We start from the raw sequence: 138,616 nt of genomic DNA on the forward strand, positions 1-138,616 counted from the left end.
GCGCCCACTCAGCCTGGGAGGGGGAGCTCCTGAGGCAGTGGGAAAAGGCGGGCTGGTTGGGGGAGGCTCCTGTGGGGTTCCGGGAGCAGGGAAAGGCCCGCTTGGCCCTGGGGAGGCTCCTGAGGCCCTAGGCCAAGCCTCCTGCCCCTCTGGACCCCCTGTGCCCCCAGGGCCTCCTCTACCCTCCAGGCCAAGCCCTGCACCATCTGGAGGCCCCTCCACACTCTGGGGTCTCCCTCCACCCTCTGCTTTGCTCCTCCATCCAGAACCCTGTCCCTGGGACCACCTTCACTCCTCCTGGGGGCCCTTCTGCCCGCTGGACCGGGCCCTCCAACCTCCAGGGCACCCTCTGCCCAGCTGTGTCCTGCAGGGGAGGAGGCGGGGGAGACCGAGCAGGGCTGACAGGGGAGGGTCACTCTGGGTGTGGAGGAGCAGGGAAACTTTCTGGTCCCAGGGAGCCAGCGGGGAACCCTGGCATGATCCTCTGCACCCTGAAGCAAGAAGCGCTGCAGAGGCCCCCTTGGGTGGGTGGAGCCCAGCCACCCCCTACTCCCACCTAAGGCCTTTTCTGGAGACATGTGTCTTGAATCAATAGCCCACCCCTGCCTAAATCGCAACCTTCCCCACACACAGACACCACCTAAACCCTGTCCTTCACAGTCAGTGTTTCTGCCATTTTTGTTGTTGGTTGTTTTGGGCTTTGGAGGGGGTGGGAGGGTATACTTTGTTTTGTTTTGTTTACCGTTTGCCAGTGAAGTTTGGTTTTGCCCTCCAGTGGTTGTTTCATACCTATTGTTTTTTCTACCATTTCTGTTAGTTTTCTAAATTTATTTTATTTTTTACTTTTATTATTATTCTGCTCCCTCTTGCTTTTATTTTTTTATCTCTACCTATCTACATAAATATACATTTTTTTCTTCTCTCTCTTTGCAATTGGAGTCCATTTTTACTCTCCAGCAGTTGTTTCAAATATACTCTTATTTTTTCTAATAAATCTGTTACTATATTCTTTGTTATTGTTCTGTATTTTTTTCTTTTCTCTCCTTTTTTCCTTAAAAAATTGTTTTTCTGTCACCTCATAGCTTGATTCCCAGTTCACAGACCAGAGATCAGGTCTGGGTCCTTGTCGCCAGATTACCAGGTCCAAAATGCTGGAATAACAAAAAACACCAGGCCCCAGGGAATATTAATCAGAGTGAAGTATCACAGATGTCCTCATCTCAACGCCAAGACTCAGCTCTACCCAACCGCCTGCAAACTCCACTGCTGGAAACCTCAGGCCAAACAACTAGTAAGACAGGAACACAGTCCCAACCATCCAAAAATAAAAAATGAAACACAAAAAAATATGTTACAGATTAAGGAGCAAGTAAAAGTCTACAAGACTAAATAAATGAAGAGTAAAAGGCAACCTATCTGAAAAAAATTTAGAGTAATGATAGTAAAGTTTCAAAATATTGAAAATAGACCAATTTCAGACCTTAGAACATATACACACTGAGCATCAAGGGGTGGAAAAAGATATTCTATCAAACAGGAATCAAAAGAAAGTGGGAATAGCAAGACTCATATCAGATAAAATAGACTTTGAGATAAAAACTGTTACAAGGGGTAAAGAAAGACACTACTTAATCATCAAGGGATCAATCCAAGAAGAAGACATAACAATTTTAAATATTTATGCACCCAGCATGCTTGTGTGCATGCCAGTTGCTTCATTCTTGTCTGGCTCTTTGACCCTGTGGACTGCAGCCCTCCAGGTTCCTCTGTCTGTGGGGTTCTCCCGCCAAGAATACGGGAGTGGGTGCCACGCCCTCCTTCAGGATATCTTCCCGACCCAGGGGTCAGCTTGCATCTCTCCTGTCTCCTGCACTGGCGGGAGGGCTCCTTACCGCTAGTGCCACCCAAGAAGCCCACCTCAGTGCATAAGGCAAATGCTAACAGCCATAAAAGGGACACGGATGGTGACACAACAGTGGTAGAGACTTTAACATCCCATTCACACCAATGGACAGACCATCCACACAGAGAATTAATAAGGAAACACAAGCCTTAAATCACAGCTTAGGCCAGGCAGACCTAATTGATATCTTCAGGACATTCCAACTCAAAACAGCAGAACAAACTTTCTCAACTCCATATGGAACATTCTCCAGGATAGATCACATCTTGGGTCACAAATCAAGCCTCAGTAAAGTTTAGAAAATTGAAATCATATCTTTCCTGACCACAATGCTATGAGACTAGACGTGAATTACAGGGGGAAAAATGTAAAAAGCACAAACATGGAGACTAAACAATAAGCTTCTAAATAACCAAGATGTCACCGAAGACATCAAAATGAAAATTTAAAAATACCTAGAAACAAATGACAACAAAAACACAATGACTCAAAATCTATGGGATGCTACAAAAGCAGTTCTAAGATGGAAGTTTGTAGTAATACAAGCTTACTGCAAGAAACAGGAAAACATTATATAAAAAACCTTACACCTAAAGCAAATTGAAAAATAAAAATAAAAAATCCTCAAATTTAGTAGAAGGAAAGAAATCATAAAGATCAGAATGAAAAGGAGATGAAGGAAATAATAGCAAATACCAATAAAATGAAAAGCTGAATATTTGAGAAAATAAGCAAAATTAACAAACCACTAGCCAGACTCATCAAGAGAAAAAAAGGGAGAAGACTCAAATTAATAAAATTAGAAATGAAAAAGGAGAAGTTTCAAGAGACAACACAGAGATACAAAGGCTCACAGGAGACTACCACGAGAAACTAGAGCCAATAAAATGGAACCCGGAATAATGGACAAGTTCTTAGAAAAGTACAACCTTCCAAAACTGAACCAGGAAGAAATAGAAATCATGAGCAGACCAATCATAACCACCAAAATTGAAAATGCAGTCAAATATTTTCCAACAAACAAAAGCCAGATAATTTCACCAGTGAATTCTATCAAAGGTTTAGCAATGAACTACACCTCTCCTTCTCAAACTCTTTTAGAAATTGCAGCAGTAGGACTATTCCCAAACTCTCTCTACAAGGCCACCATCACCCTGAGACCCAAACCAGACAAAGAGGCCACAAAATATAAAATTATGGGCCAATATCACTGATGAACATAGATGTAACAATTCTGAACAAAATACTAGCAAACAGAACCCAAAAACACATTAAAAGGATCAGACACCATGATCAAGTGGGGTTTATCCCAGGGATGCAAGGATTCTTCAATATATGCAAATCAATGTGATACACCATATAAACAAATTGAAAGATAAAAACTATATGATAATCTCAATAGCTGCAGAAAAAGCTTGTGACAAAATTCAACACTGAATTACGATAAGAACTCTCCAGAAAATGGACATAGAAAGAACCGATCTCGACATAATAAAGGCTATATATGACAAACCCACAGCAAACATTATTCTCAGTGATGAAAAACTGAAAGCATTTCCTCTCAGACCAGGATCAAGACAAGGGTGACCACTCTCACCACTATTATTCAATGTAGTTTTGGAAGTCCTAGCCACAGCAGTCAGAGAAGAAAAAGAAAGGAATTCAGAATGGAAAAGAAGTGTATCTCTGTTTGATACTATACATAAAAAACCCTAAAGATACCACCAGAAAATTATCAGAGCTAATCAATGAATTTAATAAAGTTTCAGGATATAAAATTAATACACTGAAATCCCTGGCATTCCTATACACTAACAATGAAAAACAAGACAGAGAAATTAGGGAAACAGTCCCATTCACCATTGCAATAAAAAGAATAAAATACCTAGGAATAAACCTATCTAAGGAGAAAAAGGACCTGCGTACAGGAAACTCTAAGACACAAATGAAAGAAACAAAGCTGACACTGATGGAGAGATATGTCACGTTTTTTGATTGGGACAATCAATATTATGAAAATGACTATACTACCCAAAACAACCTACAGTCTCGGTGCAATCCCCATCAAGTTACTAGTAGCATTTTTCCCAGAACTAGAACAAAAAATTTCACAATTTGTATGGAAACAAAAAAATATTCCAAGTAGCCAAGGCAATCTTGAGGAGGAAAAATGGAACCTTCCTGACTTCAGACTATCCTACAAAGCTACAGTAATCAAGACAGTATAATAGTGGCACAAAAATAGAAACATAGATGGATGGAACAAGAAAGAAAGGTAGAAACCCCAGAGATAAACCCACACACTTACAGGCACCTCACCTTTGACAAAGGAGGCAAGAATATACAATGGAGAAAAGACAGACGCTTTAACAATTAGTGCGGGGAAAACTGGACAGCTACGTGTAAAAGAATCAACTTAGAATTCTTCCTAACACCACACACAAAAATAAACTCAAAATAAATTAAAGACCTAAATGTAAGGCCAGAAATTATAAAACTCTTAGAGGAAAACATAGGCAAAACACTCTTTGACATAAATCACAGTGATATCCTCTTTGATCCACCTCCTAGAGTAATGGAAATAAAAACAAAATCAACGAGTGAGACTTAATCAAACTTAGAGGTTTTTGCTCAGCAAAGGAAACTATAAACAAGATGAAAAGGCAACCCTCAGAATGGGAAAAAATAATTGGAAATGAAACAACTGACAAAGGATTAATGTCCAAAATATGCGAGCAGGTCATTCAGCTCAGTACCAGAAAAGCAACAAACTCAATCAAAAGTAGGAGGAAGATCTAAACAGACATTTCTCCAAAAAGACATACAGATGGCCAACCAACACATGAAAGGATGCTCAACAACACTCCTTATTAGAGAAATGCAAATCGAAACTACAATGAGGTGTCGCCTCTCACCAATCAGAATGGCCATCATCAAAAACCTACAAACAATAAACGCTGGAGAGGGTGTGGAGAAAAGAGAACTCCACTGCACTGGTGATGGGAATGGAAACTGATACGGCTACTCTGGAGGCGTATGGAGATTCCATAAAAAACTAGGAATACAGCTACCATATACTGTCAGTCCCACCACCAGGCATATAGCCTGAGAAAGCCACAACCGAAAAAGACAGGTGTAACCCACTCTTCATGACAGCGCCATTCACAATAGACAGAATATGGAAGAGACTCGGATTCCATCAACAGATGAGTGGATAAAGTTATGGTACATATACACAATGGAATACTACTCACCGTAAAAAGAAACGAATTTGAATCAGTTCTAGTGAGGTGGATGAACCTAGAGCCTGTTACACATGGTGAAGTAAGTCAGAAAGAGAAAACAAATTTCGTATATTAATGCCTGTACATGGAATATGGAAAAATGATATTGATGAACCTATTTGCAGGGCAGGAATAGAGACACAGACATAGAGAACAGACTTGGGACACAGTTGGGCAAGGAGAGGGTGGGCCAACTGAGAAAGGAGCATGGAAACATAAACATTCAGTTCAGTTCAGTCGCTCAGTCGTGTCCGACTCTTTGTGACCCCATGAATCACAGCACGCCAGGCCTCCCTGTCCATCACCAACTCCCGGAGTTCACTCAAACTCACGTCCATTGAGTCGGTGATGCCACCCAGCCATCTCATCCTCTGTCATCCCCTTCTCCTCCTGCCCACAATCCCTTTCAGCATCAGAGTCTTTTCCAATGAGTCAACTCTTCGCATGAGGTGGCCAAAGTACTGGAGTTTCAGCTTTAGCATCAGTCCTTCCAAAGAACACATATACATTACCATACGTAAAATGGAGAGCTTACGGGAAGTTGCTGTATAACACAGGAAGTTCGACTCGGTACCCTGTGATACCCTAGAGGGGTGGGATGGGTCATGGGGGGTTGGGAAGGGTTCAAGTGGGAGGGGACATTTGTATACTTACGGCTGATTCACGTTGTTGCATGGCAGACGCCAACACAGTGTTGTAAAGCAATTACACTCTGATTAAAAGTAAATTTTTTAAAAAAATCCCGAAGTTAAGCAAACAAGCAATTCCTCCAATACTCTTTTGGATGGGTCTTCGTCTCTACGTGCAGGCTTTCTCTAGCCGCGGTGCGGGCTTCTCACTGTGGTGGCTTCTCCTGCCGTGGAGCTTGGTCTCCAGGCACACAGGCTCCAGGGGTGCAGACCAGAGCAGCAGGGCGCAGCGAGAGTTCAGCAGCCGTGGCTCACAGCCGCGTCAGAGCTCCAGCCCAGCCACTGTGCCACACGGGCCTAGTTACTCTGCGGCACGTGTAATCTTCCTGCACCCGGGATCAAACTCTCGTCCCCTATGTTACCAGCTGGATTTTTATCCACTGTACCACCAGGGAAGTCTTCCTCAAATAATTAATGAGATCTCTGAGTTATCCTCGTATAAGTCTTCTCGTAGATGCCTGATATGTTCAACTCATGGGGTCTCCCAACCTCATCCCTAATCCTTATGTGTTTGAACAGGCCAAAGAAACACCTGGAGCAGAAGTTGTCCTTAGCACCGAGCTGGAGCTTTGGTTTGGCTCCCAGACCCTCAGAGCTCAGTATGGTACAGAAGAGACAACTCTTCTCCTAGCTCCAGCAGTGAGTCCAATAACCTACACCTCAGTGGCCACTCCTGCCCCACCACTGCCTGGAAGGGGCACATTAACAGCTCAGGATTCCAGTCTCCAGGGGCCTCTGTCCACAAGGCAAATGGGCCATATCTGCTTGGTGAGACCTGGATGGTGAGTACAGTGGGGTCAGAATAGCACTGACTGAGCCTTCCACAGACCCTGTCTTGAGAAACCAGTTCTAAAAAGGAAAGAAAAAAAAAAAAAAACCTGATCTGTAGAGATTTCTGCAGTATGAAAACCACTACAGCAGCTAATTCCAAGCTACCAGTGGATTTACTTTCCTGAGAAATCTGTATGCAAGTCAAGAAGAAACAGTTAGAACTGGACATGGAACAAAGGACTGGTTCCAAACTGGGAAAGGACTACATCAAGGCTGTATATTGTCACCCAGTTCATTTAACTTATGTCCAGAGTACATCATGAGAAATGCTGGGCTGGATGAAGCACAAGCTGAAATCATGATTGCCTGGAGAAATATCAACAAACTCAGATACGCAGATGACACCACCCTTATGGCAGAAAGTGAAGAGGAACTAAAGAACTTTTTGATGAAAGTGAAAGAGGAGAGTGAAAAAGCTGTCTTAAAACTCAACATTCAGAAAACTAAGATCATGGCATCCAGTCCCATCACTTCATGGCAAATAGATGGGGAAACAATGGAAACAGTGACAGACTTTATTTTTGGGGGCTCCAAAATCTCTGCAGATGGTGACTGCAGCCATGAAATTAAAAGGCACGCTTGCTCCTTGGAAGAAAAGCAATGACCAACCTAGCGAGCATATTAAAAAGCAGAGACATTACTCGGCCAACAAAGGTCCATCTAGTCAAAGCAATGGTTTTTCCAGTAGTCATGTATGGATATGAGAGTTGGACTATAAAGAAAGCAGAGAGCAAATAATTGATGCTTTTGAACTGTGGTGTTGGAGAAGACTCTTGAGAGTCCCTTGGACGGCAAGGAAATCAAAGCAGTCCATCCTAAAGGAAATCAGTCCTGAATATTCATCGGAAGGACTGATGCTGAAGCTCCAATACTTTGGTCACCTGATGTGAAGAACTGACTCATCTGAAAAGATCCTGATGCTGGGAAAGACTGAAGGCAGGAGGAGAAAGGGACAACAGAGGATGAGATGTTGGATGGCATCACCAACTCGATGAACATGACTTTGAGTAAACTCTGGGAGTTGGTGATGGACAGGGAAGTCTGGCGTGCTGCAGTCCATGGAGTCTCAAATAGTCAGACACAACTGAGCTACTGAACTGAACTGAATGGCTTTAATGCTCCTGAACTTTGAACACTTCGCTGTGTTGGTGAGCTGCCACTGGCTGTGTCCAGCACACCATTACCCCGTCCTATGCTGCTCACCATGGCGCCCAAAAGTCCTTGATGCAGGGACAGTTTAATTTCGTCTCAATCTCTGGCAGGTGTCTGACAAATAACCTAGGAAAACTGGGTCCCAGACCGCAGGGAAAAGAAGCAAACAATATAAAGCCTTGATGTCTAAAAGGGTTTTTTTCTTCCAAGGAGTTCAAAGCAGTTGCTGTGTTGGATCTGACATTATCCTCCCCAAAACCCTGGGAAAGTAGAGACACAGCAGGAAGAATTCTGGTATCCCTTTCTGAAAGATGGGACACTGAGGTCCAGGGAGCTTTGCTTGGTCAAGGCCACCAGCAGTTTGGAACAGAGGTTCGGGTGGGAAGCCCAATTAGGCCTCCCAGTCTCAACCATGCAGCCCTCCCCCCATCCTGCCTTCTCATGACCCCACAGCAGGAGGCAGATGGGGTGGAAAAGCATGAGCTCTCCCTGTGGTTTTCCCAGACAGAACCCAGGTCTCTGCTTCCCAGCTCTCCCAGTCTCAGACCACACACCCTCCATGCCTCCAGGGGAGCTGGCCCGACAGGCTTCCCTTGGGGCTGCGCCAGCTCTGTCTCCGCTCATTAGCAGGTCTGTTTCCAGGTGGATCCACTGTGGGGTCATTAAAGCAATAAACAAGTTCCCGATTGTTGGTGGGCTGAACCTGGCACCCACTGATCCCTGCATTGTGCAGAGTTCCAGCGGGCCCACACAGCCCCCGAAACAATGGCTCACTTCCTCCCAGGAAGCCGCAGACCCGAGCCAGTCTCCTGGGCTCGCCCACGTGCTCTGGCCAAGTCATTGTCTTCAAGTCGGCCAGGTCCAGCCATTCCCATGACCAGGGTAATTGTATGCTCTTTGCCGTCCAAGAGTAGGGGGAAATACGGGGCTGGAGGCAGAGAGCCATAACTCCCTTAAGAATGCTGTTGCCCAAATCCCCACCGTCTCTGACCAGGAGGTCTGTCGTCCCTGCTGCCTACCTGAATTCCATGCTTTAGCCTTTCCCTAGAACTGGGGTGTAAAGAAGACTCTAGAAACAAATGCAGGGCAGGAGCCCTAGCCAAGCTTCCCAACCCTCCTGGCACCTTTTTACATGTTTAGCTAGGATTGTTTCCTATGTCCCCAAATAGTTTGCATATATATCTCCCCAGGGAAGGGCAGGGTCCATGAATATTGTGAGCAGCAAGGTTATCCAGTCTTCCAGAGAGTCATTCGCCTGGTGGGGAGGAACAGTTCAGGCTGTTCTTTCACAAGGGATTCCAACAGATAACCAGTGGTACCCGAAGACACAGTCACTGCCAACCTGGATTGTTTTAAACACTTCTGTTTGGGATTTCCTAGGTAGAATGATGTCTCAGGGACAGGAGAGGACCTGGGACAGAGGGAGCTAGGATCTGAAAAGAGGATGAGCCTCAGATGGGGAGAGATCAAGAAGTCTAGGCCAGGAACTTCATACACATGCCAGAGAGCCTGGCCCCTACGGTCCACAGGATGAGAAGTGTTGAGGTCTGGAGGCAGAGGTGCCAGAGACTCTGTGTGCAATTTCTTACCCTTGCCAAGACCCAGAAGAGCTGGTGAGGCTGACGTGTTTAATCGAGGGCCAACTCTGCCTCAGCTGAACATAATTTGCTAAGACTGCTCAGCTTTGGCCCCAAGCCCTTACCTGGGAAGAAACACACCACTTATCCTTAAAGCCAGCTGGTCGGGGGATACAGGAGGTTCTGGATTGTGGAGGCGGATGAGCAAACACCTGGCTGGAGGTGACAGGTGGGGAGGACCTGCTGGGAAAGAGATCTTTCGCGGAGAAAGGAGTCACCGTCGTGGGATGGCTTTGGGTAAAGATGTTGGCCATACGCTGAAGGGAATGGGCAGATGGAGGCTGAGATCAGGCTCAAACTCCACTCCTTCAGTGTAGGATTTGGCCAACATTTCTTTTTTTCTTTTTAAATTAATTTTATTGAGGTATAATTTACTGAAAGTAAAATATACCATTTTTAAGTGTTTTGACAAATTTTCAAACCTATGTGACCACCACCACAATTAAGATATAAAACACTTCCTTCGTCCCCAAAAGTTTCCCTCCAACCACCACTGGCCCCAGGCAACAACTGCCTTGCTTTCTGTCACCATAGACTAGCTCTGCAAATTCAAGATTTTCGGATAAACAGAACTATGGAGCATGTCTTGTGCCTGGCTTCTCCCAGTTGTTGCATGAACCTGTACTTTCTCTTCTCATTGCTGAGTAGTATCTCATTGTGTGACTTTACCACAGTTTATCTATGTATGCTTCTTCATGGACATCTGGATTATTTCCACTTTGGGGCTGTTATAAATAAAATTTCCTTCAACGTTAGTATAAAAGTCTTTGTGGGTATATATTTTCATTTCTCTTGGGTATTTATCTAGTAGTGACTTGGGTATACATCCAGCAGGGTCACATGGTGAGTGTATGTTAATTTTATGAGAAATTGTCAAAATCTTTTCCAAAGAGGCGATAGCATTCTATGTACCCATCAACAATATGAGTGTTCCAGTTCTTCTGCATCCTTGCGCATAGTGCATTGTTCATCTTTTTTCTTTTAGTCATTCCCATAGGAGTATAATAAAATCTCATTGCAATTTTCATTTTCATTTCCTTGATGACTAATGATGTTGAATATGCCTTCTTGGCCATTCACAGATTTTCCTCGGTGAAGTGATTGTTCAAATATTTCGTTCATTTTTTAAAAATTGGGTTGTTTGCCTTCTTATTGAAACATAAATTCTTTACATATTCTGAATACAAGACCTTTGTCAGATATATGTATATATATGTACATATATGTCAGATATATGTATATGTATATATGTATAAATACTTTTTTCAATAGCATTTACTTCCTTTTTTGGCCTGTGACTTCCTTGTTTGTGTTCTAAAAGTGTCCTTGGAAAAGCAGAGGTTTCTAATTTCAGTGGAGTCAAATTTACTCTTTTTTTTTTTATGTTCTTAGAAATCTTTAATAACTCTAAGGTCACAAAGATTTTCTTTTATGTTTTATTTTAGAATTTTTATTATTATCCCTTTAATGTTTAGATCTAGGATCTATTCTAGTTTATTTTTGTATGTGTTATCAGGTTGTGGTCAAGGTATATTTTTTTCCATGAGACTATACAGTTGTTCCGGAGAAGGCAATGGCACTCCACTCCAGTACTCTTGCCTGGAAAATCCCATGGACGGAGGAGCTTGGTGGGCTGCAGTCCATGGGGTCGCTAAGAGTCAGACACAACTGAGTGACTTCACTTTCACTCTTCACTTTCATGCATTGGAATGGGAAATGGCAACCCACTCCAGTGTTCTTGCCTTGAGAATCCCAGGGACGGGGGAGCCTGGTGGGCTGCTGTCTATGGGGTTGCACAGAGTTGGACACGACTGAAGCAACTTAGTAGCAGCATACAGTTGTTCTGGGCTTCCCTGGTGACTCAGACAGTAAACCATTTGCCTGTGATGCAGGAGACCAGAGTTTGATTCCTGGGTCGGGAAGTTCCCCCAGAGCAGGAAATGGAACCTGGAGAATTTCATGGACAGAGGAGCCTGGTGGGCTACAGTCCATACGTGGGGTTGTAAAGAGCTGGATATGACTGAGCTACTAACACAATAGAAAGTTGGTCTAGCTTCATTTCTTGAAAAGATACCCTTTCCTCTTTAAATTACTGTGGCCCTTTTGTCAAAATCAATTGAGGAAGTATGTGTCGATCTATTTATGGACTATGTGTCCGTCTTTACACCAATACCACACTGACTCCATCACTACGGCTTTAGAGTATGTCTTGAAGTCAAGTAATACATCCTACTTTGCTCTTCTTTTTCAAGATAGTTTTGAATATTCCAGGTCCTTTGAATTTCTACGTAAATTTTAAAGTCAGGTTCTCATCTTATTGTTGATGTTCAAAATTTTTATTTCCTTATTTTGGGCCATGAGGGGTCTCTGTTGCTGCACTCCGGCTTTCTCTGGTTGGGGCAAGCAGAGGCTACTCTTCACTGCAGTGTGTGGGCATCTCACTGCAGTGGCTACTCTTGCAGATTCTAGGGCACCCCGTCCTCAGTAGTTGTGGTTCATGGTTTTAGTTGCGCCACAACATGTGGAATCTTCCCAGAGAAGGGATTGAACTTGTGTCCCCAACATTGGCAGGTGATTCTTAACCCCTGGACCACCAGGGAAGTCCCTCCATGTAAATTTCAGAATAAGCGTGTCAATTTCTGCAAAAATTACTAGATGGTTATCTTACTCCCTTGGCCTGCTGTAACAGAATACCATAGGCTTAAACAACAGAAATTTATTTCTCAGTCCAAGATCAGCAGACTAGCAGATTCAGTGTCTGGTGAGAGCCTGCTTCCTGGTTCACAGATGCCATCTTCCCATTGTATCCTGACATAGCAGAAGGGGCAAGGGTTCACTCTGGGAATTTCTTATAGGGGCACTAAACCCTTTTGTGATGGCTCTGCCCTCATGACCTAATCACCTCCCAAAGGTGTCACCTCCTAATGCAATCACACTGGGTTTAGGGTTTCAACACATGAATTTGGAGGGGGGGGGGACACGTTCAGTCCATAGCAGTGATTTTGATTGGGATTGCATAGAATCTATAGGTTGATCTGGGGAGCATTAATGTTCTTACAATATTGAGTCTCCCCATCCATGACAATTGTGTATCTCTTCATTTCGATCTTTAACTTCTCTCAGCAATGTTTTGCAGTTTTCCATGTAAATGTCTTAGACAACTTTCATTAAACTGATCTCTAGGTGTTACGTGTTTGTTGATGCTACTGTAAGTGGTATCTTTTCATTTTATATTCCAATAGTTTGTTACAAGTATATAGAAATATGACTTATGTTGTATTCTGATCTTGTATTCTGCAACTCTGATCAATTGACTTATTAGTTCTAACAATTTTTGGTAAATCCATTAGTTTTCTACACACATATCATTTTAATTGTGAATAAAGTCAGTTTTATTTTTTCTTTTACACTTTTTATGCCTTGTACACCTGGACTATCCCACTTGGTCCTGTGTGTTATCCTTTTTTATATTGCTGGGTTCTATTTGCAAAAACTTTGTTAAGGCTTTGTGTCTGTGTTCAAGGGATATTACTCTGCAGTTTTCTTTCCTTGTAATATCTTTTATTGTGGCATCAGGGTAATTCTGGACTCATAAAATGAGTTGGGAAATGTTTCTTTTCCCTCTGTTTTCTGAAACAATTAATGCATTATTAGTATTATTTCACCCTTAAATAACTGATAGAATTTTGTCAGTTTCTTAAAAAATTATGAACTCAAGTCTTTAATAGAGGGCTACTCGGATTTTCTATATCTTCTTGGGCCAGTTTTCCTAATGTGTATTTCAAGTAATTTGTTCATTTTATGTAACTTGCCAAATTTATTCTAAAAAGTTAATAATTGTTATTAATAATAATAACAATTAATGTTAATAATACTCCCTTTTATCCTTTTAATATCTATAGAATTTGAAATGATGAGCCCTCCCTTTCATCCTGATGTTGATATTTTTGTGTGTCTTCCCTTTTTTTCAAGTGTTGTGTCTTTCCTCTTTTTTTTTTTTAATCTAGCTAGGAGTTTATCAATTATATTGATCTTTTCAAAGAATCAGGCTTTGCTTTCATTGATTTTCTTTATTGTTGGTCTGTTTCTTATTTCACTAATTTCAACTCTTATCTTTATTATTTTCTTCCCAGCATTGCTTTTTGAAGGTCATAGAATGGCATAAGTTCCCACTCCCATCTTCAGTCATAAGATGTCTGAATGGAAAGGGATTTTAGTCATAAACTTGTCCAGCCCCTTCAATTTTACTGGTGAACAGAAATCTGAGGGGGCAGTAATTTTCCTCAGGCCACTTAGTTTTCTTCCAAGGCCAACTCATTTATTCATTTGCTTATTCATGCCTTCATTAATACATTCTTTTTACACATTTTAAGCCTTATTGCATTTATTGCAATATGGCTTTAGTTTTTGGCTGCAAGGCATGTGGGACCCTAGTTCTTCAACCAGGGATTGAACCCATGCCTCCTGCACTGGACGGTTAAGTCTCAACCACTGGACCACCAGGGAGATCCCCATGAATATATTCTTATTCAGGACTTCCCTGGTGGCCTAGTGGTTAGGAATCTGCCTCCCAAAGCAAAGGACACAGGTTTGATCCCTGGTCCTGGAAGATTCCACATGCTAAGGGGCAACTAAGCCCACACACCACAACTACTGAGCCGGTGTGCCTAGAACCCATGCTCTGCAACAACAGACGCCACTGTAATGAGAAGCCTCTGTACTGCAACTAGAGAGTAGCCCTTGCTTTGCACAACTAGAGAAAGCCCACAGGCAGCAACAAAGACCCTGTGGAGCCATAAATAAAGAAATAAAATTTAAAAATAAACATATCACTCCTTGTAAGTAAAAATCAAATATCTTATTCATGTGAAATATATTTGTTGATCTTGTACTATGAGTCAGAGATTGTTCTGTTCTAAGAACAAAGTTGAATAAGTTCGTCTCTAGGTTCAAAAATCTCCCAGGCTAATGATGGGGATAACAAGTAATCAGACAATTACAATACAGTGCCAAATGCTGTAACAGAGGTGTTCTCAGGGTGACACGGATGGCTTATATGAAGACAAGGGTGGAGGTTGGGGTTGGTCAGTAAAGACTTCAGACAAGACACGAAGGCAGGAGGAGAAGGGGATAACTGAGGACGAGATGGTTGGATGGCATCACCAACTCAATGGACATGAGTTTGATCAAGCTCTTGGAGATGGTGAAGGACAGGGAAGCCTGGTGTGCTGCAGTCCATGGGGTCACAAATAGGTGGGCATGACTGAGCGACTGAACAAATATATGTAATTGAGTTTATTTTAAGAAAGGTATAAAAGGGAGTTAGAGAAAGAGAAGAGGTGGAGTCAAATGAATAAGGGCTTTCATCCTGGGCCTCCTATCCAGAGGCCTCAGGAGCTCTGCCATGGATCTGTCCGATTCTTTCACGTCAATAAGTTGTTCTCGTGAGCCACTCCCATGTTGTAGATTCACTGTCAAGTTGCATAGCTTTCTCTCTATCTCTTATAGCAAGGCTTCTCCTAATACCGCCACTGATTTATATCCTCAAAGAGCCCATCCATGGTACGGATTCTGTTTAGGGTCCGATATGCACCTTCCACATTCCCTTCCTGTGGCATCATAGTCCTGGTAATGAACTTTAGATGTTTTGCTATGACCCTTGGAGTTAAGTCTCTAGTCCACAGGACCCCTTAGCGCCCAGCCAACTGGAAGCCCAGGCAAGACTAAATGGATTCACCAGGCAAAATAACTCTTCTTTGCTTCAGAAGAAGTTTTGTGAATCTACTAAATATTTGTTTTAAATAAGGCAAGTAGAAAGCAATGCAAATCTCAATAAGCAGTCATCAATTAATTAGCTAATTTTGTGACTAGTCATGACAGGAAGCTTGGGAGAATAAAAATTATGTATTCAATCATGATTGAATCAGATGACTCAATTATGCTTTCCAGGGGATAAATATTCTCTCAGATTCTCGTTTATATTCTGACTTCCTTTTTTGCAGGTGGCTGATCCCCTCCAGAGACGGTAAATATATGTAGAAGCTGTGGCATTATCTTACTAGTATTGACATCTTATATATTATCTCCATACATACTGCTGCATAAAAAAATCACCCCCAAACTTTGCATCTCAAAATAATAAACAGTGTTACCTCACACAGTTTCTGAATTTTAGGGATCCAGGTGTGCTTCAGATCCTGAAAGATGATGCTGTGAAAGTGCTGCACTCATTATGCCAGCAAATTTGGAAAACTCAGCAGTGGCCACAGGACTGGAAAAGGTCAGTTTGCATTCCAATCCCAAAGAAAGGAAATGCCAAAGAATGCTCAAACTACCGCACAATTGCACTCATCTCACATGCTAGTAAAGTAATGCTCAAAATTCTCCAAGCCAGGCTTCAGCAATACGTGAACCATGAACTTCCTGATGTTCAAGCTGATTTTAGAAAAGGCAGAGGAACCAGAGATCAAATTGCCAACATCCGCTGGATCATGGAAAAAGCAAGAGAGTTCCAGAAAAACATCTATTTCTGCTTTATTGACTATGCCAAAGCCTTTGACTGTGTGGATCACAATAAACTGTGGAAAATTCTGAAAGAGATGGGAATACCAGACCACCTAACCTGCCTCTTGAGAAATCTGTATGCAGGTCAGGAAACAACAGTTAGAACTGGACATGGAACAACAGACTGGTTGCAGATAGGAAAAGGAGTACGTCAAGGCTGTATATTGTCACCCTGCTTATTTAACTTATATGAAGAGTACATCATGAGAAACGCTGTGCAGGAAGAAACACAAGCTGGAATCAAGATTGCCGGGAGAAATATCAATCACCTCAGATATGCAGATGACACCACCCTTATGGCAGAAAGTGAAGAGGAGCTAAAAAGCCTCTTGATGAAAGTGAAAGAGGAGAGCGAAAAAGTTGGCTTAAAGCTCAACATTCAGAAAACGAAGGTCATGGCATCTGGTCCCATCACTTCATGGGAAATAGATGGGGAAACAGTAGAAACAGTGTCAGATTTTATTTTTTTGGCTCCAAAATCACTGCAGATGGTGACTGCAGCCATGAAATTAAAAGACGCTTACTCCTTGGAAGAAAAGTTATGAGCAACCTAGATAGCATATTCAAAAGCAGAGACATTACTTTGCCGACTAAGGTCCGTCTAGTCAAGGCTATGGTTTTTCCTGTGGTCATGTATGGATGTGAGAGTTGGACTGTGAAGAAGGCTGAGGGCCAAAGAATTGATGCTTTTGAACTGTGGTGTTGGAGAAGACTCTTGAGAGTCCCTTGGACTGCAAGGAGATCCAACCAGTCCATTCTGAAGGAGATCAACCCTGGGATTTCTTTGGAAGGAATGATGCTAAAGCTGAAGCTCCAGTACTTTGGCCCCCTCATGCGAAGAGTTGACTCATTGGAAAAGACTCTGATGCTGGGAGGGATTGGGGGCAGGAGGAGAAGGGGATGACCAAGGATGAGATGGCTGGGTGGCATCACGGACTCGATGGACGTGAGTCTGAGTGAACTCCGGGAGTTGGTGATGGACAGGGAGGCCTGGTGTGCTGCGATTCATGGGGTCGCAAAGAGTCGGACATGACTGAACTGAACTGAACTGAGGTGTGCTTAGCTGAGTGATTCTGACTCAGATTCTCTTAGGAGATCTCTTCAGAAGTTATCAGCCGGAGCTGTAGTCTCTGAAGACTTGACTGGGCTGAAGGGTTGGCTTCTAAATCCCTTCACATGCCTGCCGCAAGAGGTGTGGTTCCTCACCACATGGGCCTTTCCAAAATGCTGCTTGACATGACAAGTGACTTCTCTCAGAGTAAATGACCCAAATGCCAATCTGTTATGACATGATCTCCAAATTATATGTTGTCACTTCTTCCTTAATCTGTCTGTCAGAAATGAGTCACTAAGTCCTGCTCAGCTCACACTCATTGGAAAGGGATTACAATAGGACAAGGGCATGCAGGCCTAGAGATGGGGATCATTGGGAATCCATCTTGGAGACTTACTCCCACAGATACCCTCACAGACTGACTACAATTTTAAGGGTTTGGAAACTTAGTGACATTGAGGATGAAATGGCCAATTCACTTTTGTCTTATTTTCCACATAAAACCTAATTCTTAGAAATGAAATTATTTTATAAATCTCCTCTTTATAGATATTATACTATTACATCCTAAAATAAAACATAATAGGAGTTTAGGGCCAAGATGGTGGCATAGAAAGAACTTGAGCTCACCTCCTCCCACGGGGCACACCAAAATTACCACTATTTTCAGAGGAACTATTGTTGAGAAGAACTGGAAGACTAGCAGAAAACAGTTTCTGCAACTAAAGAGAAAAAGAAAAACTACAGCATGATGGGTAGGAGGGCAGAGATGAGGTATCATCAAGACCCTCACCCCAGGGTCACATACAGGAGGATGGTCACAATGGCAGAGATTCTCCCTGAGGAGTGAGTGATCTGAGCCCCACATCAGGCTCCCCAGTCTTGGGGTTTCCTGCACCAGGAGGATGAGCCCCCAGACTGTTTGGCATTGGAAGTGAATAGGACTCATTTGGAGGGAGAGCCAGGGAACTGTGGAAAATGAAAACTTCACTCTTAAAAGCCACACACAAAATCTCACCTGCTCTGGGACCCAGGGCAGAAGCAGTGATTGAAGGGAACTGATCAGAAGCACCTGCTGATCTTGCAAAGCCTCCTGGAGAGGCAGGAGGAAACTGGAGCTCAACCTGAGGACAAAGACACTGGCGATAGCCATTCGGGGGAGTTCATTCCACCATGAGGACATTGGCTCTTATAAGCACCACTTTGTAATCCTCCCTCTAGCCTACTAGGGCAGGGACTCAGCCCTGCCCACCACCCTATGGGCCCCAGTACCGGGATGTTTTAGGCCATCCAAATACCTGGGCAGACTCACAGCCCCACCTACCAACAGACCTAATCCCTTAAGACCCCCTGAGCCTGTAGCAGCACTGAGAGGGCCCTAGAGGGGCCAGGGCCCAGCCCCAAATACCAGTTCACTGGCACTAGTCCTGGGATCCCTAAGGTCCTACAGCAGAGACCCCAAGACCCAGCCTCACTCTTCAGTGGAAAGCCACCAGCCCTGGGATCACATGGACCCTGGCTCTACCCACCAGCAGCAGAAACCCAGCCCTAGGACTATGACAGCTCTGCAGCTTCCCAAACCAGGATGCAGCCCACCCACAAGCAGGCCAGCACCAACTCCAGGACCCCCTAGACTCCAGCCCCACTCACCAGCAGGACAGACACCTTGGACCCTCAGCCAGCTGCCCTAGGGTCCAGCCCCACTCACTGTCACCAGCAGGTCAACACCCCAGACCCTACAGTCAGCCAGGTCAGCAACTGGCCCTGCCTACCAGCAGATTGACACTAGATCCAGGACCCTCAGCACTCACAACCTTCCACCACAGAGCCCAGCTCTATGCACCAGTGGTCCAGCACCAGCCCCAGGGTCCTTCAAGGCTCTGCAGCTAACAGCCCCGTGACCTGGCCCTGCCAAACAGTGGCCTGCAGGCTCTGCACAAAAAGGGCCTGGCAACCAACAAGACCGGGGTCCAGCCGTGCTTATCAAACGGCCCGTAGTAGTCAGCCAGACACCACAGGAAGACCTGTGCAGCACAAACACGGGGTACCCGTAGGACATACAGCTCTGGTGACCATAAGGGAAAGTGCCGCTGAGGCATATAGGATCTTCAAAAGGCCATTTCTCCAAGGCTGAGAAATGTAACCAACCTACCAGATACACAGAAATAAAAATAGCAAATTAGAGGTGACAGAGGAATATTTTCCAAATGAAAGAACAAGATAAAACCCCAGAAGAAGAGCTAAGTGTAGTGGAAATAGCAATCTACTCAATAGAGAGTTCGAGGCAATGATCACAAAGATGTTCAAAGAACTTGGGAGAGAATGGATGAAGATGAACAGAATGAGAAGTTAGAAGTTTTTAACAGAAAATATAAAAAGAACCAAACAGAGATGAAGAATACAGCAACTGAAATTAAAAATACAAGATTTCCCTGGTGGTCCCATGCTTAAGAGTCTGCCTTCTAATGCGAGGGACATAGGTTCCATCCCTGGTCTGGGAACTAAAATCCCACATGCCAGAGGGCATCTAAGCCTGCACCTCAACTACTGAGCTCATCCTGCGTGCCACAGCTAAGACCCGATGCAACCAAGCAAATAAACAAACAGATATTTTTTTTTAAATACACTAGAAGGAATCAACAGTAGATTAAATGATACAGAGGAACAGATCAGCAAGCTGGAAGACAGAGTAGTGGAGATCATTGAAGCTGAAGACAAAAAAGAAAATAAAAAGAAATGAGGAGAGTTTAAGACAGCTCTGGAACAACATCATGCAAACTAATATTCGCATTGCAAGGATCCCAGAAAGAGAAGAGAGAGAGGAAGACTCGGAGAGCATATTTGAAGACATAATAGCTGAAAACTTCCCTAATTCGGGAAAAGAAACAGATATCCAGGTCCAGGAAGACACACAGTGTCTCAAACAGGATCAGAGGACCACACCAAGACAGACCATAATTAAAATGGAAAAATAAATAAATAAAAGAGAATATTAAATGTGGCAAGAGCAAAGCAACAAGTTACATACAAGGGTGACTCTCAGGTGACTTTTTAGCAGAAATTCTGCAGGCCAGAAGGGAGTGGTCAAGAAACATGAAAATTACAAATGGGACATCTCGTTGGTAAAGGCTAATATATAGTAAATGGAGTAAAACAGCCATGTGTAAAGCTAATAGGAAGGTTAAAAGACAAAAGCAGTCAAGTCAGCAATAAGTAGTTAAGGGATGCAGAATATAAAAAGATAAAAAAAATGATGTCAAAAACATTAAATGTGATGAGTATGGGAAGAGTAAAAATGCAGATTTGTTGAAATGCATTTGAATTTAGGAGATCAGCAACTTAACGTAATCACACACATGCACGTAGATTGCTAGGCTCAGTGCGGGGAGTCTGTTACATACCTACACCCTATCTCTGCATAGTGGCATATCATGACTAGACTTATTGCGGTGGTCATTTTGAGATGGATGGAAATGCTAAATCACTATGTTATGTCACAGCAACTAACATAGTACTGAAGGTCAATTAAACTTAAAAAAAAAATGCAGGGGCAGAGGATAAACTGAGAGATTGACCTATGTACATTACTGGGCTTCCCAGGCGGCACTAGTGGTAAAGAACCCACCTGCCAGTGCACGAGATTTGGGAGATATAGGTTTGATCCCTGGGTCGGGAAAATCCCCTGGAGGAGGGCATGGCAACCCACTCCAGCATCCTTGCCTGGAGAATCTCATGGACAGAGGAGCCAGATGGGCTATAGTCCACAGGGTCGCAAAGAGTTGGACACGAATGAAGTGTCCATGCACGCACATACGCACACTGCTGCTGCTGCTAAGTTGCTTCAGTCGTGTCTGACTCTGTGCAACCCATACATGGCAGCCCACCCATACATGGCAGCCCACCAGGCTCTGCCGTTCCTGGGATTCACCAGGCAAGAACGCTGGAGTGGGTTGCCATTACCTTCTCCAGTGCATGAAAGTGAAAAGTGAGAGTGAAGTCGCTCAGTCGTGTGCGACTCTCAGTGACCCCATGGACTGCAGCCCGCCAGGCTCCTCCACCCAGGGGATTTTCCAGGCAGGAGTACTGGAGTGGGGTGCTGTTGCCTTCTCTGCATATGCACACTACTATATATAAAATAGAAAACTAATAAGAACCTGCTGTACAGGAACTTCCTTGATGGCTCACTAGTAAAGAATCTGCCTGCAGTGCAGGAGACCCAGAATCTGCATGTTCCATCCCTGGGTCAGAACGATCCCCTGGAGGAGAAAATGGCAACCCACTCCAGTATTCTTGCCTAAAACATCCCATGGACGGAGGTATCATAGCACAGGGAACTTGACCAAATATTCTTTAACAGCCTATATGAAAAAATGATCTAAAAATAGAGTTGATGTATGTAAATGAGTACTTTGCTGTACATCTGAAACTACAACAACATTGTAAACCAACTATACTCCAATAAAAAATTTTTTTAAAGTAAGCAAATTCATACAAAAAGAGGTCAGATTTGTGGTTACCAAGGCTTCCCTTGTAGCTTGTCGGTAAAGAGTCTGCCTGCAATGCAGGAGACCTAGCTAGGTTCAATCCCTGGGTCAGGAAGATCCCCTGGAGAAGGAAATGGCAACCCATTCCAGAGTTCTTGCCTGGAGAATCCCATGGACAGAGGAGCCTGGTGGGCTACAGTCTACAGGGGTCTCAAGAGTTGGATACAACTAAGCTACTAAGCACACACACACACACAAAGGCAGGGGTGGCTGGAGGGAGAATTGAATGAAGGTAGTCAAAAGGTATGAAGTTTCACTTGTAAGATCAATAGATATGACGGATGTAATGTACAGCATGATAAATGCAACCGGCATTGCTGTGTGTTGCATACGAAATTATTAAGAGTAAACCCTAAAAGTTCTCATCACAAGAAAAAATATGTATTTTTTTCTGTTTCTTTAATTTTGTACCTAAACGAGATGTTGGATGTTCACTAAACTTTGTGGCAATCATTTCATGACGTATGTAAGCCAAATTATCATGCTGTACATCTTAAATTTATAAGGGCTGTAAGTCAATTGTATCTCAATAATACTGGAAGGGGAAAAAAATAGTAGGAGTTTTTACTGAGAACCCTGTCCAGCTCTGTGTTCGGAGAGCTACCTTAGATACTAATCTATACAGAACGACCTATCAGGAGGCAACTTCAAGGAATGTTTTGGAAGGATGTAACTATTATCTTTTGTTGGTTTAGAATTATGCAGAATTATGACTCAATTTGTTTATTGTAAGGGCTGAAGATAGACGGGAATGGGCATGAGAGGTATTATGGACTGAATGTGTCTTCCCCCAATCCAAGATGAAGCCCTAACTGCTCAGTGTGATGGCATCTTGATAGGAGACCTTTGGAAGGTAATTAGGTCTAGAATCGATGAGATCATGAGGGTAGGGCCCCCTTGATGGGAATTAGTGTTCTTACAAGAAGAGAAATGAGGATTCTCTCTCTTCACCAAGTCCAGATAGAAGAAGTATTCAACAGCTTTCAAGCCAGGGAGAGAGTTTTCATCAGCAGGACTCCAATCATCTGGCACCTAGATCTTGAACTTCCAGTCTCCAAAACTGTGAGAAGTGAATTTCTGTTGTTTAGGCCACCCCGTCTATGGCATCTTGTTACGGATAAGGGGTTACTGTCATCTGATTGAGTGGAAGCAAGACTAAATTCACAGTGTCAGGAGTCTAGTGAATTTTCAGTGGTGGAAGGATCTGCAGGCTTTCACAGCAGCCTCTGTCTGCAGAGGGGCTGGACTGATGGCAGGGAGTTCCAACAGCTGAGGAAGTAACTGAAAATGTGACTCGGGAGCATGAAAGTAAACATTTTAAGGGCCAACTTGGACTTCTAAGCCAACAGTAGAAAATCTGGAGAGGATTCACACTGCTGGTTGGAGGGGTGGGATCAGTATAGTCATTAGTGTAGATTCCTCTGATCAAAGATTGTTTTTAACAGAATAGGTTCTTCTGTTTGCATAAATCATTTTGTCATGGAAAAGAGTTTAAAAATGGGAATGAGAGCTAAGACCTAGCTTACTTGTCCAGATTCAAGAGAAGAAGATGCAGCCAGGACGCTTGCACAGTCATGAAATGCGGCAGCTCGTCCACCTTCACGCGCCTGGTGACAAGGGAGGGCTCTCTTTCTTCCCTACACGAGCAACCCAGCAGGAATATGTCTAACTCTTCTCGGAAACTGCTCGGAAGAACATCATTCCAGGCTCACCGCAGAAGAAGGGAAAGTCTGGGGGGAGATGTACACGCTAAAGAGAACTGATTCAGCTGCTATAACAAAGGCCAGTGTCACCGTGGCTTACCTGACATATCAGTTTATTAGTGTCTCCTGTAATTGCTCAAAACTAGTATCAGAGTATCCTTTCTTCATGCCCCAAGTCATGGCCTGAAATACCTAATACAGTTCCTGCCACCATGTACACATTCTAGCCAGGAAAAGGGAGAAAGAATGGACAGAATACATCCTTTCTTGTTAAAAACATGACCAGGGAGTTTCATGTATTATTAATACTTTGTGTAGGTCTTACAGGGCAGAACCAGGAAGTTGTGTTATCACTTCTTACGTCCTATAGGGCAGAACCTAGGCACATGGCCATGTTTAGCTGCAAGAGAGGCTAGGAAGTGCAATTGTTTGATTGGTAGTCAGTTTTTCCGCTAAAACTTGTATTACTCTAGAAGAGGAAAACAGATGTTGTGGGACAACTAGCAATCTCTGTCACAAAAACCTTCTGCAATCTTGCATGGAAGGAGGGCAAATCAGATTAGTCATAGATAAAGATCTTTTTATTAGATTATAAACTTTTGACAACAAGGAGCCTAGCTCTTCACTTTGCCATCATTGCCTAGCACAATTCATGCACATAGTAGGTTCTCAATATTTATCAAATACATGAATGAATGAGAGGCAGCTAGGATGTAAGTATTCAGAAGACCCTCCACTGTGCCTCTTCCCAAGGACTGTTGTTGCAAGGATCCAAAATACTTGATTTCTTGTCAAGTTTAAACATGAGGAAGTATGCTGGAATTCCTTCACAAAGCAACATTTCCTACCCAGCATTGCCATCTTTATAAACAATGTGGTTTTTTTATAACTCTGGTCTAACATCTAGTGATGTCAAGTGTTGGATGACACAGCGTGCATGGAGCAGTCCGACAGCCTATGATAGGAGAAAATTAGGCTCTCCCAGCAGCTTTAATGTGCTATTACTATAAGCAAACTTGATGTGTTCCTGGGAGGGTTTTACCCCAAGTTCTTCTATATTACACAGATTAATTCTTATAGATGGGAGGGGCCAGTGTTGGAGCAAATGGGACATCTTCTGGGAGTTGCTGGGAGGGATCAGCTCAAGGAGGCAGAGCCTCCAGCCTCAGCTTGGGGGCTGGGTTAGCCTCCCAGCTCTCCCTGGGGGCTATGTTTTCAGATCCGGCATTAAATAAGCTGAGAGAATCAAAAACAGTAAAATAGGGAAGATAATACAACAGTCAACAGAAAGATAAAGTAAACTAAGAAGAAATAAAAAGTAGTTAAAAAAAAAGGCAGCAGGCAAGTGACAATATGAACTAAAAATAAAAAAATAAGCTAAAAAGAAATTAAAAGATGGAACAAAGGCACGATAAGGCAAAGGGTTAGAAATAACAGATGGAAAATAAAAATATAATACCAAAAGATCTCGAAGATGAGATAAAAGACATAGTATAAAATAGCTAGAAGAAAGAAAAACCGGGATTAAAAAATGACTGAGATAAGTAAAATCATTAAACTCACACAATTAAAAGACTAAAGGGATTAAACCAATAAAACGCGTTAAACCAATACCAAAAGAAATAAAAAATTTAAAAGACTAGGCTCTGAGGGAAGAGAGTAATAGATCAATTTTGTTTCACGTTAAAATAAGGCTGCACTGCAAGGGCAAAACCCTTCCCCTCATGCAGACTCATTCTTCTGAGTCCAGGCAGTCTCAAGGTTGTGCAGACCTCCCAACAGAGAAATTAGCATCCGCAGCATTATACAGCATCTGGAGAAATTTGCTAGAGTTGCTCTAACAAAGTGCCACAAACTGGGTGGCTTAAACAGCAGAGCTTAGAGGTCCACGATCACAGCGTTGGCAGGGTGGGCTCCTTTTGAGGGTGCAAAGGAAGAATCCACCCTGGCCCGCTCTCCCTGGCTGGGGACGCCCATCTTCTCCTCGTGTCTCTCCTCCATGTGTGTCCGCAGGCAAATGTTCCCTTCTGATAAAGACTACAGTTCTGTTGGATTCGAGCTCACCCTAATTACTCCATTTTAATTTAATTGCCTCTGTAAAGACCATATCTCCAAACATAGTCACATTCTGAAGTATTAGGGGTTAGGATATATGAATTTGGGAGAAGGGCCCATAACAGCATCCCTACAAGTTGTTCCTGGGAGGATACCCTCTAGACAGAGAGATACAAGCAGAGAGCAGATTCTTCAACCTTTTGCCTAGTTTGGGGCCTTTGATGGAGCTGATTTTTTTTTTTTTTAATTTCTGATTAATATTCTTCATTTCTCTTGGAGCCACAGGGCAGTAAAGCTGAGTCCCAGAAGGATAAGCCTCTGCAGTCTGACCCATTTTCTCTCATGACTTTAGAGCAGCTGGGGGCAAGAAACGTCTTGGCAGCCCCTGTCCGGTGGCCAAGAGAGAGGCCCACCCACGAGGCCGGGCTGGTGCGCCTGGCTTCTCCTGCCAAGACATTTCTGCTCTGGCTACAAACACCTTGCGAGATCGACGATGCCTTCTAATTCTCTGCAAACCCACAGCATGTTCGCCGGCCAGGTTTTGGCGTTTGTAAGTCTTTCTCCTCTGCCTTTTCCAAGCAGGAAAGCCAGGGAGAGCCGGGCACTGGACACCTCACTCTTAGGAATGAATGTTCTGCTCTTGGTTTCTCTCTGAGGTGGAGCTCAGGACTGCGTGCAGCGAGAAAAGACTAGAACATCCTCCTCCTGGAGAGGAGGAAGCCCTGACCCACAGATCACCTAATTCAATTTCCTTGTTAATAGTTGAGGAAATAGAAGTTCAGGAAGGAAAGACTTGCTCCCAAGTGTTCTCTCCGTCTCCCACACGCAGGCACACACAGGCAAAGAGCAGGCCGGCGCCCAGGCCCCAGGGCAGCCTTCTGACAGGGACAGCCTCCTGGGCCTTCAGCTTGTGCGTCTGTGCAGGGCCTTGCGCTCAGAAGGGCCCTGGGCTTGACTGACCGCTCTGCTGTCACCATCTTGAATTCTTAATCATTTGAAACAAAGGCACCACGTGTCATTTTGCAGTGAGCCCTGCAAGTTGTGGCAGCGGGTCCTGCCCCTCACCCCCACTTCCCACTGCGTTCTGATGAAGAAGGAAGCGCAGGCCATCCAAGCTCTTCTTGGCCACGAGCTGGGGCAGAGACTTCGGGTACTGTTCTTAGCACAAGATAAGCCCTTCAGAGAAGGCAGAGGAAGGGAGGATGCCTTTGCCTCAGGCCCAAGGCTGTGGCTCTGGCCTCGGCTCCTCAGCGAGTCCTCAGCTGGGGCATGAGCCTCAGTCACTCCCATCAGATCTCTGGCCTGCCAAGATGGCCCGTCCCAGCCCTGTTCCTTTCCAAAGCCCCTCAGTCTCCCTGGCAGAAACCCAAGGAGGCGGGAGAGGGGAGGGATGAAAGGAAAGTGAAAGTCTCAGCCTCTCTGGATAGCCCTTCTCCTCCTCCTCCCCCTCCCCCTGCCCCCCGCCGTTGCCATGGAGACCAGAACAAAGCCTCTCTTTCCCCTCTTTTCTGGATTGTTAATTGTCTTTACTCCATGGTGCCTTTGTTAATTGTTGCCAGTCCCTCCCAGGATGAGGATCTAGGTCTCCTCAAGACAGGAAAGAGCAGGGGAAAAAAAGTTAGGTGGTGGGGGTGGGGCAGGGCAAGCCAGGTGGCGGGGGTGGGGATGCAGGGAGAAGGATACCCTGGGCTTTTCTGAATCATCCCGGCTTCTAGAAAGCAAACACCCTCTTCACCTCTGTCCCTCAATCAAGTGCCTTTTGAGGTGGGCCCCAGTGACCCCCCTCTATGGGAAGGGATAGGAAAGAACAGAAAGAGAAAAGAAGAAAAGCAGCCGTTGCGCATACGTGCCGCGTGTGCATGTTTGTGCGCTTGTGTGTCTGGCAAGTGCCCGCTCAGAGGGAGGTGGCTGTCTTGGCAGTGCACCCATTCCAGTCGACCAGTGAGACATGCGGCTTGGTTTTATCCCCAACTTTTAGGATTACTAGTGATTAGACTTACAGAGAGAATGTGTGCTAGCTCGGGAGGTGAGAATGCCTACGCCAGCTCTCTTCCCCCTGCCTGAGTCCCCACAGTAGCTACACATGTGAAGAATGGAGCCAAGAAGTTTTAGAAGCACGCACGAGTGTATGTGTGCGTGTGTTTGTGTATAAAATGGACCCAAGTCATAGCATTAGCACACTCAAGAGCACATGCACTGAGCGGGGTCACTGTCTTTGTGTGCGTAGGCACGTAGGTCAAGTGATAGTGATGGGCTGAGAGTGATATGGGTCTATCCTTTCATGGGTGACAGGAGGTTGACTTTCACATAGAAGCAAAGAGTTGTTTCTACTTCTGGGGTCTAAGCTAGAATCTAGGCTGTTAAATAATACTCTATATAGTTCGGAGTCTGAGGACCCCATGAGAAGTGGAGCAGGGTGGTTATAGAGGAAAAAGCATGGATTTGAGGGCCAGAAACCGGGATTCAAATGTCACCGCTTGCCCCTTCACTATGTGGTCTCGGAAGCTTCCCTTCCCCTCTCTGAGTATCATTTTCCTCATCTGTAAAATGGAACTGTCCCCGTCTTCACAGAGCTGTTGAGAGATTAGAGGAGATTATGCATATAAGGTACCAGAGTTGAGCAAGATACCTCTCCTTTTTTAGAGAGGAGCTGGAGGAGATGGTTCTAGAAGGCTGATTCCTTCCAGACCTTATATTCTCAGATTCTGATAGGCAAATGAAACATTCTGTGAATCCACTTGTTATCTTCTTGATTAGCTTTCATAGCAATTAAGACCGAGGATGACTCTCTGGAAGAACTCAGATAGAACCAAGTAGAGGCCCACCAGTGACAGCCGGAAGGGAGTGCCTGCTATGGCCCTCCCATGCACCACGGGGGCACTCCTGACTTACTCCTGACTCCAGTGTCTCACTATAGGGATTGAGAAAAGCATTTCCTTGGTCAGCGGGAGGAAGAGCTGATGCCCAAACTAGCTCTGCTAGCCTGGGCCTACCCTGACCTGGCCCAAGACACAAGCTCCCTCCTCTAGGCTTCACAGAGAAAGTGGCGCTCGGGAGGTCCTGGTGGTCTGCCAGAAGCAGGAAGGGCTTCAGGCAAAGCAGTGAGACAGGGCTTTCCGTGTGCTCTCAGCTCACTTCCTCTCCTGGAGCTTCTCCCCAGGCCCTGCTCCTATAACAGTGAGGAAAGTAATTCACACCAATCTGTGAATCTAATCCTTTTATGACTTCTCTATAAATAAGGAATATTTATACTCCTTCAGCAAATATTTTTTAAGCATCTCCTATAGGCTCTGGAAATTAAATGGAAAGTACAGTGGACAAGTTTCTTTTCTCACAGAGCCTACAGTCTAAGGGTAGACAGAAAAGCACAAGAAAACAGAAAACTAATAAAATAAGCATCACCTGTGATATGAAGGAGGCAAATGGGGTCTAAAGGAATAAAGGTGGGAGACTGGGGTAGGAGATGATCGTAGGTGGGGGAGGAGGAAAGATGGGGGAAGGGACACTTGTGTAGAGACCAGAGAATGAAAAGGTGCCACTCTGGGAAGGACAGTTTGGGGAGGCACTTTCCAGGTAAAGAGATATTTATAGGGTTTGAGGTCTGGTTTAAGACTGATCCTTTAACAAGGAGATCTGACTGGGATTGGGCAAATTTTGCAAGATAACAGTTCAGGATTGGAGCACACAGCAAGGGGAGAGTCTTTAAAAATAAACAATTGTTTGATAAGCTAGTGGTTTGCCAGGTTAAACAAACCATTGTCCTGAGAAGGAGGCTGTCTGAGCAGTCTATTGTTCAGATAAATTGATTTTTAGCAAGCTCCTGAAGCAAATAATGAAGTTATTTACTGGTTTGCAGTCTTATCTTCCTGGGCAAGAAATTTCTGGAACAAATATTAAAGCCATGTCATTGCAAGTAGCCTTATATAAGTTATGTGGCCTATAAGAATTCTCAGTTTCTCAGTTCTCAGAAGCAGTAAGTTTGTGGTAGTCTAGCTGAGAGACTACCTCAGTGGCCTGGGCCAGGGTGGGGACAGTGGAGATAAAGAAGTAGATAGATTGGGATATGCTTTTGGAGACAGATCAACAGTACCCACTAATCAGATTAGATCAGACTGAGGCAATCAAAGATGACTCCTAAGTGTTAGGTTCAAGCCACTGAGTAAGTGGTGGGTACCATTTACTGAGATAGGAAAGATGGTCCAGGGTATAAACAGTCTTAGGGCAGTGGTTAAAGGCTCAATTTTGAACATGTTAAGTTTAGGATGTCTGTGAGTTCTTGGGTAGAAATGACAAGCATGTGGTTGAATACATGAATCCAAAGTATATTAGGTAGTCCTAGAGATTTAAATAAAAAAATTGGGAGAATCATCAGTACCTCATTGGTATTTAAAGTCATGGAAACAGTTAAAATTTCATCTAGGGAGAGAAAGTAAAGAGAAAGGAAAACGGGATGTCTCTCACCTGGAGACAGCAGTGGAGGAAGAAATGAAAACAGAGGAGGCTGAGAAAGGGCAACCAGTGAGGTCAGAAGAGGGTGGCATCTTGAAGCGGGTGTTTTAAGGAGGGAATGGTCACATGGGGTTAAATGTGTAAGTCTGGTATTGCCAGGAAATGGTGCAGTAGGCACAGAAAGTCCTAGAATCTTCAAAGTCACATTACTTCCTCCCATCACTTTCTAGCTATGACCCTGAGCTTCCTTTTCCTTACCTAAATGGGGATAGTGATACCACCCTCACAGAACTGGCATGAGGTACAAACAGATAGTGTACGTGAAAAGTACCATGCCTAACACGCAGTAGGCAGATACGATAAAGGTCCCAATTCAAGTGTCGGTGATGGGGAAGAGTAGACACCAGTGAAGTGAGATACAGTGGGTGGGGGTACTGGAGAGAGGAAAGCCCACTTCCTAAGCTCTCCTTTCTTCCCATCTCATTTGCCAAAACCGAGGATCCCTACAAGGAGGAATCCATAATGAGCTTACCCACTGAAGCTGATCAGCAGCCAGAGAAGACGCCCCGATACGTGGGAAGCCCTGGCATGTTTGCTGGGAGGAGGAAAAGCTTGGTGGCACCTGAGAGGTTTCCATAGTCTCTGAAATGGCTTCACCCACGGATGGCTTCTTCCAAATGCCAGTCCCTGAAGAATGAATTTTGACTTTTCTCACCTCCTCAACTCCACCCATTTCTTTCTTTCCACTTTCCTCACCCATACCTTAGCTCAGGCCCACATTATTTTTACCCTGGTTACCGCCACTGGCCGCTGGCCTCCCTGTCTTCAGTTGGACTGATCTCAGTAGAGGCCTGCTTAGAATTTCTCACTGACCTCCTATTCCTTTCCATCAACCAACTGATCAATGAATATTTATCACAGGGCTGCTCTTTGCCAAGACCTGGCTAAACACAAGGAGTCTAACAGTGAGCCTGAGAGACACATTCCTGCCCCTGCAGTGCTTACAAGGGAGTCAGACAAATGAACAGCCACCATACTATCTGTGACTGGGGGCCGGGGGTGGGGGTGGGGGGCTTTCTGAGCCAGATTGCCCACCAAGAGAGGCTCTGGGAGAGTAGATATCTGAGCTGAGACCTAAAAGATGAATAAGTTAGCCAAGGAAGGTGGTGAGGAATGATGATATCCAAAACCTCAGAAAGTCTTAGAGCCTGGCTGACCATCAGCTGAGATCCTGGCCACCTGCACTGTGAGTGTTATTTGCAGATCCAGGATCGCCACACCTTTAATCTGCTCTGCTTTCCAAGATCCAGTTCAGATGGCACCTCCCCCAGGAAGCCTGATCTGTCCCAGGCCCTAGCACTCTTGGTGGTCCCCATGCTCCACGTGCCTGGCTGGTCTCAGGACCTTTCCACGTCACTGTAATCATATGCTCACTCCTCTGTCTCCTCCAGAAAGGACAGGGCACTTTCTCATTCATCCTGGTGTCCCGTGCACTCAGTTGGGTCAGGCATAGGCATTTAATAAGTACACTGATTCAAATGAATCCATCCTCCCCTCCCCCACAGTATCAAACAGGTCAGGGAAAAAATAAAAGGGCTTGAGAGAGTGCAAAATGACAGGGCTGGGGAGTGGTCTGCCACCTTAGGAAGCCGTCCAGCTGCAGGTGGGATCATGCTCCTAAGGGAGGTTCTGAAACAGGGTTTTTAAGTCCAGATTCTCTGTCTGGAGGGGTTAGGAGGCTGGGAGTTGGATCGACAACTTCTTGGGTCTTGCTCTAAGGAGCGAAGATCCTCTGGAATGACCTCATACCTGGGCAGTGAGAGTGAGAGGCGTCCACCTCTTTCTTCTGTTCTCTCCACCCCGTCACCCACCTCCACCCGCGTCCGCCGCCCGGGAGCCCTCGCTCTTCCCTTTGCAGCAGAGGTTTCCAGCTGTTGCTGCCTGGAGGGACCTGGCCGCAGGGAGGAGGAGGGAACTCTCTGTCCCTCCCTCCTCCTCCATCTCCCCACCCTTCCTCCCTCCTCCAACCCAGCCCGCTCTCGGTCTCCCTCCCTTTTTCTCCTCTGAGGCTGTGGAGTCGCCTCGCAGCAGCGAGCAACCGGCAGCGAGCGCCCCGCTCCCAGTCCCGGCTTGGAACTGAACTGTGTTAAGTGCGGGTCCTGGAAGCCCGGCCCGGCAGCGGTGAGCCCGGGTCTGAGCCTGGGGCGCCGCGATCAGCCTCAGAGGCCGTGACTGGGGACCGAGCCGAGGCGCGGATCGCGGAGCGGGAGAGCCGCGCGGGCCGGCGCCGGAGCCCGTGAGTCCGAGCGCAGGACCGCGGAAGGCCGGGAGCCGGCCGCGCGCCGGGGCCAGAGGGCAGAGTGCGGGGAGCGGCCTGGCCCGGCCGAGGGCGCCGCCCGGCCGGAGCCGAGCTCTCCGCCCGCAACGGCGGCGCGCGGCCGGGCGCGGACCCAGGGTGGCCGCGAGTCCCGGCCGACTGCCCGGCCGACGGCGGGGGGCGTGCCTCCTCCCAGCGCGGCCGCCCCGGCCCGGCGCTCCCGGCCGCCGCGCCGCGGGGGCATGTGAACGGGAAGCCCGGGCTGCCGGCCTCGAGGGCCTGGACAGAGGAGGAGCGGGAGCGCCGAGCCGCGAGCCCGGCGCCCGGCTGAGCCGTAAGTGCGCCCCTCCGTGCCCGGAGCGCGCCGTCGCGTCTCTCTCGCCCGCCCTCCGAAGTTTTGACACTCGCGACCCGACGTTTCTGAGCACACGCTGGGTCTTTTCTCTGCGAGTTTCCATCTTGGGCAAAGTTTTCCACAAAGGAACGGGTCCCCACCTACCCCGCACTAGGCGGGTACTGGCGGATACCCGCGGGCAGACTTGGGCTGGGGTGGAGAGGGCTGGAAGCCTGGGAAGGCCGTGGGTGGCTGTGTGTCTGTCTGTGCGCACCACACGAGCCGGGCTTGGGGTGCACCGCCCCCCGCTTCTCATTTACTGCTCGGGGGCACTGGGTTTTTCTCACTTGTACGTCCAGTTCGAGGATTTCCTAGCGGGAAGCCGGGGCGACCAGCGAGCGCCCGGCTCGGGGCTCCGGTGCCCGCCCCGCAGCGCGGATCTGCCCCTGTCCCGCTTCTGTTCGGTGCGGGGGGCGGGCCACGCAGCCTCTCTCACCCTTCCAGGTTTCCCAGCGGACCAGCTGGGCGCTGCACCCTGTTTGTTTTCTGCTCCGGCTGCTCCAGTTTCACCCCCCTTTCCCCTCCCACCCTAGCCTTCTTACCACCCCCGACCTCCCGCCTCTGCATGTGGAAGGAGAATCTTTTCATCCCCACTTCTCTGCAAAAGCAAATCGTGCCTGGGGGCGGGGGGTGGGAAGGGGGTCTAGACGCTCTCTTCCCAGCGGCTCGCCATTGTTTTCCCACCCCGCGCGTTCTGTACGTAAACAGACACACACACGTGTGCGCGCCGGCTGCTTCGAGTCGCACACATGCACACACACTCACACACGCACGTGTGCGCGCCGGCTGCTCGAGTCCCCAGACGCGCGGGGATCGCCCGCGGGACTCTCCCATCTGCCCGCCTGGTCTTCGGGCTCGAGGTGCCGCATTACTTAACCCGAGCTGGGGAGGGCAAGACGCGTGGGGGTTGCCGGAGAGTCCAGGTCAGAGCCGTGAGCGGGGCCTGGGCGGGAAGTGAATTTTGAACTTCAGCCCTAGACCTTTCTGGGAGGACCCCGAGCGCACAAGCCGCGGCTTCCCGCCCTGGAGGGCCGACGGCAGCTGCAAGGACTCCAACGGCGCTCTTGGCAGCCTCCTCCGTGACAGGGGCTAGGAGGAAGCCCGAGAGTTTTCCTGGGAAGTTTGCTTTGACTCTGTGGGAATTTCCGGGCAGGGCGCCTTGGCGCTGGTAAAAGGATCTGGCGAAAGACAGCCAGAGAAGATGCTGCTGCTCTGGGCGGAGTTTCCAGAGACCTTGCTTTCTACTGTGCTCCCTTGGGAAGTGGGGCTGGAGATGCTGGGGTATAATTCCCCACCTATGGACAGCGTGTGCTTGGTCAAGTCCCTTAACGTTTCCAGATTTCCCCCCATGCAAAATGGGCAGAGTTATGCACACATCTTTGAAACCGGGGTCTAATGACCAGGTAAAGGATACAGGTTTGGAAGGTATGAACTCCAAGAGGGTAGTTGGAACATTGAAGGCCTAGCTTAGTGATTAAGAGACAGGGCTGTAGAGTTGGATCCCAGGTACCGCTACTGGAGACATGATCTTGAGAAGTTTAACCTGTATCTGTTTGCTCATCTGTAAAATAGGTTTAATATGGACAGTACCTACTTCATGGGGCTGTCTTAGTGAAGCTCATACAATAGTGCCTAGCACATAGTAAGTGCTGGAGAAATGTGACATTATTATTGCCATTATTACTTAACTGACTTTGTACAGAGCTCAGAAGAGCATTCTGGGATTGTGCTCATTTAATCAATTATAATTATTGTCCATTTCTGGGAAGGAAAAAAACCTCACACTTCTTTCCACCCTTTTCTGATTTTAGCACCTCCCTTGTGTGAGCTTCCCTAGCAGCTGAGTGATAAAGAATTTGCCTGCCAGTGCAGGAGATGCAGGATCAGGTCCTGGAAAGATCCCCTGGAGAAGGAAATGGCAACCCACTCCAGTATTCTTGCCTGGGAAATCCCATGGACAGAGGAGCCTGAAGGGCTACAGTCCATGGGGTCACAAAGAGTCCGACACACATAGTGATTGAACACCACTCCTTGTATCTTGTGAAGTCTTTTTGCTTTTTCCTTTCTTTTTCTCCTTCCTCTCCTCTTCCCCTCCTCCCTCCCTTCACAATTTTTGTGAAAGGCATTTTATTCCCTCCTTTTCCTCGTTCTTAAAAATCAATCTTGGCTCGAGGCAGTGGAAATCAGACCCCAGGAAGGGAGCATCCCCGAGAGGGCTCTGGCCTGGGCTCCTGGCTCAGGATTGGATGCCCATTTCTGTCTCTGGGGCCGGATGAATTTCTGGAGAGCGGAGCCCAGGTGTCTGAGGCCCCAGGGAAGAGTCAAGTGGGATGGGCTGAGGCTGTTCCTGGGGGAGCTCTGCTCCCAAGATGCCATCTGTGTTGCCTGATGCTGGGGCTCACTTGGGAACTTGGAATATCCCAGCTGCCTGGGCAGACTCGATGTAGGATTTGGGATAAATAAGGGGCAAAGATTCCACCTTCCATTTTCCACTTGCAGTTGGAGTGGTTACTAGGAGTCTGGGTTTGTCATAAGCTCCTTGTCTGATTCTGGACCCTGCAGATGCACCGCACAAGTAAGGGGGAGCTGGGCAACAGGAAGAGCAAGGCAGCTGCTGCCCACCCACCCTACCTTGGGCAACAGGTTCCTCTCTCTTCTTTCTCTGACCCCCTAACCCCCTCCCCAGTCCTGGGAGAAGATGGCCAGAAAGTTGGTCCTTGGAGATCCTGCAAGTGGGCTCTCAATGATGAGAACCAGCATTTTAGTCTCCTCATTCATCCCTTTAAGAGAAATGTGTTGAGCTCCTATTGTATGCCAGGCCTGTGCTAGGCATCAAGGCTTCAGGGTTGAACAAGACAGGTAGTGTGCCTGCCTTCTGAGAGCCTTCTTTCTGGAGGGAGGCAATAAGTATCTTGAAATAAGTAGCCAAAACAGTATTAGATCCTATGTGATGTTCAGAAATACAACACGGTGATGTGATAGACAGTGTATGTGTGGGGACCGTCAGCGGAGGTCCTAGGTGGGGAGGCCAGTGAAAGCTGACCTGGGAAAACACTGGCTCATCCCAGGCCTAAAGGATGAGAGGGAGCTTGCTGCCCAAAGACCTGAAGGAAGGGGACTCCGGGCAGAGGGAGCAGCAACAGAAAGACCCCTGCAGCCAGAACAGGGTTTGCAGCAGCGGTGCAGCTGGAGAGGGAGCCCAGAGAAGCCAGGAGGGCCGGGGCTGTTCTCTCGGGGCCTGGTGAGGAGCCTGCATCTCAGGACCAGGGCCGTGGTCCCAAACTGGTCTCATCATTGAAGCCGTTGAAGAGTTTTCAGGAGAGGCGTGACATTCTGATTTATGATGTTAAAAGATTATTTGGAACATAGAAAAAGGTTACTTGGTAATCAGAGTTGCGCCAGGAGAGGGAAATGGTGGCTGAGGAGTGGGATGAAGGAAAGACGGTGTCTCCTCTGTAGACTCTTGTGTCCTTTCTGAGTGTATCGATAGTACCCTGTGTATGTGTCCACTATGCCAGAAAAGTACTCAAAACCAGAGAGCATAGTTTAAAAAGTATAGTGTAAGCCTGAAAAAGGTATATAATAAAAAAAATCCAAAACTGTATATTTTAGTACCAATTTTGTAAAGATAATGGTATGTACATCACACACATACATAGCAGAGGTTAATTCTGGACACCAGACGTATGGGTGAATTTTATTTTCTCCTTTATCTTCTGTTAATTTTTCCAACCTTCTGCAATGGTCGCAAATTACTTTTACAAGTGGGGGGGGAAATGTGGAAAAAAGGTATCACTTTGGTTACTAAGTAAAGAGTAGTTTGAAGGGGAGCAGGAACTGAAGAAGAGAGGCTGGCTAGCAGACTGCTTCTGAGTTGAGGTGACTTGGATAAGGCAGCCTGGTGGGGGTCATTCTGGAGGTAAAGCCAGTGAGTCTCATTAGCACACCATTGCCTAACCCAATGCTCTGCTCTTGCTTTGAGAGCGCATTCCACCTCCAGCTCAGATCTGGTAATCAGGAATGCTGGGATCTGCAATGCTGACAATTTCCAATGCTGCCTTGGCTTTGGAAGTATCTTGGGTTTCATCTACATCCTTATTCCCATCTTTCCTCCTAGTAGGGAGGGCCCCATCCTGAGCATTTGAACATTTTTCTACTGTGATAATTAGCAGCCTCAGGGCAACATGATATATACAGTAAGAAGGATTTAGAGCCAGGAGAGCTGTTCATCACATAACATCTCTGAACTTCCATTTCTCCATCTATGAAATGGGATGACAGCAATACTTCCCTGTTAGAATTTGGGAGGCTCATATGTGTTTGAGTCTGTAGGTGGTCCATGAACGGTAAGGATCTGGGTTTGCTATTGTCAGACAAGTGTTCATTTGAGCAAGGCCTGCTCCTCCAGAGGATCTAGGTGTCCCCGTCCTTGTTGAGGGCTAACGCCTGATTCTATGCAGGTTTTCTGCTCTCTGGGGGTGCTTTGAGTCTGGCCCTTATTGGGCAGCTCCCTGAGTAGGTCACTAGGAAGCTGATGCAACTGGAAAAAGGGGAATTCAAATGCAGCTGTGCCCACACGCGTCCTTCCCCAGCCTTATTCAGGGGTGAAGCTGAGTGTTTGAAAAGGGCTCTGTGCTGGGAAGGCCTGGCCAGGCCCACAGTAAATTGTGCTTTGAATGGGAATTATTTTTGTGTCTGTGTTTGCTTAAGAGGGCTCACTCCTGCCTGAACTCGCCGCGATCCTCACCCTCTGCTAGTCCTCTTCCTGGAACTCAGGTATGTTAGCCAGGAGGGCTGTCACGGTGCTTGCCACCACTCAGGGGACCAGGACACACGGAAGGTTGCTTTCACATATCCTGTCTTCTGCCTGTCTCCCGCTTCCAAGCAGGAAAGCATGCCCTGGCTCACCCCTGTTTTGACTGCCCTTTCCTTGGCCTACCTTCCAGCTCCTTGGGATGATTCAGGTAGGAGATTTGTTACAAACCAGCTGAGTAGCGCCACATTCACCTCCGCCAGCTTCTCTAATCAGGAGTGACTCTTCCTTCTAAAAATTCAAATACTTTCTCTAGGCAGCGGTGATATGGTAGTTCCCTCCTAAGAGGGGTAAAATGGGGTGGATGCGACCTTCGGTTCGGCTCTAGGACCTGTTGCATCCACGGGCCTAGCCAGAGAACCCTGAGACTGACCCTGCTCAGGCCTCGTGATGGCGAAGGCCCTTGTGGTTCCCCTAGGAACACATCTCTGTCCAGAGTGAAGTGGTCAGAACTCTGAGAGGCTGAGGGGTGAGGAGGAATTGGTCAGAGTATCCCCTGCCTGCTCCCAGGGTCATCGGGGTGAATCCAGGGCCTGGGCACAGCCCAGGATATGCCGTGTGGGGCCCAGCATCTCAGGTGTGCGCAGGAGGACCAGCTAGAGGAGCAGCAGGGGCTGGGATCTCATCCAAAGGCTGGCGATACCAGCCAGGGGTGTTTTTATGGGGGAGGGATGTTGGGGTGGTAGAGGAGAGGAAGGAAGAAGTGAGGACAGTATCTCTAGCTGCCGCATTTTTTTCTTAAATAGCATCCGTGCCTAGGCCCGCCTGGTCCCTCTGGGAAGCCTGACACGTGCCATCAAATCTTAATTCAGTTCTCTTGATACACGCAGCAGACTCCCGTCCCACCATCAGCGGCCTTGGCATTTAAATGGCCTCGGCATGAAGCCCCATGCATGAGCAGCCCGGGCGATCGTGGCCTGGTTGAGCAGGATGGTTGAGCATTATTCCCCGTCTTGTCCCTCTGTGTCTTTTGGGACGTGTCCAAGGTAGAGTGTCACTGCTTTGGCCTGAAGAGAGGGGAACGCGAAGGAGCCACAGGTAGGGCACGCCCACTCAGGCTCCCTTCTCTGGTGGCTTGGGTCTGTAATCCCTGCCAGACCTGGAGCTCTCTGGGGGCCCCACCCCAGGGGAGGCCAGACTGATCTCCCCGGCCTCACCTCCTCTAGGCCCGCCCCTCGCTTGACTCGGAGTGGAATGTGCCGCCTGTGCGACAGGAAGGGGTGGGAGCCAGCTCCAGAGGGCCTGGTCCCGTCCCTCCCTCCCCCACGGAGGGCAGGGGCCTCAGGGTTGGGTCCTGCTTGCTCCTTGGCAGGGCTGAAGGTGCCCCAGTCCGGCCTCAGGGCCTGCGCTGAGTGGGCACGAGGTGGGTGCCCTGGGGACCCAGGTGCAGCCTTGTGAAGGAGCAGCCACGGTGGGGGGACTTCCTTGTAAGGCCAAGACGAGGGTCAGTGACCAGTCAGAGTCGAAGCGCACAGCGAGCCAAGCGCCAGTAGCTGGGAGTGGCCCACCCCAGACCTCCATCCTTTCTTGACTTGTGTTTTGTTTTTTTGACTTCTGTTTTAATTGTGGCTTGTATTTCTATAGTTTCTAAAGGTAGTACAACAATAGGTGTTATAATCAGAATGGAAAGGATTTTAAATATATGTAGAATTGCCAGACGGTGAAACAGAAAAAGTGATCTGTGTTTCTTCTCTGGAAGACTGGGAATCAAGGCTTGACCAACAGTAGAATATTCTGCTGAAAGAGAATGGTAGGAGGAGCAATAGTTGGAAATATAAGAGGCCTGTAACACTGGGCTGATACCCTTTGGAGATGACCGCTGAGCAGGCCCCGCCTCGTGCCCCGCCCACCCCCGTGCGCTGTGGGCTGGGGTGGGCTGCCCAGTAGCTGGCACATAGGCCTCCTACTTCTGGCACCTGGGAGGGCAGGAAAGGGAGTGAACTGTGGCTAAAGCTGTCCTCCTGCTGACTCAAAAGAATCAAGTCCTACCTGGCCACAGGCCGGCCTGTGCACCCCAGGTGTGCCGCTCTGACCCAGCCTTGCTTCAGCACCCTCACCCCAGCCCAGAGGAAGGAGGCTGAAGTCATTCACCCGTTCCTGCGAGGCTCTGGTTTCAGGCCCATCCCTTGAAATGTAGGGTGGGGTGGGGTGGGGTGGGGAAGGAAGCACGAATAAAAGGTTAGTGGGGAGGGGCTGGAAGGACGCTTGTTTCCAGGCACAACCAGGCAGTCTGGGGCCAGTGGGGCGCGGACAGTGGGGAGTGAGCGGGGAGCCGCTGAAAGCAAAAGGGAGGGGCCCTCCAGCACCTGCCATTTGTCTGACTTGCTTGGCTCCCCTGTCCGTGGCCGGTGGAGAGGGAGGGTGTGTGAAAGAGCGTGTAAATGCGTGTAAGCCCTTGCCTGCTAGCCCTGGGGAACCAGGCACTACCTCTAACAGCCCCTGGAAGGCAGTGGGGACATTAGACCGGTGTCAGGGAGAAAGGGGAGAGAGAGTCAGGAACCAGAGTGACGCCTCCCCTCCCCCCACTCCAACAGTGGGGCTCAGTTCTAGCCTATCAGAGAGGCGATCACCCACTACTGTCCTCTCTGCAAGGACGCAGTCTCCTCCTGTGTCATTGTCGGTGGGGGGCGGGAGGGTGTGGTGGGGACTGTAGCCCCACCCCCCACCAGGAGGCTAGGGTTGGGGAGGTCAGTGGGGTCCCCTCGTTTGGGCTGATGAGACCAGGAGATCAAGGCTTCTCCCCTTAGTGGGGGTGAAGGGCTCAGCTGTCCCAGGTCCCCAAGCCAAGGAACAGGGCAGAGAACAGAGAAAGGGCAACTTGCTTGGGGTAGAGGTAGGTGGCAGGGGAGATTTTTCTCTTTGGTATCTGAGGAAGTCAGGGATGATGACTCTCGCGTCTGGGTGAGCAGGGCTCTTGGAGTTGTGCAGCGCACACCCTGCACAGCTATGCATGCTGGCCCTTTTGGAACTGGTGTAGAGCATCGGGCACCTGTGTTTTTCACAAGGTAAGCTCCTTTCTCTGCTACCAGATCTCCCTATCCTTAGATCCATACTCCTCAACTTGAGACTTGCAATTTGGAGGTGATATTTAGATATTTGTTTCCTCTCTCTAGGTGTTGATTGACTTGGAGTTTGGGGAACCAGAATTGAGGAAAGTGCCTGTACGTGAGCATGGGTGTGTGTGTACCCGGCAGTTTTAGGGGGTCTGGAGAGTCTGACTCCGGCCGCCTTCCTGTGGAGTCAGCGTCCTGTTCGGACAATTCACCAACAGGTGAAGCAGAGTTCCCAAGTCCTGAGTTGAGGCTCTTAGATGGGGCAGGGAAGAGGAAAGAGGGAAAGTCCCTGCTCCCCCAACAGTAACCTCTCCCCCAGGTGCCTTCCCTGGCCTTTGGCCCGCTGGGTCTCTGTGTCCTTGCTTTCCCCACTCCCTCTCCCATCCTCAGACTCATTCATCCCTTGTCCTTCAAGATCCTACTCTTTGATCTCTTAGGAGATGACTGGCTACTCAGATTTACCCATCTAAATTCATGTGCTGGTGGCAAGTTAACAGGTAATTCCTGAAGCTCTTTTAACTGGCCACCAGGCCCTATCAATCCAAGAGGTGACTGTCCAAGTGGGAACCTGGGGTGCAGCTGGGGGGGGTCTTTGGCCCAACAGTGCTGCTCCATCGCGCATCCATCCAGCAGGCGGGAGGGGAGCGGCCTCAAAGCTGTGCCCTGCACACGGGCTGAGATACCAGTTTTGAGGAAGGTAAAGGTTAGATACCGACTGATGAAGTGAAGGTTAGGAGGTGCGGGGGGAGGGCTGCAGAGCATCCAAGCATCCGGGAGGGCACCACAGCCAGATCTGGGCAGTCAGGGAAGGCTCCCTGGTGGCTCAGAGGGTAAAGCGTCTGCCTGCAATAAGGGAGACCCAGGTTCGATCCCTGGGTCAGGAAGATCCCCTGGAGAAGGCAATGGCACCCAACTCCAGTATTCTTGCCTGGATAATCCCATGGACGGAGGAGCCTGGTGGGCTACAGTCCATGGCGTCGCAAAGAGTCGGTCATGACTGAGCGTCTTCACTTTCTTTCTTTCTTTCTTTCTTTCTTTCTTTTAAGGGGAAGCATAGTGACCTGGAAGGTGAGGAGACAGCTTATCGAGAGCAAGTCAGGGAGAAGGTTGTAAGGGCAGGTCTCCCCACATCTCCCAGGGCCCCACTGGGGTCTCCAAGGGTATTTCAGATATCCTGTCCCTCACCAAGGACCTGGAGCATCGTGACTTTTCAGGGGAGGGCGATTGGTGAGCGCTCAAAGACAGGGTAGCTGGGGGCTCCTGGCAGCCTTGTTTGGCTGTGGATTGTGTGTGGCAGCATGGGGAGCGTGGGTTTTGGGGTGCACTGATATGCATGAGATGTGTGGGGGCTGCCAGTGGTGGGAAACCCAGGTGACCCAGAGACGGGAAGCCCAGATCTCTCCCAGGCAGCAGTGGGGCAAGGAGTGGGGGAGGGGGGCTGGATGGGGGTAGGGTACAGGATTGCTAGGGCCAACTGCAAATTAGCCAGGCGGGCGCTAAATGCCTTTGCTGCTTCTGCCCTCCCGTCCCTCCGGCCCTCCTGAAAATCAGCAACTGTGTCAACAGCGGGGTGATTGTGCTTGGCCGGCGGCAGGGCCGGGCAGGTGCTGGCAGGGCTACCCAGCCCCATGCTGGGAGCAGGCCCCTCTGGCTGCCAGGGCCGGGGTAAACAAGGCCGCACACAGGCCGGCCCTGAGGGAGGGCGGCCGCAGGCGGGCAGGAGCGGGAACAGGTGTCTCAGGAGGCTGCAGACACAAAGGCCGTTTGTCTCCTCCGCCCTGGCCCCAGGGAGCAGCCCCTCCCCGGCAGGCCCACCCCAGGCCAGTGGCCAGGTCAGCCAGAGGGTGCTGGGCTGAGGGGAGGGCCGCTGCTGACCTCCAGACTCCCCTATCTTGGGGCTTGCTTTTTTAAATTTTTCGCTTGAGGCAGAGGTAAAACCAGTCCCTATCGGGTGCTACCCTGGGGGCAGGACACCTGACTCTGAACAGATCCACTGTCCGTGAGGCTTCCGTGGGTCTCAGTTTCCCACTGGAAAGATAGAAAGACCCTTGCAGCGGCTGGGGCACTGCAGGAAGAAATGGATGGGAGCGAGGCAAAGGCCCTGGAGCTTTTCAGGAGAAGGGCTTGGCTGGTCAGGAGTGGTGGAAGGTGGAGTGACAAGTAGGGCGTGCTGGGACCAGGGCTGCAGGTGGGCTTTGGAGTGGAGGTGGCTGGGAGTAGCAACACCCTGTCCCTCCACATCTTTAATAAAGCAAACCTTTCCTGGACACGTGCCAGGGGCCAGGCACTGCGCTAAGGATGGGGGAGGCAAGGAAGACTAGCAGCCCCCTCACGGACAGGAGGATTCTGGAGCCAGACGGCCCGTGTGGCCTTGGGCAAGTAACTTCAGCTCTCAGAGTCTCCGTTTCCTCATCTGTAACACAGGGTGACCAGAGCCACTGCAGGCAGGCAAACGAATCATCGCAGTCCAGTCAAGTGCTAGAGGCCAGGGCTGCCCAAGGGCTCTGGGATGCCCTGGAGGAGCAATCAGCTCTTCTGGGATTTTTAGGGGGTGATTCACAGAGGAGGAGCAACCTTGTTTAACTCATTAGTTTCTTCCATTTTGTTTTGACTGCGCTGGGCCTCCGTTGCTCTGCACAGGCTTTCTCTAGCTGCAGCGAGCACGGCTGCTCTTTTTTCTGTGGTGCACGGGCTTCTTGCTGAGGGTGCTTCTCTTGCTGCAGAGCGGAGCACAGGCGCTGTAGCTCCAGCTTGGCGGCTGCAGTGCACCGGCTCAGTGGCCTCGCGGCATGTGGAATCTTCCCAGAGCAGGGATCGAACCTGTGATCCCTGCACTGTGCCACCAGGGAAGTCCAAGGAGGGGCAACATTTGAACTGGGCTTGGAGTGAGGTCTGGGTGTTTTCTGCTCAAGAATGTAAGCCTTTCAGGCATGGGCACCCTGTGAGCTGCAGCCCTGAGGTGTGAAGGCACCTGTTCGCACCTGCATTGGGGTCTGTGAGCCTCAACGTGGAGGGCCTTGGCCGCGGGTGAAGGGGTTTGAGCTCGTCCATAGCCTGCTCCAGAGTCCGGTACCTTTCTTTCTCCTCCCACACCAATACTTTATGACCCACTCAGTCTCACTCTGGAATGCTCTTCAACTTACAGAGAAGCAGGATGGGTTGTTAAAAACACTGTGGAGTCTTAGAGTCAGAAAGTTCCGGATTGGAAGCTTTTGGATTTTGAATCTTGAGGTTGGGCCGTTTACCTAAATTCTCTGAGTTGCATTTTCCTTATCCATAAACTGAGGCAGTGGGTTGTCCTTTCTGGCAGAGTTATTGTAGCCATTGGAGGGAAGTGCCGAGACACAGCAGTTGCCCGGGATTTGCCTCACGGGGGCTGTTGGGGCTACTCTCTACTTGGTCTTGCCAGTGCCGTCACCCTTCCTGTGCCTGTGTTTCTATATCTGTAAGGGGGAAATGGTGCTCTGCTTCCTTCCTTCCTTGATTTTCCAGCTGGTAACGGGCCAGGCTGCCCACTTTCTGGGTCAGGCCTGACACCCAGGGCCAGAAGGATCAGCCTTCCCAGGGTGCTAGCCGGGCCTGCTGGACCGAGTGCAGGGGCTGACCTCCCACAGTCCAGCCCAGGTGCGGCCCCCTAGGCAGCAGCCAGTGGGCTCCTCATCCTGCCTTTTCCGCAGGAGCTCCCACAGGCCCTCCAGGTTCCTCTAGCCGTTGCTTGTGGGGCCAGTGGGCACTGAAGGCCCGTGGACCCCAGAGGAGACCAAGGCCTGCTCTAGACTGTGTCCTCGGGCCTGTCACGCCACCTCTAGGGACCTTGCTTTTCCCATCAGCAACTTGGGAAGGACCACTTGTACCCCTCCTGGGAAAAACTGAATACTGTGTTGCTCCAGCAGTAGAGTCAGATGAGGATGAAGACAGCTACCCTGGTGATTTTTGTTGCAGTTTCAAAATCTGGTTGTGGAGTCAGACACTTAGGCACAATTCTGCATCTGTTCTTGGTGGTGCCTTCCACGCACAGGTCCTGCCACGTGGCTCATCTCAGGGATGCCTCATGAAACCTTGTCCACTAGGGCGGGCAGAGAGTGCCTCATCCCTCGCTTTGTGGTTTGGGAGACTAAGACTTACAGGCAGGGTGGTGGGGCCTCTTAGCTCCACGCTGACTGTGGGTCTGAAGAGATGAGGCTGGTCCATGGGGCCAGTGTGGCCACGCGGCAGCACACATGGGAACCGCTGTGGGGTCTTTGCAGGAGCTCCTGGCCTGCTGCCCCTGGTTTGGGGGAACCAGTGATGGGAAAGGGCTAGGGGCATCAGGGAATGCCTGGGGTCTGAGGGCCTCTTGACAGCTGCAGGGAGCCCATCCTGGGCCCAGATCTGGAAGGACAGTTGCCTTGGCAGAGGCCACCGCCCTCCCTCCTTCATTTGCCACCTTGGCCATGCTCCGCGTGGGCACAGCCCCGTTTTTTCTCCCTCCTCTGTACTCAGCATTTCTCAGGTAGCATTTCTGGAGAGACAGAGACGTTGGTCAAGGAGAGACGTTGATACGAAGGGGAAGGCAGGAAGATGGGACTGGGAAAGTACTCTGAGTACCCTGGCCAGGTGGTCAGATAGTAGCTTCCTAGGTAACCCTGGAAACAGCTTGAGTAAGAGACAGGCAGAGAAAGTAGAGGCGACACTTGGATCCTTCTGAGGGCTGTGTACATATTTACATATAATTTGCATATAACCAGTACACTGAACACGCTTTCTATAATGTATACCTAGCCACATTCACGTTTGCCTTTTACTGTTGCTCTTTTCAAAGATGGCCGCTCCTGGCTCTTTGCTCTTGTCCAGCCTCACTCCTGCTCTGTTCTCCCAGCCCCTTCGCAGAGGGCAGGGAACGCTTGCGGGGAGGGACAGAGAGCCGGCTTCACAGTGGCCTGCTGTCGATCGCCCTCCCCAGGGCGGTCCCCAGTGACCCCCACCTGTGAGTGGGATTCTGTGCCTTCGCATTAGGTGCACAGAGCTCGGCACTCAGCAGGTGCTCAATAAATCTGAGGATAAATCGAGGTTAGCGACAAGGAGCGACCTTGGAAAACAGACGTTTCCTGTTCAGACTCCTCGGGGCCGAGCTTTTGTCCCTGAAGACAGGTGGAAAGGGAGAAGTGAGCCTCTGGGGAGCAGCTTTCTCCCCTGTGACCAGAGGAGGCATCTCTTTCTCTTCTTGGTCTTGTGGAAATAGTGGTGTGGATGCTGCTGCTAAGTTGCTTCAGTCGTGTCCGACTCTGTGCGACCCCATAGACGGCAGCCCACCAGGCTCCCCTGTCCCTGGGATTCTCCAGGCAAGAACACTGGAGTGGGTTGCCATTTCCTTCTCCAATGCATGAAAGGGAAAAGTGAAAGTGAAGTCGCTCAGTCGTGTCTGACCCTCAGCAACCCCATGGACTGCAGCCCACCAGGCTCCTCCATCCATGGGATTTTCCAGGCAAGAGTACTGGAGTGGGGTGCCATCGTCTCCTCTGTGGTGCGGATGAGAGGAGCAGAAAAGAAGGGTCAGGCCTTCTATGATGTTGTTTTTGAGATTGAGAGCCTGTTATTAGCGATTTATGATGGCCAGGTCTGCAGCCAAGCACATTCTGTTCTCCAGTGTTGAGAGGAGGCTTGCAGGGCCTTAGCAAGAGGCTCAACAGGAAAGACACTCGGGTCGCTAATTTCAGGACCGACCATGCAGGGCCTCGGCCTGTGCTGGCGGCAGCTTTAGCGCAGGGCCAGTTGGAGCCCAGCCCCGTGTTGGGAGATGCCCTTCTGGCTGGCACGGCCTCCTCACGGGACCGCAGATGGCTCCTGTAAGTGGAAGGAGCCCCCTCCCACGTCGGCCCACCGGGTCTTGGGTTGCTGATTGCTTTCTGTGAAACGGGGTCAGGACGGTGACGAGAGCAGTCACTGTAGTTTCTTGAGACGGCAGGGCCTGGGAACACTCCTACAGAGAAAGAAGAGCGGCTGTGTGAGAGGAGACCCCGGAAGAGGGGCAGCGGCAAGATGACCACCCTTGTGGAAAGAATGGTGCACAAGCAAAACAACCCCCTTTCTGCAAAAGAGCTGAGCTGGTGGAATTTAGCTCAGCGGCCGCGAGATCGGGGCAGCAGATAGAGCTCTGCGGGCGCCGGGGCCGTGTGTGTGCAGGTTGTTGTGTGGCGTCCCGGAAGACCATGGAGAGGGCAGGGGCAGCACCTGCGGCGCCCCCTCCTCCAGGCTGGCCTCCACGCTTCCCTGGATTCCTCACCAGTCCCCGTTCCTGGAAGCAAGCCCCCTTTCTCCATCCACTCCTCATGTAAGTCGGTTTCTTCCTTTCTGTGATTTCCCTTCATTCTGTTCCCAACTGTTTGGCTTTGACTAGAAGCAGCCACATTAGCCATTCTTCAAGGGGTCTGCATCCCCCAGGTGGCCAGAGTGCCAAAAGGCAGAGAGCTCGGGTTGGCGGGGCCTTCTCAGGGTCAGGTACAGTGCCGCCTGATCTCCGGTCTCTGCTTCATGCCTGGGAGGAGCCTAGTCGGCTTCCGGAAGAGCGAATCTCTTAAGTAGCCATTTCTTGCATCCCAAGCATGTCTCCAAGCTTGCTGCCATCAGCTGGTTGTTGAAAGGCAGACTCACTGGAAGGATAAGACGCTTTTGTGGGACTCCGGAAAGAGCCAAGGGTGAGAATGCAATGCCTTGGGTAGTGGGGGAGAGAGATGCTGGGCAGTGAGAGAACTGGCCTGGTTTCCAGCTGTTAGGATTCACTGTTGTCTTATTATTATCCTCACACAGCTGACGGCCACTCAGTCCTGAGGCAGATTGCCTGTCTTCTCTTCTGTGGGTTGACATCCTTTTCTCCTGCTCACTCAAGGCTCTTGCCAGGGGTCCATGAAAGGGTGAACTCAGCTCTGACCCAGCGTGGGTAGGTTTGCTAGGTGTGGAACACGCGCTCTGGCCCAGCGTGAGACTCAGGGCTCCACTAGCAACCTCCGTCCCCTGCTGAGACAGATGTTAGTAGGGCGCCTCTGTGCCAGGTGCCGTGCAACAACGGTAACAAAGCTACCAGCCAAGAGGCTGAGGAACCCTGCTGGGGTAGAAACAGGGTCGGGGGGTAGCTTAGAGAGCAGTTAGGAAGAGATCTTCAAGGTCAGAGGGAGTCTTGAGCACAGGCCAAGGAGCCCAGACTTGGTTGACAGTGAGGAACCAGAGAAGATCTCAGAGAACTTTCAGAATGGGTGGCTCATTCATTGAAGCCGAAACTTCTCTCTGTTCTTCAACAAAATTCCAGCAGAACCCTGTGCTTTTTCTTTCCATTCAAAGACATTTTTGCTGCTTTCAAATTGTGCTGAACCACCTGGTAATAGAGACAACTCTCCTTCCCCCGCAGGGCTCTGGGCTCCCAGGATCGGGACCAAGCCTGGCAGCCCGCAGAGGGGATGTTCCTTCTCCTGGTCTCATGACCACACTCACCCGGGTTTCAGTCCCACGGGGGCTCGAGGGAGTGAGTGCAGCCAACTTTCTGAGATGTGCCATTTCTCCATAAATGAGCAAACTCTTTTTGTTCAGGCTTGATGAACGTTAATCTCTAGATGTCTTTTTTAAAGGCAATGGTTTGATATATTTTTTAACAATTAAGATATTCAGAGGATGGATAAGCTTTCAGTTCAGTTCAGTTGCTCAGTCTTGTGGCTTCGGTGTCCATCACCAACTCTCAGAGCTTGCTCAAACTCATGTCCATCGAGTCACTGATGCCATCCAACCATCTCATCCTCTGTTGTCCCCTTCTCCTCTCACCTTCAACCTTTCCCAGCATCAGGATCTTCTCAAATGAGTCAGTTCTGTGCATCAGGTAGCCAAAGTATTGGAGCTTCAGCTTCAGCATCAGTCCTTCCAACGAATATTCAGGACTGATTTCCTTTAGGATTGACTGGTTTGACTCCTTGCAGTCCAAGGGACTCTCAAGAGTCTTCTCCAACGCCACAATTCAAAAGCATCAATTCTTCGACTCTTAGCCTTCTTTATGGGCCAACTCTCACATCCATACATGACTACTGGAAAAACCATGGCTTTGACTAGACCTTTGTTGGCAAAGTAATGTCTCTGCTTTCTAATATGTTCTCTAGGTTGCCCGTAGCTTTCCTTCCAAGAAGCAAGCGTCTTTTAATTTCATGGCTGCAGTCACCATCTGCAGTGATTTTAGAGCCCAAGAAAATAAAGTCTGTCACTGTTTCCATTGTTTCCCCATCTATTTGCCATGAAGTGATGGGACTGGATGCCATGATCTTAGTTTTCTGAATGTTGAGTTTTAAGCCAGCTTTTTCACTCTCCTCTTTCACTTTCATCAAGAGGCTCTTTAGTTCCTCTTCACTTTCTGCCATAAGGGTGGTGTCATCTCCATAGCAGAGGTTATTGATATTCCTCCCGGCAATCTTGATTCCGGTTTGTGCTTCATCAGTCTGGCATTTCGCATGATGTACTCTGCATATAAGTTAATAAAGCAGGGTGACAATATACAGCCTTGACATACTCCTTTCCCAATTTGGAACCAGTCTGTTGTTCCTTGTCCGGTTCTAACTGTTGCTTCTTGACCTGCATAAGCTTTACCCCGTACCTCATCATGTGAAGGCACTGGGTGGGGGTGGGGAGGAGACCAAACCCTGCCCACAAGGAAGCAGTAATCTGTCTGAGGAGGTGAGACAGGATCTTTGGAACCAGCTGCATTGTGAGAACAGAGCTTTTAGCTGAGTGGGCCAGGGCCCCAGAACTCTTTTTCTTTCTTTTTTAATATTTGTTTAAAATTTTTATGTATTTATTAATGTGGCTACTCTGGGTCTTAGTTGCGGCATGTGGGATCTAGCTTCCTGACCAGGAGTCAAACTCGGGCCCCCTGCACTGGGAGCTCGGAGTCTTAGCCGCCGGGCGACCGGAGAAGTCCCGTGTCGGGACTCTTGAAGACCTGTTCGTCTCCATGGGCTTGGTTTCCGAGGCTGGGTGCAAGGTGGAGTTAGACAGATCCCTGTTTGCATCCTGTCTCTGCTTTTTCTGAGCTGGAAGATTTCTGGCAAATACTAGAACTTTTTTTGAGTTAGGTTTTTCACCTACAAAGTGGGAAAAGAATAATACCTACCTCCCAAGTTTAAAAGGATTCAATGAAGTGATGTCTATATTACAGTGTCTGGAGTATACTAGATTCCAGTTAGTGGGAGCTGATGTTAGTATCACGGCCGTCATGGTGGTGGCTGTTGGGACGGCGGTGCAGCTCTCCTGGAGCCTGTCTGGATGTGGGGGCAGCTCCTCCCTTGGGTCATGAGCATGGCTTATATGGGATTTGGGAAAGGGAGAGTGTGGTGAGCAGACTCCGTCAGCGGTGACACCTCAGCCCCCCCATCAAATTCTCCTTTCAAATGTGTGCAGATGCGCTGCGTGACCCTGGCCAAGTTACTTAGCCAGTCTGTGCTTCAGCTTCAGGAATTATAAACTGCTGCTGGTACTGAATTAAAAGGGTTACCTGGAAGATTCAGTCACTGTCTGCCATGGGGGGCGGTGGGGGAGGAGTTCTTATCCAGGCATTTGCTGCTGTTACTATTGCTGTGATTATTCTGCTACAGGAGTGACCCATGTACTCAAAGAAACAAGGGCAAGAGCTGCTAACCCAAGGGTTCCCGGACCTTGCAGCAGGGGTAGGGTGTGGGGCGGAGGTGGGCTGGGGTGTGGACCCCAGTGTGTGGACCTCACCGTGCTGGTGCTGGAGGGCAGCCCAGAAAAGACGGTGAACTTTCTCACCCAACAGCTGCAGGCAGGGTGTCGCCAGATAGAGCATAAATGATAGTTTGCCTCTTGTCCTTTACCCAGTGTTGTCCCTTAATCGGGTCGCTAAGGGTGACAGTTCTACACCAAGTAGAATGGATTTTTGCAAAACTGGTGAAATTCGCTTGTAAGTCTGAATCGCTTGAAAGCACGAAACCACTGGATTCACCAAACCCAACTGCTGGTGAAGTTTTATAATTCATAGTAACAGACAGCCTTTAACTAACCTTTGGACTCTGGGCACTCCAGAGCTCCTGCAGGAACCCAGCAGGAAGTGGAGGCTGCACCCTGCAGCAGACAGGGCTCATTGGACTGGGTGCACCTGCAGGGAAGCTGCCTTTTCTCCAGAGTCCGTGTGCTGTGGGTTGGAATTGGAGGCAGGTGGGCCTCCTGTGGGATTTTGCTTCCACCCTTAAGCTTCAGGTGCCTCGATTATAAAACGGGCTTTGTTGTTACCAAAAATACCTGTGAGGTGCCTAGCTGGTCGTGCCCACTCAAAAACACGGCAGGTGCTGTCACTGTCTTTTGCTGCTGTGGGCCGCAGCCTGAAGGTGGGAACCAGGGCCTCAGCAGCACCTGTATTCCTGCATCAGAGACCCTGGAGCCCTCCCGGACTTGAAATGTTATCTCTGAGAGAAGAAATAATAATTTATCCCATGAGCAAATGGAAAAACTGAGCCCTTGCACGTTTGGGTGGTGTGTCCCACGCCCCACAGTGAGTTCCAGGTGTCCAAACCCCTAACAGTTGTAGGGGGTTTTTTAAACCATCAAGCGTGTGAAGCATTTTGACATTTAGAAAATCACTGTGCTGAGGCTCCAAGCAATTTGGTGGTGTGTATGTTGACTTCCAATTTATAGATAGGAAAACTGAGGCTCAGAAAATTAGGACTTACCTAGGATTGTACCCTGATTTTGTGGCAGAGCTGGGGCTCCAACTCAGACCTCCGGCCTCCAAATCCAGGGTTCACTTCCACTGTGCACTCAGAGTTATCACGTGGGTCTGTGTGATCCTCTCGGCAGTAACTTTTCCCCTCCGAGCAGGTAGATCTGTTAGGGTGACTAGTCATGAGCCAGCAGAGAGAGGGTTAAATTCCTTCCTAAGCAAGGGCAGGTTTTGAGCTGGGCACCTCTAGTGACCCCGTCACTGACCCTCACCCCGGGTCAGGGCACGGGCTGTGGGGGAAGGGAAGGGAAGGAAAGCAGCTCTAAGGGCTGGGTGGGGCCGCTCATCTCCCTTCTTCACTGGACAAAGACAGACAGGTGCCAGTGGCTCTTTTCAGTTTCCATAGACAGTCCCTAAGGTTCCCCTGTGGTGGACGGCCATCCGCAGGGCCTGCCCTCTCAGTCAGGCCCTGGGGCCCCAGCAGTGCTTAGAGACATTGGAAGCCCTGTGATGTGTTCTTGGGTAAGTGGGAGCTGGGCTAGTTTTTCACCTGTAAAGACACCAGTAATAGAGAATGGGACTATCAAATGACCCTTCTGGCTCGATGGGACTTTGGTCCCCGCCTGTCACTCACTGAAGAGAAGAAGGAAGATCTGGGTGGCCCACAGAAGCCAGCATCTCTGAAATAAGTGGTGACTCTGGACACTGGGAAGGCTTCTCCATTCCCTCCTTCTCTCCCCAGGGGGCCCCCACCCCAGTCACCCCCTCTGTTAGCTCAGACCGATGTGAAAGCATTTGTTTGAATTATTGTCCCTGTGTCCTCCCTAGATGGACCTCAGGGAGGTCGAGAGCTGTAGAGTAGACTGCCCAGGGCTGCTCAGCAAGTCGGGGATGGGGAGAGCTGTTCTGGAAGCCAGGCGTCACCCAGCACTTTCCTTGAGCCTGCCACCCCAAGAAGGACAATTGAGGAAAGGATTTCCACGAAAGCAAGGAGCTGACTTAAAGGAAGTGAGCAAAATCTCTTCCTCCATCCCCGCCTTCCTGCCCCCAGCCCCTTGCCCTCCCCACTGAGGAATCCTTAATACACCTGTCTCTGAGTGACAGGGAAAAGCCTTTAATTGTACCTAGAGGCGAGGGGGGCACTGAAGGGAAAGCCTGCTAACTGGTGGGGCAGGTCCCACTCTGTCTGGCTCTGGCCCTTTTAGACACTTCAATTAATGATGTTAATGATGGCTTTGTGCGCAAGAGGCTCTCCAAGGCAGCTGGTCTCCCGGCTGCACGCTCCCGATACCTGGCCAGACCTGAGTCCCCAGTCTGTGAGTCTGTTTTAGGCCTGTCTGCAAGATTAAAGGTGCCATGTAAATTATTAGCAGTTTCATGTTCTCCATCTCTTTTTTTGTGGTAACATACCTATTAATGAAATTGACCGTGTTAATAATTTTTTAATTGCATAGTTTGGAAGCGTTAAGTACGTTTGCATTGTGCAGCTGCCCCTGCTCGTCTATCTCCAGAAGTTTGCCTCCCCCAAACTAAAACTGTACTTGTTAAATAATAACTCCCCCTTAGCCTCTCTCCCCAGCCCCTAATAACCTCTATTTTACTTTCTGTCTCTATAAATTTATCTATTGTAAGTACCTCGTACAAGCAGAATCAAGAAATATTAGTCTTTTTGTTATTTCGCTTAGGCTGGTTACATTCGACATTTTCAAGTTTCCTCCGCATTGTAGCCTATGTCAGATCTCGTTTTTAAGGATGATGTTATTCTTTTCTTATCTGTAGCACGTTTTATTTTATCCATTCACTCTTCCACAGACACTTGGGTTGTTTCCACCTTTTGGCTGCTGTGAATAGTGTTGTACAAGCACGGGTGAGCAGCGTCCCTCCACGGCCCTGCCTCACATCCTTTGGTTGTACACCCAGAAGGAGAATTGCTGGATCATATGGTATTCTATGCTTCAGCTCTTAAGAAACCACCATACTGTTTTCCATAGCAGCTTTAAATTTTACATTCCCACCAGCAATTGTCTGCATCCTTGCCAACACTTCTTTTTTCTTTTTTTTAAATAGTAGCCATCATAATGGGTGTGACGTAGCATCTCACTGTGATTCTCCATCTTTTTAAGGGGAAGTCAGGCCCCAGGAAGCACTAAGGCATGTGCTCCGCATTGCAGAAGCAGCTAGGCCCGGGCCCACATTTCTGGGTCTCTGTCACAGCCTCCATCCTGTACTTCTGCTACGTGCTTGTCCTGTCAAGAGGAGGCAGACGAGGGGAGGGTTTATAGATTAGGAGGTTGGGATTAACGGATACACTCAACTATGTATAAAATAAAGCCAGTAAGAACCTATTGTGTACCACAGAGAACTCTACTCGGTATTTTGTAATGACCTATAAGGGAAAAGAATCTGAAAAAGTGTGTAACTGAATCACGTTGCTGAACACCTGGAACTGACACAACATTGCAAATCAACTATACTTCAGTGAAAAAAAAAAAAAAGTAAAGAAAAAGAGGAAGCAGGTGAGGCCCTTCTCCTACCTTGATCTTCCTGCGGATTGTCAGGGCCCTTTCCCTGCCTTCTGTCATAGGAGCAGAACGGCCCTGGCCCATCAGAAGTGTCTGCAGGGTGAATGACCCTCAGCGAGAGAAGGGAGTTTCAGTGATATTGAGATTTAAAGAGTTGGATTGTTTTAACCCTGGGCATTGGGTAAATTACGGTACAGCCACTGCAGAGATGTCCAACAATTACAAATGACTTCATAACGAATTTTCTTTCTTTTTTGCTACACCTCGTGGCTTGTGGGAGTTTAGATCCCCAACCAGGGATCCAGTGCAGGCCTTCACAGTGAAAGCGCAGAGTCCTAACCACTGGGCTACCATGGAATTCTCTGGAGAGTTCTAAGTACTTTCCAGTTTTTAGTAACGTGAAAGCTTCCTCTGATACACTATTACATGTATATGGAGGGGAATAGTGTAAAACTTTTTTATGAGTTTATTGATGAAAAAGAAAACTAGACAGGGAAAATATTTAATGGAAATATGCCAAAGTGTTATCAGCTGTTATCATTAACCTCTGGATTAATGTGAAGTGGGTGACTAATTTTTTGGTCTTTATGTTATTCTAAATTTTTCAGATTATCTATTGTACAATGAGTACATATTCCTTATATAGTCAGAAAAAAGATTGATATTAAGATGACTGCTGCTATTCATTTGGCACATGTGTTGAGTGGTCTGTGAGGTGTACAGCTCTGCTGAGGCTGATGGTGGGACGCTAAGGTGTGGAGGTGTGAGGACAGAGGGCAAGGAAGGAAGGTCAGGACCCCGGCGAGGTGATCGCTGGGGGAGGTCAGGGAGGGGGGCATCTCTGCGCCCTCCGATGCCGCCCTGAACTCACAACACTAGGGCCCTGGTGTTGAATTATTTGGTGTCTGCATGTGGCATTTGCCTTTGACTTTTCTCCCTTCAGCTGAGCTAGGACCTGCCTGGATCCCTTGACCCCCATCCTGAGAGCAGCAGTGCCCTGCAGAGGTTGAGATCGAGGGGCAGGTGACTCAGCCTCCAGTGGGTGATTCCCCGTGGCTCTTAGTCCCTCAAGCACGTGGAAGGGAAACCAGTGTAATCCAGCGCTTTAAAGAAAGCGCTCGACAGCCGGTCTCTGGGCCCGTGTTTTGCTCACCACTCCCTGGCCATGACCGTTGGCAGTTGTTTAGCCTCCTTAAGGCTTTGTGTCCTCAGTAGTAAAACAGAGATGATGATAGTAACTCTTTCACAGGGCTCAGGAAAGTATTAAAAGAGCTAATGTCTACTGATGGCCTTTAGCTTATTGTGTGCCTGATTCCTGTTGTCTGGTTGAGAGGAAGATTCTGATGCTAGACATCCTGGACGCAAACCACCTCTGTGCCTCAGTTTCTCCATCTGTAAAATGGAGATCATAATACCAGCTATCTCAGCTGGTTATTGTGAAAATGAAAAAAATTACTATAAATAAAAGTGATTCAAATAATACTCACATATAGTAAATACTTAGGAAATGTTAACTGTGATCAGAGGGGTACACACCAGAGTGGCAACCAGTTGTGTGTGGGGGGCACCTGCTAACTCATCTGATTGTCCCAGGAGGCTCATCTCACATCATTCAGTTGTTAAATACTTTGAATGTCACTGCTATTGTTATTACCGACTTGGGCTCCAGATGTCAAGATCCCTATCTTATCCCACCCCTTTGCCAGATTTCTCTTTCTTAGTTGAAATGGTCCTGCTCAGTTTCTAAAGGGTGCTGGTGCTGGAAGTTGGGGTTCCAGGCAGACTGGGGTGCGGGCTGGCTGCTTTGGGGATTGCTTGATGAGCATTTTAGATGAAATTGGAGACTTGAAGCTGTTCTCCTCCACTTGCTCTCCTGCCCTTTTGAGAAGGAGCCAAAGCCAAGAGAAAGCAGTGACTCACAAATATAAAGGGGACCATGAACGTGACGGGCAGGAGAAATCTTCCGCGGCAGTCTTGGCTGCCGGTGGGCCGATGGGGTAGATAATGGGAGAGGAAACGTAGCCTTTGCAGAGAAACAGAACGGAACACTTGGTTCACTGGAAGAATGAATGCTGCTTGAGTGAGAGCCGCTCGGTCGGGGTTTCCGATGATGAGCTTTTCTTTGGGGAGATGATGGTGATTAGGTTTTCTCAAGGTGCAGGTGGGGTCCCACCCAGAAACCCTGCTGTGGGGGAAGCCACAGACCTGAGCAGGGCACCCGAAGGTGAGAGTGCGTCCCAGTGCAGCTCATGGGCCCTGGCCGCTGACTGCGGTGCCGCCAGCCGCTCTGCCCCTCCGTTGTCTGCCCAAGCCGAGGAGCGGGATGCGCAAATCCCTCTGGAAGCCCCTGAACCTTTTCTCAAAGTATATCTTTTTATGGAGCCTTAGGGAGGTAGAGGGGAGAAGGCAATGGCACCCCACTCCAGTCCTCTTGCCTGGAAAATCCCATGGATGGAGGAGCCTAGTGGGCTGCAGTCAATGGGTTGCTAAGAGTCGGATACGACTGAGTGACTTCACTTTCACTTTTCACTTTCATGCATTGGAGAAGGAAATGGCAACCCACTCCAGTGTTCTTGCCTAGAGAATCCCAGGTACGGGGGAGCCTGGTGGGCTGCCGTCTACGGGGTTGTACAGAGTCGGACACGACTGAAGCGACTTAGCAGCAGGGAGGTAGAGGGGCTTCCCTGGTGGCTCAAATGGTAAAGAATCAGCCTGCAATGCAGGAGACTCCTGGGTCAGGAAGATCCCCTGGAGAAGGAAATGGCAACCCGCTTCAGTACTCTTGCCTGGAGAATCCCATGGACAGAGGAGTCTTTGGGGCTATATTGTCCACGGGGTCGAAAGGAGACTGAGCAACTTTCAGTTTTTTACAGGGAGGTATATCCCCGGGGGGAGAGGATGAGGCCACGTGTGTTTTCTGATTATTTGCATGCCAACTTTCTGGGTCAAGAAGGTATCCTGTCAACACTTCCCTGGACATATATTCTCTCTAAGCTTATGATTACCTTCTACTCACAAAGGAGGTATTGGAATCTCTGTTTTGCGTGTGAAGAAACTAAAGTTTTGAGAGACTGAATCTTTCCCCCAAGTTTCCAAAGTGACTTTGGGTTTTTTTGATTAATTCTTCCTTGGCCATGACTCAAGAAACTACTGGAATCCTGTAAGCGGCAAAGACAGTGGCAGCTTGATCTTTGCTGGACCGGATCCTGTTACCTGGGTTAGAGGGAGCCAGGGCACAGCCAGCAGATGAGAAGACATGATCCGGGCATTAGTGAGGGCTGAGTTCAGACGCCTCCGCTGGGCCTTGGGTGGGTCAGGAGAAGGAGAGGCGAGCCCTTGCCCAGTGCCCTCAGCCAGGTGGTGTTCTGGCCCTGTGTGCTCTTTTTCCTCCTGTCCCCGTGATTAACACTAAGGGCTACCCCACAAGGCAGGTCTCTGCAGAGGCCAGGTCGGCCCGGGCCGCGCGCGGGCCCTGGACGGGACCCTGCTTGTGCGAAGGAGCAGACGCGCGTGCCCTCATCCAGGCCCAGGGCCTGGGCCTGGCGCTGGGAGGGGAGGTCAGCACTGCAGCTGCCCCAGCCCTGCGGCCGGGCTGCTCACGGGGCTCGGGAGGGGCTGGAGACAGCCTCAGGTCCCGAAGCAGGAGGGCCCCGGACGAGGGCCTGCAGGAAACACTGCCTACTCCCTCGGCTTCACCCAGGCAGGTGCGGCAGCCCCTTCCTCCTGGGAGTCTCAGCGGCCCTTCCCCGCTGCCTCTTCTGCCTCTGCTGGATCCTCCAGGAAGACGAGGCTCTGGGTGGGAACGGCGCCGCCCGTTTCTCCCAGCTTTTTAAGTCCTTAGGGGGTCAGCTGAATCTTGGCAGCTGCCAAAGCTCTGTCTGGAGCTGGATTTCTGTGCCGGCGATGCAGGGGGCTGCCTCCTCTTACAGGCTAGGACAGGGGCTCCCGGGGGCTCAGCACGCCTCAGTCTAGCTAGTCTCGGCTGCTCTGCGAGGTGATATATTACCTTGGCCAGCCTGGAAACAGCCCAGGGACGGGGTGGTGTTGGCCATTGTCTCCACCTGGTCTGGACTAGACAGGGCCACACCATGGACCTGTTCACCCCCAGGGCCCACAGAGGCTGAAGAGAGGGAGAGAGGCTCGCAGGAAAGCTTTGTTTCAAGCCTGTGGCCAGCCCAGCTCCCAGCTCTGAGTAAACAGCAGAGATAGGATCGGGCGTAGCCAGGAAGGGTGGCAGGGTGCGGCCTGGGAGAAGAATGGCAGGATGTGGCACTGGGCACCGTGCTGGGCACCCACGCCTCGGGCCATTGTTCAGGGCTGCCCGGGGCTCTCAACTCTCAGGGGCCCTGAAAGGAAGTGATGTTCCTCTGGGACCCGTTCCCCTGGCCCTGCCCCTCCCGGCCACATGCTTCCTCCCTGGCAGTGCCCTCTGCACCACCCACACAGGGCCAGCCTGGGGGCGGGGGGTCTCAGTAGAGGGTCAGGTGTGTGCCCAGCAGGGAAGTGTCGTCACTGGCCCTCCTAGGAGGGTCTGCCTTCCTGTAGCCCCGGGTCTGAGTCACCCGTCATGCTCCGATGACTGGAATTTATGTCTATCTTTATCTGTATCTAGATGTGGGGAGGGGCGGGCTGTTGTTATGGAGGGAGGAAGGTCTGAGAGTAAAAAGTCCTTTGATTCCAATCTGGCTGGGCTGCTTGTTGTCTGATTGGGAGAGGAAGTGGCTGGTGATTTGTTTGGGGGTAGAAAGGGGCTTAGTTTGTGTGCACCTTGGGTGGGAGGGGGTCAGAGGGGCTGGAAAAGGGTTGACTGTAGGCAGGAGAAAGAGGAGCTTAGCCCCTGGAGTCTGCCTGGTTGCAGACTCCAGAACTGGGCCCTGTGCCCTCGTCCCTCTGTGGGGGGGCAGGCATCCGCTGCCTTGTCCTGGGCGCTGGATTTGGAGTCAGCTCAGAGACTCAAGACTCTGCGGCATCCAGGGTGGGGCTGGCTTGAGCCCTCTCCCCCTAGGGGCCTTCACTTCTCAAGATGCTCAGGTGAGGTTAAACCCAGGAGAAGGCGGCGGAGGGCCTGTGGGGTAGGTTCCCCGGAAGGGAAGGGAAGGCAGAGCAGGAATGCTGCTCCGTGCCCCAGCTGGTTGAAGGTCCTCTGACTCTATTCCTAAATCAGTATGCCCAAACAAGCCAGGTGAACCTGACTTTTCTGGGCCTCAGTTTCTCATATTTATAAAATATGAGTAAGACTGGGCGAGAGGGAGGAGATTGGGAACATGGAAGCGCTTCTACCCGAGTGAGAGCCCCACCAGGGTGGCCTCTGACCAGGACCTGGGTGGGAACTGGGGGAGGCCAGTAATCCACATCTCCTGAACACCAGAATAGTCTGACTTCTGGGCATCTGGGGAGAGGGGAGGCTGTGACTGCTGACCTTAAAACCTCCTGAAAAATCATGTATATATGATTGAAGCATGGAGCATGCTTTGTAGGGAAGGGGGTAATAAGGGAATTTTTTTTTTTTAAGTCTCTGGAAAAGACTTAAGGGAAGACTCCACACGGTCTTTAAATTCATAACGTTTGGAAAATGTTTCTTACTGTCTCAAGGTAGGAACAAAAGGAAATGGGCTTGCCTTGCTCCTGGGGGATTAGGGTCATTCACAGGAAGAGCTTAGATGCAAGAAAGATGCAGCTGAGGATAACTGGGTGTGGGAGGTGGGGGTGTGGGAAATTAGCCCCAGACAGCAACATCCATCTAACGATGATGATTACAGTAGCTGTCACTTAGGCATTCAGATCTGCCTTGTCCTACGCTGCTGAACTATATTACTCTGAGTGTTGTACAAATGTTTATTGAGCACCTGTATGTACCAGGCACTGTGCTAGACTCTGCGGCTATACTGACGAGCAAAACTAAGCTTATTTTCACAGTGTGGGGTTGGATGGGTTCTCAGGCTACTGGGCCAGTCAGAAATAAAACATGTGAAGGTATCATTATCAATTGTGAAAAGTACTTTGAAGTTGCAAGTTCAGGATGCCAAGAGAATGTAAACAGGCACATCTTATAGGGACTGGAGTGTTAATGGAAGGCTCATCTCCTCATCTTTGGTCTTCCCTTGTGGCCCAGCTGGTAAAGAGTCTGCCTGCAATGCAGGAGACCTAGGTTCGATCTCTGGGTTGGGAAGATCCCCTGAAGAAGGGAAAGGCTACCCACTCCAGAGTTCTGGCCTGGAGAATTCCATGGACTACAGTCCATGGGGTTTCAACGCGGAACAGCATTCCTGCTCTGCCTTCCCTTCCGGGGTTGCAAAGTCGGACACAACTGAGCGGCTTCTCCATAAACCAATGAATCCAGAAAGGGGACCAGTGGAGAGCCAGGGCCAGTGCCTGCAGTGGAGACAGACGCCTGTGGGGATGAAGGGCCCTTTTCTGGGCTGCTAGCAGGATTTGGCAGGTAATGGGGGGTTGGGGAGGGGGGAGTACCATGCCCTGGTGAACAGACTGACACCTCCAAGCTAGCTTAACTGGTCGTGAAGAGCCATTTTCTTTGTTACCAGGCTCTGTGTCAGAAGCTGGGACGGACTGTTGGGAGCCCCCCCCAAAATAAAAACAATCCCAGTGCCCAGTTGGGTGTACTCTTGGGAGTTAAGAGTGGGTAGAAAAGGCCATCAAGGTCAAAGGGAAGAGCTGTCTTAGTGCAGCAGGGTCCAACAGAAATATAATGTGAGCCACACTTATACACGTTTTTCCCTAGCTACAGTAAGAAGTGCAAAAAGAAACAGGTGAAACGAATTTTAGCGATGTGTTTTATTTAACCCTAAAGTGTGCAGACTGTTATATTTGAACCAGCGATCAATAACCAATGAGCTGTTCTGCATTATGTTTTCGTCCTAACCCTTCCAAAACGAGGCTGTAGCTTGCACTCCGCCTGTTTCCACTGGGACCAGCCGCGGTTCAGGTGCTCAGCAGGGGGGTGGCCGGGGCACCGGGCCGCGCGGCCCTGGGGTTCCTTAGGACCGAGCGTCACCTCCTCTGCCTCGGCCTTCAGCGGCGGCGGCGGGGGGAGGGTGGTCCCCAGCGGGACCGCGCTCTGGGGGGCGCTGGGCCGCGTGGGGGAGCACCCTGAGGGTGCCCGGAGGAGAAACCCCCAGGACGCCGGCCCGGGCGGGGCGCGGGGGGCGCGGAGCCGGCCGGGGATCAGAAGCCCGCGGCCCCGCATTGTCCGCCTGTCACACTTCCTTTGGCTTTATTGCCTTTGTCCGACACCCTATTGTCTGATTTCCTTTTGTCCCCCTTTCAGCGCCGCTGTCTTTTATTTTCCAGCCAGCCTGGTTGTTTTCATTTCTTTTGTCTGAAGTTCCTGAGAGGAAGGTTTTATTTTCAGCGGTTTGATTAATTCACAGCTTGAGCCCCGGGTTGTTTGTTATGTAATTGCGGCCCTCGGCTTCAGGATCGCGCCCCTCCCCCGCGCCCCTCCCCGCCCGGGTGGGCCGCGCGCCGGCTTCCTGGCTGCCGGCCGGGCCCGCGCTGGGCGGGACCCAGGCGCACCCCAGAGCCCTGCTGGGCCTCGCGGGGGTCTCTTCTCCTCTCCTCTCTCCTCTCCCTGCAGTGCCCCTCCTGGACCCCACACCAAGCCCCCAGGGCACCTTGCCCTTTGAAAGCGGCAAGAGAGTCTGGTCTGCTCTGGTCTGCAGGATGGCATCAAATCGAGCAGATAGATAACATCTTATTCGACTGGAACGCTTTCCGTTATTTCAAGTGAAATACTGTGCGTGTATACAGCTGTGTACATCTGTCGTATGCAGCTCCTCGCATCATTCCTTACAAGAAGCATTTTGTTATACAGAGGTGATGTAATACACAAATATTATACTGCACCTGCAATTTAACGTGAGGGATGTTTTACTCTATGTAATTTTTGCCCTACATTCCCCTCCTAAAAATGTAATGTCCGTGTAAACGAATTTTTTTAAAGTTTTATTTAACACAGCTTTTCAAACTACTCTGCATCAGAATCACCAGGAGGGCTTGTTAAAACAGATTCATGGCCTCACCCACAGAAATCCTGATTTGTGCCTGACCCATGACTTCACCTTTCAAACTAGCCCCCAGGCTATGCCGGCTGCTTCCCTTTGCTGCATTCCAACCGGCTGTGCTTTAACAAAGGCACCAAGCACTCTTCTGAACACCTTGTAAATATCAATTCGTCACTTCACATTGTCCATTTTACAGATGAGAAAACAGGTATGGAAAGGTTAAGGAACTTGTCCAAGATTCCTCAGCAGCTCCTGCAGTAGCTGAGGCAAGGCCCACGCCTTCTGGGAACCTGCTGTGTGTCCCAGCCGGTCTTGTCTCTGTGACTTTGGAAAGGGAGCAGGTGAGCTCTGGGCATCTGCTGCTTTGGCCTTGAGCCTGGCGTGGCCACCGAGAACGACTCCAGGACCCTGCTCAGCCACTCGGTGACCCCACACGGCACGGTGTCAGCGACAGAAGTGGGAGATTCAGTCTGTGCTTTCATTACACCGGGGATGGCAGAGGCCCAGAGGGGGCCGGACTCTAATTGAGAGACTCTAACCAGATACAAGACAATAGTTCTCGGAAAGCTACTCATCTCTTAGGTCACTTCAACTCACCTCACTTTTGGTAAATAGATAGATGGATTCAGGGAGCAGTTGGAAATAGTTCACTTTTATCTTGCCTCTACTATAAGGAAAACAAAGAACAAGTGTATGGGGTAGTCAATACTTGGTTTCGCTTTAGGGGAGTAGGAGGGAGTGTGAAAGTGAAAGGCGCTCAGTCGTGTCCGACTCTTTGCGACTCCATGGACCGTAGCCCTCCAGGCTCCTCTGTCCATGGGACTCTCCAGGCAAGAATACTGGAGTGGGTTGCCATTCCCTTCTCCAGGGGAACTTCCCAACCCAGGGATTGAACCCAGGTCTCCCTAATTGCAGGTGGATTCTTTACCGTCTGAGCCCCCAGGGAAGCCCCTGGTGAGTGGTGGAGAGGGAAACAATCCGGCCTCTTCATAAAGAGTAACTGCTACTCAATCCCAGTTATTGCCCCAGACTAAATTCAAGAGAGTTCAAGCCCAGATTTTTATGTGCTATCTCTTGATTTTTAAATTTTGATAACTAATTACAAATATGTACTTACACATACACAGACACATACTGTATATATGATCTCGGTTTTACTGGGCTCAGAAACAGCCAGTTAAGTTTCTAGCCTTCTCAGTGGAACCCATCAGCCCACTAGTCCCAACGCTGCAACAAGCAGGGTACAACAGAAGGTGGCCCAGTCTCCTCTAGGCCTTTCTATTTTAAAAAAAAGGCCGGGGCAGAATCTTTTCCAGTCACAGTGAGTTCCAAGTGGAGCTTGCCTTTTGCAAGTGCATACCTGTTTGGGGCTGGAACATCAGTCAACAGCAGTCACTGCCCGGGGGCTCAGGTCCTCCTCCCTGACTCTGCCCCTCCTCCCTCAGGATGTCTATGAGGAGCCCCGGCTCTGCCCAGCTGGTCCTGGATGAAGTTGGCACCATGGTGAACTGTTCTGTCAAGGCAGAGGGGAAGAAGGAGCCCTGTTACGAGGACCCCCAAGGCTCGGCCACTGCAGCTGAATCGCAGCCTGGCGACCCAGCCCGCCCCGCCCAGAATGGTGCTGACCTGCAAGCTCCAGCCCAGGTGCCCAGCACTCTCTTGGGTCCCCTGGGTCAGTGTCCCCAGCCTGCCTCTGCAGCCCCTGTGCGTATGCCCATCCCCCGGGTGGATGGGCCAGGCACCCACCAGGGGCCCCAGGGTCAGTGTCCCAAGCCTGCCTCTGCAGCCCCTGTGCATGTGCCCATCCCCCTGGTGGATGGGCCAGGCACCCACCAGGGGCCCCAGGGTCAGTGTCCCAAGCCTGCCTCTGCAGCCCCTGTGTGTGTGTGCCCATCCCCCGGGTGGATGGGCCAGGCACCCACCAGGGGCCCCTGGGTCAGTGTCCCCAGCCTGCCTCTGCAGCCCCTGTGCGTGTGCCCATCCCCCCAGTGGATGGGCCAGGCACCCACCAGGGGCCCCTGGGTCAGTGTCCCCAGCCTGCCTCTGCAGCCCCTGTGTGTGTGTGCTTATCCCCCCTGGTGGATGGGCCAGGCACCCACCAGGGGCCCCTGGGTCAGTGTTCCCAGCCTGCCTCTGCAGCCCCTGTGTGTGTGTGCTTATCCCCCCTGGTGGATGGGCCAGGCACCCACCAGGGGCCCCTGGGTCAGTGTCCCCAGCCTGCCTCTGCAGCCCCTGTGCGTGTGCCCATCCCCCCAGTGGATGGGCCAGGCACCCACCAGGGGCCCCTGGGTCAGTGTCCCCAGCCTGCCTCTGCAGCCCCTGTGTGTGTGTGCTTATCCCCCCTGGTGGATGGGCCAGGCACCCACCAGGGGCCCCTGGGTCAGTGTTCCCAGCCTGCCTCTGCAGCCCCTGTGTGTGTGTGCTTATCCCCCCTGGTGGATGGGCCAGGCACCCACCAGGGGCCCCTGGGTCAGTGTCCCCAGCCTGCCTCTGCAGCCCCTGTGTGTGTGTGCTTATCCCCCCTGGTGGATGGGCCAGGCACCCACCAGGGGCCCCTGGGTCAGTGTTCCCAGCCTGCCTCTGCAGCCCCTGTGTGTGTGTGCTTATCCCCCTGGTGGATGGGCCAGGCACCCACCAGGGGCCCCTGGGTCAGTGTTCCCAGCCTGCCTCTGCAGCCCCTGTGTGTGTGTGCTTATCCCCCCTGGTGGATGGGCCAGGCACCCACCAGGGGCCCCTGGGTCAGTGTCCCCAGCCTGCCTCTGCAGCCCCTGTGCGTGTGCCCATCCCCCCAGTGGATGGGCCAGGCACCCACCAGGGGCCCCTGGGTCAGTGTCCCCAGCCTGCCTCTGCAGCCCCTGTGTGTGTGTGCTTATCCCCCCTGGTGGATGGGCCAGGCACCCACCAGGGGCCCCTGGGTCAGTGTTCCCAGCCTGCCTCTGCAGCCCCTGTGTGTGTGTGCTTATCCCCCCTGGTGGATGGGCCAGGCACCCACCAGGGGCCCCTGGGTCAGTGTCCCCAGCCTGCCTCTGCAGCCCCTGTGTGTGTGTGCTTATCCCCCCTGGTGGATGGGCCAGGCACCCACCAGGGGCCCCTGGGTCAGTGTTCCCAGCCTGCCTCTGCAGCCCCTGTGTGTGTGTGCTTATCCCCCTGGTAGATAGGCCAGGCACCCACCAGGGGCCCCTGGGTCAGTGTCCCCAGCCTGCCTCTGCAGCCCCTGTGTGTGTGTGCTTATCCCCCTGGTGGATGGGCCAGGCACCCACCAGGGGCCCCTGGGTCAGTGTCCCCAGCCTGCCTCTGCAGCCCCTGTGTGTGTGTGCTTATCCCCCTGGTGGATGGGCCAGGCACCCACCAGGGGCCCCTGGGTCAGTGTCCCCAGCCTGCCTCTGCAGCCCCTGTGTGTGTGTGCTTATCCCCCTGGTGGATGGGCCAGGCACCCACCAGGGGCCCCTGGGTCAGTGTCCCCAGCCTGCCTCTGCAGCCCCTGTGTGTGTGTGCTTATCCCCCTGGTGGATGGGCCAGGCACCCACCAGGGGCCCCTGGGTCAGTGTCCCCAGCCTGCCTCTGCAGCCCCTGTGTGCGTGTGCCCATCCCCCCGGTGGATGGGCCAGGCACCCACCAGCCTAGCAGGGGACAGGGGCAGGTAGACGGGTGGGTGGGTGGGGCAGGCTACCTGTCTGAGCAGGACCTGGACTCACTCCTGCCCGCACTCACCTGATATTAACTGCTCGCCTCTGTGTGACCGGTCCTTATCCTCGAGGACTAGTTGAGGAATAAGATGCACGCGTTTACTGTCTGGCTTAAGGATCATCTACTAGCTTTGTCTAGTAGTAGAAATCTACTTTCGAGTCTACTGCTGACTCGAGAAAATCAGTCTTATTACCCAAACCAGAGTTTAAATCACTGTTAAAGACAATATGATTCCTCATCCTTAAAATGAAGGAGCTGAACTATATGAGTGGCAATGATTCTTTCAGCTCTTAGAAATTCCATGATTCCATTTAAGAGACGTAAAAGGAAATATGTAATCAAAGGCAAATGAAAAAATAAATAAAATTTTTAAAAAAAGGCAAATGAGTGAAAATGAGGAGAGTTTTAGGGCTCTGAGGAAGGATCCAGCCAGGAGGAGTAGGCAAAAGGGGGCTGGAAGTAGGGGTAGTGAATCACGGAGGACTTCCTGGAGGAGTAAGGCTTTAAGCTGAGGCTTAAAGAATGGAGAAGACTCAGATGAGAAGAGGAGAAAGGGGACAATGTCTGAAAGAGGGTGGGAGTGGGGACCCTGAAAGTAACCAGCCAGGCTGGAGTGTAGGTGCATGCAAGGGAGGAATAATTAATAGCTGACTTTTGGCCTTCGCCTCTGCAATGGCAAACCTCATTCACATGCGTTAACTCCTTTGATCCCAGCTACAATCCTCTGGCCAAAGGAGGTGTAAGTCTCTCCATTTTCAGGAGAGGGAGGCCAGGTTCATAGAAGTTCAGGGACTCGTATGGGATTAAGCACACTGTGAGTCAGTGAGCCCAGACCTCTTGTCTTAAAACCTTTTGTTCTTTTCACGAAATCTATTAAGCCAAGTCAGAGCAAAGGTCAGGAGGTGGGGAGAGAAGGCCCTGCTGAAGGCTGGGAGCTGGGTAGAGTCTGGGGTCCCCCAGGGCACACATCCTTGGAGTGTTCAGCACCGCCCCCCACCTGCCCCTCTTGTCTTATGGCGGCAGGGACATTCAGTGTGTCTTGCAGGACAGCAACTCCCTGGAGAATAGTGGGTCCCCGGAACCCAGGAGACCAGGAGGTTCCGAGGCTGCTTCTGGAAGCCAGGAGAAGCTGGACTTCAACAGAAATTTAAAAGAAGGTGAGACGTCTGCCCTAGTTAGAGACGGGGGCCTGGTGGGGCGGCGTTAGGATGGTGCTTCTCAGCCTTCTGGTATCTTCCAGTTGTGCCGGCCATCGAGAAGCTGCTATCCAGTGATTGGAAGGAGAAGTTCCTGGGAAGAAGCTCTGTGGAAACCAAAGATGTCAAAGGTGAAGGCCCATGTGGGTGGGCAAGGGGGAGATATCTGAACCCTCTTCCCTTCTCCAGGCCTGGCCATGCAGTCTAGGCCTGCAGGGCAATTTCTGGGATTCTTAGCTCCCTCACACATGACCTGTGCCCCTCTGGCTGCTGCCTGGCCCTAGGGGTCAGTACCATTCTTCATCCAAGCGCTGGGCCTATTTCCGTGCAGCAGAGACCTGGTGGGAATCAAGTCCCCCCCGCCGCCTTGTGACCTTGGGCATGTCATTGCCACTTCCCATTTCTCACTATAAAATGGAATGTTCCCTTTCACTGCTGGAAATTAATTCTAGGCTATCAGGACCTCACTCAGTACATTAAAGTGTGTTTGCTCAGGTTCACTCCCAGTGTGGTTGTTTAATTTTCCGAGAGGAAACTTTAAAATAACGCAGATCCCCAGATTCGAGACCCACAAAGGATAGAGACCTAGGCATCTGTATATTTCAGAGGTTCCCTGAGTAATTCTGATGCAAATGGTCTGTATGCTGGCACTTAGGAGTAACTGCTGCATCTGATCTGAGCTGCACTGGAGACAAGTTAGACATCGCTAGTTGAGGGCCGTGTACCCGATCCAGGACTGAGCTTTACATTCAGTTTCCTTGCCCTCACAGCAGCCCTGTGAGGTGACGACCACAGTGCTTATTTATAGATTCAAAAAACCATAAAGTGCAGAGGTGTTGGTCGCTTGCCCAACAGCTCCCGGGGGGAATGGGTTAATAGGGGAATTTGAACCCAGATCTGTCTTGCTCCAAAGCCTGCGTGTGTCCCTCTGGACTCTGCTGCGGGACAATTATCCACCTGGCCCAGTGGCGCTGGGCTCTTGAGGACACCCCAGGGGTGGGCCAGTCCTGAGACGTCCACCATCAGCATTTGCAGGGCCTGGAAGAGCAGCTGATGGTGGGAACTTCCAGAGCGACCAGTGGTCAGCTGACTAGATGCGGAGCCTGCTCCAGGGCAAGGATCATGCCCCAGTCTTCTCTGTGGCCCAGTCCCTGGCAGGGGCCTGGGGGACAGCAATTGCTCAGTGTCCTACGGATGAACCAGTGGGCAGATGAACAGACAAAAATTGTCAACAGCGGCTCTTTCCCTGTGGAGCAGGGACCAAGGAGAGCCTGGCGGAGAAGGAGCTGCAGCTTCTGGTCATGATCCACCAGCTGTCCGCCCTGCGGGACCAGCTCCTGACAGCACACTCGGAGCAGAAGAACATGGCCGCGATGCTCCTGGAGAAGCAGCAGCAGCAGATGGAGCTGGCCCGGCAGCAGCAGGAACAGGTGGGCCCTGCTCCCCGGGGCGGGCACCCTCAGGGCACAGCGGGCAGCGTGGTGGGCCCTGCTTCCCGGGGCGGGCACCCTCAGGGCACAGCGGGCAGCATGGTGGGCCCTGCTCCCCGGGGCGGGCACCCTCAGGGCACAGCGGGCGGTGTGGTGGGCCCTGCTCCCCGGGGCGGGCACCCTCAGGGCACAGCGGGCGGCGTGGTGGGCCCTGCTCTCCAGGGCGGGCACCTTCAGGGCACAGCGGGGAGCATGGCGGGCCCTGCTTTCCAGGGTGGGCACCCTCAAGGCACAGCAGGGAGTGTAGGGGGCCCTGCTCTCCAGGGAGGGCACCTTCAGGGCACAGCAGGGAGCGTGGGGGGCCCTGCTCTCCAGGGAGGGCACCTTCAGGGCACAGCAGGGAGCGTGCGGCAGGCCTGGCTAGCGCAGGCTGAGGCCACGGGCAGGTGGGGAGGGAGCCACAGGAAGGGGCTGGGATTCCCGCCTCTGGGCTGCATCAGTCCTTGCAAGAGGACCAGGGTAGAGGGTGCTGGGGGTCTCTGAGCGAAAGCAACCAGCTGCTTCCTGCCCACCCTCCCGGTCTGGTCTCTAAGGGCGAGCTCTGCAAAGGAAGAGTAAATCCTGGGGGCTGGCCAGCTGGCTTCTTATGCTGTCCAGCTGTCCTGCCTGTCCGTCCACTGGTGTGGAAGGCAGGCTATGGATGGGGCTGCAAAGGCTTATGGGAAGTGGGATCATGGGGCCTAATGCCACACTCCCGTTGCCTACTCTTTCCTTCTGCCAGATCGCTAAGCAGCAGCAACAGCTGATTCAGCAGCAGCACAAAATCAACCTCCTTCAGCAGCAGATCCAGGTAAAGGGGGGAGGGCTGGGCTCTGGGAGGGCTGGAGGTTGAGGGGCTGACACCAGTGTGCACAGGTGTTGTGAACAGGGAAAGACAGTGGCTGTGCATTGAGCAGAGCCACTCAAGCGTGACCCTAAGCATGGGGGCTCCTGTTTGCTCTAGCCCCTTCCCTTGTTTTTGTCCCCCGTTTCAAGGGCAGGGCCCAGAAAATCTTCCTCCCAGCGGGGATCTGAGGGAGCAGACAGGGGCCCACGGAGTGGGTGTGGGGTCAGATGGATCCTTTTGAAAACTGCCCTCGGCCCTGTCTCTCTTCCCCTGGTCCACCCTGTGTGTCCAGGCCTGACCACAGCTGGGTAACTGGTTGGGACCCCCAGGGACTTACCCAGTGTTTCTTTGCCCTCAGCAGGTCAACATGCCTTACGTCATGATTCCAGCCTTCCCCCCAAGCCACCAACCTCTGCCTGTTACCCCCGACTCCCAGCTGGCTTTGCCCATTCAGCCCATCCCCTGCAAGCCAGGTGAGTGTGGGCGGGGAGGGCCGGCCTGAGGTCAGGGAAGGAGCCCAGGAATCGCTGTCGTCCATCGGTTTGCAGTGTCACCTTTCTGGGTCTCAGTTTGGGATGTGTCTAGTCGAAAAATAATCCCTCCTTTCTGAGTGTCACTGGGAGAATGAAAAGAAACCGCACACAACCATAAAGCGCCTTCCAGACTAAGGATGCTGCCAGTCTAGGTCTAGTCTCCCAGTTCTGGGGCACTTCCTGCACCAGAATATCAGTACTTGAGCATTAACTGATTTATACATCTCCCGAATTCACACTCCGCTGTGCCCCGTCACAGGACTCGGTGACCGCAGAACAGAGCACCAACCGTGTGTCCGGCGCTGACGAGTTGCTGGGCAGCCGTGGGGTGGTGAAATGTGGACTCTGAGCTCAAGGAACTTATGGTCCCGGGAGGGAGACAGCAGAGAACCAACTGCCAGGGAACCTGGGAGGGCTTCTTACGGTGCTCACTTGGGTCCTGGGGGCGCAGACTTGTGAGGATGGGAGCTGAGGGTGGAGGGCCAGGGCCTGGATCCTGCGGCCGGAAGCCCAGTGGGGTGTCGGAATGGGCCGGCAGCGAGTGGGACACACCTGGGGAGGGCGGCAGGGCTGAGCATGGACTCTGGAATTCATCTGTAGGATGTGGGATGCGCCCGGACGTTTCAGTAGAGGCCGCGTTGTCACACTGGCTATGGGTGGTGGGGAACAGGGTGGGTACCAGGTGGAGCTGAGACCAGCTCGGGGGCTGTTGGGGGGATTCTTGAGATGGGGGTGATAGCCCGAATGGAGGCAGCGTGGGATGGAGGCGGCGAGGGAGCTGTGAGCACCGAGTCCTTAGGAGCGGCCCTGGGGGCAGGCGGAGGCGCTGCCCGCCACTGGTCCAGGAGGGGAGCAGGTTTTAAGTCCACTCCCTCTGGGTGATGTTCCTGTTCCGGGTGAGAAGTGGCAGAGGAAATTCAGTGTGGGTCCAGCAGCAAGGCCTTTGGGCTGCGGGCACAGTTCCTGGGTCAGCCCCCCTGATTCAGGGTGGAGGCAGGGAAAACATAAAAGCCTGGAAAGTCAGGCCCTGCTCTGAGGGCAGCTTCCTGGGGTGAAGGCATGGGAACTGGGGGTGGAGCGGGGTGAAGGGGAGGGCGGGTTGCACAAAACCACAGCACCTCCAGGTGTTCACGGGCCGAGCTGCAGGGCTGAGGAGGGCAGGAGCCTGGGCGAGGATGGGACCACGGCCTCGCGGAAAAGGGGGACAGGAAATACATTTTGGGAGACCTGCACTGGCCAGGCTACCACCTGCTTTATCTGCTCGCAGATCCTAGTGGGCAGGGAGCCTTGTGGCCACCAGCTGCGCTGCCAGCTTGCGAGCGTTAGTGGTGCCCACAGCCCATAGAACAGGGTCCAAACTCCCAGGCTCGGCTTCACAGGCCGCGAGCCCCGCTGGTCCACGGCGTGCCGCCCTCACTTCCCACCTTCTGCTTTGGCACCCGCCCGCCTCCACTGCACCTGCCCTCCCCCTGGGAGGCCTGCTCCGGTCCCCCCAGCTGAATAGAGTTGTCTGGCACGCCACGCACACAGCCCGTATCACCACTGATCACGTCGGCAGAGGCTTATTATCTACATGGCTCATCTCTCCATCTCAATTGTCAAGTCAGTGAGGCTGGGCCTCCTTGAGGGAGAATGAGCCCAGCTAGGTAGAAGAGAGCTAGTGCCTGTAGAGGGGTAAGGTCTGGGTTCAGGTCTCAGTGCTCCCACACGGGTGCTGTATGGGCACCCGTGTCATTTCTCCGGGTCTCAGTTTCACTATCTGTAAAATGGGATGACGTAAACCAAGTACCCATTAATCTGCCACACACTGGGGATTATCTTGCTAATGCACGTAGGACAGACTACAAACCAGGCAGCTGCTTTTGTGTCCTGCATGTGCATGCACGCGTGCTCGGTCACTTCAGTTGTGCCCAGCTCTTGTGACCCTGTGGACCGTAGCCCGCCAGGCTCCTCTCTCTGTGGAATTCCAGGCAAGAACACTGGAGTGGGCTTCCATGCCCTCCTCCAGGGGATCTTCCCAATCCAGAGATCGAACCTGCATCTCTAAAGTCTCCTGCACTGGCAGGCAGGCTCTCTACCACTAGCACCACCTGGAAAAGCCACCCAGCCTGTAGTAGGTACAAAGTCCGTCCCTACTACAGGCTAGTAGAGCTCATCTTGCCGTTGGGTGGGAACTCTATAGTCAGTGAGTTGGGAAGGGCAGGAACAGGGTGAAGAAACGGGGTCGGGGTGGGCACAGGAGGCCTCAGCAGCACTCGGGCTGGGAGGCAGTGGTCGGAAGCAAGCTGGGCCTTCTCTGAGCCTCCGCCCGCTTTGAGCTGCTGGGACCTCGTCAAGCAGGGTGTCTGCTGTTCTGTGCTCACACAGGACTTTTCTCCTTGCCGCCTTTTCCATAGTGGAGTATCCGCTGCAGCTACTGCACAGCCCCCCCGCCCCAGTGGTGAAGAGGCCTGGGCCCTTGTCAGCCCACCACCCCCTGCAGGTACCGCCCCCTCCCGGGCCCGGCTCCCTCGGGGATGGGGGTTCCTTTGTGCTCCCCTACTTCTACCCTCATTTCCCGCCTCCTTGTCTCCTCCACCCCACTCCGGCCCACGTGCCCCTGGCCCCTCTGGTGTTGCTGACCCTCGGCGCCTCCCTTAGGAACCCTCCCAACCGCTGAACCTCACGGCCAAGCCCAAGGCTTCGGAGCTGCCCAATTCCTCCAGCTCCCCCAACCTGAAGCTGAGCAACTGTGGACCACGTCCCCCAAGCCACGGGGCCCCCACGCTGGACCTGCAGGCCAACCCCCCTAGCCTGCCTTTGGGTAAGCCCCCCGCCTTTCCCTGCTAAGGGAGAGTGAAGAGGGCGGGATCTGAACAGGTCCATGACAGTTTCTATGAGCAGGGGTTAGACTCGCTCCTTTCAGCCCCCGTGAGTTTCAGCACTCGGCACCCCAGAGACCCTTCCTGTGCTCCCCGCTGGATCTGACTGGGCAGCACCCCCCTGCCCCCACCATCAGGGATCTAGGCCTTTCTCCCGTCCGTCTGTGGGCACCAGGACTCCCTGTCAGTGGTGCCCTTGGGGGCGTGCAGGGCAGCGAGGGGAGAAGGGTGCATCACCCCAGGGGTCGCAAGACATGACCTCGCTCAGTCACCCCTCCGTTCCTCTCCCCGCCTTCTCCCCAGGCTTCCTCGGTGAAGGGGACGCCGTCACCAAAGCCATCCAGGATGCCCGACAGCTGCTGCATGGACACAGCGGAGCCTTAGACACTTCCCCCAGTGCCCCCTTCCGTAAGGTAGGGGCCCCTCCCCTGCACCCAGGGAGCCGGGGGCACACAGAGGCCGAGGCTACCGGAGGGAAAGCAGGGCAGGGAGTGGGGTGTGCAGAGGGGGCTGCTGTACGAGCTCCCTGTCTCCCCAGGACCTCATTAGCGTGGACACATCTCCAGCCAAGGAGCGGCTGGAGGACAGCTGTGTGCACCCACTGGAAGAAGCCATGCTGGGCTGTGACATGGACGGTGAGGATCTGCGGCCGTTCCTGCTCCCCGCCAGGGCCAGGGCAGACCTGGGGTGTCTGTCTGCAACCCCTTCTCCCCTAGGCGGTCTGTGGAGTCCTCTTACCGGTCGCTCCCTCCTCTGTGTCTCGTCCCTGGGCCCCTGACAGTCTTCCCTGGCTGCTGCAGGAGGCTCCAGTGACCCCTGGTGGTGACGGAAGGGAAGTTCTTCCGCCAGCCCTGGAGGATTCTCCTTATCCCACACTAACTGCCCTGGGGGGCTCTCCTTACCCCACGCTGGCTGCCCTGGGGGACTCTCCTTACCCCACGCTGGCTGCCCTGGGGGACTCTCCTTACCCCACGCTGGCTGCCCTGGGGGACACTCCTTACCCCACGCTGGCTGCCCTGGGGGACACTCCTTACCCCACGCTGGCTGCCCTGGGGGACTCTCCTTACCCCACGCTGGCTGCCCTGGGGGGCTCTCCTTACCCCACGCTGGCTGCCCTGAGGGACTCTCCTTACCCCACGCTGGCTGCCCCTCCAGGCTGCTTCCTCCCCTGCTCCCCAGGCTCCCGCCACTTCCCTGAGTCCCGGAACAGCAGTCACATCAAGCGGCCCATGAACGCCTTCATGGTGTGGGCCAAGGACGAGAGAAGGAAGATCCTCCAAGCCTTCCCAGATATGCACAACTCCAGCATCAGCAAGATCCTCGGTAAGGGCCAGTGGGGTCTCAGGGCAGGGGGTGGGGGTGGGGGGCAGGGAATGGGGCCTCTCGGAGCCGTAGTCCAGCAGGATCTGGCTGCAGTAGTCAGCTGGGTCTAGGTGGGGCTCACTGGGTGAGGGCCCAAGCCATGGGGAACCCCGCCAGAGTCTGCTGGTGTTTGGGAATCAGGCAGGAAGCGGGGCCGGTGGGTCCTAGAGTCTTGTGCCACAGTGGGGCTCTTCTGCACCCGTAAACTTGGGGGGAGAGAGTGTATCTCTGCACATTCTCTAGCTCTCCCTCTCCTCTCTCTCGCTAACCTCTCCTCTTTGCCCAGACCCTTGGAGCTGGCTCTGGCAGGAAGCAAGAGAGACGTATTCTTGGGCTGCCAGTAGAAAGGGTTTTGAAAGTATGCATTCTCTTTGGGGGCCGAGGAGGAATGGAGGGCAGAGCAAGCGGGGCTCAAAGAAGCAGCTGTTTTCAAGCTTCAGCTCCTCCAGTTGAGGCCTCTGGTGACTGTTGAGGGCCTGGGGGGCTACTCTTTTACTTACGCAGATCATGCAGACCAGAGGCTTCCCAGAGTGCCGGGTAGTTTGGGATGTGGGTGGGTGCTGTGTCTTAAGCTAGCAGTTGGGTATACTTCTACCGGCCAACCTCATTCATTTGCTCAGTATCCATGGAGCACCCACACTGGGCCAGGCCCTTGCTGTGTATATATGATTGCACATGTATCTGGGACCCGAAACCTTCGTGGGGCCTCCAGCGCCCGCAGGGGGCGGGCCGTGTCAGCAGAGCCCAGCGCTGACCGCCTGCCCTGGGGCTGGGCCAGGCTCCCGCTGGAAGTCCATGAGCAACCAGGAGAAACAGCCTTACTACGAGGAGCAGGCCAGACTGAGCAGGCAGCACCTGGAGAAGTACCCCGACTACAAGTACAAGCCGCGGCCCAAGCGCACCTGCATCGTGGAGGGCAAGCGGCTGCGGGTGGGCGAGTACAAGGCTCTGATGAGGACGCGGCGCCAGGATGCCCGCCAGAGCTACGCGACCCCGTGAGCGGCCCGCCCGCGGCTGCGGCTACGCGCGCGCGTGCGTGTGTGTGTGAGAGTGAGCGACAGGGGTTAGCGTGGGCTTCCAGGGGAGCCGTGTGTGTGTGTGTGTGTGTGTGTGAGATAGAGAGAGAGTGAGCGACATGGGGTTAGCGTGAGCTCCCAGGGGAGCTGTGTGTGTGTGTGTGTGTGTGTGTGTGTGTGTGTGTGTGTGTGTGTGCATGCGCGACAGGGGTTAGTGTGGGCTTCCTCTGTGTGTGTGTGAGTGTGACAGGGGTTAGTGTGGGCTTCCAGGGGAGCTGTGTGTGAGTGTGACAGGGGTTAGCGTGGGCTTCCAGGGGAGCTGTGTGTGTGTGTGACAGGGGTTAGTGTGGGCTTCCAGGGGAGCTGTGTGTGTGTGTGTGAGTGAGTGTGACAGGGGTTAGTGTGGGCTTCCAGGGGAGCTGTGTGTGTGTGTGTGAGTGAATGTGACAGGGGTTAGTGTGGGCTTCCAGGGGAGCTGTGTGTGTGTGAGCGACAGGGGTTAGTGTGGGCTTCCAGGGGAGCTGTGTGTGTGTGAGCGACAGGGGTTAGTGTGGGCTTCCAGGGGAGCTGTGTGTGAGTGTGTGAGTGAATGTGACAGGGGTTAGTGTGGGCTTCCAGGGGAGCTGTGTGTGAGTGTGTGAGTGAATGTGACAGGGGTTAGTGTGGGCTTCCAGGGGAGCTGTGTGTGTGTGAGCGACAGGGGTTAGTGTGGGCTTCCAGGGGAGCTGTGTGTGTGTGAGCGACAGGGGTTAGTGTGGGCTTCCAGGGGAGCTGTGTGTGTGTGAGCGACAGGGGTTAGTGTGGGCTTCCAGGGGAGCTGTGTGTGAGTGACTGTGACAGGGGTTAGCGTGGCCTTCCAGGGGAGCTGTGTGTCTTTTGGCTATGTGTACGCGTAGGTTTGTGTGGTGTTGTGCGTGTGTGGCTGCAGGGATGACTGACTGTGGTGAGTCCCTGGTGGTTCAGGATATAGATTTGTGACTGTCTGGGGACTAGCAGGTGTCTAGAGAAATGTGCCTGTGGATCCCATTTTTGACAAACTCGAAAAATTCAGGGGTACTAAAGCTCATACAGAGGATTCGTGACGACCAAAGCAGGCATCCCAGTGGATTCCTTCAAATAGGAACTCGCTGGCGCATACGAAATATATACAACTTTCCCAAACTGAATTTACACACGATCCTCTAGGAATATCTGAACTTGTGGCCCTGGGGCTGCGTGGGGCGGGGGCAGGTCTGTAGTGGGCGATAAATTTGCCATCAGAAAAGCGCCAGGGAGCAGGTGTGTGTGTCTTGGAGCCAGAAGGGTGGGGGTGGGAGGCCCTGCCCTGAGGAGGCCCAGAGGAGAGTGGGCCTGGGGTCGAAGTCGGGAACGCCTGTAACCGCGCCTGTCCTCCGCCTGCAGCCAGCAGACCGGCCAGGCGCAGATGAGCCCCTCAGAAGTCCTGTACCCGCGGGTGGCAGGCATGCCCCTGGCACAGCCCCTGGTGGAGCACTGTGTGCCCCGCGGCCTGGACCCGAACATGCCGGTCATCGTCAACACCTGCAGCCTCAGGGAGGAGGCCGAGGGCGCAGAGGACAGGCACTCGGCGGCTGACGGCGAGATGTACCGGTACAGCGAGGACGAGGACTCGGAGGGCGAGGAGAAGAGCGACGGGGAGCTGGTGGTGCTCACGGACTGATCCCGGCGGCCCGGGCCTGGCCCTCCTCCCCGTGGAGACCTGGGCACAGCCACCCCACCCACTGGTACTTGGACTCGGGCCTGCCGGAAGATGGGCACAGCTGTGCGTGTGCAGATGCATGCGCGATGGGAGATGACCCCTCCGCACACTCCCTGTGGGCACACCGAGGTGGTGGTGGCCTCGGGGGCTCCTCCTTGGTGGTGATGGGCTGGGCTCGCTGAGCTCCACTGGGGCGCTTGGGGCTCGTGGCCAGGGGGCACTGTGTGACTCTCCCCTCCTGCAGGTCTGCCCGTCCTGGGGGTATGGCAGCTACAGACCTGTTCCTCTAGGGCCACAGTTTTTCATTTCCATTCTTGTTCTGGCTGGACCAGCCACCGTGGGACCAATCTGTACCCCAGCATCACCACCACAGTACCCCAGATGACTCCTGGAACTACCAGGATCACTTTGTGCACAAAGGTCTGGCTGTCCTTGCCGTCTTTACCTTCTGCCAAGCCTTTCGTGTCTCTGGCTGCTGCGTGTGCACGTGTCTGCGCGTGCGCGTGTTTTCGTCTGTTCTTGCATCGCATGAGGTATTTATTGAGTGCCAGGGGCCGCCGCTGAGCTCCCGCGGCTGTGTCTCCTGGTGCCGTTCTTGCTCCTCTAGGGGGCGCTCTGTGCTTCTCTTCGTCCCCGAATTGCTACCTCTCCACGTCAGTCTGGGCGTCTCAGGTTCCGTGTGTCCTTAGTGCATTTCTGTCCTTGCCTCTTTGCAGGGCCTGTTTGTGTCTCTCCCTTCCCCAGTGCCTGCCCTTGCCCCTGTGGCACCCGCTGGGCCTCTGCAGGCCCGTCTGACCCCGGTCCCCGGGCATCCCGCTCCTGCCCACTCTGTCACTGCCTCCCTGACCCCCCTGTAAGCTCCCCTGGAGCCACGTCCAGCTCCCGCGGCTGGGGACGTACTGGCCTCCAGAGGGCCCTGCCCTGTTGCCTCAGCCCCGTCCCAACCAGAGTGCCAGGAGCGGGGCGGAGCTCTGGCGGTGCCCCTTCTGGAAGCGGCAGGAGCCTGGGAGGGCTCTCGAGGCCGCGGGGCTCCACGCCCCTCGGGAGCCGGAGGTGGGCGGGCTCCGTGTTCCGGGGGGCTTCATCCTCTCCCCCTGTCCCCCGCCTGCCGCTCCCCTCCCCTGCCCCACGCCACACCGGGAACTTGCCCGGGTCCTGGTGGTCCCTTTCACAGAGGCTTTCCCCAAGAAAATCAAATCCTGATGGCACCTGACTCCAAAGATCCGGAACAGCCCTGGGCAGGGTGGGGAGGGAACCCACACCCCACAGGGACAGATGCGGAGTTTGTGTCTGTTCTCCCATCTTCCCCCTTCTGCCCCACACCCAGCTTTTCTCCAGCTGTTTCTTTTTTTTATGACTGTAAACATAGATAGTGCTTTATTTTGTTAATAATAAGATAATGATTAGTAACTTAACCAGCACATTTCTCCTGTTTACACTTGGTGGGGGGGTTTGTGTTTTGTTGATATAATAAAGACAGACCGTCTCAGAATCTGGCCCTTGCCTGGATGGGGAGGCAGGCTGGCCACAGCTCCTCAGTGTGCCCCCGCCCGGCACCACTGCCCCCGGTGGCAGCCCCGTGGAGCCGAGGAGGAGACATCCCAGGCCAAGGGGGCCAGGCTAGACGCCCCGCCAGAGCCCACACGCGACGGCCACCCCTGCTTCAAGGAGGGGAGCCCAGCCTCACCACAGCGCCCCCTCACGTCCGGAGAAGAGAACGCAGTGTTAGGAGCGCCGTGGTAAGAGTCAGGAACTCAGGAAGCTCTCCCCAGAACTGGCCGTGTGGTCCTGTGCGTGTGCTGGGGGGAACGTCGTCTCCTCTGTGTGCCTCATTACCCTCATCCGAGAAACAAGGATTTATGCCTTAGCCAGGGCTCTTTTCGTCTCTTGGAGAAGGAGCCCTTTGAAAATCTAATGAAAGTATGGACTCTCATTCCACAAAAGGGCTCACGTAGACACCATAAGCCCCCCAGGATACTGATTAATGAAGCAGGGTCTCTATTTATGTACTTCAGGGCTCTGTGGCCTTACACTTTGAAATGAGGATTTGAAATATCTATGTATCACAGTAAGAGAAATAATAGTCCCTAAAAGAGCTGGATGACTGAAACGCTCAAAGTGCAGGAAGAGCTGATGAAAAAACCAACTCCTGCAGCTGAAATGTTAATCCCATTAATATGAAATGGGGGCAGCAAAGCTGAGCAGTGCTGTGTCAGTTAGACTTGGGTTGGATTAACAGAAGTGTGTGCTGACCAGGGAGGTGAGGAGCCAGTGTGCATCACACATTCCTGACCTCAGGTGTGTCATGCCAGCCCGAGGCCCTTCAACAGAAAAGGCCGTTCTCACACTGGAGGGGCCCAGAGGCAGGCATCCTGTTCACAGGGTTGGAGGGAGCCCGGTGGACGGACGTGACTTTCAAGGAACAGTTGGGAGGGCCAGGGATGTTTGGTCCAGAAAAGAGGAGGTTAGGGTAGGGCGGAAAGAACAAGATTGCTCTCTTAAGGCTCTCAGCTGGGCAACACAGGCGTTGGACGCAGCTCACGAGGTAGCACTAGCCTGGCCTTTTGATGACAGTCTCACGGGCCAGCGTTTTTGGCTTAACATAAAACACTTATTGACCAAGATGGCCAAAAGTGCTAGTGAGCTTACCCAAACAGGAGGTGTTTGAGAGTTCTTGAAGGCTGGAAAACGGATTTCTAAGTTAGAGATGGCTAGTGGGGAGACAAGGTAGGTACGGTTGATTCCAGGGCCACAAACCCAAGAATTAGGGCCCCGGTCTTTTGATCTAGGGAGCATCCTGGCTGCCAGCCTTCCGCTGGTTTTGCCCAGCCCAGCCTCCCAGAGCTTGGAGCCTCCTCTCTCCTGCCCTCCCGCCCCAGGCCACCAGTGGGGCAGTGGCAGGCAGACCTCGGGGAAGGCTGACTGTGGCGCCCGCCCCCTAGTGGCCACACGGGAGAGTCGCTCATTTCCACCTCACTGTCCGTCACTGTTCCCCCACTGTTCCAACCCAAGCTGGGCAGTCTGGTCAGCACACACCCAGCAAGGCTCACCCTCACCCGCAGCCTATCCTGAGCTCCCCTCCCGTCCCTACTCCCAGGGACCCTGTGGTCTCCGGAGCCTGAGGCCAATACTCCCCAGCTCCCACTCCAGCAACCCTTGTTCTGTCCTCCTCCCAGCTGCGGACAGTGTTGCACACCCGCATCCTCTAAGGGCAGGAAAACCATCCCGGGAACCTGTGGCTGGGGCCCTGGAGCCCCACCTGCTGGCCCCAGAGGAGGCAGCACAGGGTCAGACGGCTGGAAAGTGCCTGGACACTACTAGGAAGCTGGGGCACGGCCTTGTTCTCTGCGCCCTGGGTGCCTCTCTGGAGGGTAAGGGGCAGAGCAGAGCAGAGATGAGCGTGTACCCGGGAGTGCTTTGCCTGGAACACCCGCTCAGTGCCAGGAAGGGGCCTGAGGGGGCATCCCAGGCCACCCCGAGTCTGGGCAGGGGTGCTGGGCAGTGCCAGGGTCAGCACAAGGAGACACAGTGGGGCTCCAGGCTTTGTTTGGGAGTGGTGTGCCCAAACCTCTCGTCAGCCAACCCACCCCCTAGGGAACTGGAGGGGTGAGAATCACTTCTCAAGGCTGTCGTGGAATAGAGGCTCAGATGAACTCCTCTGCTGCAGGGGGTGGCCAAGCCAGGGGGGTACAGGATACCGGGGGCTCTGTGCCAGCCCCTGCCCGCTCACCACTGAACCGCACCATTTCAGTGCATCAGCGTGCGCTGTGCTCAGGCACTCAGTCTTGCCCAACTCTTTGTGACCCTGTGGACTGCAGGCTCCTCTGTCCAAGGGACTTCTCAGGCAAGAACACTGGAGTGGGTTGCCATTTCCTGCTGAGGATCTTCCCCACCCAGGGATCAAACCCACATCCCCTGCATCTCCTGCACTGGCAGGTGGATTCTTTACCACTGAGCCACCTGGGAAGCGGACATCAAGGCCCCAGGAGTCTGGGAACAAAGCTGCCTTCATAGTGCTCCCTCAGCTCCAGAGGCGGGTGATCTGAGGGGAACAGGGCACTGCCATACAGTCCCCAGGAAGGCAGTGCCCATCGCTGGCCCCAGAGATGATCCCCAGGGGTCCGAGGTGCCCAGCCCTGGCATCCGTCCTACGCTGGGTAGGGCCTTCACCCACGTCCTCCACTAACATCCCTCCTAGGTGTGATACTGCTGCCCGCCAGGGGTCTGGCCACACTGGGTCACCAGGACCTTGAACAAGGCCCCAGCTTCCAGTGCCAGCTCGACTCCGGAGGTTGCCACAGCTCACGGGTACTTCTGCAAGCACAAGCCAAACAGAGTCCCCCTGGCAGGCAGCCGCTGCTGCTGCAGGTGCTACTCCTAAGGGCATTGGAAACTACTCGGGGCCCCGAGGCTGGCCCTCGGAGTGTGGCCTGGGCTGCTGGGAGGTGCCTGCCCAGCTCTGAGCTTCTGTTCTCTCTCCCTCTGGCCTACTGAGGCGACAGTGTGGGTCCAGAAATCACCCTGGCCTGCTCTCAGCAACTCCCCGCTCAACTCTAACAGCTAGCACCAAGCGGGCACCAAGGAAGTTCTGAGCACTTGCGTATGGGGTCTTCCTGGCCCATCACCTGGGCAGGCATCCACAGCCTAGTTCCCTCTAGGCTCCGCCCTCTCAGGGTCCACTTCAAAAGCAGCGGAGCTGTGAGACCACCAATTCTGCCCCAAGCCGGGACCTCAGCCACATGGTGCCAGCTGTGCAGCACACAGGACCCCAGAGAGGAGGGACCGCACCCCCTCCACGCCACTGCAGAGCGCATCACAGGATCCAGGGCAAGTCCTCACTAGCGGTTCTATATGTAACCATTTTAATGCAGAAAATGATGATCATTTACAAATGAACCATTTTATCGGCCAGAGCCAGGAGGACCCAAAAGGCGGTGAGGAAGGAGGTGGCGGCCACTGGGACCTGGGGAAGCAGTTCCCACAGCACCTTCACAGCCGATCCCACCCGAGCCCCTGCACACTGGGCGAGCCCTGGCTGTCCGTGGCCCCTGCCCTCTGACTCCCACTAGGCATTCCCCAGGGGGAAGACCGTGGGTCAACCTCAGGACAGAAGACTGTTCCTGGGAAGTGAGGGTCTGGAGGGCAAGGAGGGAGGGGACAGGATGGTGGCTGCAGTGCAGCCGCCGCTCTGGGCTGCTGCCCCTCCAGCTGAGGCAGTGTGAAGCCTAGCCAGCCTTCGGGCCCATCCCCTCCCTCTCCTCCCAGACGACCGAGCACAGGCCCGGGGCAAGGGGCACTGGGGGAAAGCACGTGTCCTCAGGATGGGCAGGGCTTATCTGGCTGGATCTGCTTTGGAGAAAGGGAGGGATCTGAGAGGAGGCGGCTGCTCGGGGAGCCATCAAACCTGACTCTAGACGCCTCCCCCAGCACCTATACATCCATTGGTCAGAGTTGGCAGGATACTCGTCTGGACCCAGCACCTCCCACCTGGGGCACGCAGGAGTAGACAGGCTGGAGGCTCAGGGCCCTGGAGGTAGAAAGCAGCCCTCCCACCCTCCCCCTTCCCCAGGCCAGGAAGGTCAAAGACACGAAGGCAGCCCAGACTCAGGATGGCCAGGATGGCAAGGCTGGGCTTCCCAGGGTGGTTGAGTCCCAGACCAGATTCCAGGATGGCCTGGGACGGGAAGGCTGGGCTTCCCAGGGCAGCCCTGACTCCAGGATGGCTGGGATGGGAAGGCTGGGCTTCCCAGGGTGGTTGAGTCCCAGGCCAGATTCCAGGATGGCCTGGGATGGCAAGGCTGGTCTTCCCAGGGTGGATGAGTCCCAATCCACACTCAGGATGGCCGGGATGGGAAGGCTGGGCTTCCCAGGGCAGCCCAGACTCCAGGATGGCTGGGATGGGAAGGTTGGGCTTCCCAGGGTAGTTGAGGTCTGAGCCCAGACTCAGGATGGATGGGGTGGGGAGGCTGGGCCTCCCAGGGTGGCTGCAGTCCCAGCCCTGCCTGGCTTCAGGCACTCCCCATCACCAAGTCTGGCAAGGTGGAGAGGACCCTCAGAACTGGATTCTATCACCCCCTCCAAACAAAAACGGTCACCATCAAACAAAAACGGTCACCATCATCTCTCAGGGCTGGGGACAGGGGCAGAGTGCTCTTCAGGGACACTCCTGGCCCCTTGCCCACCCTGTCCAAGGTGCAGACCCCAGAGCAGAGCCGGGCCCTGAAGAGCAGGTCTGGCCAGGCAGATGGGGAGGAGTGGGAAGGGTGGTCACTTTGGCATCTCCAGGGCCGACACTTGAGGCTTCACCTTGAAATACTGGTTGAATCGGATCACTGCATACCTGGCAGAACAGAAGAAAGGAAACTGGGGGTGAGAAGGGAAGCCAGGTGAGCCCTGTTGGGGGCACTCACACCCTGAGGACAACTCCTCACCAGCTCAGCCCATCTAGGTCTGGACAAATGGACCCCAGCCCACACTGGGGTTTTTTGTTCATTTTGCTTTGACTTCAACTATAATTGTTTTTTTCTTAGATCAGACTGGAGCAACTTCTCCCCAAACATGTTTGTTTCTTGATTCTTTACGGTTCAGTGTGGTCAGTGTGTTCACCTTGTCGAGCAACAGAGCTCCAGGACTTTCCATCCTGTAAACCTGGACTCTCCCCGACACAGCAAGCGCCAGCCCCCAGCACCCACCGCTCTACTTCCGTCCCTATGGACATGACTACTTTAGTTGGCCCGTCTAAGTGGGATCACACAGCACTCGTCTTCTTGTGACTGGCTTGTTTCACTTGGCACAATGTTCCTAAGGTTCGTCTGTGTGGTATTGTGTGATGTAATTTCCTTCCTCTTCAGAGGCTGAATAACATTCCCTGTGTGTATAGACCACATTTTGCTTATCCATTCACCCATCAATGGACCCTTGGGGTTGCTCTCACCTCTTTGCTGTTGTGAATAATGCTACTATGAACACGGTTCTGCAAATATCTGTTTGAGACCCTGCTTTCACTTCTTCTGAGTATACAGACCCAGCAGCAGTAATTCCATGTTCACTCTTGGAGGAAGGACCGTATTCTTCCCCACAGAAGTTACACCATTTCACATTCCCAACAGCAGAGCCCAGGGTTCCCATGCCTCCACATCCTCACCAACACGTGTTATTTTCTGTGGGTGTGAGGTGGGGGTGACTGGGGGTTCGCCTTGCATTTTTCTAATTTTTGTGAACACTTTGAAGCCAGCATTGTGATTCCTTTGCAGCTGAGGGTGGGTAGGGAGGATAAAGACAGAGACTGGACCAGATGGAAGGCAAAATGATTCCTGGTCCTTCGGGGCCACGTCTCACACGGCAGGGCCCCCTGAGTGGTCAGTACTCACTACACTCTCGGTACAGCCCCTGATGGGTCGCTAGGGGCCCTTAAAGGAGCACTTGGGTCTGGCCCCATGCACGGAGCACCAGCCACTGAGCAGCCTCGCCAGCCATCCACCCTCTGGACCTCTGTCCCTTCTGCTATCAAATGAGGGTTGCACTCATGATCTTTAGACTAGTTTCCAGCAATTCCCGCCAGCACCAGGCCGTGTGGGGAAGAGCCAGCCAGTGGAGCAGACAGCAGGCTGTAACAGGAGGAGGAAGCAGCTCGGCAGGAGGCGGGGTGAGCGGCTTCTGACCCCTTAGAGAGGGGTCCTGGGCGCGCGTGCTCCACAGGCATCCGGGCAGCAGCGGCCCTCCTCGTGTGGGCTGCCGGGAACGGGGGCGGTGAATGGAGCAGAAGCATGCATCCTGGGCGGTCTATTCGGGGTGTCCCTCACCCCCACACCCTGGGCTCAAGGCTCTTCCTCCCCCCCACCCCCCTCCCCCAACGACTCCCAGCTTGCTCCCTGCACTCACCTGAGGAAATCAAAGTCGATGGTGGAGAACTGGCTCTGGATGAGGGCCCAGAGTGCCCAGAGGAAGTGAGACGCCTGAAAACAGGTCAGAGAAGATCAGTGTGGTGAGCCCCCCAAACCTGTCATGGACCCTGACAGCTGGAAGGACACGGCCACCGGGGAAGACACAGAGAGCCAGGACGCTGGCAGAAACGCATGGGTGGGGGGAGTCTGGGGTCACTGCGTGGCACTTGGGCCTCCACTCACACTAGCAGAAGGTAAGCAGGGTAGGTTCTCCCTGCCCTCAGGCTTAAGCAGACCTTAAGCTGAACCTGAACTCCAGCTCTGGCCTCCCCCCTACCCAGGAAAACACCTAGGAAGAGAAATCCCAAAGGCAGAGCTCAGGCCTGCTCGCTAGTGGGGGGCTGGCACCCCATCCACAGTGCCCTGGCCACAAGGGCATCAGAGATCGAGTCACGGGAAGGCCTCTACACTGCCCTCTCTCCTATCAGGAGGTGGGTGGGCTCAGGAAATAAACACAGACAGGAGCCAGCCCACCGACCAGGCGCCCATCGGCCACCCAGGCCACCCCAGGCGCCAGAGCACTGGGGTCCCTGCTGCCCAGTGACCCAGGCCAGGGCCCGCTCCCACGGATCTCCCTCTCCGCCCCGAGTCCCGCCCACTCTGCGGTCGGCTCTGCACTGCCTCCCTTGTCCTGACTTAGATCCATTAGCAAGTAGGAATGGTTACTACAAGTTTAGCCAAAGGAAGGCATGGGCGAAGAACCTTAAAAAGAATCACTTGGTTGTACAGCAGAAATTAACATAGCGTTCTGCTTCAATAAAATAAATATTTTTAAAGAGGAGGAAGACCCTGACAAGAATCACTTTTATACCAATAAGGAAAATAGAATAGGCAATTCAAAATTACGTGAGATTAAACTTTTACTTAAGCTCTATAATGCATTGTGACGTTCAGGTCAGCTGATCGGCCTTCTTGCTTATGCGTGACTAACATAAGAAAGACTAGCTAGCAATCCCCTCGGCACATATCAGTGGAGACCTGAGGAAGCATGTACCTTGGGTAAGCAGGGCTCAAAACAGAACCGACAGCACAGTATTTCAGAAGAAAGAGCCTGATGGGAAAGGCTGACAGAGTTCTGAGTACGTCAGCGGGGACAGTCAACAAGGAGGACTCTTTAGAACTGACATTCTCTACTTTTTCCAAAGGCTAAAAAAAAAGCAAAAACAAGGGATGCATTTAACTGTAGCATGAAAGGCTAAGGTCAGACCCTAGAAAGAACTTGTCCAAATGAGAGAACTGCTAAAACAGGAAGTGGGGATCTTCCTTGGAAATAGTTCTCCAGGAAGGAGAGGGAACCTGGACTGGACGGAATGGGAGGAAAGCAGAGAGCGGGGCATCTCAGTATTAAGAAGCCCAAGATGGCTCTTCCCAGACTCCGCCTCAAGGCTGGGACGCCCTGGACCTCAGCCCTGACCCTGGGCCCTGCTTCCTCGACCACAGGGCTGTGAGGGCACAGGAGCTGGGCGTGAGTCCTCCTCGGGGCTCCTCCCTCCCTGCCCACCTCCAGCCCCCAGCACTCACCAGAGCAAACTTGTTGACTTGCACGTAGAGCCTCTCCACCTCTCTGGGGGCCACAGCCGCCCCTTTCTGGGCCTGCAGGTAGTAGCGCAGCCACTGCAGCTGGGTCTCCCGCGCCGGGTACCGAGAGTAATCGACCTCGTTCACACCTGAAGGGGACGCGGCCGCTCAGAAGCTGCTGGGAGACGGGCCCGCCTGGGGGTCTCCTCCGGCTCAGCAGGTGTTCCCCGATGCCCTCAAAACCTCCATCTCCTTTGCCCTGGGGGGCTGTGCCAAAGAAACCAGCTTCTTTGACCACCAAAAAACTCTAATGTATGGAGAGCCGACCCCCAACCCAGCTGGGGGCACTGCTTTCAGCTGAGCCGGAGGAAAGGACAGACGGAGGCAGATTTGTTGAGAGGCAAGGCACTGTCCTGCAAGTGATGGGGGTCCCCCTAAGACAGCACCACTGCACCCCTGAACCCTACAGCACACAGGAGGCGCTGGGTCAAGGCCCCGGATCAGGAGTCCAGCTGTCTTACATCTGACGCTAGTCTAGCCTCTAGTTAACTGTGAACAAGCCCTTTCTTTCCAGCGGCCTGAATCTCACTTATAAAGCAAAGGAACTGGATGCAATGTATCCGTGTCTGAAACACTGCCTCCTTTTTAGGTAACCAATGTTGAACTGGTTACCTAAAAACACCACCTGGAGTGCTTGGCAAAGATAGACTGCCAGGCACCCCACACTGCCCAGCTCTCCAGATGATCTGGACACACAGACATGCTTGAAGCGCTCAGCTAAGCAGCCTCAATGCCTTCCAGCCCTGCCCTTTCTTGAGTCCTCAAGCTGCCAGCCCAATAAACACCAGCCGCATCCCAGGCACAGTGGCAGAGAGGCTGGTTGCAGAGCCAGCATAGGAAGAAGCGGTTTGTCAAAGACGGGACCAGGACTGGGCTACTTTCCCTTGTCTCCTCCTCCCTCTCGTTTCTCCCTATCTTTCCCAGCTTCCCTGTGTTCCTGGAGAAACACACAGTCTTCTGGGCCCACAAAAGTACGGCTGGAAAAGAAGCTGCTGGCACAGAGCTACACTCGAAGGCCCACAGAGAAGACAGTTGTTCAAGGTCACAAAGCCAGTTAGAGTCTGGCTCTTAGCTCCCCTTCCTAGAGGGCCTCCCTGCTCCCGAGAGCCCAGGAGCCGCCTCTCCTCCACTGCCCTCCCCATCCCCCCATCCCAGGGTCCTGGCCTTCATTCTCAACTTGGAAGCAGAATACGATCTTGGCCCCTTGGAGAACGTCCAGCTGGACTCTGCTCTGTGTGGTGGGTGAGAAGGACTCAAGATGCTTGACAGTTACCCACTTTGGAAAGGCTGGTGGGTCTGGCAACCGAGCAATCACAGGCCCAGTCCTCAGCGGTGCCAGCCTCTGCTCCAGGCCACACGCCACAGCTCAGCTGCTCTGCCCAGCTGAGGCCCCACCACCCTGTGGGTTTCTGGGTGCCACTGGTGGCACCCTGGGGAGTCACACCCTCAGGTACAGAGCTTGACAGCCCTCGTCACCTGGGATTCCAGAAGGGGAAGAATTGGCCCGGTTGGCTGGGGCGTGCCCGAGGCTGGGGCGGGTGCCTTTCCTCTCCGAAGCCACGGGGACTGGTCACATTACCCCAGCACCCCACACTGCCAACCTGAGGATGTCTCTCCCACCCCAGTGCCCACCTTCAACCACCAGTTGCCTCTTTAGCCCCATCAAATTGTTTATTAAGCCCTCAAGCTGGAAAAACCTGCCCTGCTTCCTCTACACAAATGATTCCATTGTACACGCCTGCCTTCATGGAAGGACAGCCTACACCAGGACATACCCCTCATCCAACCTCTTCCAAGGTGCTCCAGCCTCCCTTGAGCGCTCCCCGGACTGACGCCAGCAGGCTTGGGGCTTAGTGTGTGCCATGCTGGTGTGTGTGTATCAAAGCTAGGAAGTAGGCGCTATCTTCTCCATCTTACAGAGGCAGAGAGAATGTAAGGAACTTGCCCCAAGGGTCATACAGCTAGTCAGCAACAAAGCCAAAAAGCGAACTGGGCGAGTCAAGATGCAGGGTACACTTTGAACTAGTTCCACCACAATCAATCTCATCAGGCTATGGGGCCAATAGCTACTTGCTGCTTGTTCTGCCCTTTCTCTGCCTGCAGGGCCCCCATTTACACGGGCTGCACTGGGCCAAAAGCAGCCCAGGCGGGGGTGATGGCAGTGACATCAATCTACACTAGAGCAGCGGGTGGGCTGTGTCTGCCCAAAGGAAGGGATCTATTTCTATCTCACCTGTCAAGTTGCGTGTCCTCAGGGATCCCACAGAGAGCATGTTTTCCGAATGTGTACCAAAGTGCCACACGGGCTAGCATGGGCTAGCTCTGTGTATACGGACCCACCCACTCCCCACCCCACCTTGAGACCTGGGGCCTCCTCAAGCAGGCTGTGCCTGCCCCTCCGCTGAGCTGTGATATCTTGAGGACAGGCGTGTCCAGCCTCCCTTCCCCATAAACCGAACCCCCTCCCCCAGATCCCCTGGACCTGGCCCCCCATCTCAAGGAGGGTGTCTTGGGCATAGGCTGGAAAGTAACACCCTTCTCACCTGCAAACTCATTGAAATGGTTGCCAATGTCAAAAGCTTGGTAGTTGTAGCCAGCATATTCATAGTCGATGAACCGTACATGACCTGTGAGGCAGAGGAGAGGCAGGGAGGGTTGGTCCCAGAGCTGGACACAGGGCCCACTTACGGACTCAGGAGTGCCCCCGCCGACGCTCACGGGCTCGGCAGCAACCCAGCCTAACTCAGCGTCTCAGTGGCCATCTTCTAAGCTGCTTCCTTCCGTCTGTCCATTTGCCCAGCTCCAGCTCCCCCTCTCACCCAGCTGGGCCCTCAGCCGAGGACCAGAAAATAAGGCTAAGGCCTCTGTGGGGGTGAAGCTGTTGTCAGGAACTCAGGGAGGTCGCTCTCCGTGAAGGCTCAGGGCAGCCAGGATCATCCTCACTGTCGGGGAGAACGGCTCCACAAGCCGTAATTTTGAGTTCTTTCGTGGTAAAGTTTTCTAACCTGAATTTGTTTCTTTCTCACTTCTCTCCTACAGATCAACTTGAGACCTACAGCAGACGGTCTCCCCTTGCTTGCCCAGCACCAGCCTGAGGAGCGACACCCCAAGCTGCTGAGCCCAACACCCGCCTGAGGAGCGACACCCCAAGCTGCTGAGCCCAGCACCCGCCTGAGGAGCGACACCCCAAGCTGCTGAGCCCAACACCCGCCTGAGGAGCGACACCCCAAGCCGCTGAGCCCAGCACCCGCCTGAGGAGCGACACCCCAAGCCGCTGAGCCCAGCACCCGCCTGAGGAGCGACACCCCAAGCTGCTGAGCCCAGCACCCGCCTGAGGAGCGACACCCCAAGCTGCTGAGCCCAGCACCCGCCTGAGGAGCGACACCCCAAGCTGCTGATGGGGCCGCCGGAGCCCTGCCGCCCCTGGGCCGGGCCGCGGTACCTTTGCTGCTGTCGTAGATGATGTTTTTGCAGAGCAGGTCGTTGTGACAAAACACCACCGGGGAGTCCAGCTGAGGCAGGTGCTCCTTCAGCCAGGCCAGCTCCCGTTCCAGCACGCCAACCTCAGGGACGTCCGCGGACAGGCTGCGCAGCGGCAAGAAAGGCAGCCGGTGAGGGGCTGAGAGCGCGCGGGCTCAGCCTCAGGCGCCCCGGGCCCGGCCCCGCCTCTCACTGCACAGGGACCCTGCACAAGCGGTCGGCCTTTCAAGCCCTCACGTTAGTCGCGTGTAAAAGGGCACTAACGCTTTCCTGTCCTTCTGACTTCCTGTGGTTACTCCGAGAAGCTGTTTAACACATGGGCACGGAAGCACTTTGCAAAGCATACAAGTCCCTGACTGAACAGCGTCCTGCTTCTTCATGAAAGGCAGCACAAGATAGGGCAGAGGCTCAGGAGGTGTCAGGGAGGAGAGAAATGAACATCCAAACCCAGGTATCCCAGAAGGGAGAAGGGCGGCCGGGGAGGGATGCAAACAGACCTCCTCAGAACAGGGCCGAGGGGGAGATGCAGCTCTCTTAAAGAAGAGCCCGGAACTCCTCCCGTGGGCGAGGGATGGAGCCCTGGAGGTGGCTGGAGCCCCGGGGCCCTCTTGAGCAGGCAGAGGGACGTCCGGGTGAGTCTCCCTCCTGCCCTGGCAGCTGCTGACATGGTCGGAAAGGACCCGAGACCATTCTGACTAGCTTCCCACTGAACAGAGAGACCACTCGGGTCCGCACAAGAAAGCCAAAAAAAAAATGCTTCTTAGTCCCACGTCTACAAGGCCAAGGGAATACTAGGGCCTTTCAGTAGAAAAACACTTCTCTTGTGCCTCAGTAAACTCACCTCCTCCGGCTTGAACTGTGGGTGTGTGACCCTGCCCCGGCCCCCTGCGTGTGTGAGGGCAAGTCCAGAGCAGGAGTGAAGATGTGTATCTGTGGATGCACGGCCCACCTGTCCCTCAGCCCACCCGACCCTGCGGCCCACGGGAAGTACTTCCGCTAAAGGCACATGTCGATGAATGAACGAACAGGTCAGTCAACGATACTCTCAGAGGCCATGGGGAAGCTGATGTGGGTGTTCTCTGCACCAATGCCCTGAACTTTGGTCCTGCGAAGCACACAGGTCTGTGTACACTGCAAAACCAAATAGTTAGTGGAGCCTTTAAACACCTAGCCTCCTCCCCTCCACCCACTGGTGGTTCTGGGGTTTTATCTCCATTCATGTGACTCCTATTTGCTTTCTTGTCCAGGGCAGCGGGGATACGTGCAGGAGGCTGAGAGTGAGACATGTCCTCGTTGATTCTGCCACAGGGTGCCCCACTGGCCCTCACCCAGCCCAGAAGCCAGAATGCAGGGTAGAGTATTCAGCGGCTGAGGCACCTTCACACGGCCCTGTAACAGGACGAGCAGGAGGCTCCCCCCAGGCTTTGAGAGGGCCAGAGTGAAAGAGCATCTGAGGCCTCCAGTCCAGCTCCAGGGGGAAACGGAGGTTCAAGGCAGAGGCTTCCTCCCACCTCCAGAGTCTTACACACCTGGACACTCTACTCCCTCACGTAAGGACAGCAGTCCTTGGCGTGTCCAAGAATCCAAACCCAAGCCGAGCCTCTGCCCTGGCGGGGTGTCAGCGGCCCTCAGGCTCTGCACCGCCCACTCGAGTCTGCAGGTCTGTTAGGGGCCGGGTTGGGGGGCCGCCCCTCACTCTCACAGGAACGTCTCTGTGTCGACAGGTCTGTGCAAGGTGCATTTCAATCTTGCCTTTTCTTAGAGGCTCCCTTTTCTTTCCAGATTCCTTCCCGCCTCCCGCCTTGAACTGACCATCCAAAGATAAGAATTAGGTGTGCCCAGGTCTTAGCCTGAGAAACCTGTCTCTGCCATCCACGATGTCTGCCACCCAAGCCCTGACCCCTGTCTGACCCTTCCACTAGCCACCCCAAGGCCATGCTGCTCGTTATACTGTGGGGGCAACCCAGACCTTCCACCTCTGTGGGCTGCCCTGCTTCCCTCCCCTGAGCTCCGGAAAGATCGCCAGCTTTGCTGCCTTCAGCGCTTACGTCTCTCAAGGCTGAGGGGATGGCAGAGCAGTACTGCCAGGTCACAGAAATTCCCACACCCTGAGCACACAGCTCCTCCCACTCCTCTGTCCCTCAGAGGCAGTGGGAGGGGGTGACGGGCTGGGGGTCCCCTCAGGGAAACCTGGCCATGTCCACCTAGCTCTCAGATCCAGGTGCGCTGGCGGGGGCGGGGCACTGTCTCCCTGGAGAAAGGACTTTCTAAGTGTTCACACGTACGTACCAGTCAACCTGTGTGCACCGCCTCCTGACGCCCCCTGAGCAGTGATCAGCCCCTGTGCCCGCCATGCTGGGCCTCTCCAGGCCCCCACCCAGCACCAGACCACCATGCCCATCCCGCCAGGCCTGCCTCGTCCCCCGTCCTCCATCTCCCCGGGAAGCTGCCATGGCAATGTTCCTCGGAAGGCGGCTCCCTGATCCCCCGCCCAGATCACCCAGGGAGCCTGTCAACGTGCAGATTCCCAGGGTCTCATGTAAGACCTCCCAATCGACCTCCAGGGTTAGGCTCGGAATCTACATGTTGCAAGAACCCAGGGGGAACCTCGTGCTCCAGCTTAGGGACCCTAGGCTTAGATGTTGCCCATCAGATTATAACACTCCCCCAACTGGCCTCCCTGCCTCAAAGCCCCCAACTCCTACCCACGTCTGCCCTTTACAATGAGCTCCTTACAAGGTGAAGGTGTCTAACACCTTCACGGTGACTCTCCACTGCCTGCTAAATTAATCTGGGCTCCTTTACCCGCCATGAAGGCCCCTCACAATCTAGCTCCAACTCCCCTCTGCAGTCCCGTCTCCCATGACCTGCCCCCAGTCCCTCCTAAGACTGGCTCCCGCCACCTCATCCACTCATCCCGTAAACAAGCCTCTCCTCCAGCTGGAGGCCTCCCTTCTCATGTTTGCCATCTGCCTCTGCCAAGAAGACGTTCCCTGGTGCCCCCTCTCACGCGTACCCTCTCCTGCTCACATACCCTGCACAGGCGGGTCCTATCTACATGGATGATTTCTAAGCTCCTTGAGGGCAGGGCCACTTCACCCTCAAGTATTTTTATCGTTCTAAAGCCCAATCAGTGTTTGTGAGATGAACCCGAAGTCAGGGTTATTAGGCAACAACGGGAACGCAAGTGCTTCGTCTCATCCAAGTGACTGTTCATCGCTGTCCTGCGTGCGGCAGGTTAGACAGCCTATGGCAGGAGCCATCCCCTCAAGAGGCTCAACTTAAGCAGCTTGATTTGCCCAAGGTCAAAGGTGTGATGAGAGATAAGGAAGTCAGCCAGCTCTTCTTCAAAGAGCACGCCCCTCTCAACAAGGTCACCCTCTTAAGATTACACAGTGACAGTATAGTCAAAAGAAGCTGCAGGAACAAGAGTCGCGCCTGAGCACCGAGCCTGGGCTCCAGTCCTTGAGCCGCCATTGATTAGGTGGGCAAGCCCATCTCTCCTCTGGGCCTCAGTTTTCCCATCTGCCGAGTGAAAGCGGGAGGCTGGCTGATCAGAGGGTCTGGCTCTCTGTGTGCTGCTCAAGTCCTAGAACAAGTCCTAGGCCCCTCCGAGAGGGAAGGCAGTCCTTGTCCCAGAGACACTGACATGGAAGGTCTGAACACAGGCCGTCCGCGACAAACAGTTCCCATGTGGTGCTTAAAAGGCAGTGAGAGGGAGGATCCCGATAAAGTCGTGAGCGTGTGTGTGTGTGACAGAGATGCATCCTCGGGATGGTTACTTACTGTCCTATCTTAGAAGGGACAAGATGCCCTTCCATCAGACCTCTTCTGTACCCTGCCCCTATGAACATTTGGAAAAGAGTGATGCTCAACCCCAGTGGGGAACATGGAGAGATTGGAGACGCTCTACGGTCTTTTGTGGGGGCAGGGATGCTGCTGCTGTTAAGCGGCTTCAGTCCTGTCCAACCCTGTGCAACCCCAAAGACGGCAGCCCACCAGGCTCCCCCGTCCCTGGGATTCTCCAGGCAAGAACACTGGAGTAGGTTGCCATTTCCTTCTCCAATGCATGAAAGGGAAAAGTGAAAGTGAAGTCGCTCAGTCATGTCCGACTTCTAATGACCCCATGGACTGCAGCCTACCAGGCTCCTCCATCCATGGGATTTTCCAGGCAAGAGTACTGGAGTGGGGTGCCATTGGCTTTTCCGGGGGAAGGGATGACTTCAGTCTTTTCTGCACCCTTTTCTCAGCAGTCAAGGGTAGGCTGGGGAATCAGGGATCTGAAGGCTAGAAGGATCTCGGGTTGCTGGCCAGAGCATAAGGAAAGGTCCAGGGTACTGCATCTTACCCAGGAAAAGGCAATGTCAGGAGGGGCAGAGCGTGCCCTCCCTGGGAAGAGCAGTGAGGTAGCAACAGCTGTCAGTTTGAACAAGGTGGAGGACCGGGGTCCTGGAGCTGTGTGGGGGCAAGAGGCATCCGGGCAAGCAGCAGGAATCTTGACATCCCAAGGGCTTGTCAGCTGGTGAGCTGAGCCCCGCACTGTTCTCTCAAGAGGGCCAGGCCATCGCTTCTCAGGGCTCGGAGCCAGCTCAGGGAAAAAGGGCCCTACAGAAAGAAGAGCCCTGCCTCAGACTAGCCCTGGGACCCCAGGAAAAGCCTCGTCTCTGAGCTCAGTATCCTTCAAGTGAAACGGGGAAATGTCCTCACCCCTAGTACCTGCCATAACCAAAAACTGAAGAGGAAATAAGCTCATAAGGACAAAACTGCGGGAACAAGTTCCTGAGATTTCACGCGCTGGCTGCACTCTGCGTGGAGAGAGAGGCCCGAGAATCAGGACTGAAGCTAAACCTTCTGTCGGGCAGGCTGGGCTGGGGGCCACACTAAGGGGGCAGCGACGGCGGAAGCCTCGGGCTCTCTGAGATCCTCGTACCTGGGCTTGATCTCGTTCTTCACGAGGGCGAAGTAACTGTGTATCTTGTGCCAGAGGGTGGGCTTAGGCAGGCTGCCGTTGGCATGGATGGTGTGAATCTTGGCCATTTCTAAGGCGATCAGCCTGCAGCGGAAAACAGGGAGAGCAGTCTGAGAGTGGGGCCAGTGTGGGACTGTCACAAGTCAGAAGCTCTCGGTCTTGCAGAAGGAAGGTCTCGGGACCTTCAGGACCTGAAAGCGGTAAGGCCTTCAGCCCAGCAGCTCCCCTTCCCGAACAGAGCTGGGACAGCATCAGGAAGCAAAAGGGCAAAGCAGTGGGCTGTTGCCACAGGTCAAGGACCTTGCCCCACCACAAGGTTGAGTAACCACAGCAAACCCCGAGGACAGAGGGGTCACCTGGGCATGGGGGCGGAACCCCTCCCACCGCCCCGCCCCGCGCATCTGCACTCAGACCCACGCATCAGAGTGAGGTAGACGCCTGGCCCCAAGGAATCAGGGGTGGTGATGCCAGGTAGAGGAGCAATGCGCATCTCTTATCAGCCTGGCCAAGGTGGGGAAGGGAGGCAGGCTGGCCCTGGGCAGCCCCACTTCTGCAGCAAGGAGGCGATGCTGGCGGCTGGGTGCCAAGGACGCAAAACAAACCAGCGTTCTATTTTCAAGTTCTCCCGTGGACATTATCCAAGGTCCCAGGAGGGAAGCAGGGGGTGGTGGGAGGGGAGAAAGCAGAGCTGGGGAGGTTGCTGGGAGAGGGCGGGAGTGGACAGAGGACAGGGCGCTCAGAGAGGGGAGGCCCTGATAAGGAGCCCAGCGTCTGAGGGCCGCGCCCCGCAGGCTCCCCCACCCCCTGCCAGCTCCCCCCCCTGCAGCCCCACCCCCACCCAGCTGCGAGCCTCCAACATTCAAGCTTCCTTCGCCCCTGCCTGCTGCTCAAATAATAATCACTGGGAAAGACAACAAGGGCATTGGCTGTTTGAAACCTTGTTACTAACTTGTTCTAGGGACAACCCCTCCACTCGCCAGGTCCTGGCAAGGAGCAGCCATCACCCACCAGGAGAGCCGGGCAGACTAGGGGCTCCCCCAGAAGCCCCCAAGGCTCTCACCTTTAAAGGGTGGAGAGGCAGGAGGCGTGGTAGCAACCAAGTGGGTGAGAGAGGAAGCCTGTCCTCTCAGGGGCGAGAGGCCCTAGGGCAGGAGTGAGCCGCCAGAGCTTGGGCAAGGCGGGGACACAGACCTGGAACCCCGGGCTCCCCTACTCCAGGGAAGATTCCTAAGCAAAGAGCCTAAACAGAGCGTTTCCTTGAATAACAACAGGGTTGTCTGGAATAGCAAAGACAGTAAACTCAACACAGCATTTTTATGCTGCAGAGCATGGAAGCATCACGCAGAGGTTGGGAGGTGAGGTTCAGGGACACCCGGGGAAGTAGCTCCTGTGCGTCCCCCCTGCCTTTCCCCCAGAGATCCACCTTCACCAGAAGGACAATGGTCCGTCCTGGGAATCATCGAGGAAGCACCTGCTTCCTGTCTCTATCCCAAGTTCTGACTCTTCCCTAAGTGTAAAGTTCTTATCAAACCTAGACCCATCTGCAATATTCCTGACAGTGCTAACTGTTTCCACGGGAGGATGCCGGGCAGTATCCGTGGGAGAACAGGGGTGGGGAGGTTCTGTGAGCTTCTTGACACAAGGCTGAGGGGGAGCTGGGAGGGACTATGGGAGGAGTCAGGATGGGGTCTGCCCCGCCTCAACCCACTCTGACCTCACGTCTCCAGCTGGGTGCATACGGACCTGTCACCTGCAGCCTGAGAAGACCCTCTCACAGGGGTGCACGCTCCATCCTTACCCCCACCCCCGCCACACACAACTGCACGTGAATATCCTGGGGCCAACCAGCCCGAAAGGCAGGGCTCTCAGAGTCCCTTCTTCCAGGTCCCCAGAGGGCCTGCTAGGGCTTCGCTGCAGGTGAGGCAGGGGCATTAACTAACTCGGCGTTAGCTGGGTGACCTCAGCTGACGGAGCAAAGATGCTTCTTGGTCTACTCCCCAAGTGGGCTTTCCTGTTTCCCCTCGAGAGCTGAAAAGCTTCTTCCCCTTAGGTGGGACAGGACAGACCCCACGGCTCTCAGGCAGACCCCTGTGCTGCTGTTGGGGGTGTCTGGGGTAAATTTCAGCCTGCCTCAAGCCTCCCAGCGGTCTGAGCGCCCTGCCCGTGGGTGTGGCAAGAAGGAGAATCCTGCCCGACCTCCCTGCCCAGCATGGTAAGAAGAGAGCATCAGAGGGCTCTTCTTTCATTCTCCCCCTTCCAGACCCCCAACAGAGGCATCCACAGGTTAAGTCTAGTTCCTGGGTCCTACACATCCAGGCACTGAATAGGAGGTGATCCCTAAGGGGTGTAGGTCCTTAGGAGTCTCTGGAAGGAAGCCTCAGCAGTCTCACAACCTGGGCTCCCACCCTGTCAGGAAGAACAGAAAGAGCTCGTATGGGAGAGGGCTGGCACCTTCTGGGCGGGGACAGCCATGCTCAGCGCGGGTAAGGCCCATTCTCCAGGAGTCCCTGGGCTCTTGGCAGGAGAGGGTAAGCAGGAAACCTTGAGCGCTCTGGAGATTTGGCTCAGATTTCACTTCCAAGGCTACGAGATGTTTCCAGGTCAGATGTGGGGTGGGCAGAGGACTGAGGCATGGACCAGGAAGCAGATCCCCTTCGGTTTCATGTTCAGCAAAATTCTCACTTGCCTCCCCAAGAACACACCCTTTTAGCTGACCTCACTAAATATCGAGACAAAACGACAGCTGCTCTCCACAGAGCAAGGCATATAAGCACACACACACGTTTCATGCAATTTCAAGGAGTTCATAGATCCTAAGACTCTTTCACGGACTCCGCTCCACCAGGGAAGCTGGCCAATGACTTGAAAGCCTAAGGCCTGTGGAATCCTGGAGATGAACAGTACCCCGGGTGCCCTCCTCACCTGAAGAGCCGGGGCTCACGGATGTGCTCTGGCCCCAAGGCCACGCCCCTCATGTACTCATAGCACAGACCATTCTGGAAGGTGCAGTAGAGTTTCGGGGCACAGCCGTGAGCCCGCAGCAGCTGGAAGTTCCGGACCTCACTCTCGCGGTCCACCAGCAGCTCCGTCCGCTCCCCGTAGACTCGGACCAGCACACAGTCCCGCATGTCCTCCTCCACGTAGCAGGCCACCAGCTTGTTGGTGATGCCGTCAGTGAAGCGCTGGCACAGGGGAGAGGGCAGTGCAGGGGCATGTGGGGCAGGCCAGGTGCCCCGTGCTGCCCCGGCTCCAGCACGCGCTGCTGGTTTGAATGCTGAGCGTAATCACACAGCACCGGCATCTTTTCGCCCTCTCATTTAGTGAAGAGCTCAGCACTGTTCCTAACCCTCCACCCTTTCCCAACGCTTGAGACAGACCAGAGAGTTCAAGAAAGAAGCAAGAGCTTGGGCTCAGCCCAGACACACTTCTCCTGGGTCTGCCTCTGGTGAATGGGATTTGGCTGCTGAAGAATTTTCACACCACTTGGTGGGTAGAAGCCTGCCCCCCCCCCCACCCCCTACCCCCAGGTCCCATCAGGCCCTAAAGGAAATCTCTATGGGCCAGAGTGCCACAGAGGGGGCAGGGTGTGGCCTAGGACAGGGGCAGCCTGACCTTACTTGCCTCTCATCACTCTGCCTGCCAGACCGAGGGCCCCTTGCCATCCCTCTTGCCCCACCCAGCGGCAGCGTTACAGGAGGGTACTGAGATTGGCACCCACCCCAGGGCCAGGTGGCCACAGCTCCTTGTGGCCAGGAGAGACAGAAGGTCCTGGGCTGGGAGAGCAGGTTCTCTGAGCAGGGTGACGACGGGGAGTGAACCACGGAGTGAACCACGGAGTTTATGGGGTACAGAGTGAGAGGGCTGGAAGGGGCCTCAGGGGACATCTGAAGCAAGAAAAGGTGGGGGAGCTGAGGCGCAGAGAGTGGAGGGACTGGAAAGCAGCATGTTAGGCCGGAGCTGGAACTAACCTCAGGCCTGCCTGATGGCCTGACAGTTTTAAAGCAAGGCGGCCTTTTGCTGTAGAAAGGTTACCCCTCCCCCTCTCCGAAAGGGTCTGTAAGCCTTCCCAGGCCCTGAACCCCCCTCTCCCCACCAGCAGCCCCACCAGCGCAGCGCCCCTGCCGCTCCAGCACGAGCCGCAGGTGCCCACTCAAGGCAGCAGCCCCCACAGGCAGCTCCTGGAGGGGCTGGGGCAGCTGAGGACCCTCTACCGAGGTCTGCTGGGGAGTCAGCCTGGGGCTGCTCAGGGAGAGACTCTGCCCGCGTCTGTGTCCCTACGCCTGTGCCCAGCGGAGCAGGGAGGTGCCCTGGGTAGGGGGTGTTGAGCCAGAGCTCAAGGCAGTAGAGAGGCTTTCCACCGGGCGCGGGGCTGTGGGCTAGCTCGAGTTCCACAGGGTGGCTCCCGGGACCAGCAGGAGCAGCTCAGAGCCCGGAGACTTCGCTTCCACTCTGGGCTGCAGCAGGGGCACTGATGTGAGACGTGAGAGTGTGGGGGGCGCCCTTAAAAGTTCCTGCCTCCGCAGCTTTCAGAGCCGGGTGGGCACCGGCTTCTGGGCAGCGGGGGACACGCGCGCACAGCGTCCGGGGGTGGGGCCCGCACGCTCGGCACGCTGACAGTGGGCAGGTGGCCCTCCGGCGCGCCCGGGCCCCGAGAGGAGGGGTGCGTGTGCAGGCAGGGCCGAGAGAGCGGGGAGCCTGGCTGTGCTCAGGGACCGAGACAGAGAAAGAAGGACCCAGGCACGTCGCCGGAGCAACGCCTCGCGTGCAGCAGCGGCGCGCACCTCTGAGACCCACACCCGGAGGGATGCCCGGCCAGACGCGCGCGCAGCCCAGCTGCAGCCCCTCGGGGCCGCGTCCCCGGCCGCCCGCCTGTTCGGCTTACCTTGGTCCGGACTCGTTCGGGCTTCCAGCGCGGCCGCAGCTCCCGGATGAGGCGCAGGGCGCCCGGGAGGATGTCGTCCTGGTCCACCGAAATGCCGAAACACGGGACGGCGGCGGCTCTCGGGGGCCCCGGGGGCGCCCCGCGGCCCGCGCCGGCCGCCGCCTCCATGCCCCATGCGCGCCGCGGGGGTGGCCCCGACCCTCAGGTAGGAGGGCGGGCCGGGCAGCAGGGCCACGGCCGGCCCCTGCAGCCCCGCCCCCGGAGCGCCGCGCGGACGGGGGCGCGGCGGGGGCGGGGCCGGGGCCGGGGTGCGGCGGGGGCGGGGCCGGAGCGCGGCGCGGGCGGGGCGCGGCGGGGGCGGGGCCGGGGTGCGGCGCGGGGGCGGGGCGCGGCGAGGGGCGGGGCCGGAGCGCGGCGCGGACGGCGGCGCGGACGGGGACGGGGGCGGGGACGGGGGCGGGGACGGGGGCGGGGGCGGGGCCGGGCGCCGGCGGCCGCGACGTCACGGGCCGCCGGCCGGGGCGGCACTGCCTCCTGCAGCTTCGGCGGCCCGCGCGCGGGGCTTCCCGCGCGAGCCGGGAAGCCTGGCCGGGGCGCGGCGGGGACCGGGCCGCGGATGGGGCAGCCCCGGTTCGCTCCCCGACTTTCGAGGCCGCGAGGGGCCCCCTCCCTCCCGCCCCACCGGAGGCTGCGCCCCCGGATAACCGGGCCGGGGCCCGGGGAAAGCGCCCCCCGCGTCCCGAGTCCGCCCGGAGGTGTGGGGGTTCCGCCGCCCCCAGGTGGTTAGCTTGGGCGGCACCACCTGAGCCCCCAGTCCCTGGACTCCTGCAAGAGGCTCCGCGGGAGTAGGCCTTTTGGGATGGCGAGGGGACTGGGGAGATGCATTTTGTTGGCGGCCGTGCCCATGGGGACCTCAGTCACCAGCCGACTTGGGAGAGCGCTCGCGGCGCCACCCAGGAAAGTGCCTGTTTCCCCACGTGGCCCCTTCCACCTCTTCGGGAATCTCCCAACTGCAAGGACCCTGTCCTCATCGCTGCCCAGAATCCCGCTCTGCCCCAAAGAACTTCTGGGCTGATGCGTGTTCTGTTTTTGTGTTGTCCAGGGCTGAAATGGGGCTAGTGTGACATTTAATTCAATTTTATGTTTAATGTAAACAGCCGTATATGGCTGTCTTATAGAATAGGATAGAAGATGTTGGGGGGCGGGGCGCTACTTAAGGTCGCGGAACCCAGGATGTTGGGAAAGAACCCTGACTCCAAGCCTTCCTGCAGCGAGGAAATACAGCTAAGCAGGCAAGAAGACTCAGAGAGTCATGCTCCTGGCTCTGCACAGGGATGTCACAGATGTGGGAATGCTGCCAGGGAGAGGTCCTGGGATTCCATACAATCCCAACAGGCGGTAATTCTGGAGCTATGAGGTTTGCTGAGGCCTGGGTGAGCCCCTCAGTGCCTCACTTCTTTCAGTCAAAAGAGGGGTGAGCAGCTGTCATGAAGAGGGACAGTGTCAGTGGCTTCATTTGGGTGGATACGGTGTCTTATTCCCCAAGCTACACGTCTCCCACAGCCAGTCCAAGGCGTCAGAGTGGGAGAGCACCTCGACCTGAGCCCCAGGTCTCGCGATATGGAAGAGCGCAGCGCATAGATCTATGTGCTTGTGCACCTGGGCCCGTCCTGGGGTGGCTGAAGCTCTGAACCTGTGGAGACTCACCTGTATGTGGGAAGGTGGGAAGCTCCTGAGGTCTGAGTCAGATGGGCAGCCTTCTAGTTGTGGTCTTTCACATGTCACTGAGCAACCCTGGCCAGAGCTTTCACTCTCTGAGGCTCAGTTTCTCCTCCTGTACAAGGGGAGTATCAGGCAGACCTCTGTGGCTCTATGTTTTTAGGTGTTAGTGCCTTAGATGGCATGTTAGATGGCTATGTGGGGAAGCACAGAGCCTGCGCTGGCGGCTGACCTCCATGAGCTTGGAGCATCTTTCTGTCTACAGTCCACTGCCGCGGCGTTAGCTTTGGTTCTCCAGGGGCTGGCTCTCTGCAAACTTCCCGCCCAGCACAGTGTGAACAACTCCATCTGAACCCTGCCGACGTTGCATGGGTGGCATCAGCCCTGCGTGCAGGAGCCTGTGCTTGTGTGCCTGTGAGTTTGTCATTGTGTCGCGTTCTGTCTGCACAAGATCACACACTGTACTTCCCTGTTTCAAATCCTTGAGAACCCAGATGCAGTGGGGTTGGAAACATGAAGTCTTTATTTTGTGGTCCTCAAAGAAGGGAAGAGCCAGTACTGGGGGCAGGGCACACATCCGGGGGGACTTCCACCCCCCTGAGTGAGGGCACAGGCAGGGGTTGGGGGTGGTCCCAGAGAGTGCTCTAGTTCTGGGCCAGGGCAGGGCAGCAGAGGGCCTCAGCGGGCCAGGGCAAAGCCGATGCGATTGTTACGCCGATCAAACTCCGTGTAGAACTTGCGGATGAAGGTGGCACCCAGGACCCAGACTGGTCCAGTGGGTGGTGGGATGTCCATACCATGCAGGGCCAGTGTGCACAGATCATCATTATTGTAGGGGTCCTGGCAGGAAGCAGAAAGGTTCCTCCACTGCCTGGCACATAACCACCTTGCCAGAGCCCTCAGCAGCATCTGCCCACCCGTGCCCCATCCGCCCTGGGCCTCCATCACATCTTGGCCCTTTCAGCCATCATGGGTCACACCCCTCCTAGAGGCAGGTACTAAGCCGGATGCTACTGACAGTGGATCGGGCGCAGCTCTGCCTTCAGGAGCTCACAGTCTGGCAGAGCTTCTGGTCCTAGACAAACTATTAACACCTCTAAACATGCTAAGTATAAAAAGCAGATAGCATTACTGGGGACATTTGATCAGAATGGAGATCAGGAGATGGGCACAGTGAGTTCCAAATTCGGCTGCATGCTGCGATTACCTGGGGAGTTTTGTAAACATTGTTGCCCAGTTATCCCCAGAGGTATCAGTTGGTATGGGATGTGGCTTGTTACTGGGATTTTTAAAAGCTCGCAGGTAACCCTAATGTGCAGCCAAGTTCAAGAACCACTGATCTAGCAGGTAATCTGTGCATAATGACATGTCTGTTTTTGAAGGCCCCTGCCCCCTATTCCTCCCTGCCACCGAGGAGCAAACCGCAGCCTCACCTGTAACACATAGTCCGCACTGGTGAGTGTGTAGGCTTTGCCTCCAAGGTGGAAGGAGATGTCGGGGAGTGTGGGCATCTGGTTACAGTTCACGACATACTGGCAGCGGTAGGGTCACAGGAGCCCCTTTGAGTGTGGGAGGTACCCCAGGAGACGCAGCCCCGTGCTTGTGGCCTGGCCCCTCTGCCGCAGAGGGGTGGGCACAGCCCCCAGCTTCCCAAGCCCCCCTCCCAGGGCCCAGGTCACATGTGGAAGAGTGTGAGAGGCAGGAGAGGAAGGCCAGAAACGGTCCCCTTCAGAAACAAAGCATCCTGGCGTGATCTGGGGGCCTGGGCCAGGTGGTGCGCCCTCCTCCCTGGTGCCCGCCCCCCAGCTCCTTACTTCATCTATGCTGAGCTCCTTGGCCCCCAAGGCCTCCATGAGCAGTCTCAGGGAGCTGGTGGGGCCTGAGATGTAAGATGCACCAGTATCCACTACGACCATGCAGCCCTCCTCACAGAGCAAGGTAGTCGACCTCACAGACACCCTGGGGGAGGCCACCGTGTCAGACAGACAGCTGGACAGAAGGCTGAGGGGCACCACCAAGCTGCACAGCTTTCCTGAGTGTGGGCAGGTGATGGGAGGCCATGCCGGAGGTCAGGTGACGTGGTGAGGGATGCGTGACATGTGAGCTGGAAGAAGAGAGTGCTGCCCACCCCAGCACACAGCTTAGTGACCCTCCGCCTCTTCTTGTTGCGCCCTCCCCCTGACCCATCATCTCCGTGTCCCTTCCCTGGACCAAGCAAGCAGAGAGCAAGGGGTGCACTCGGAGAGAGGGCGGGACGGCAGCCCAGCCCCCTTGCAGGCCCACCCCCAGCAGCAGCAGCACTTTCAGAGGGAAGAGGTCCTGACCCTTTCATTCTGATCTGCCAGGAGCCAGGCTTGCTGATGCTCACGTAGTGGAAATTCTCTTGGTAATACTGGGGGTCACTGCCTCCCAGCACGATCTCGCCCCCTAGCAAGTGGGAATTCCTAAAGGGAAGATTACAGTAGCGTGGACACCCACGGCCTCCAGGACTCAGTAACCCCAGCCACCAGGGAGGCGGGGCCCAGGCTCAGGGCCGGCGGCAAGGCTGGGGCGGGGCGTGGAGGCCGCTTCTCCACCTCTGCCGGTCCCCAAAGCTCAGTCAGAGGGTTCCAGTGTGGTCCAGCAGCACCCAGTAAAGCCTCCCCAGAGAGGCCACAGAGGAGGGGCAGACGCAGGACAGGGTCGCCCCCACCTCACTGGGGCCTGAGCAGTGGGGGACCTGGGATGGGCCCCCGGGAGCTGCTAGGGTGGTGGGCAGGGGCGTAAGGGAGGCGGGGGTAGATGGGGAGCTTGGGCGTCAGTGGTGCCTGGCCCGCTGCAGTGAGTTTGGGGAGGGTGGCATGTGTGATTCTGGGCCAGGTGCTCTGGAGGGCCAGGGCCAAGTCGGGGCTCTCCATCTCCTCACTTGGAATCTCTGCAGAGGAAGAGGCAGCAGAAAGGAAGCTTTTGTCTCGGGTGAGCCGCGCCAGCCCGTCGTTTGGCAGGGGGGCATTACACACTCTTTACCCTCCAGGCAGTGGAGTCACCAGGGGGTAAGTTGCTGAAGTCACCCCCGCAGTGAGTGGGGGCTGGAGCCAGGACCTCTGGTGCCCCCTCCGCAGCTGACGCCCCTTGCTTTCCTCTCCTCGAGATGGCATGATGCCTCCCACAGGTCAGGGTCTACCTTGGGGATGGTTTCCTGTGTGTGTGTGTGTGTGTGTGTGTGTGTGTGTGTGAGAGAGAGATGGGGTTTCCAGCCCTCTTAGGAGGCAGGTGTGTGTGCGCGTTGCAGCACGCAGCTCACACGTGTTACTGGTGCACGTTGCACCATTACAAGTCCAGTACACGTGCACCTGTGCTAGACGAGCTCCGCTCACCTCTCTCCCAACGCTTCACGGTCTCTCTGGGCGTTTCCTCCTTCTCATCCCAGAGTAAAGGAAGAGGCAGGCCTCTCCTCAACAAGGCCTCTTTGCCGGGATTCCCCTCCATCCCGTGGCCTCTCGGCTCCTGCCCTCAATTGTCCTCTTTTCCTGCCTTTTCAGTTGCTGGCCCTCTGCTGGCTGCTTCTCCCACCTGCCCATCCTCGGGCATCCTCCAGCATTTACAGACACCTGCACGTCTCTCCCTGCTTCTCTGCGCAGCTGTGTCTGCGTCCCTCCCCAGGCAGACTTCTCACGGTGGGCCCTTCCCTCCCTGACACCCACACCTGTCTCTGCACTGCCTGCCTTCCGCCCTTGTCCGGCCTCTGGAGCAGCTCTTCCCAAGACTGCCCCGCCCGCCAGTTGGTGGCCTTTTCTCAGTCACTCTCTTTCTCTCGCCAAACCAGACACTGCTTTCCGTTTTATCTTTGCGATGTTTCTGGGTGCTGGCCTTCCCCTCTGTCCTCACTGCTACTGGGCTGCAGCTCTCATGCCTATGACCCCCTGTCTCCAGCTTGTGCCCAGCAGCTCAGGGCAGATCGCAGCTCTGCTCCACAGCTGGTGCTAGCTTCTGCAAGCCTGGCTGTGCTGCACGCAAGTTTGGCCTGGAGTTGAAAGCACAGGGTTTCAACCTCATGTCCCCTGTTTTGCTCATCATATTGTAATGTTGCTTGTCTTCCCTGCTGGACTGTGAGCTCTGTGAGGGCTGGAACTCTGTCTGGTACACTGTGTTCATGGCTGTACCCCTAGAGCCTTGCACAGTGCTTGTCATGTCAGTGTCCAGGGTTTGTGGAGTCAGGGACTGAGCAGATAAGTGAAGGGACTAATGAATGAAGTCAGCAGTCCACATGAGAGGAGCCAAGCCCTCACATGGAGGCCCAGCGGTCATGGCAAGGCCTCACTTCCCATCACCGCCACTCTGCGCTCTTCTCTTGCTCTAGAGCAGTGCTGAACTAAACTGTAAGTAAAGGCCTCATCTGCCGAGATGGAACTGTGCTGTGCTTAAATAGTCCGGTGTGGTAGCCGGTAGTCACTGTGGCCACTGAGTACTTGAAAGGTACAGTATGACTGAGGATTTGAGTGCCTGACTTTATTTCCTTTTTATTTAAGCGCTGGCTTCCATGTTGGATCGTATCCCTCTGGATATGGAGGGAGCACCACCTGATCCTGAACGCAGCACAGGAGCTCGACCCGCCCCCACTTCCCCCGGCCCCGCCCCGCCCCGCCCCGCCCCGCCCCGCCCCGCCCCGCCCCGCCCCGGCCCCGGCCCCCCGCCCCCGCCCCGGCCCCGGCCCCGCCCCGCCCCGGCCCCGCCCCGCCCCCCGCCCCGGCCCCGGCCCCCCGCCCCCGCCCCGGCCCCGGCCCCGCCCCGCCCCGGCCCCGGCCCCGCCCCGCCCCGCCCACCTGCTGTAGTAGACGGAGAAGACGTCCTCGGTCAGCACCCGCTGGGCGAGGATGTGGTCAAAGACGGGCGTGACGCCGCCGACTGCCTGGGCGGGGAAGCCCATGCCCAGGACGCCGTCAAATTTGGCCAGCATGAAGGGCCTCAGGGGCAGCTCCGTGACCTCGCCAAAGGTCTGTGTGACTGTGATCCCGCCCACCTGTGGAAGGAAGGAGCACCAGGGGAGACCAAGCCCACGGCCCATCCCCTGGTCAGAGTCCGGTCCAGGCCTCCCCACGAAGGGCCCTAGGGACACACCGCCCCGGGTGTGACCACTTCATCAACCCCAAGTGCACAGCAGCTCTCTTAACACAAATCTGGGCTGGGGGGTCCAGAGGGACTAGGAGCGGCAGAGGCAGAAGGTGGCACCACAGTCAGGCCTGTCGTTCACGCCCCCTTTCCCCTATTTCATGGGCTCACACTGATTTCTCCCAGTTCCATGGGTACCCCTACCCTGACTCTGCCAGAGCAGGGAGTGGAGAAGCCTAGAGATGGAGGCGGGTCAGACCCAGACCAAGTGACAGTGAGAACGAGGACTGACCCTAATTCCAAACTCTGAATTCAGCTGTGACCTTATAACCTGTGCCTAACTCCAAAAGTGATCCTGACCATAAGGCTGACAGTACCCTTGACCCTGACCCTGACTCGGGATTTCAGTCTAGGGTCTGGTTAAGAGCTCAGTCAGAGTTGGATGACCCCAAGCAGCTTCCTCGATTGGAGACTGGGCTCAGGACAAGCTCCATGAATGCCGTAGCTGCAGAGGCCCTCACAGATTACTTGGGTAGTGCCCAGAAATCAGCTCTGCTGTGCCCCAGGTGCTTGCAGCTCCAGGGAGCAGTAGCAGAGGAGGGTGCTCCTCCAAGGCGGGCTGGGCTGCACCATCCCCAACCGGGGGCGCTAGGGTGGCAGAGGAGCCCTGGGGACAAGGAGGGCAGATGACCTGAGACAGCCTCACTTACAGTCACCAGGTCCTGGCTCAGGAAACCTTTGACCTTCCCAGATCCATAGTAGATGGTGAACTCCGTCCCATTCTCCACATAGCTGGAGGATTCCAGGGAGTCGTAGAGGCTGTGAATCTCTGGTGGGGAGACAAAGGCTCAGGGCCAAGAAGCCCGGGGAAGGGGTTGGAGGCGGGCACTGGGTGGGGCCTGAGTGCAAAGACAGGGCGGCCCTGAGCTGGGAGGCTTGAAAAATGTGGTTAGTCAATCAAGGTCTGTATTTCTTGGACCCCTGTAATGTGCTCATGTCTCTGAGAACTTTGTCTCAGATGAAGTGTCTTAAAGTAATTGCTAATCCCAGGCTGGCGAGAGGACTCTGGTCCCTGGAAGCATTCAGTGGTTCCCTGAGGTTGAGGAGGACACAGCCTATGCTCTGAATGGGCCTGAGAATTCAGTCCTTCTGGAGCCTGCTTTTTACTTGGCCATGACATTCTCTCCTCTCCTCTCAGGGGCAGGGGGCAGAGGCAGATGGAGGAAGCTCAGGGGGCAGCACGAGGTACTGAGCTGGGCCTGGCCCGACAGGGGAGTGGCGTGGGGAGGCACTCGGGCCCCTGGTCTCACCACAGGCCGTGTAGAGGGGGCTGCACTTGGTGGACGGCACCCAGAGGTTGGCGGAGCCCGTGTCAAAGATGACTTTGAAGGTCTGTGGTGGGGTGCCGATGCCGATCTCACCATAGTACTGGGTCTGCAGGACGAAGGAGAGGGGTGGTGGCCTGAGGCGCCTGGGGAGCCTTGGGGTCTTGCCTGATATGCCCTTTGGAACTTGGGGTGAAATGAGGCAGACCACGTAGCCTGGGTGGTCTGGGCTTCCATTTTCAGCCAAGATGGAGTCAGAGGCTTAGCAGTGTCTCATGACACGAAGTGGGAGGCTCAGTAAGACCAGAGGGCAAATTAAATGTACTGCCAGTGAAGCAGGGAGGTGCCCCATGCCCCACAGAAATCCTGATGCTTCGCTGAACCCCTGCCCCTGCAACACCTGTACTTGGGGGCCCAGGGCCTGGATTCCTGAGTTCCAAACCTGACCCCGCCTCTAGGCTCCTTCCGGTCCTCTGTGCCTCAGTCTTTCCAGCTGTGAAATGGGAATTTCGTGAGGTGCTCAGAAAGGGCAAAAATGCCTTAGGCCCAAGAGAAGAAGGAGAGAGTGAAGTGGGCAAGGGACCGAGCTGGGCACTCACGTCCAGGTAGTTGGTGAGGACCACAGGGGAGGTGCGGTTGCCAAAGGAGAGAGTCTTGGTGAGCTGGCTCCACTCAGCACCCAGCTGGGCCATGTCCACGCCTCGCTCCTTCAGGCTTTCCCGGACTGAGGGCATCTTCTTGAGGAAGATCCTGGCCCATGATGGAGTAAGAAAAAGTAGAAGAGCTCTGTCCCCTCCCACAGTAATGGTAGAGTTCTAGAAGCTTCTAATAAAACTACCCCAACCTTAGCCCAGGCACCCAGGGATCACTCTTCAACTCTTAAGTCTCTGAAGGAGACTCTGTGGTTACCTGTGCTGGTATTAAATGATCCTCAACTAACTCGCTCCTGTTGTTTGATTTTGCTCATCATTTTAAGGTCATTTGTTCATTCATTCACTCCACAGTCACAGGTTGGACACCTGCTCTGTGCCTGCACCATGCTGGATGCTAGAGATAAAAAGATCATCACCGCCTTCGAGGGGCTCCAGCGGATGGGAAGACGGAGGAGGAAACAGCACTGACGTCCCTCTAAGGAGGTGAAGGCTGGGCATGCCGGCTCACGGCTGGATGGGTGAGGCAGTGCCACGCGCGGCCTGCAGGTGGCAGCACATGCCCGCACGGCCGGGGCGGGGGCTCCAGGACGCAGCAGGCAGCACCCGGCCAGGGCCCTGGGCCTGGACTGGGCGGGGTCGGGGAACGCAGGCGTCTCCAGAGTGCCTGTGCAGCCTGCCCTCGGGAAGAAGCGTCTTCCTGAGCCTAGGTCCCAGGCCCTCCGCTTCTTGTCCCGACGCTTTCGTGTCACCTTCGGGAGGCAGAGTTAAAGAGAACTGGGAAACTCAAGTCGCCCTGAGCTGCCACCGTGCGGGGCACCCCCACCACGTGACCTCGTTCCCATCCTGCAGGCTGGCTGTCCTCACTCCGGGGTGAGGGATGAGGCGACTCAGGAGTAGGTGCAGCAGGGATTCGAGGTGCCCTGACTGGCCCATCTCCCACAGAGGTGTTCCCGGACTCCAACGTGAAGGCTGTGTGCCACAGCCTGAGCCGTTGTTGGGGGTCCCGGGCTTGCAGCCCAAAGTCTGGAGGGTCCCTATTTCTTCTTCTGCACTTGCACTAGCCTTTCCTTCTCAGGCCCCATGCATTTTGCCCACAAACGTGAATGCAACTTTCATGCTTGTTGGTGTTAATATTTTAACAGAAATGACTTGCCATATTCATAACATGGTCTGTTCTTCCACAAAGTATTTTCACGACTATGATCTATTTGATTCGCAGCCATCACCTGAGGTGAGTAACTTTACTATTCTCATTTTACAGATGGGAAAATGGAGGAACAGAGAAGGCTAGACCCCAGAGAGGGCTCCTTTTACCGTCTCCTTTTAGAGAATCCCTTCCTTCTCCCCTTTCCCTCCCCCTCCCCCCCACGCCAGCACTTTCCAGCGTTTTCCAGCCCTCTAAGGCCAGCGTGCACCCCGCCTCCTGGAAGCCCCCATGCCCCCACGCTGGCCTCCCCTTTGCCTGGGCACCTGCCCCATTTCCCCCGGGTGTCCGTAACCAGCGCTGCACAGCCTCGTGCCTTCTGTGATGAGGGTGTAGTGGTCGTCGCGATGTGCTCGAATCCCCTCCTACCTGCCTGATTCTGAGCAACTTACCTGGCCTCCTCTGGGCCTCTGTAACAATGGACTTAATGCTAGTACCTACCACCGAGAGTGCACACTTTGCAGACTGAGTTGCCCGGTGCTCAGTACATGTTGTAAAAGGCGTCTGTGTGCAAAAGGCAATGACTGCACCTTGAGACTGAATCGGCCGTTCAGAGCGCCACAGAGCCTTGCATGGGGACGTTGAGGCTCATGTCAGTTAGCAAAACTCCTCTAAGTACATTTGGAAAGCCTGACTCCCTCTTCACCCTGGTCTAATTTCATTCTTCTCTTTCTGAAGAGACGAGGGAGAATGTTTTTTTCCTTTCCCTCCCTTTATCCTGGGGGTGGGGGCCACGCTCAGACACATACTGCCACTGGGAAGCGCCTCTCCCCCTCACCACGCCCCCAGCCCAGCAGCTACTCTCCCTGGAGCAGAGGAAAGAGGCTTTGGAAACATGGTGCAGCGTGTGCCCAGGCTGAGCCTCCTACATCGGACCTCCCTGAACCTCAGTGTCCCCAGCTATAAAATGGGACTGTTGGGAGGATGATTTGAGCTGAGACACAGGAAGCAATCCTATGAAGTCCTCAGCATTTTACAGGCCTAGCAACTACCACTGTTACGAAAGCCTGCCCCTTAACTTCAGGTCTTCTGGTCCCATCTGCTTCCCCAGCGTGAAACCCTTTCTCTAGGAGCCCCTCTCCCACCTACCTCCCCGCTCCTGCAGCCTTGAAGAAGCCTTGTTCCCTCAGGGAAGAAAGTGAAACTGAAAGCCACTCAGTCGTGTCCGACTCTCTGCGACCCCATGGACTATACAGTCCATGGAATTCTCCAGGGCTTTCCCTTCTCCAGGGGATCTTCCCAACCCAGGGATCGAACCCAGGTCTCCCGCATTGCAGGCAGATTCTTTACCAGCTGAGCCATCAGGGTTCCCTCAGGGCCTGTCGCCAAACATGGATGTTGGGTCTTTATCCTCCTCCTTTGGGCTGCCTTAAACTTTTCTTTTAATATTCGTGATAATCCCCCTGGAGATGGTAACAGCTGGGTTTTTACAGCATGCCTGCACCGGGCTGAGGCATTTACAGGCAATATCTTATTCACTCTTCAAAGCAGCTCTGTAAAATAGGTATTTTATTATCCCTGTTTTAAAAATGGTAAACTGGAACTTCCCTGATGGTCCAGTGGCCAAGAATCCATGCTCCCAATGCTGGGGGCCTGTGTTCAATCCCCGGTCAGGGAACTAGATGCCACGTGCTACAACTAAGTGTTCTCACACCACAACTAAAAGATCCTGCCTGCTGCCATGAAGATCCAAGCAGGCAGTGTAGCCAAATAAATGAATATTGAAAAAATAAAAGTGGCAAACTTGGACCTGGCCAGGTTCAGGGTCTTGCCCACGGTTCCAGAGTTAGTTGGCACTGCTAGTGGAACAGAATTTAAACCAGGACTGTTCAGCTCTGGAAGCTTTGCGTTTAACCACTACGTTGCCCTGCTTCCCTGGCAGAGTTAACAATACCACACCCTTCTTAGTAATTAGTCTGTGAGCTCCCGAGGGGCAGAGAACATGTCTCAGTCATCTCCGAGTCCCCCCAAAGCGCCTAGCATGGTGATCTGTGCAGGAACTGAAAACTCTGGGCCAGGATCAAAAGGCCCAGCTAGTGCTTCTGCTGGCTGTGTGACATCGGGCAAGTCACCTGACCTCTCTGAATGGGGCGAAACTCTCCCTGCCCGGCTGCTTGCGAGGAAGGGGTGACATCCCTTGTTTGAACCACCCCCCAACCCGTGTTAGGAAAGTAAGGATCCCTGCTCCCCCCACCCTTTCTCCCAGTTACCGTCTGAAGGCGGCGGTGTCTGCAGGGAGACTGAAGGTGCTGCAGCCCCAGAGCGCCAGCAGGAGTCCCCAGAGAGGCATCTTGCTGCACTGGTCCACACTTCGCCTGGGTGCCCAGCTCGCTCTGGGGTCCCCTGAAGCACCCTCTCCTTTTATACATGCACACTCGGGATGGCTGCGATTCTGCTCTGCCCTGATTTATTACTGCGGGGCAGATGGCGGGGCAGCTGGTAATAAATCCCTCAACGGGACTGAGCTAAGTGGGTGAAGGGTGACCAGGTTTCTGACGTGGAGCTGGGGGGCTAGAAGAAGGATGGCTGTGGGAAAGCAAGGCTGCACCCAGTGACGCCAGTAGCCCTGTCTCGGCCTGGCCCTGTGACCCCTCAGGGAAGACCGAAGCCAATGAGAAACAGCACCGCTAGGGAACCAGGACAGGGCTGGGACAAGCACAGGACCCCAGTTTCCAGACCCCAAGCCCATCTCACCGACCCCTTGCCTCTGTGTTAACCTTGGCTGTGCCCCTGACTGGCGTCTCCCAGGCTGCGTCGCAGTGTTACCATCTGGAACATGGGTGATCCCTCCAGCTCGTTCCCTGACAGAGCCAGATCCAGGGAGTCCCGACACGGCCTCCCCCCAGGTCTCTGTTACCAGTGGTTGTTTATGGGAAAGTGCAGCACAGACCTCCTCTGGAAGTAAGGAGCTGGGGGCAGGGGACGTGGTTCCATCTTAGATGACCTGTGTTGGTGGAAGGGAAGGGAAGCCCCGGGACTGGGGGAGGCTGCTTTCTGCCAAAGTGCGAGGTGGAGCAGCTGGTCTTTCCACCCCTCTCCCTCTCTCTGCTTCTCCCTAAGTACTCTCTGGGGCATGTCTCAGCCTCCTTCCCTTTCCCTTATGGCTTACCAGCAGTCTGGAGCTGCTCACCACACATCCACCTGGCCCCTGAATCCCAGGGTGGATGTTGTTTACGCAGCCTAGGACCTCCTCTCCTGGCTCCTCCCTGCTCACTCCTTGGGGCCCACTTCCAGGATCTCTGTCTCCTCCAGGAAGCAGGCTTGGATTCAGCCTGGAATTGACTGTCTCTGCTGGGGCTCCCACGGTGCAGACACGCACCTTCTGTGAAAGCACAGGCCTCGAATGTCCTCTCTTGGAATCATTTCAATGCGCATGCCTCTGCCTCTCACCCAGAGTGGTGCTCCTGGCTCATCAAATGAGTGCCCAGTGAACCCTGACGGGCAGGGCCAGGGGCTTGGCTTCGGGTTCTGACTGTACCCCCAACTTGCTGCATCTCGTGGGGGTGTCCGCCCCTCTCTGGGCCGTAGTCCCCAGGCAGTGTGAGGAACCAGACGCCAGGCGACCCCAGGGTGCCCACCCGTGTGGACGCTCCAGTAGCCAAGTCCCGTGTCTTCAGCACGCTCCTCTCTGCACCTGTGGGCGGAAAGAACTTAACCGGCGGAGCGAAACTCTGTTGCTGGTGTGCAGACTACTTAATGCGTCGGGATCTCTGAAATTACAACACCGTTGCCGAGGGATGGGAGAAGCTGGTGCTTCTTGGAACAAACTCTCACTGGAGAATTTTCAAGCATTGTGGTTGGCACTGGGGGAAGCATTTGAGGGGCCGGGAGAACCTTTTCATGGGAACTTCTGTCTTATCAGACTGAATAAATAGTTATTAAACTGAATAAATGTTTATTTGTAGGCTCCAGTGCTCTGCCTTTCCTTAGCAAGTGTCACTGAGCGTTTCTTACGTGTCAGGTGCGTGTCCAGATGCACAGCCCTCTGAGGGGCGACCCTCAGCCCCCCTGGTCAGACAGGAGGCTGAGCCTTCAGAGGACTCAAGGAAGGGCAAGCCGAGCGGTGCGCCCGCGACTCCTGGCTCCTCTCTGGGGCTACGTGCCCACCCGAGCCCACAGGATGCAAAGGAGAGGGTGCCCGGCTGGGGCTGAGTCTGCCAGCCCAGGGAGCTCTTCAGAGCCGCGGCCTTGCTGCAGTGTGGACGCCCGGCACAGCGGGGCCCTCGGCTGTGTCCCAGGTCCGACTCCGGTCTCTTCCATGGCAAAGGCAGGGCCGGGGGTACCCCCACCGGTCCAGCCCTCTGTGGCCCCAGGCGCTCTCCAGCCAGAAACACCCTTCCCGCCCACCTCCCTGTGTCCTGCCAGTGTGTGCAGCTCACACGAGTGCTGGCCCTGTGCGCCAGTGTGAATAGAAGAGGGAGTGACCTCCAGGAGACACACAATTTGTCAGAGTGCAGACCAGAGTCACAGGCACCAGAGGGGAGGCAGGGAGCCAGCTTCTGAGGGGTGACACGGCCCGAACACCATCGGCTCTCGCTTCTCCCAGGACCCCAGCCAAGCTGGGAGCAGCAGCCATTTCTCACTTTCTCACCAGCTCCTCTCAGCCCACCCGCCCCACCCTTGTGGGACCCGGATCCTGAGGCCAGACACCAGGTTGCCCATCCCAGCGAGACTGTGGCCCGGAGTCAGAACCAGCAGGAATCCCAGAACCGAGACCTGGAGGTCCATGGAGGGCTCCGCGGAAGCTTGACTGGGAGCGAGAGGCCTCAGGGGTCACAGAGCCCTTGAAGGTTCTTCCACAGAAGCTGGAACCAGAGCTGTTTGTGCAGCCTCATCGTACAGAGCTGAGGTCTGTGACGGCAGGAGAAAGACTCCGGTTTCAGCTCCACTCTAAGGAGGAACCATCGAGCAGTCAGCATCATCCAGTGACCACAAATGCCCTGCCTGGGGTCACCTTGGACGCTGGGACAGTCGGCCCAGGATTTTAGGATTTCATGGTCCTGCCTGCCTGCCTGGTGGCCAGCCTGTTCCTCTCCCATCTCCGGGGTCGTGTGGGGATGGTCAGGACGGCGGGTGGGTCTCCCTCTGAGCTGGGGCCCACCAGTGCCCCGGGCTGTGGGAGGGAAGGAGCGTGGGTAGGTAGGGACCTTTCTCAGGTTATCGAGCGGCCCCATCAGCCCGGGCCCAGGGTTTCTCACGGAAGCCCCCGCGGAGTCCCAGGCGAGGCCCCAGGCTGCGTCACCTGGAGGTCGGGAAGCAGCCGGGGCAGAGGCAGGGGCTGGGCGGCACCTGCCCTCTCCCCTGGGGCAGGCCCGTGACGCCAGCGCCCTCCGGAAAAGCGTAAATCCCTCCAGCCTCTCTGCTCTCCCTTCAGATCTGCCGGGCGTGCGGGGTGGGGGAAGGGACTTCCGCAGGGGGCTGGGGCGCTGCAAATCTCTCAGGAGACAGTGAGACTCAGGGTTTCTCTACAAGTCGTCCCAAACTCTATTTGCTCTAGGACAGTGATTCCAAGGAGATTCAGGATTGTGACCAAGGATGGAGGGGCCAGCAGGGGAGAAGGGGAGAAGGGGAGAAGGCTGAGTGGCACAGAGAGCCTGGTTTTCGCCACTGTGAAAGGTTCGTGGATTTATTCCCACCAGCATTAGTTTAGTGGAAAACTTGCCAAGGCTACAGCCCTGGGGAAGGTGGAAAGAGGTCGAATTCACGAGGCTTGGAATTGGCGAGCTAAACATTTCTGGACTGGTCCTGCTTCTGTGCATAAAAAGCAAACGGGGAAGCAGGGGCAGAGAGAAAAATGGACACATCTTTTCTTTACCTGTCTTCCTCCCCACGTCACAATTAAGCCCCTGTCCCCAGAGGGCCCAGCTGCCTCCTCGGAGGAATTTTTCAATCAGATGGGAACACTGAGTTTGCAGATGAGTAGCTGGGGCCTTGGGAGGAGGGCCTTGAGACCCAGAGTGGACCTTAATAGCCAGCCGGGGCTGCTTTGTGTGGGTGGACCCTCCAGAGGGGATGACTACTTGGAAGGCATCGGGGCTAGGACCAGGAGCACCTTGAAGCTGGGGGCCGGGGATGCAGAGAACCAAGTGTCCTTAGCTGGTTGTTCTGGGGACCTTGGAGGAACAGAAATCCAGCCACAGGGTTGGGGTGATCCCACCTCGAGCCTGCTCAAGTGAAGGCCCAGGAAATTGAAGGCAGGTCACCCAGGCCTTGGGAGGTGCAGGGGCCTGAGGGGGATGATAGGATGGGCAAGGAGGCTGAGGGCTCGGTGAAAGAGCCTGGTCAAAGGAGAAGTTCTGAAATGAGATGCGCCAATATAGTGGGACCAGACCCCATATCCTGAGGCATGGAAGCTAGAAGCATAAGAGACTGCTTCCCCAGAAGGGGGTCTGCTCCGTTATCAGGAAAGCTTAAACCAGGAGGAGGCTCCTTTTCCAGAAGAGGGGTGCCAGTGGAGCAGCTTGGTGGAGGGTGTGTGCGCGTGCGCGTGTGCGTGCATGTGTGCACGTGTGTGTGTGCATGTGCGTGAGCGTGTGTGTGCATGTGTGCGTGCATGTGTGCGCTTGTGTGTGCACGCACGCGTGAGCGTGTGTGTGCATGTGTGCGCGTGAGCGTGTGTGCATGTGTGCGCGTGCACGTGAGTGCGTGCGTGCATGTGTGCGCATATGTGTGTGCATGTGTGTGTGCGCGTGAGCGTGTGCGTGCATGTGTGCGCATGTGTGTGTGCGCGTGTGTGTGTGCGCGAGCGTGTGTGTGCATGTGTGCACGTGTGTGCACGTGCGCGTGAGCATGTGCGTGCATGTGTGCGCATGTGTGTGTGTGTGTGCATGTGCTGGGCGGGGGTGGTGACCCGGGGCAGTGGTTCTGACGGGAAGGTGCTCGGCGGTGTGTGCTTGTCTCACCAGGGAAGTGGAGGGAAGTGGTTGTATCCCAGAAACATTTCCTAGAAAATGGACTCCTTCCCCTCTTTCTTCTCTCTTTCCTTTCTTTATCAGAGAAATAAAGGCTCTAGTTTAAAACCCAATAGAACCCAAAGGCTTTTAAGGGTAACCAGTACCTCCAGCCCTGCGTCCAGTCCCCATGACAAGTCCTGCTCTACTGAGGCAAAACCCTTCATCCTCGGCTATTTTGCTATTGTTGGTTGTACATATCCCTAAAGGTTATGCTTAAACTGCCATTTCTAGATTTTTCAATTTTATTCATTATTACTTCTTTTATGGCAATTAAAGATTTCTCTTATACTCTGTCCCTCTTGATTTGGCAAAATCAAAAGTCACTACTTAAATTATTATAATTAAACTAACATTCACGTGTATTAAAATTACATTTCCTTGTGTAATTTTCTGCTTTTAATTAAGTTCGTCATCACCCCCTTCCTTTCCCACTCCTTGTTTTTCTGTGTCCAGCTGCTCCAGACCACCGTCCGCCTGGTGGGATGCCCAGCTAATGCGCCAGTGGGATTTTCTCCTGGGGGCTCGGTGCTCCCGAGTCTGCTGCACGTCGTCCTCTGGGGCATCTCTTTGCTGCTCCCCTCTGTGGCTTCCTGGGTCCCGGCTCTGGGGCTTTCTTCTTTCTCAGCTGACACGTGCTTAAGTGGAAGATGTATTCCAAAGTTTGCAGAGAAAGAGTACAGGGGAAGTAAACACTTCCAGTACTGGTGTGTCTAAAAACGTTTCCATCACTCCTCACTCTTCAAAGTGTGAGTAGAATTCTAGGTTGAAGCTTATTTCCCCTCTGAAATTGGAAGTTGTTTTCCAGTATCTCCTGATTTTAACAAATATGGTACAACTCTGATTCCAGACTCTACTATGGTTTGATCTTTGGGGTGTCTCACTACCTTGCCTACCCCTGGCATAGATATTTTTGCATTCCTGTGCTGAGCACTCAGTGGGTGCCCTCAACCTGGAAATTCATGTCCTTCTGTTCTGGAAAATCATCCTGCATTAATTTCTTCCTTTCCATTTCCTCCTTTCTGACGTCTGGAACTCACATTATTAGGATATTGCAACTTCTGTTTGATTCCTAAATTTCTCATATTTTATCTCCTGATTTCTTTTTGTTCTACCTTCTATGAGATTTTTTTACCTTGATGTTCCAACTTTGATTTCTTAAAAAATCATCTCCTTTCATTTTAACCTCGAAGGAGCTTTCTGATTCTGTTATTATGCCTACTTTATTGCAATCACTCTTTGTTTTACAGGTGCAAAACTTTCACTTATGCCCTCTGAGGATATTAACTACACACTGATTTTTCCAAAATCACTGCAGATGGTGATGCAGCCATGGAATTAAAAGACTCTTACTTCTTGGGAGGAAAGTTATGACCAACCCAGACAGCATATTAGAAAGCAGAGACATCACTTTGTCAACAAAGGTCTGTCTAGTCAAGGCTATGGTTTTTCCAGTAGTCATGTATGAATGTGGGAGTTGGACTGTAAAGAAAGCTGAGCACCAAAGAATTGATACTTTTGAACTGTGGTGTTGAAGAAGACTCTTGAGAGTCCCTTGGACTGCAAGGAGATCCAACCAGTCCATCCTAAAGGAAATCAGTCCTGAATATTCATTGGAAGGACTGATGTTGAAGCTGAAACTCCAATACTTTGGCCACCTGATGCGAAGAGCTGACTCACTGGAAAAGACCCTGATGCTGGGAAAGATTGAGGGCAGGAGGAGAAGGGGATGACAGAGGATGAGATGGTTGGATGGCATCACTGACTCAATAGACGTGGGTTTGGGTGGACTCCGGGAGTTGGTGATAGACAGGGAGGCCTGGCGTGCTGTGGTTCATGGGGTTGCAAAGAGTTAGACATGACTGAGTGACTGAACTGAACTGAGTGTTTTCACTATGTCTCTGGTTTATCTGTGTTTGTTTGTTTTGATCTTCTCTTCCAAATAGAGGTTTTATTCAAGCTCCTGGGACAACTTGGCTCTCCGTTCATTAACACAGACACGTGGAATGGCCTAGATACTTGGTGTGCAGGGGCAAGGTCCACAGTTGGTGTGCCCCACTCTAGATGAGGGCTTTCAGCAGAATTTTCCCTGGAGCACTGCTACAGATGAATGTTTGTGTCCCCCCCAAATCATATGTTGAAATCTTAACTCTCAGTGTGATGATATTAGGAGGTGGGGCCTTCATGGGTGATTAGGTCATGAGGGTGGAGGCCCCATGAAAGGGATTAGTGCCCTTATATAAAAGACCCCAGAGAGCTCCCTGCTCCTTTCTGCCATGTGAGGACACAACAAAAGCACAGTTATCTGTGAACGGGAAAGTGGGCCTTCACCAGGTAAAAGCAGGGGTCCCTTGATTTTGGACTTTCCAGCCTCCAGAACAGTGAAAAATAAATTTCTGTTGTTTATCAGCCACTGAATTTGTGGTAGGTAGTTAAAACAGCCCAAGTGAACTAAGGCATGTACCCTTCAATGCCAGAATCTTTGGGTCTTTCCTTTGGGGCTTTCTCTCTCCCATTTGGGGGGTGGTCTTTGCCGACTACATTCTAAGAAGAGGTTGCAAAAGGTCTGGGGACTTACCCAGGAAGACTTTCACACAGTCCACTCTCCTTTTTCCTCTTTTCAGCCACTCTCTTTATCCCCATCCTCATTGTGCTTGTGACCCCCTGACTAGAGTCTCTACTGAATCCTTGAGAGAAAGCCTCTAGCTTCTTCCCGATGGGGAAGCAGGAAGCACGGCTGTGTTAGCTGGATAGAGGGGACACAGGCAGTCTGACTTCTCCACATAGAGTTTTCCAGCCAGCCCCCTGTTTTCAGTCTAGAATTTGTCCCAAGTACCTCCAGGTACCAAGAGTTGGCTCTGGGAGTCAATCAGTTATGGCCCTTCAGTAGCCCCCTTTTGCTGGCTTTGAGGTTGTAGCTTCCTTCATTCTGCCAAGTCCTCCATCTAATTTCCATCTTCAATATTTTCCTGTCATTTCTCACCTGCTGTGGTTTCCTATCCCTTCTCTTTGTCCTTGGGAGTTTATTCCTTTCTTGTTCCTTTGCTATCTTTTAAGGGGCTTAAGGAGTGAACAGGCATGAATGAGTCAAAAGTGGTACCATGAAACATTTTGTGAAGGTAATACGTGGACAAGATAGTTGTTAGACTATACTGTGACCAGCAATCCCACTCCTGGGCATACACCCTGAGAAAACCACAACTCTAAAAGACACGAGTAGCCCAATGCTCATTGCAGCACTATTGTTGATAGCCAGGACTTGGAAGCAACCTAGATGCCCGTCAGCAGATGAATTAAGCAGTTGTACCGCCTCTATACTGTGGAATATTACTCAGCCATAAAAAGGAAGCATTTGAGCCAGTTCTAGTGAAGGTGGATGAAACTAGAGCCTCTAATACAGAGTGAAGAGGTCAGAAAGAGAAAAACAAATGTCGTATATTAATGCATATGTATGGAATCTAGAAAAATTGTACTGATGAAGCTATTTTGGGCGCAGGAATAGAGACACAGACATAGAGAACAGACCTTGGCCATGGGGTGGGGAAGGAGAGGGTGGGACGAATTGAGAGAGTAGCATTAACACATATGCATACCATATGTAAGATAGATAGCCCGCAGGAATTTGCTGTCTGATGCAGGCAGCTCAACCCAGTGCTCTGTGACAACCTAGAGGGGTGGGATGGGGTGGGAGGTGGGAGGGAGGGTCAAGAGGGAGGGGACATATGTATCCCTATGGCTGATTCATATTGATGTACGGCAGAAACCAACACAACATTGTAAAACAATTATCCTTCAATTGAAAATAAATTTAAAAATTTTAAAGGCTATATTGGACAGATAATAAATAAAATATAGGCAAGCATGGAGAAGGCAATGGTACCCCACTCCAGTACTCTTGCCTGGAAAATCCCATGGACAGAGGAGCCTGGTAGGCTGCAGTCCACGGGGTCGCTAAGAGTCGGACACGACTGAGCGACTTCACTTTCACTTTTCACTTTCATGCATTGGAGAAGGAAATGGCAACCCACTCCAGTGTTCTTGCTTGGAGAATCCCAGGGACGGGGGATCCTGGTGGGCTGCTGTCTATGGGGTCGCACGGAGTCGGACACGACTGAAGCGACTTAGCAGCAGCAGGAGGAGGCAAGCAAAGTCCAAAAAGAGGATGAAATTGGCGGCTCTTTGCTGTAATCTGGCTCTCTCCCGATGACCAAAATCAGCCCTGCTGGCCTCCAGGCTCCCTGCTCTGAGCCTGTTGGGCTCTGATGTTTAAAATGGAAGAGGGCACCCAAGGTGAGCAAGGGCACACTAGCTCCCCTGGGACTTGACATCTTTGCCTCCCTATGACCAAGTCTGGACCTGGGGAAGCTGCTTCCGGAGAAAGGAGACAGACAGGGACCACACCAGTTGCCTGATCCCTAATAGGAGGTTTGAGGGGAGGAGGCTTGCTCTGGGGATTGGTGAGCTCACCTGTGTTGTTATTAAAGAAGTCAGAGAGGGATCAGGATACAGTTACATCGACTGCCAGAGACCTGCTACCCAAGACATATCATTCAGGAAGAAGGCTGGCTCTGCCACACAGCAGAGCAGAGAAAGGAAAGGTTGTAGCGTGTGGGAAGCTGATGGTAACACTCTCGCTCTCAGACTCGCCAGCTATGTGACCTTGGGCACATCACGTAACCTTTCTGAGAATACTGCCCACTTCATGCAGTTGTTGTGAGGTTAAAATGGAGTAGCCCTGCCCTTGGCACAGTGTAGTTTCTTTAGAAATTGCTCGTTAATATATTAAGAGTGATACTGGAGGCAGAGATCCCCCTAGATCCCTCCCACTCCCACCCCTCATATGCTTCAGGCCTTGAGACCAACGCCTTCCTAGCGCAACAGACTTACCAAAAGGGGGGGACACGGAAAGGGGTCCTCCCACTTCCCCTTCCCCAGGGAAAGATGCCCAGGCCTCCTGGGTTCTCGCCCCTCGGGGACTGCCCAGAGTTCTCAGGAAGGAGTGCATTTGAGCGCCCCAGTGGCAACCCACTCCAGTGTTCTTGCCTGGAGAATCCCAGGGACGGGGGAGCCTGGTGGGCTGCTGTCTGTGGGGTCGCACAGAGTCGGACACGACTGAAGCGACTTAGCAGCAGCAGCAGCAGCAGCAGGTAGCCCTACCTCCAAGTCTTCAGGCCCTGTTGCCCTAGCTCACTGAGCCCACCCAGAGGTCTCGGGAGTCCCTGGGGCGCCTCACTGCCTGCAATGTGCTCTGGACATTCCCTTCAATCTGTTCAGAGTCAGGCTGGGACCCTCATGAAACCAAAGACCCCTTCGTCCCATGGAAACCCCCATCCCTACACAGTATATGGGGCCAAGAACTGCAAGGCCTGGGGTCCTTGGAGAGAAGATAGGATTGGCAGACCCGGTTCTCCTCCTGCTGCCCACTGAAGCAGCTAGAACAGAGATCCTGGAGAGCATCTGGGTGGCAGAGGGAGCTAACAAGGCCTGAGATGCAGTTAGAGGGGCCACACCACAGACAGTCACACAAACATGTGTGCTTCTCACATGTACCCCTCTCTTACACATACCTTCTCACACACAGGCCTGCTTCTTATACGAGAGAACACGTTTCACACTTTCACCCCTGAAGTCACACACACACACACACACACACACACACACACACACACGCACACACACCTGTCTCCTATCTGCTTAAACTTACGGTCATGAGGAGAGTTAGAGGGGATCACAGGAGATTTTGTAAAAGTAGGCTGGCTAAGAGCAAATTTTGGAGACTCGGTAACTTCTTCCTACCCATAGACTTCATCAGAGAAAGGACTAGTCCAGAAATAGGAGAAAAACTCACCTAACAGAATAGGTGTTGAGTTTATGATTCCTCTCCTAGAAGTAGAAAGACACACTCCAGGCTGTTTGGGGGATGATATATCAGCAGCATCACCCTGTCGCACCACACTAGGACCTGAGCTCACAGCAGTTTCAAAAACATGAGAGATCCTTGAGGTTTCAGGGTAGAGGTGAGGGTGGGGCAGCTTGTCGTGTTTCCATGGCAGCCTATCTCACTGCCATAGCAACAAGATTCTGCCTCTAATCTGCGGAGCCCGGGTTTCTGTAATGGGTGGAACACTGGTGTTTCATGGAACGGTGGTGAACCGCACAATCCTTCTAGGAAAGCATTTCCATTCTAGACCAAGCAGGGTAGTGGTAGCCTGAGGCTGTCAAATAGGGCTGGGTTTTTCTGTGGGCAGAAGCCTCGATTTCCTGGAGTTTCCTAACTACTCTCTCCTTCCTACAGCAATTTAAACTCCCCAGCCATTGGGGACCCCCAGGAATGTCTGCACAAGGCAGAATGACCCTTTCTGATGTCCACCACAGCCTCCTCCAATGTCATGTCATGTCAGAGAAGTGTGACCGTGCGATGGGGAAGCCAGGCTCTGCAGTCAGGAGCCTGAAATGGCTTGCTACTCATTGGCTGTGTGCCTTGAGTGAGTTTTCTTTTTAAACCTTAGGATATTCACTGTGAAAAAGGGGTCAATACATGCTAAGCCCCCTGGGTGCCTCCAAGGATGTAGAGAAATGCTGCACATAAATCCATCCAGGGTTTCCAGCGGGGTGCGGTGGATTCATCCGGGGTTTCCAGGGGGGTGCGGTGGATCCATCCGGGGTTTCCAGGGGGTGCGGTGGATTCATCCAGAGTTTCCAGGGGGTGCAGTGGTGGGTGCATGGCCCAGTCCCTGCTGACACTCCTTGCAAATGGAGTGGGGCTTTAGGGTCTTGCGGCCAAGCACCCCAGTGGAGGTCTGACTGTGGAGCTGGGGTGATATTTATACCTCAGTGAATGGGGCAATGGTCAGCATCATCTCTCAGATCACGCTGTTCGACTGGCTGAAAGCTTCCCTGGGAAAAGGGGAGGTGCTTAAGCCAGCTGCCTTCCCTCCAAGAGCAGAGCTACTCAAGCGTGTGGCGCTGGGCTCAGGGGCCTCTGCAAAATGCTTGCTACCCAGCTGCAGTGACATAAGTCTAGGAACTGAGAGAACGTCTTCAGAAATTTTTATAGTAATTTGATGTTGCTGTAATACCACCCAAGCAGCATCCAAAGCGTCCAACTGGGGCTTCTTTTTGGTGTGTGTGTGGGGGTGGGGGGGGGGGGTGGGGGTGGTGTGTGTGTGTGTGTGTGTGTGTGTGTGTTAGTACTGATCTGCCCCATTCCACCTTAAAATCAGCTAACGATGCAGGTGAGAGACAAGGGGAACAATCTCATCCGCAGCCACCTGCAAAAATGAGCCCCATGTCACACGCAGATGAGTCGGCAGCATTTCCTTTATTGCTTCCGGACACAAACTGCAGGTCGACAGCCCTGCCCTGCTCCGGCCCGGGTGGGGCTGGAGGTGAAGGCCCCACCTCAGCGCTCAGCCCCGCGCGGCGCCGCGGCCCCCGGGCAGCGCCGCCTGCCGCCTGCCGTAGCGCAGGCCGAAGGAGTTCCAGTTGTAGGCGGACACGTCCTTCTCCCGCTGCACCAGCACGGCGCCCCTCGGAGCCGGGATCAGGCGGCTGCGCGGGGCGCACGGGCCCGGCTGCTGGGGGCCCGCGGAGTTCTCAGAGGGGCAGAGCGCGGCCCCCCGAGGCCGAGGCCCGGCCGCTGTGGGCTTCCCCGCCGCGCACCGCGGGCTCTGCTCCCAGGGCGCCCGGAGCGTCGCGGGTCCGAGCTGCGAGCCTAGGACAGAGCCACAGGGTGAGGCTGAGTGAGGCGGGAGCCCGGAGAGAGGCTTTGGACCACCTCCTCACATCCCCATCTTCGGCTTCCCTTTTGTCCCTTGACCCCTAGGAAGCTCAGCGCTCCATGCTGGGCACCAGCAGCAACTTAGCTTGGGTGGCTAGGCCATTTGCTCCTCTCCTTCAACATAGCTATGATTTCAGATATTTCACAGGATTTTCTTGAGTGTCTTTTACATTGAATTCCTTTTTTTTTTTTTTTTTAAGGAAGCAAGCAGGATAGAGCTTGGAAATAATCAGCTCCGCTTCTCTTCGTGGCTGGCCAGCCCTCTACCCCTGGTTTTCAGCAGGCTCCAACTAGACCGAGAGCCTTGGGGTAGTCGGGGCAGTGTCCACTCATTTGAGTCTCTCAGAGTCTTGAAAACAGTACCTTGCTCATAGCAGGGCCTCAAAAAGCCTTGTTAAATATATAAAAACTAATGAAAGGCTTGAAGTTAAACAAATTAAGAAAGTGAAGCAAAGACCACTGTGCTCCCACACCCTCAACAAATGTGACCCCTAATAAGCTATATCAGGGCTTCAGCAAAGAAGGGGAACTGGGTCACCTCAACCAGCTCGCCTCCCCTACTCCACACTTTCCCCTTCACACTGAGGGCTAATGAGGCTAACTTGGAAGGCACTTCACATGCAAGGCTCATTAAGTTCATTAAATTGTTAGCAGTAAGATAGTGCAGCTAGCTCTCAGGAGACAATGAGCCCCGCCAGTTGTGGCCAGGGATAGGTGGAAATGCGGTCTGGGGTGTGAGTGGGTGTGTGTTGGGTGGAGGGGGATACTTGACTCTGAGCCCTGCTCTTCAGTGCCCCGGCACTCTCTGGAGAAGTGGAGCGTGGGTGAGTCTCGTCCAGGGTGAGTGACACTCTTCCTAGGAGGGCCCTGGGCCTGGCTGAGATGGGAGGGACGATGACCTCTTTTCCAGCTACAGCCATCATCCCAGCAGGTGGATCACTACTTAGGCATGCCTGTTTTTAGCATCACCTAAAAGATTTTGCCAAAAAGAGCCAAGAGCTCAGTGTCCCCAGGGCGGTGATGACATTGTTATTCTCCGGGGGATCCTCCCTTACCCAGAAAGAGCACCCGATCCCAGGAGAGAAGAAGTTCTTGGCAAAGGACACCCGCGTCCATGATCTCTTTGCATTGGAATATCTTTTTAAAATTTATTTTAGTTTTGGCAGCACACGGCCTTCTGCACATGGGCTTTCTCTAGTTACAGCGGGCAGGGGCTGCTCTCTAGTTGTGGTAGGGGGGCTACTCATAGCAGTGGCTCCTCTTGTCGTGGAGTCCGGGCTCTCAAGGGTGCGGGCCTTGGTAGCTGTGGTTCTTGGGCTCTAAAGCACAGGCTCAACCGTTGTGGTGCTTGGGCTTAGCTGCTCCTTCCCAAACCAGGAATCAAACCTGGGTCTCCTGCATCGGCAGGCAGATTCCTGGCCACTGAGCCACCAGGGAAGCCCGCTTTGGGATAGCTATGGGGACAAGGACATCTTGTGTAGAAAGAATGTTGCAAGTTCCCTCGCTGGAGAGGAACAGAGGTCCTAAGAGGCCAGGCTGACCACCGAGCAGTGTTAAACCTTGATTCCTGGCTTGGGGATGAGCACTGTCCTAGCTCACGCCCTGTAGGGGGCACTCTTGGGGGAGCTCAGCACCTGCTGGGTTTCTGCAGCCTTGGATTGAGTGACTTTGGGAAGGTTTCTTTACCTCTTTGGGCCTCAGTTTCTCCAGGTCTTCAATTCCAAGATGAACTCATAAGATTGAGAGGTATTAAGGATCTATCCTTTTGCGTAGGTGGTTTTTTTTTTTTTTAATTCCTCATAAAGGAACTGAGGTCACTGATAAGATAGACTTGCATAGTAAATGCCTTCCCAGCAGATCTGCACAGAGAAGCAGTTGGCACAGAGCAGAGAAGCCCACGAAGGAGCTCGGTGGTTACCAAGCACCTGAGCTTGGGCGAGCCTTTGTCTGTAACAGCAGAAGAGCCTCTCTTGCTTGCAGGTTAGTGGGGCCCTGTATGTGCTGCATGTGCCAGTCTTAGGTTTCCATTGTGCAACTTTCAGTTCATAGCAACAGATTAGCCATAGCTGAAAAATGTGGCAACTCTCATTTTGCATCAATTCACTGCTCCCTCCCAACCTTCTTCCCAGACAACTCATACCTGTGGTTCTAGGATTCTCCATGGGTGCCACCTTTTCCAAGGTCTCCCTGAAGGTGGTGGCACAAAGCAAGAGCATCAGCTGCCAGGAAAGCAGCACGTTCATCCTGGTGAGAAGATGCAGGTCCTGGAAGTGCCCTGAGGCCAAGACAGAGAGAGGGAGGAGGAACGGGGTTAGGCTTGCTGCCCGGGCTGGGCACTGCGGCAGAGCCCCGCGTGAAGCAGGCACCTGGAAGGGAGGAGACAACCCTGCCCTTGGGAGCCCCCCGTGGAGGGACGAGCCTGAACCGACACAGCATGGAAATAGGACTGAGAGCCCTCGCACCGTATAGTTCAGGCTAAACTCTTGCTAGGTGAGGATTGTCAGGGAGGGCCTCCTGCCAGGTGAGGCCAGTAAAGTTAGGAAGGAAAGAAGGGAGGGAAGAGCCGTGCTGGTGGAAGGGGCAGGACTGCTCAGGCTGGAAAATGGCCAGGGCTCTGAACTTCAGGTTTGCTTGAGAGGAATGTTGGAAAAGCGAGGAGTGAGACGCAGTGTGACAGTGAGCAGGGAGGGGTTAAGTGAGGTGCGGCAAGGGCCTGCACTGAGTGGAGCATGCTGAGAACCCAGCCACTTCCCGGGAGCCTGGGAGCAGCGGCCTCTTGCCTGCACACTCGGCTTTGCATGAATCACAGCTCTCCGTGCTCCACTCTCCCAGCTGGAGCGTGCCTTTCTAAATCCAGCCCAGGCCCTCTTGCTGTAACAGGAAATTCTTTTTAATCATCTTGCATGCTCTCATAACCCTTCATAGCCTTGAAAACCATCATTAAATTGTCTTATTGCCTATAATTCAGGAAAGAGAAAAAGGCTTTCCCTGATGGATCAGGTCAATTGTCTCCACATTCTGTTCTCCATGGGCCCTGAGAGGGTATGGATTTAATTGACTGTGTGATCTTGGCGGTTGAGGGGGGAGCTATAGACCCTGACCCCCTTTTCACCCCCTTCTCTTCTCATCCTTCACTGCCCCCCTCTGGCTCTTCCAGCTCCCAAGGCTGATTTCTCTTTGGAAAAGTCATCAGGCACTTTGAGACTGTCCAGCAAACATAAGGAAAGACAAATTGGTGGAGAGCCAGGCAGCACTGCAGGCTGAGAGAACGGGTGTGGGTGCCAGATCTAAGGCCGGACCCTCCCTGTGCGGCCAGGGGGAAGTAGGTGGGGGGACTCTCGTTCGTGCCCATCAGCTGCCAACAGTAGCTCAGCCCATCCATCCCTCTGTTCTTGCTCCTACGCCCTGGTCCCCTCCTGCTCCCTCTGAGATGCAAGCATGCAGCAGAATAAGAATGGTATCAGAAGGGCTCAAATGCGGCTGCAGCTCCTTTCTTCCTCCTGTGAGATTAGAACAAGTCCACCCTCCCATCTCTGGATCTTATTGTTACCTGTGAAAATAAGAGCGTTGGGTCAGACTGGCCACAATCTGTCCCCTAGATGGTCACTTTCCTTGTAGACTTTGACTCTGTGATACCCTGAAACCCAGATCATGGCTTTCTGCACCAGCCTTAAGGCCTGGGGCAGGGCATGGAGTGGAGACAGGTTCAATCCACTAGAGAGAAGAGGGTAAAACTGTTTCTGTTGTGGCTTTAGACCACGGATGCACAGGGTCCAGGTCAGTTCAGAAATCATTCCTGGTAACAACAACCAGGTGTTGCACACCTCCCCTGGGCCTTCCCCTGAGATCTAGCACAAGAAATTGAGTCATAAGCAGACCGTCTCAAGGTAACATGGCCAGTGGTAGACCGGAGGCTTGTGAGCATGTGGGTGGGGTGGGGGAGACCCTGAGCCCTTTTTCACCCCCTTCCCTTCTCATCCTCTGCTGCCCGCCTCCAGCTCTTCCAGCTCCCAAGGCTGATTTCTCTTTGGAAAAGTCATCAGGCACTTTGAGGCTGTCCAGCAAACACGATGAGAGAGACTGGGGGGCGGGGGGGGGGAGCGGGGCAGACAGCACTGCAGGCCGCCCGGGGTGCTTCAGAGCCCACTGGAGCCTGACCTGAAGGGTCCAGGCAGGTTTTCTGCAGGGGTGGCGCCTGAGCTGAGTTTCTGAGCACAAGTCAGCCAGGTGAATAAAGGTTCATCGACACCAGGAGTAGAGGGAAGTCCCGCCCTCCAGCCTGCCAGGGGTGTGGGTCTTTGCTGGGGAGAGAGTGAGCGATGAGGCTGGGGAAGGCGCCACCAGGGGCTTCATCCCAGAGCGGTGTGAGCCAGACTGGAGTGTGTGTAGATGAGCATTTCGGACGGAGAATTCAGGCTGCTCTTCAGAAGCAGGATGGTACATGAGGGAGGGGGCAGTGGCCAAGCTGTGTGGTTAGAAGGTGGTGTTCCTCCTTCATGCTCCTCTCACTTGTATTGCTCCCTCCCCATCCCAGCAGGCACCATGCGAGAACTTTGGTTTTTCCCTACTCCCTGTCCCCAACACACACACACACACACACACACACACACACACACACACACACACACACACACCACCCACCCACCCATACACACACACACACACACACACACCCACCACCCACACACGCCCGCCACCCACCCACACACACCCTTGGTTCCTGCACACAGGGGCTTTTAACATGTGGTAGAACTGAATTGTTTGGAAAAGACCCATCAGCTTCCAAGGGCCACAAGTGGCAATTTTGTGGTCCCTCTGTCCCAGGGGTTTTGGACCTAGAGAGTAACAGAAATTCCAGGCTTGCCTGGAAAGCTTTTGGGGTGGGGTGGCTCCCTTCTGGGGTGACCCCATCTCCTAGTGCTGGGGCTGGCAGAGCACTCAGGAGCTCTTTGTTTACGTCTGTGTTTGCCATCTGCGCAACGGGGACTGCCCAGAGGGGTCACGCCTCTGTGACCCCTTACCCCAGCCACAGGGAGCTCATTCACTGCGTTCGCTCCCCAGAAAGTGGCCCCCAAGGCCCTGGTTTCATAAAGTGCAAGTCAGCGTATTTACCCCGACATCCCAGTCAGCAGGGACGATCAGCACCCCTTTTGCCTGCCTGGACACATGCCTGCTCCCACCTCGTGAGCCTCCCTGGGTCCCGCCAGACCCCTCGCCTGGTGTGGGGGCTGCAGGCCACCTACCTTGCCTTGGCTGTGTCCTGAGGGGTCTCCAAATGATGACACCGCTTGGGCGGGGGGGGGGGGGCACCTGGAGGGAGGCGAGCTGGGCTCCTGGGCTCACTCTCACTGATGCCCTGATCACGCCCCTTATAAAGCCCAGGGTGACGTCTGCAGGCACAGACCCACCTCTGCCCGCCCCCAGCCCCTCAGAGTGCAGCCCTCCCGCTTCCCGCTGCTGGCTCCTGCCTCCTGGTGCCCGTGGCTAGAATCAGCCTTTCGCTCCCTCTCCAGGAGCCTTCCAGGGCGGGCTTTCTGATTCCTAATAGTTCTTTGCAGCCTCCTCACCTGCTTCTCCCCAGGCCCACTCACAGATCCACTCTGCCCCCAAACAACGTGGAAAGGGACTGTTTGAGGGATGGGGGAGGCTCAGCACACTTGTCCCTCGTGTGTCCCCAGCCCTGGCAGCTCAGCTGAGGTCTCTGACCAGAAGGCAGTGGCTTCTGGGTTGGGGCTGGGGTCTGGAGCTTGGTAGGGGGATTGTCTCTTTTTTCTTCTCTGCTCCCTTCTTCTCCCAAGCAATTCCTGAGCTCAGCCCAGGGTTTGGAGAGGAATGCGCTGTGATCAGATGCGTGAGACAGGCATGTGAGCAGCCAGCTAGGAAGGCAGCGTGAAACGGCAGTTCTAGAAGGCGGGTGTCCCTGGGAGTGCTGAGGGAATGGAGGAGAGCCCTCCAGGTGAGTGTGTGTGACATGTGGCTCTTGCAGCCCCTCGGCCACATCCTGTGGCGCCACAGTCTCGCCATTCTGAAATCGCTGTGAACCTCTCTTTGAAGTGGGAAGGTCTGCTTTCCTTTGCACCCTCAGCACCCGCTCCCTGGTTCTGCACAGACATAAGGGCCCTCACAGAAACGTATTAAATGTACTCATTGCAGGGGATTCCTGACTCTTTCCTGGGCCTGCAAGAGTGTGCTTTACCCTTAGCTGAGGGGCTTCCCAGGACAGACTGGGGCTCTTAGAAGGTAGGGGCACAGCCCTCTACCCCAGCACAGAAGCTGCCTGGTGAGTGCGCTGTGCAGACATCCACCTAATCAATAGTTGGGAAGCACTTCCCACCATCCTGGGGATTAATACTCCTCCCTTGTTTAACAGCTGCCGCTAACAGGGGCTTACAAACATCTCCCTCATTAGGGCTGGTAAACACCAGGGTTTAATGATGGGCCATGAGGGCTGGCCTGCCCCTCCTCAGATGGAATGATGTCTGTGCGCCTACCCTGAGTCAGAGAGTGGGCTTAGTGGGCTAGAGACACTGAGTCTCGGGCACGTTCACAGCTTGGGGATTTAATCTCTGCTTTTCCTCTCGTGGGTCCTGGGTCTCTGTTCCCAGCAGTCTTGATGGCTTCCTGCATTGACTTGGGGATCGAGGTCAGTCCCTCAGCTCCGTCCATCCTTCTGGACCTGGAGAGGTCCGGATGTGTCAGGGGGATGAGTCAGTGTGGGGTGGGCGCCTGCGAGATGTCTCCCATTTCCTTTCCAGCCCCCTTGCCCAATGATCCAAGTTCAAGGAGTGCATCTCTGCTGTTCAGACCATTGAACTGGTGCCTTGAAGCCTCTGGAACAGCTGTGGGAGGCAAGAATCATTACTCCAGACAAAGAGTGGGGAGCAGACTCAATATCCAGGTCATTATGAAGATGGCCTTGAGAGCCAGGAGCGCCAGGTGCAGGCATGGAGGGGGGCCGCGTCGAGGGGTGGCTGAGGGCCTCCCTGGGGCTTCTAGAGGGCTTGTGTTCTGCCAGGTGCTGCAGAGGGGGGAGGGGCGGGGCCGGGGACCACCCCGTGCCCCAAGAAGAGGACAGAGGCACCACTGCCTTTCCTGTTCTCACGGAATGTCACACATCCTGTCTCCCCGGGGCCCAGATTCAGTCAGTTCTCCAGGAATCTGGCACTTTCTGCTGGGTCACCGAGAACCCCTAAGGCTCTGTTTCTTTGGCTCTAACAGGGGAGCTGTTGACCAACACCATTCCCAACGTCCACACCTTTGGCACAACTGCCCACAGAGCCCTCATCCGCTCTTGTCGGGAAGAGAGACTGAGACGGGCCAGCCGGGGAGGGGTTTTGAGGGGAGACGGGAAAGGATCCTCTGCACCTGGGGAGCAGCTTCACCAAGTCCGTGTGCTTCCCCCTCTCCAAGGACCACCACCAAGCCACTCACATGATTCACTTACCGCACTCAGGAAGGGGATGTTGGAGGCGCTGCCCAGGAAGCCAAAGGCAACGGGGAAAAAGCCCCTAGGAGCAGAAAGGCGGAGGGGGGATCAGGGATGAGTCAGAGGGGAGGCTGAGGTCCCGCTAAAGGCTCCAGCTTTGGCTCCCAGGAGGGCAGGCCCCTGGACCCTGGGCAGGCATGGCTCTGCACCCCTGCTTTTCAAGAGGCAGTATGGTGGAGTAGTTACGAATGAAAGCCTTGGGGTCAGACTCCTGGGGTCCCATCTGGACTCCACCTCTCACTGGCCCTGTGCAAACTTGGGCAAATTCCTTAACACCTCTGAATCTGTTTCCAGTTGTAAAATGGGGTTAATAGTAATAGCATCCACATTTCCACAAAGAAATGCTTGGGAAATGTTTATTTTTGTCAGTCGTCTCTCCCTAGACTGGCCGTGAACCAGCAGCCACAGGTTTCCGGGCACGGATCACCACTGGAGGCTGTGCTCAGATTGCTCTCCCCCACACCCCTCCCCTACCATACCCTCCCCTGGCAAGAATGGTGACCCTCCACAGGGCTGGGGGGCACAGAGGCTGGTGTGGGCAGGGAATAGAGATCTGAATTCTGGCTGAGCTCCTTCCTTTCCTTGGACCTCGGTTCCCTGAGGTCCACTTGCATTTCTGAGGTCTCTGATAGCTGTGATTTTCTTCCCCCCTTCAATGCTGCTGCAAGCTGTCTTTGTCAAGACAGCTAGAACTACTGAGTCTGCAGAGGCCCCACTCGCACTTTTGGTCCACCCTTGGATCAAGGTCAGATCCTCCGCATGCTCCTTGTGAGAGTTCAGGCAGGGGCAGCCTCTCTGGGCCTTGGTTCTCTTATCTCCAAGAGGACAGCCCTCCAGTGGGCTGTGGAGATGACAGAATGAGAGGGAAATTGTGAGCCTGCTTGGTGCCTGGGAGGGGCTTCGCAGATGTGAGTTCACTGTCCCTGCTCCCTGTCTGGTGGCTCGGCTTGCGGGCAGGTCCTGGGCCTCCTCCCTGCTGCCGGGCACAGTGACGGGCACACAGCAGGCGCGCCATGTTTGCTGGTGGGTGTGCCGGTTCCTCCAGCTCGCAGGGTCCACCAGGTGCCCACCCCCGTTTCCAGCCCTTCTGAGTCTCCGCCTCTTTCGGGATCAAGTCCGGCTTCTGTACGCGCTAGGCCCTGGGGTGCCCATCGCGAGGCCCAGGACCTGTTCTCACCTGAAGAGGCTAAAGAAGCCATAGGTTTCCAGGAACATGCCCAGGAGCGGCCAGCGCAGCAGGACGATGACCACGCCCCCCAGGAAGAAGCTGGTGCCCTTGAGTTTGTGCCTCTGGAAGAAGAAGGAGAACGTCCTCCTCAGGCCGATGATGAGGGAGAGGCCAGTCAGGAACAGCAGCTGTGGGGAGGCAGAGGGGTCGGCGGGTGAGCGCGAGCACGCTGGCTGCACGGACCGCCCCGCGCAGGGTCGGTGGCCAGGCGCGGAGCTGCACCGCGTGCGGGGCAGAGGGGTCGGCGGGTGAGCGCGAGCACGCTGGCTGCACGGACCGCCCCGCGCAGGGTCGGTGGCCAGGCGCGGAGCTGCACCGCGTGCGGGGCAGAGGGGTCGGCGGGTGACGAGCACGGTGGCTGCACGGACCGCCCCGCGCAGGGTCGGTGGCCAGGCGCGGAGCTGCACCGCGTGCGGGGCAGAGGGGTCGGCGGGTGACGAGCACGCTGGCTGCACGGACCGCCCCGCGCAGGGTCGGTGGCCAGGCGCGGAGCCGCCCCGGATGCGGGGCAGAGGGGTCGGCGGGTGACGAGCACGGTGGCTGCACGGACCGCCCCGCGCAGGGTCGGTGGCCAGGCGCGGAGCTGCACCGCGTGCGGGGCAGAGGGGTCGGCGGGTGACGAGCACGCTGGCTGCACGGACCGCCCCGCGCAGGGTCGGTGGCCAGGCGCGGAGCTGCACCGCGTGCGGGGCAGAGGGGTCGGCGGGTGACGAGCACGCTGGCTGCGCGCCCCCGCCCCGCAGCGCAGAGCCCGAGGCCGGCCCGGAGCCGCCCCGCATCGGGGCGGGACCTGCTCCTCCTTCAGAGGCCGACCATCAGCGCGGGCCGGCGAGCTAGCGGGAGCCCCGAGTCACTGGGGCTGGTGAGGGGCAGAAGGGCCCAGAGGCAGGCGACCCGAGGCCTTTGGAGGCCTCTGGCTTGTTACCCAGCTCGGCCCGGTTTCTTGGATCCCAAGCGCTTCCTCACGTCTGCTACCATTTCACACCTCCCAAGTAACGCGGAAAAGACTCCATTTCAGAGGCTGAAAGGCAGGCCTGGGTAGGTTGGGCAGCCACACCCGAGTCCCAGGGAGCTGGCGGAGCCCCGGCCCTCCACCCGGCGGCCTGTCGCCACCTCAGCCAGGCTCCTGGGGCTCCTGTCAGACTGAGCTCTCGGCTCTCTTCCAGCATGTTCCGTGCTTACCCCTTCTCCGTACCTCTGCTCCAGCGGGTCCACCCACCTGGAAGTGCTTTATCCTCCCCACACTCTTCTCTCAATTCTTTCCCGTCCTTCTCCCCCTGTGGGTACTGTCTTTCTCCCAAGCACCTCTTTCCATATTAGATGTATTTATCTTTCAGTGACTTTGCCGCTGCCCCTGCCTTCCTCCCCAGCCGTGTACGTTGATGTCACGTTCCCCTCCCTGGGTGGTGGGATTCTGAAGGGAGAGACAGTGTCTGATTCATCTGAGTTCCCGCCCCCCACCCTCAACCCAGGGCCTCACCTGGAGCTTAGCATGAGAATCCAGGTCCTCAGGTCCTCTGTGCCCAGGAAGCCTTATTGTCCATCCCCAGCCACCAGCCCTTGCCTGCCCAACACTGGTGGCACACAGTGCCTGGCTGGACCCGATCTGAGTAAACTCGGGGCTGACCCTCCTGGCAGTGGAGACCTCACGCAGGTTCTCAGGGCTGGAAGACTCACATTTCCGAAGGCCAGCAGCACGGAGTCAAAGTACAGGAGCATTCCAAAGAGGATGAAGAAGATGCCAAAGCCAGTGGTGCCCACGCCAATCTCTGCAATGGGCAAGGAAGGTGGGCTGGGACGGGTCTGGGGAGCAAGCTGGGACGCTGCAGCTGCCCTCATCGCCCCTGGACAGGCGCCCTCCGGGGGTGGGAGGCGGGGTGGCTCTGTTGCCACCCGGGAATCTGGGCTTCCATGCTCTCCGGGAAGGATGGAAAGGAAGGGCAGGTGGGCACAAGCCTCCGTTTAGCACCTGGAAACTGCTGTTGGGCCCTGCCCACACCCTGCCCTCACCACAGGAAGCTAGTGCTGCCCTCGCTGCTTCTGTTTGCAGTTTCCTCTTGTCTTCAGGATCTTCAAGACTTCTCCGCTCGATCATTATCAGGGTTGTGACTCTGGCTGAACACAACCCGTTGCTTGCTCTGTCCCTGTTTTCTTGTAGTTGGGAGCCACTTGATGCCAACTCACCCCCAGGCCAAAGAGTACCACCAAAGACACAGCCACAGCCCCAGAGGATCTCAGACCTGCCCAGCTGGCCTGCCCTATTTCTCAGGAGGCTTGTCCTCCTGATAATTCTCACAGCCTCTCCTTTCTTCTCTAAACTGCTCTGGTCTCCAGCTTTCCAGTGATGACCCTTCACACTTGAAAGGGAAAGAGAAGTCATGGACCAGAAATGCGCTCATCACCTGAAGCCTATACCGCAGCCAGCAAAGCGATTGCCCCATACTATTTCCCACAGAAGTTACACCATTTTACGTTCCTACACTGAGCGACTTCACTTTCACTTTTCACTTTCCTGCATTGGAGAAGGAAACGGCAACCCACTCCAGTGTTCTTGCCTGGAGAATCCCAGGGACGGGGGAGCCTGGTGGGCTGCCGTCTATGGGGTCGCACAGTCGGACACGACTGAAGCGACTTAGCAGCAGCAGCAGTAGCAGCAGTAGTGATGCACAAGGGATTCCAACTTCTCTACATCCTCACCAACACGTGTTCCTTTCTGTTTTTGCTTTGTTTCTGATAGCATTCATCCTAAAGGGTGTGAAGTGGTATCTCACTGAGGCTGTGGTTTGCCTTTCCTTGATGATAACTAATGTTGAGAATCCTTCATGCGCTTGTTGGTCATTTGTATATCTGTTTTGGAGAAGTGTCTATTTAAGGCCTTTGTTCATTTTTAAAACATGTTGTTTGGATTTTTTGTTGTTATAGGAGTATTTTGTATACTTTAGATAGTAACCCCTTATTGGATATATGATCTGAAAATATTTTCTCCTATTCTGTAGGTTGCCTTTTCACTCTCTTGGATCCTTTGATGCACAGGAGTTTTAAATTTTTATATAGTCCAATGTTTCTATTTTCTCTATAGTTGCCCGAGCTTTTGGTATCACACCCAAGAAATAATTGCCAAATCAAGCATTGTGAAGCTTTTCTCTTATGTTTTCTTCTAAGAACTGTTTTAGATCTTACTTAGAGCTAAAATGAACTTTAATTTCTATATGTGGTATAAGGTAAGGGTCCAGCTTCATTCTTTTCCCTGTGAATATCCAATTTTCCCAACATCATTTGTTGAAAAGACTGTCCTTTGCCCACTGAATGGTCTCAGTGCCCTTATTGAGAACCATGCGCCCATGTATGCCGAGGCTTATTTCTGGGCTCTCTCTCACATTCCATTGCTCTCTCTGTTTGTGTTCGTCCAGTCTCACTGCTTTGATTACTGTAGCTTTGTAATAAGTTTTGAAATCAAGAAGTTTGAAACCTCCAACTTCATTCTTCTTTTTCAAGATTGCTTTGGCTATTCAAGATTCCTTGAGATTCCATGTGCATTTAAGAATGCATTTTTCTATTTCTGCAAAAAATGTCATTGGGATTTTTTGATAGATTATTGCATTGAATCTGTAGACTGCTCTGGGTAGTATTGACAGCTTAACAACAACATTGTCTGCCAATCCACAAATATGGGTCTTTCTACATATTAGTGTCTTTTAAAATTTCTTTTAAGAACATTTTTTAGTTTTCGGAGTACAGGAGTTTTGTCTCTTTAGTTAAGTTTGCTGCTGCTGCTGCTGCTAAGTCGCTTCAGTCAAGTCCGACTCTGTGCGACCCCATAGACGGCAGCCCACCAGGCTCCCCCGTCCCTGGGATTCTCCAGGCAAGAACACTGGAGTGGGTTGCCATTTCCTTCTCCAATGCAGGAAAGTGCAAAGTGAAAGTGAAGTCGCTCAGTCCTGTCCAACTCTTAGCGACCCCATGGACTGCAGCCCGCCAGGCTCCTCGTCCATGGGATTTTACTGGAGTGGGGTGCCACTGTCTTCTCCGTTAGTTAAGTTTATTCCTAAGGATTTTATTCTTTTTGATGCTATGGTAAATGGAATCATGTTGCTTCCTTTTAAAAAAATTACTGATGAGGTACAACTTAAAGTTTATATTTTATAGTTTACACTGTTTTGCAACTGACTTTATTTACTTAATATAGCTAAAATGCCTTGTTTTCTTTTTGTTGACCATGAAAATCATTTGTGATGATGGATAGAGAAACAGCTAGAATGTCTTTTCCAACCACAACATGCATAGCTTTATTAAAAACAGCTTAACTTTTAAAAAGAAAGCACACAGGTAAATTTTAATGAGAAGATTTTTACCGGACTTGTTAACCAACATCTCAGAATTGATCCTTAGCATCTCTATGAAATTGGTATTATTGCCATGTTTCTGTGTGTGTGTGTGTGTGTTCATCAGTCAGTCATGTCCAACTCTTTGTGACCCCATGCACTGTAGCTCACCAGACTCCTCTGTACGTGGGGTTTTCCAGGCAAGAATACCGTAGTGGGTTGCCGTTTCTACTCCAGGGGATCTTCCCGACCCAGGGATTGAACCTGCCAATGTCTCCATAGAGCGTTGTGAAAAGTTGCTAAAAGTTTGGTTGTTAAGAGGCAGAACTAAGAAAACAAAACAGAAACAGAACTACGAGGACAAGGCTTACTGGCTCAATTATATTTACAATTGAAAGAGAATGAAACCCAACTGTCTTTCAGGTGATTAATCTTTCCTAATCTGTGCCCGTGGCTCAGTGGGTAAAGAATCTGCTTGAAATGCAGGAGATGAGGGTTTGATCCCTGGGTCGGGAAGATCCCCTGGAGAAGGAAATAACAACCCACTCCAGTATTCTTGCCTGGAAATCCCATGGACAGAGGAGCCTGGCGGGCTACGGTCCATGGGGTCACAAAAGAGTTGGATATGACTTAGTGACTAAACAAAAGACAACAACTTGTTATCATACAGATCTTAAGGGGAGAATTAGCACCAGTTCCAGTATAGAAATAGGGCCAAAGGCTTTCCTTAAAAGAGTCATTAAAAATACAGAAATGAGATTTGTACTGAAACCTCATTCAACTCATATTAAAAAAAAAAAAAAAAAAGCCAGCCTAATTAGTTCTCCCTTTGGGCAGAGCTGGATTTATTAGGAACCAGCGCAGCATCATTCTTCTCAACATATTGCCTTACCACCAGAATCCATCTGCAACGAAGAGCAATTCCCCCTGTTTCTGACAAACCTCCGTCGTCTATTCAAGCTTCCTATTTCTACATTCTAGAATGCCTGCCCGAATTAAATCTCTTAGAGCCCAAGACACTGGGCAAAATACAGCCTCCTTGGCCATTATTAAGGTTGTGTTCTTTCCATGCTGCAGGAGTTTTCTACCCTCAGAGACAATAGGGGGTTCCCCAGTGGCTCAGCAGTAAAGAATCAGCCTGCAGTGCAGGAGACACAGGAGAGTGGGTTTGATCCCTGGATCAGAAAGATCCCCTGGAAGAGGGCATGGCAACCCACTCCAATACTCTTGCCAGGAAAATCCCATGGAGAGAGGGGCCTGGCAGGCTACGGTCCGTGGGTTTGCAAAGAGTTGCACATGACTGAAGTGGCTGAGCATGCATGCGTGAAGAGACAGTAAATTGAGGATCAAGAAGTATTTCTACCTTGTTGTGATTATTTTACATGGGCCAGGATATTGTGGAGGAAGACCACAATCTGAATGACAAAAATATCTGAAGTTTTTATGACTGCTATAAAAAACCTCTTATTAGAGGTCAGGAGATTAACGCTGATGCATGACTACCATCCAGCGCTCAGCCCCGTTCGAGTTTCATCAGTTGTCCCTGTAATATCATTCACAGCGAAAATGTCCAGTTCAGGTCCACATGTGGCGTGAGCTTGCCATGTCTCTTCAGTTCTGCAGTCTCTCCTTGGCGGGACCTTGACACTTGG

At 53.7% G+C, this 138,616-nt stretch overlaps 5 protein-coding genes across 7 annotated transcripts in view; 1 reads left to right on the top strand and 4 right to left on the bottom strand.

The window, feature by feature from the left end:
- Positions 1-31,955: 31,955 nt before the first annotated feature.
- Positions 31,956-77,799, top strand: SOX13 (SRY-box transcription factor 13). 3 transcript variants are annotated; one of them, XM_052653748.1, is made up of 14 exons: positions 31,956-32,046; positions 63,115-63,313; positions 66,402-66,513; positions 66,597-66,683; positions 67,810-67,982; positions 68,764-68,832; positions 69,227-69,341; positions 71,798-71,883; positions 72,042-72,204; positions 72,566-72,675; positions 72,801-72,897; positions 73,418-73,585; positions 74,403-74,619; positions 76,042-77,799. In XM_052653748.1, the coding sequence occupies exons 2-14, from the start codon at positions 63,116-63,118 to the stop codon at positions 76,316-76,318; spliced, it is 1,872 nt and encodes a 623-aa protein (XP_052509708.1). In that variant the 5' UTR covers positions 31,956-32,046; position 63,115; the 3' UTR covers positions 76,319-77,799. The 3 variants fall into 3 exon arrangements, with proteins under 3 accessions (XP_052509708.1, XP_052509709.1, XP_052509710.1); XM_052653749.1 differs by having other exon boundaries at positions 69,230-69,341; XM_052653750.1 differs by having other exon boundaries at positions 69,230-69,341; positions 73,442-73,585.
- A 4,783-nt stretch (positions 77,800-82,582) lies between these two features.
- On the bottom strand, positions 82,583-99,389 carry ETNK2 (ethanolamine kinase 2). The gene is made up of 8 exons (XM_052653985.1): positions 99,210-99,389; positions 97,250-97,509; positions 94,289-94,411; positions 89,321-89,463; positions 88,422-88,505; positions 85,822-85,967; positions 84,239-84,312; positions 82,583-82,697 (listed from the first exon to the last, which is right to left on the bottom strand). Exons 1-8 carry the CDS (start codon positions 99,375-99,377, stop codon positions 82,625-82,627), a joined length of 1,071 nt encoding a protein of 356 aa, XP_052509945.1. The 5' UTR covers positions 99,378-99,389; the 3' UTR covers positions 82,583-82,624.
- Positions 99,390-101,606: 2,217 nt separating this feature from the next.
- REN (renin) lies at positions 101,607-111,500 on the bottom strand. The gene is made up of 10 exons (XM_052654201.1): positions 111,409-111,500; positions 107,941-108,091; positions 107,327-107,450; positions 106,727-106,845; positions 105,731-105,927; positions 103,834-103,842; positions 103,253-103,372; positions 102,743-102,887; positions 102,362-102,460; positions 101,607-101,768 (listed from the first exon to the last, which is right to left on the bottom strand). The coding sequence occupies exons 1-10, from the start codon at positions 111,486-111,488 to the stop codon at positions 101,607-101,609; spliced, it is 1,206 nt and encodes a 401-aa protein (XP_052510161.1). The 5' UTR covers positions 111,489-111,500.
- A 12,057-nt stretch (positions 111,501-123,557) lies between these two features.
- KISS1 (KiSS-1 metastasis suppressor) lies at positions 123,558-126,171 on the bottom strand. Its single transcript, XM_052654252.1, has 2 exons — positions 126,069-126,171; positions 123,558-123,862 (listed from the first exon to the last, which is right to left on the bottom strand). The coding sequence occupies exons 1-2, from the start codon at positions 126,169-126,171 to the stop codon at positions 123,558-123,560; spliced, it is 408 nt and encodes a 135-aa protein (XP_052510212.1).
- A 4,557-nt stretch (positions 126,172-130,728) lies between these two features.
- Positions 130,729-138,616, bottom strand: part of GOLT1A (golgi transport 1A) — an 11,967-nt gene continuing 4,079 nt past the window's right edge. Inside the window, exons 2-5 of the mRNA XM_052654158.1 lie at positions 134,320-134,411; positions 132,592-132,770; positions 131,373-131,436; positions 130,729-130,767 (exon numbers count right to left, since the gene is read on the bottom strand). Of these exons, the coding sequence (XP_052510118.1) occupies positions 130,729-130,767; positions 131,373-131,436; positions 132,592-132,770; positions 134,320-134,411 (374 nt within the window). The remainder of the gene's footprint in view (positions 130,768-131,372; positions 131,437-132,591; positions 132,771-134,319; positions 134,412-138,616) is intronic.

The sequence above is a fragment of the Budorcas taxicolor genome, chromosome 16 (assembly GCF_023091745.1).
Source record: "Budorcas taxicolor isolate Tak-1 chromosome 16, Takin1.1, whole genome shotgun sequence".
Classification (NCBI taxonomy): Eukaryota; Metazoa; Chordata; class Mammalia; order Artiodactyla; family Bovidae; genus Budorcas; species Budorcas taxicolor.

What these genes read in the sequence shown, in the direction of transcription:
- REN (XM_052654201.1), bottom strand. Translation starts at nt 111,488, where the DNA reads ATGCCTCTCTGGGGACTCCTGCTGGCGCTCTGGGGCTGCAGCACCTTC. An exon ending in GACACCGCCGCCTTCAGACG is followed by an intron (nt 108,092 to 111,408) that starts GTAACTGGGAGA and finishes ATCATGGGCCAG; the next exon opens with GATCTTCCTCAAGAAGATGC. An exon ending in AGGAGCTCAGCATAGATGAA is followed by an intron (nt 102,461 to 102,742) that starts GTAAGGAGCTGG and finishes TACCGCTGCCAG; the next exon opens with TATGTCGTGAACTGTAACCA.
- KISS1 (XM_052654252.1), bottom strand. Translation starts at nt 126,171, where the DNA reads ATGAACGTGCTGCTTTCCTGGCAGCTGATGCTCTTGCTTTGTGCCACC. An exon ending in GGAGAATCCTAGAACCACAG is followed by an intron (nt 123,863 to 126,068) that starts GTATGAGTTGTC and finishes GCTCTGTCCTAG; the next exon opens with GCTCGCAGCTCGGACCCGCG.
- SOX13 (XM_052653748.1), top strand. Translation starts at nt 63,116, where the DNA reads ATGTCTATGAGGAGCCCCGGCTCTGCCCAGCTGGTCCTGGATGAAGTT. An exon ending in GGAAACCAAAGATGTCAAAG is followed by an intron (nt 66,684 to 67,809) that starts GTGAAGGCCCAT and finishes CCTGTGGAGCAG; the next exon opens with GGACCAAGGAGAGCCTGGCG. An exon ending in CAGCCCACCACCCCCTGCAG is followed by an intron (nt 71,884 to 72,041) that starts GTACCGCCCCCT and finishes CGCCTCCCTTAG; the next exon opens with GAACCCTCCCAACCGCTGAA.
- ETNK2 (XM_052653985.1), bottom strand. Translation starts at nt 99,377, where the DNA reads ATGGAGGCGGCGGCCGGCGCGGGCCGCGGGGCGCCCCCGGGGCCCCCG. An exon ending in CCGAACGAGTCCGGACCAAG is followed by an intron (nt 97,510 to 99,209) that starts GTAAGCCGAACA and finishes CCCCTGTGCCAG; the next exon opens with CGCTTCACTGACGGCATCAC. An exon ending in CCATTTCAATGAGTTTGCAG is followed by an intron (nt 85,968 to 88,421) that starts GTGAGAAGGGTG and finishes CGTCCCCTTCAG; the next exon opens with GTGTGAACGAGGTCGATTAC.